Source organism: Lissotriton vulgaris, chromosome 5, assembly GCF_964263255.1.
Source record: "Lissotriton vulgaris chromosome 5, aLisVul1.2, whole genome shotgun sequence".
NCBI lineage: Eukaryota > Metazoa > Chordata > Amphibia > Caudata > Salamandridae > Lissotriton > Lissotriton vulgaris.
The window spans coordinates 4,198,129-4,342,307 of NC_141693.1; the positions used below are offsets into that span (position 1 = coordinate 4,198,129).

The 144,179-nt window shown below is 48.0% G+C and overlaps 1 protein-coding gene and 1 non-coding gene across 4 annotated transcripts; one reads left to right on the forward strand and one right to left on the reverse strand.

The window, feature by feature from the left end:
- Positions 1 to 15,343: 15,343 nt before the first annotated feature.
- Positions 15,344 to 15,448, reverse strand: LOC147709956 (U6 spliceosomal RNA). The gene has a single exon (XR_015296225.1). It is a non-coding gene; the product is annotated as a U6 spliceosomal RNA (small nuclear RNA).
- A 1,887-nt stretch (positions 15,449 to 17,335) lies between these two features.
- Positions 17,336 to 108,915, forward strand: LOC147709957 (heme-binding protein 2-like). 3 transcript variants are annotated; one of them, XM_086919911.1, is made up of 7 exons: positions 17,336 to 17,469; positions 70,586 to 70,685; positions 70,761 to 70,836; positions 74,574 to 74,691; positions 102,703 to 102,836; positions 105,200 to 105,363; positions 108,686 to 108,915. In XM_086919911.1, exons 2-7 carry the CDS (start codon positions 70,600 to 70,602, stop codon positions 108,765 to 108,767), a joined length of 660 nt encoding a protein of 219 aa, XP_086776037.1. In that variant the 5' UTR covers positions 17,336 to 17,469; positions 70,586 to 70,599; the 3' UTR covers positions 108,768 to 108,915. The 3 variants fall into 3 exon arrangements, with proteins under 3 accessions (XP_086776037.1, XP_086776039.1, XP_086776040.1); XM_086919913.1 differs by lacking the exon at positions 17,336 to 17,469 and adding an exon at positions 19,399 to 19,483; XM_086919914.1 differs by lacking the exon at positions 17,336 to 17,469 and adding an exon at positions 19,537 to 19,563.
- The last annotated feature ends 35,264 nt before the right edge of the window (positions 108,916 to 144,179 follow it).

The window sequence follows — 144,179 nt, forward strand, 5'->3', positions numbered from 1 at the left end:
CTCTGGTTTTCTAAATAAAACAGCTTGGCCTGCCACAGTGAAAAATAGCTTTTGGTGTTAGTTACTGTAAGGACTAGATAACACAAAATGTCTACATGTCCTACTTTTAAATACCAAGCACCATGCCTTGTGGATGATAATGCCCTCTTAGGGGTCACTGTTTCATATTTAAAAGGGAGGTTTTGACGTGCCAAAAGAGTTTATTTTGACAGGTCGCATTGCATTTTTTACTCTACTGTAGCTAAGTTACACTTGTAGGCCTGAAGCCATGTTGTACACTCTCACTATAGTTGATGGCACAATAGGTGCTGGAGTATAATAGGGACACCTAACTTCTAGGCCCTGGGTACATTTTGTCTCATATACCAGGGGCTTATAGGTAAGTAACATTTACCATTCAGGAATATGTCAATTTGACCATGTTTAAAGGGGAGCACGGTTACTTTACTACTAGTTGGGAGGGGTAAGGTGCACAGAGTTCTAAAACCAGAAAAAATATAGCGTTCAGCAACAGGTGAAAAAAATTCAGGGTGACCGTGCTTTAAAGGCATATTTCCTACACAGCACGTGAACCTAGCTTGCTCACACCTAGGATTCCATTTCAGTATGTCACTATCTTCTGAAAGCAACCACTAATATCAAGGTAGCAAAAATGTATCCCTTGAATCTTCTTTTCCAGAAGTCACAGTGTGCCAGGGCGAAAGGTAATGCACCTGTTTGGAATGGAGGTCCCCGCATAGCACTGGTTCCATACCTAAGGATACACCGGGAGTGGCCACAAGTGACTGGTCTTTTATTTATTTATTTAGTGTTTTCTCTAGCGCGAACATGACCCTGCGAGGGGTATCAGAGCGCTTTACAGCTGTGTATCAACATTAGTACCATTTGGAAGCATAGATTGCAATTTACAAACTCTATACAACAGTACACTTCGGAGAAGTGTATAAACAAATAGTGAATCAGCAATTAAATCAACAATCGAGTTGGTAATGATCGCATTAAGTCACACCACCGCATGCGAGAGGCTGGTGGATGACTGGAGGCAAACATGGATAGATTTGATCCAGCAATAGTTTATCGAGTGGAAGAGGCGTACCCTATAGTTGGGTGGATTGTTTTCAGACCTGTGGCTGCAGAGGATCCGACTCTAGACTCCTCTCGCATGGGATGGCAAGCTCACCTGCAGCATCCCTCTGACAGCAGGTGGTTCTCAATAATACAACATATAGGCAGTTTCTCAACTCCAGAAGCAAGGAGGACACCCTTATCCATGCAGTGTGAACAGGAGACGTGGCGCTGGGAGGTAAGAGTACACATGTCAGATATCATTGAGAATGAACCAGTGAACACTGGCAATCTCCACGAGAGACTCCAAGGCGGATAGGTCCCACGTTTCTACAGTGGTCCTTCAAGGAAAGGGGCACATGAGATCTAGCACTGTTTGACACAAGTCAAAACAGCCAATGCCAGAACTTTGCCTCCAGGTCCCCATTACTTTGGTCTCGGGAGTCTGCTCTGTGGATATATTGTCCAGAGACTGTCACGTGCCCTTCCGCCTCCATATGTGTGGCAAACATGCTGAAGGCACCGGTGACAGTGCTTCTTTTACTGCACCCATGTTTTTTCCGGCTGATGGAAATTCTTCAACTGCGCAGAAAACTACCTTGGCCTCAGCCCCAGCAAGCAAGCAGAGTACTGCATCTCAATCCGTGCTCGCTCAGTTCAGCAGTTTAATAATGTTAGCCTGCCTAAAGAATGTGTAAGTGTATTGAAGCAGGCACAATGCAGACTTTGTTGGTAGATAGATGAAAATCGATGACAGCATTGTACAAAGCATTGACCAGTTCCTGTATAAGCTGCTGAAAGATGACATGTTCAGAAACACTTTGATATGTGTTCATCTAGCAGCGGTGATAACCATCTTCAAAACAGAAGCTATGTCTATTGTGGAGCTACCAGATTTTAGGCATGTAAGAAAGCCCTTACATGTATCTTACCCCTGCACTGTCATGTATTCAATGTTTCACTCATATGTATTCTTGTGTTCTCCAAGAGTTCTTGAAAAAGTGGCCTTTCTGGCGACTGTGACCTCACTACTTGGAGTTAGTGCCTTGCAGGCTCTTGTGATAGATTGACACTGTTTGCAAGTATAGACATTTGTTAACACATCCGAACTTGTTGGGGACGGTGTCCCCTTTCAGTAATAGTATTTCCTTCTCATAATAGAAGTTAGACAAGCTGTCAGGTTGTCGCACAAAAGCAATCTGTACCACAAACCACTTATTTGCACCACCACAGAAGCGGAAATCAATTTTATTAGTTCAGAGGAATTGTATAGTGCATATCAACCTGTTACATATGGGCCAATCATACCCTATTCTATGTCAAGCGCACTCTGGCCACCACACAGAAGCAGCTGTGGTGTATTTGGTAAACCTTATAGCTGACATTTGCAAAACAGCGATGTAGTCCTCTGTATTCACATCCCCAAAACACTACATGCCAGATGAGGCAGTTCTAAGCCACATGATTTTCAAACATTTAATGAATCTCCCACCTCAGAGCGGGGATACTGCTTTACAGTCTATGCATAGCATGGGACGCTAAAATAAACACATGCCGCAAATAGGACATTTGTAGCTTTTGCCGTTGCACTATGATATTTGCACCAACAGTCCCCCACCCCCAAACTGGGTGCAATGTAACAGTAGGTTATATTTTTCAGTGGCTAAATGCGAGTAATTCTTTGGACGCTTGTGTCTGGCTTGCTGAGTTAATGACAAGGTCTTCCAGTAGCCCCTGCACTCCCACATGGTACATAAAGATATAAGATATAGGTCTTGTAAGCGAATGGTGACTTTGATAGGAGTAAAAAGTCTTGCAGCATAAAAGAACTTCTGAAAAGACTGGTAGCTGGAGAAAAAACATCGAGGTGCTCACGATCGGAAGTGAGTTCAGGCTGGTAACATTGACCTCAGAATCAATGAGAGGGTGCCAGGCTGAAGCCACTGGGGAAAAAGAAGTGGACAGAAAAAGATAAATTAGGGATGATGGACCAGTCTACGCAAATACTCTTGACTGTGCTGTGATGCAGAGAAGTGCTGTAAAGGGCTGCTTTTTTAGGGCTGGTCAGGAAACAGGATGTTGTCAGCACGAAGAGTGATAATAGTAATTTGTTTCATAATCCACAATAAAGCTGCAGTCCATCGTGGAATGATCTAAAGAGAGAAACCAAAAATCTGAATTGGATTTGAAATTTCAACCAGTACTGTGCAAAGCTTGTCTGCACTTTCAAGATGATCCAAGAGAATCCCCAGAAGCCTCCTTCACTCGCGCACCCAGGAGAGAGAAGCCGCAAGGACTGGTGAAACCAATGAAGACGGCGACCCTCGCCAATGAGCAGTAGAGCACCGGAACTTGGATTATCAACTGCGGTGTGACTCTATAACGGAAGAAGCTGCGAGACGATTTTTAAAATTGGGTAACATTTTACTTTATTAACCTAAGGAAGGTATCTGCACTGTAGAAAGATCAAGTAACTCATCATAGAGGCGACTGTTACACTTTCTGCTTCTTCTGTCCAATGCATGGAACAGCACGCCATCCAAGGCGTATGCACACCACTCTAACGCACAGGTAGGTTACTCGCACTCAAGCTCCAGTCCCTGTGCTTCATTGTGAAAGAATAAGTGCCGTTGACCAAGTTTTGCTCGGAAGCTCACAGCTGGTGCTATTGAATGTTGGGGGCGCTGAATACTAAGGCTGCTCGTCTTGGATCCACCTTAAGTCTCTTTAATCCCTCACCAGACACTCCCTGTCCCTTTATCTCATTCTTGCAGGTTCTTTTACACCCTTCATTTCTCCTCTTGTCACTGTGTCCCTTTTTTGACATGGTTGCCCCCACGTTTTGCCTGGTACAAGATGTGATTTCAACTGAAAGTGCACTGGGTTCGACCAACCAGGTCCCCAGTGCCAGAGCTCTTTCCCAGAACTGTACAATTGTTGCCTCAATTGGCAAAACCTTAGGCACCCTCTGTAAGTTCCTAGTAAATGGTCCCCTGGTACCCAAGACCTGAAGAACTAAAGAGGGTCCTCGGGGGCTGCAGCCTGAATTGTGCCACCCTAAGGGACCCCTCACCAAGCACATGCCATTGCAATCAGCCTGGCTTGGTGCAGACAAAAGTGAAGACAAGAAGTGTCACACATCCCTGTGTGCCATGTCCCCTACAACTGCATATGGCATTTGTAAGTCACCCCTACAGCAGCCCTGACAGCTCTTAGACAGGGTGCTTAATATTATATGTGAGGACATATCTGTATGGGCAGATATGCCCCTTTGCTGGTCATTCCTATTGCTGCACGTCGTGTGACCAGGGAAGACATCCTAACTCATGTACTGGACACAGGTGAAAATTAGTTATCCAGCTACATGATGGCCTCACTGCAAATAGAAATGTGTGGTACCAACCCTATCACCTTGATAATCCCACTCTGATGCCAGTGTTCGATTTATCAAAACATGAACTCGGAGGGCACGTTAAAGGTGCCCCTGAAAGCCTACCAGCCTCTGGTGTGCTTGCTGACTGGCTCTTGCCAGCCTGCCACCCAAGACAAGTTTCTAACCTCCTTGGGTGAGAGACGTTTACTTTCAGGAGGTCAGGAACAAAAGCCTGTCTGGGAAGAAGGCGTAACACCCCCTCCCACAGAATGACCTGCTGATTAGCCTCCTTGGACTGGCAAACTTCAAAGGAGCCGCCACCTCTGGCAAGTGAATCTGGCTCCACTCACAGGAGAGGAAGCCACACCCCCTTCCCCCTGTCCAGATCCAACGTGGCTCCTGGAGAGGCAGGAGAATTAGCTGGTCAGGTAGCTGTGCCACCCCCAGGCTAAAGACCACCCCTAAGGGGAGGGGGGTTTAAACTGTAAAGTGGACACACATTTGTAGAGGTAGCCATCTTGGTGATGGCATGCCTAGGAATTCTGGGGCAGGGTTATACCCACTTCCCACAGGAAGTGGTCATATAGGGAGCATAGTGACCCCAATGGTCAGTAGCCGATTGGCTACTACCCTACAGTCTCCTAACACACCTCTAAATTCAGTATTTGGGGGAGACCCTGGCACCAGAGGAGCAGATCCTGATGACCTACGAAGGAGGTCACGGAAGAGCTACGAAAGGAGAAAAGACTGGAGAGATGCTGACTTGGCCTCAGCTCAGCTTACCTGTCAACTGTTCTCTGTCTATTCTGCACCTAAGACGTCTCGTCCTTCAGCTGTTGAGCCTCCGAAACCTTGGGAGAGCTGCCAGCCTTCAATAAAGACTAAGAACTCCTGTGAAAAGCTTACCTGTTCAAAAGAAACTCCAAAGAAGAAACTCTGAAGCCACTGCACCTGTCGTATCCGACCCAAGTTGAAGTGGGCCAACGGTGCAAACATGGTTCCCCAGCCCTCCAGAGCCCTAGTTCAGCGTGGGTTCAATTCTTCTGGACTCCCCGATGTCGTCGGCAGCCTCTAGATGTCTACCCACTTGACCGCGACTGCTCAGGTAAGAAAAACCAGATGCCTAAAGACACCTCTGCACTCGTTTCCTCTGAGCCTTGGAGAAGAGGACCAAGGGTGTCCTCCCATACCTGAGCATCAGGAGGCCAGAGGCCAGCTGTTGGTCCAGCCTGACATGCCTGCAGCCTCTTTACACAGTGACGGATATCCATCAAAATACATTGGCCTCCCGACCCTGTTTTGCACCTGGCCACCTTTGTGCCACTGGTGGTGTTCTGTTGATGCTGCCTTGAACCTTACCCACCACTTTCCCTAACTCTTGGAGATTGGTCTTGTAAGACGCTGTCCTGTACCTGTTTCAAGAAGTTGTTCTTCCTTCCATAGGATAACATTGCAGAACTCAACACTGCACTGTGCCCACTTATCAAACTGAAAATAATTTAGATATAAAAACGTACTTACCTGTACAATTTTTCTCTTATGCCTAAACATATATAAAGATACTTGCTGTTTCCATAAATTAGTGTGGATCTCCTTCTTGAGTCATGTTGTAATTTATTAATCATTGTGAGTCTTTCGCGAATGTCTTGCACTCCTCTGTGTTAAGCCTCCGGCTGTTCTACCACGCTACCCCCTAACAGAGCACTTTGGGATTGCTTAGCAAGCCCCAGATAGAGAGCCCCTGGACTTGTTTCATGGTATATCAGAATATTGATATATCACATAACGAGCCAGCTTACTATACACAGTTTTTCATCTTTCTCTCCCATTGTTTCCCTCCCTTGCTCTGGGTTAAAGTCTGTTGAGGAAGAATAAGTGCCTGTCCCCCACAAAAGCGTGCCAGTGGGCTCCATCTGCAATCACCGCCTCAAATTAAGTACTGCCATGTCCCAGTCCCAGCCAGAACCACTGCATATTAGGCCTATCAGTCCACCCACTTGGATATAATTCCATGGTTTGGAGGGAGCAGAGGGTTTGGAGAGTCATTTTGTTTTCTTGACATTGCTTTACATGTAGAGGCACTGTAGTTACAACATGAGTAACTTGATTTTGATTTATTTTTAGTACACTTTTTATAAATTTCAGTTATTGCATAGCATGTATTTATTGACTGGTGACATTGTCAGTATTTCTTCAGCGAAGAAGGAGCCCGCCATCCTTACTAAGTTAAGGATTAACCTCACAATCGGTTATGCACCCAAAGTTCTCTTTTAACTGACTGTAATCTGTATCTGTGACACAGGTAGATAAGGTAGGCCCATTTACCAACACATACAATGTTTGTGGTAGAATTGAGAGAGTTCCAGGAGGTTGGTCTTTGAAGGCCAACAATGTCAGCCGTGCTGGATTTTTTGTTTTTAAAAACCCGGGACCAGAGCTATTGAGTGCTCCATGCAGCTTATGTAGGATCTTTACTTTTATCCATTTCTTCACTGGCAGCAGTGTAAATACCTCTGAAGTGTGAGCTTCATAACCCTCAATCAGCTGCGTTCTGTAGCTGTTGGAGCCTTTTTATTAGAAATTTTCGTATACCAAAGTAAGGGCCACATGTACATAGCTTTTTCTCGGTCACAAATGGCCGGATTCACAGAATTTGCGACTGGTAAAATGTATTTTTCTATGTACCAAACCCATTTTGTGATTTGGTATCCAATTACTGAATCGCAAAATAGGTTAGTGATGCTGTATTAGGAAATTAGGAAGGGGCGTGTTGAGGGCATTACTTCCTAATAGTAACTTGCAGTGATATGCATGAATGTTTTGTAACCGAAATGCAGTCGCAAAACATTAGCATTTTACTTCCTACTTAAAGTAGGTGGTAACCCATTCGCAAACGGGAAGGGGTCTCCTGGGGACCCCAGCCCCTTTTGTGAATGCCACGGACCACTGCCTGCTCTAAAGAAATGAAAACTGGGCTGCATTAAAAAAAAAAGCTGTTGTTTTATTTAAAAGCACACACCGACATAGTGATCTTCTGTCCCCAGCAGGCCACCATTGTTGTGTTTTAGTGATTCCCAATGGGTCGCAAATTGGAACCTACCTTATGAATATTAAAGAGGTAAGTCATTTGCAAACCCATTAGGAATCGCTAAATGTGTCAAAGACTCATAAGTACATAAGTGTTTGCAAAAATATGCTATTAGGAAATCGCTAAATGAAATCTATGTACATGTGGCCCTATATGCTTGAACATCAAAATTATCATTTCAGAAAGATCATGAACTGTTTTCCTAAAGCCAAACCAATTTGGTGAAAAGCTTTTTCATTGCTTTCAAATTAAAACAATTTTCACACTACCTGCAGGCGATAGAGAGAAGAATGAAATAGTATTCCTAGGTTCTTAATCTTATCTGTTAGAGTAGTAGGTGCATGTTCTACAACCATTATAGAGCACACATTCACTTAGCGTGTCTCAGTACTAGGAAGTTAGAGGCTGATATAACTACAGCAGGTAGTCAGGAGGATGTAAGGTGCTGGGGAAAGGCAGGTTTTGAGATTTTTGAGATGTAACTTCCTCTGTTCACAAAAGCACTCCAAAGAGTTGATGCCAAAACTAAAAAGAAGCTGCCATCAAACTAGGCTTTCCTCGAGTGAGAAATGTTCAGCATAAGAATGTGCCATGAGGTGCCAGAAAGCTAGCTGCCTATGTTACAGATTAATGACCACTGTCGGCCACCCACAAGAGTGGCCGCAATCCTGTCCCTTGGTGTGCCCAACAAAATATCCACATTGGATAATGTAAGTGCGGTGACTAGCTGGTTCTGTGACTTTACCCCATGTTTGGAAGTGCTGGTGAAGGTGGACTACCATCTTGTGGTTTGCTGGCATGGTCCTTTTGGTTACCACTGACTGTTGCAGGACGGAGATCTGCTGTCTGACTCCTGTTACTGCCTGGGCTCTGATGTCAGCCCATCGTGCGCCATCTTGTTTCCATAGAGGTCTGCATTTGAGGACCCCACTGCTTCCGACTGGAAATGCCCCTTGTGCGCTTGCTGATCTGGGATGGTGGAGCTCGTGAAGCAGTCCATTAGTGAGTATGGGTGCTGGATGTTGTCCCCTGAGGCTCATGCAGTGGGGACTGTAATGTAATGTAATGTAATCGCTACTTATAAAGCGCACTGTGACCCAACGGGTATCCTGGCGCTAAAGAGATGTGGTACCTAGCAGCACCTGAACCAGATGGAGACCATAGAACAACAAGAACAGAAGAAGAGGATGTTATAAGGTGATCCAGCATTGGTGTCCTTTATCACCTCCTGAAGCGACTCCATTTGATATATTTCTGTTCCTTCCGAAAGGTCAAACAAGTTTACATTATTTCTTCTCACTCTATTTTCCAAATCTGCTAACTTGGATTCCTAGGGCCAGATGTAGGAGGCCATTTACCGACCGGTAACGGCCGATTTCGGCCGTTACCGACCGGTAAATGGGTATTTGTCATGTAGGGGGCCAATTTTACCGATTCGGTAAATTTACTGAATCGGTAAAATACAGAATCGGTATTTTTACCGATTCGGTAACTGCAGTATGTAGGTGGGACTCTACTGAGTCCCAAAGGCCTTACAGATTCGGTATTTTACCACCCAATCCAATTGGGTGGTAAAATACCGAATCCAGGTGTGCATGCACATGTGTGCATGCCCACCTATGCCATGTGACAGACAGACATGCCCTTAGGGCATGTCTGTGTGCCACATGGCACACATGCCTGTATTTGGGGTGCTAGAGGGTGTCAAAGTGACACCCCCTGCACCCTTGCAGGATTCGGTATTTACCGAATCGGTAATGCCCATTGATTCCTATGGGCTTCAAGGCCCATAGGAATCAATGGGCATTACGGAATCGGTATTTGCCGATTCGGTAAATACCGATTTTTACAGATTCGGTAATTCAATTACCGAATTTACCTACATCTCCCTCCTTCAATTTTACCGATTCATAAATACCGAATCGGTAAAATTCGGTATTTATGAGTCGGTAAAATATACTTACCTACATCTGGCCCCTAATTCTTTATCTTGGTGCTCATCTCCACCTTGGTGGACATCTTCTGCGCTCTCCTTTCTTCAGCGCCAGATACTTTTCCTCCACCTCTGTCAAATGATTTCAGCATCTTCAAATCTTTTCACAATAATCTTGCTGACACGGCCAGTATTGCCTTACAGTTCCAGCTTCTCCAGGTGCTGCCACCGTACAGTTGTGCTCCAATGTTTGTCCTTGTTCAGCTCCAATATTAGTTGCTTGATTGACAAACAAGAGGGTGTTCCTGAGCTAGATGTGCAATAGGTTTCTTTATATTCCTAACCTTCCATTGTGGGTGACCTCTGTTTCTGGCTGTTAAGTGTAGTGTTTGGCTGTGCCAGGCATCAGCATCACTAATCGTGTACTTGGCCTCCATGTAGAACATATGTGGTCGATGCACCTCCATCATGTTCACCGGTGTTGTGTTGCAGTAGATCTCAATCCACTTTTGCCCAGAAGGTGCTAGCCCGAAAGCCTCTGTCTCCAGACGACTACGTTTCTGCAGCACTCCTCTTGTGCCGGCCGCACTACCATGCATCAGACAGCAGCCATCTACCTTGGAGTATAAAGGACATTATGATCATCAATATTTATGTGTCTCCATGATGATGTGCTCTTTATTCTGTCCACCGTGTTGCTGCAGTCCTGCTCACTCCTTGCCCTCTTGTGTTCACGGCATGGAGTGCCTAGTACACCAAGTCATAGGTACCTCACTTGATTTTAGTGCCTTCACTTGAATCTGTGTTGAAGCAGCTACTCTCCCTTCAGTCTCAGTAAATATTGTCCATGAGTTCCGGCGGGATATCTGGTCAAAGTCAAAGGAACTTATTAAGCGCACATATCACCAGAAGGCGCTTGCGAAGACTCCGCGCGAACTGACAATCTGATATGACGGAAGCTTGTTCCAGAGGGCTGGTGTGAGGAAAGAAAAGGATCAACCGCCGTTCCTTGCCGTGCGGATTCGTGGCTGGGTGAGGAGACATTTAGTACTAGATCTAAGTGATCGACTTGGATGATACCAACTAAGTTTCTTCGCAAAATAGTTTGGCCCAGTTCCATTGGTGCTTCAGAAGCTTCTCCCACCGCGAGAGGAGCCGTTCGGTCAGTCTCTGATGCCAGTCTGCGCTGCTGCCCAAATGATGCTCAATGAGCCGGAGATCCATGCGGCCCCCAGGTTTTCAGCCTTCATGGTCCTGCTCATTCATGTGGAATCACTGCCCTCTAGGCCGACAAAGCCACCTGGATCACATTACTCACAGCCCTGCATTTACCTTTCTTAGAGATCCACTCCAGTGCCACAGGAGCATTTTCTGCACTCCCAGTTCTTTTGCTGCTTGAGCAACTGGGGGCACACCCTTAGTAACCTAATTGCATTTTCCTAGGAGAATAGGAGAGCTTAGAGCAGAGGGCTTCAAACTTTCTGATGCCAAGACCCTCTTGTCAATCTTTTTTAAGCATAAGCACCCCCTCCAGGCAAAAATTTCTAGAATCTTGTACTCCTCATCATCGACAACTATCGACAACCATAAACGCCGCCAATTCCCACAGCAAATAATTTTTACAGTGGGGAAATAATATTAAACAGTGTTTAGCAAACCAAAGGTCAGTGAGCGTGGTTAAAGGTGTGGCTAAAAAAAAGGTGCTCATTTATGAAAGACAGTACACCTGAAAACTCGTGCATAACTTGGAGGAGTTCAGGCAAGATAAAAAAGAAAGCTAGGAATTGGTGAAAGTTTGTGCTTAGGGCATCTGCTTCATAGTTCCCAGGTCGCTATAGTGAACAGCCAAGGGTGACATGCCCAATGGCCTATCCTGGTGGTTGGAGGCGATAAAGACTCCGCCATGTATATGTGAGACAGGACTGTGTACAGAGCAGAGGCCTCCGGAACCTCTTACATCTGAAACAAGTAAAGGTGGCCAGGGAGGCCTTCCCAACACACCTGAGGAGCTCTAGCTCTCCAACCAGCCCAGACAAAGCGACCATAGACTATACTACCACACCAATAAGCACAGGTGCGGGATCCTCGTCCTTCTGTAACCATTCCTTGAAGAGATGGAACTGGACATTTCAAAGTGTGGAACCCCTTCACTTCTGCCACAGCATCTAGGCAGACCACCAGCAAGGCACGGCACCCAGACAGGTCTCCAGCAAGGCACAGCGTCCAGGCAGATCTCCAGAAAGGCACAGCGTCCAGGCAGACCACCAGCAAGGCACAGCATCCAGGCAGGTCTCCAGCAAGGCACAGCATCCAAGCAGGTCTCCAGAAAGGCACAGTGTCCAGGCAGACCACCAGCACGGCACAGTATCCAGGCAGGTCTCCAGCAAGGCACAGCATCCAGGTAGACCACCAGCAACGCACAACATCCAGGCAGGTCTCCCGCAAGGCACAGCATCCAGGCAGGCCTCCAGCAAGGCACAGTGTCCAGGCAGACCTCCAGCAAGGCACCACACCTAGGAAGGTCTCCCACGAGGCAGAGAATCCAGACAGGTCTCCTGCAAGGCCACAGCATCCAGGCAGGCCTCCAGCAAGGCACAGTGTCCATGCATACCTCCAGCAAGGCACAGCATCCAGGCAGGTCTCCTACAAGGCATAGCATCCAGGCAGGTCTCCAGCAAGGTACAGCATTCAGACAGACCACCAGCAATGCACAGCATCCAGGCAAGCTTGAACAAGGCCCAGCATCCGGGCAGGCCTCCAGCAAGACACAGCATCCGGGCAGGACTCCAGCAAGGCACAGCATACGGGCAGAACTTCAACAAGGTACAGCATTCAGGCAGGTCTTGAGTAAGGCACAGCATCCAGGCAGGCCTCCTGCAAGGTACAGCATCCAGGCAGGTCTCCTGCAAGGTACAGCATCCGGGTAGGCCTCCAACAAGGCACAGCATCCTGGCAGATCTCAAGCAAGGCACAGCATCCAGGCAAGCTCAAACAAGACACAGCATCCAGGCAGGTCTCCTGCAAGGCACAACATCCAGACAGGCCTTCAGCAAGGCACAGCATCAAGGCAGGTCGCCAGCAAGGTACAGCATCCAGGCAGGTCCCCAGCAAGGCACTGCATGCAGACAGGCCTCCAACAAGGTATAGCATCCAGGCAGGTCTCGAACAAGTCACAGGCACAGCATCCAGGCAGGCCTCCAGCAAGGCAGAGCATCCAGGCAGGTATCCAGCAAGGCACAGGCACAGCATCCAGGCAGGTCTCGAACAAGGCACAGCATCCAGGAAGGTCTCCAACAAGGTACAGCATCCAGGCAGGCCTCCAGCAAGGCACTGTATCCATGCAGGCCTCCAGCGAGGCACAGTATCCATGCAGGCCTCCAGCAAGGCATAGCATCCAGGCAGGTATCCAGCAAGACACAGGCACAGCATCCAGGCAGGTCTCGAACAAGGCACAGTGTCCAGGCATACCTCCAGCAAGGCACATCACCTAAGCCGGTCTCCCACAAGGCACAACATACAGACAGGACTCCATCAAGGTACAGCATCCAGGAAGGTCTCCAACAAGGTACAGCATCCAGGCAGGCCTCCAGCAAGACACAGCATCCGGGCAGGACTCCAGCAAGGCACCGCATACGGGCAGAACTTCAACAAGGTACAGCATTCATGCAGGTCTCGAGTAAGGCACAGCATCCAGGCAGGCCTCCTGCAAGGTACAGCATCCAGGCAGGTCTCCTGCAAGGTACAGCATCCTGGCAGATCTCAAGCAAGGCACAGCATCCAGGCAAGCTCAAACAAGACACAGCATCCAGGCAGGTCTCCTGCAAGGCACAACATCCAGACAGGCCTTCAGCAAGGCACAGCATCAAGGCAGGTCGCCAGCAAGGTACAGCATCCAGGCAGGTCCCCAGCAAGGCACTGCATGCAGACAGGCCTCCAACAAGGTATAGCATCCAGGCAGGTCTCGAACAAGTCACAGGCACAGCATCCAGGCAGGTCTCGAACAAGGCACAGCACCTAGGCAGGTCTCCCACAAGGCACAGCATCCAGGAAGGTCTCCAACAAGGTACAGCATCCAGGCAGGCCTCCAGCAAGGCACTGTATCCATGCAGGCCTCCATCGAGGCACTGTATCCATGCAGGCCTCCAGCGAGGCACAGTATCCATGCAGGCCTCCAGCAAGGCTCATCATCCAGGCAGGTATCCAGCAAGGCACAGGCACAGCATCCAGCCTGGTCTCGAACAAGGCACAGTGTCCAGGCATACCTCCAGCAAGGCACATCACCTAAGCCGGTCTCCCACAAGGCACAACATACAGACAGGACTCCAGCAAGGCACAGGCACAGCATCCAGGGAGGCCTCCAACACGGCACAGCTTACAGGCAGGCCTCTAACAAGGCAGAGCATCCATGCAGGGCTCGAACAAGGCACAGCATCCAGGCAGGTCTCGAACAAGGCACAGCACCCAGGCAGGTATCGAGCAAGGCACATCATCTAGGCAGGTCTATGCAAGGCACAGCATCTAGGCAGACCACCATCAAGGCACAGCACCATCAAGGCACAGCATCCAGGCAGGTCCTCAACAAGGCACATCATCCAGGCAGGTCTCCAGCAAGGCACATCATCCAGGCAGGTATCCAGCAATTCACAACATCCAGGCAGGTCTCCAGCAACGGACAGCATCCAGGCAGGCCTCCACAAAGACACAGCATCCAGACAGGCCTCCTACAAGGCACAGCATCCAGGTAGGAATCCAGCAAGGCACAGTGTCCATGCATACCTCCAGCAAGGCACAGCATCCAGGCATGTCTCCTACAAGGCATAGCATCCAGGCAGGTCTCGAACAAGGCACAGCATCCAGGCAGATCCCCAGCAAGGCACAGCATCCAGACAGGCCCCCAGCAAGGCACAGCATCCAGACAGGCCTCCAACAAGGCATAGCATCCAGGCAGGCCTCGAACTAGGCACAGCATCCAGGCAGGTCTCGAACAAGGCACAGCATCCAGACAGATCTCCAGCAAGGTAAAGCACCCAGGCACGACTCCAGCAAGGCCCAGCGTCCAGGCAGGTCTCCAGCAAGGCACAGCCTCCAGGCAGGTCCCCATCAAGGTACAGCATCCAGGCAGGTCCCCAGCAAGGCACAGCATCCTTGCAGATCACCAGCAAGGACAGCATCCAGGCAAGCTCAAATAAGGCACATCATCCAGGCAGGTCTCAAACAAGGCGCAGCATCCAGGCATACCTCCAGCAAGGCACATCACCTAGGCCGATCTCACACAAGGCACAGCATCCAGACAGGTCTCCAGCAAGGCACAGGCACAGCATCCAAGCAGGCCTCCAACACGGCACAGCATCCAGGCAGCCCTCAAACAAGGCAGAGCATCCAGGCAGGTCTCCAACAAGGCACAGCATCTACTTCTACCAACGACAAGGGTGCTTAGTCTGAGGGAATAGTTGCGCTCCACTGGATAATTGGCCAGGTAAGTGGTCTAGGTTTGCTGGTGTGATGCTACTAGGAAAGGGGTGACCCTAGCAAACCCTTGACAATGTTATGCCACGCATACATCTACAATTTAAGCGACAAGACCTGTGCACACACATAAATATCAATAACAAGTAATATGTTGTTAGTATTCATGGAAGAAAAATGAAGGAGGGCAGTTGGTTTTCGTTGGACGTGTTGCTTTTATTGCGCCAGCCGACACGTGTTTCATTTGAGTGCAATACACTCCAAATCTTCAGGGCTAAATCCTAATGGATAGTACAGTAAATCCCCCACAACTGGTGATAATTCCGACCCAGTCAGGGTGTCGGTGGATTGTTCGGCGGGTGATGGCCAGAAGAGTCAAAGGAAGCGGGATTTCAGTCTCTGTAGAAGATCCGCTTCCAAAAATATGGAACGCTTCACGAATTTGCGTGTCATCCTTACGCAGGGGCTATGCTAATCTTCTCTGTATCGTTCCAATTTTTGTATATGTGCTGCCGAAGTGCAAATTCGTGAAGCGTTCCATATTTTTGGAAGCAGTTCTTCTACAGAGCAGGTCTCGGACAAGGCACAGCATCCAGGCAAGCTCAAACAAGGCACAGCATCCAGGCAGGTCTCGAACAAGGCACAGCATCCAGGCAGGTCTCCAACATGGCACAGCATCCAGGCAGGTCTCCAACATGGCACAGCATCCAGGCACGCTCAAACAAGGCACAGCGTCCAGGCAGGTGCCCAGCAAGGCACAGAATCCAGGCAGGTCTTCAGCAAGGCACAGCATCCAGGCAGGTCTCGGACAAGGCACAGCATCCAGGCAGGCCTCCAACAAGGCACAGCATCCAGGCAGGTCTCCAACATGGCACAGCATCCAGGCAGGTCTCCAACATGGCACAGCATCCAGGCACGCTCAAACAAGGCACAGCGTCCAGGCAGGTGCCCAGCAAGGCACAGAATCCAGGCAGGTCTTCAGCAAGGCACAGCATCCAGGCAGGTCTCGGACAAGGCACAGCATCCAGGCAGGCCTCCAACAAGGCACAGCATCCTGGCAGATCACCAGCAAGGCACAGCATCCAGGCAAGCTCAAACAAGGCACAGCATCCAGGCAGGTCTCCAACAAGGCACAGCATCCAGGCAAGCTCAAACAAGGCACAGCATCCAGCCAGGCCTCCAACAAGGCACAGCATCCAGGCAGGTCTCGGACAAGGCACAGCATCCAGGCAGGGCTTAAGTGAGGCAGAGCATCCATGCAGGCCTCCTACAAGGCACAGCATCCAGGCAGGCCTCCTACAAGGCACAGCATCCAGGCAGGCCTCCAACAAGGCACAGCATCCTGGCAGATCACCAGCAAGGCACAGCATCCAGGCAAGCTCAAACAAGGCACAGCATCCAGGCAGGTCTCCAACAAGGCACAGCATCCAGGCAAGCTCAAACAAGGCACAGCATCCAGGCAGGTCTCCAACAAGGCACAGCATCCAGGCAAGCTCAAACAAGGCACAGCATCCAGCCAGGCCTCCAACAAGGCACAGCATCCATGCAGGCCTCCTACAAGGCACAGCATCCAGGCAGGCCTCCTACAAGGCACAGCATCCAGACAGGCCTCCTACAAGGCTCCAGACAGGCCTCCTACAAGGCACAGCATCCAGACAGGCCTCCTACAAGGCACAGCATCTAGGCAGGGCTCAAGTGAGGCACAGTGTCCAGACAGGCCTCTAGAAAGGCCCAATATCCTTTAACTGGATGGTAAGTCTCAGGATGGACGTTTCATAGGAGGGCCCTTGCTTCCCCTGGAGACCCCCGCCCGGGCCCCCGAGCTCTGCAATCAGTGCAGGGCTTTGGGGGAGATGATCGAGGGCCCCAGAGCAGGAGGTGGCCTGCGGGGGCCAAGGCAGTGTTTGTAGCACCAGGGCTTGAATACGGGTCTCCTCGAGGCTGGGGCCAGAGGCCGGTCACCTGAACCGGGGTGGCGGGGGGGGGGGGAGAGGGGGGGGGGGACGGGGCTTGGGAGTTTGAAGTGCGCACTGCTGGGGCCACAGCTCCTCTCGAATCCACCAGATGGTCACTGCGTCGAGGCGCCTGGCGCAGGGGCGGCTGCAGCCTGAAGCTCAAGAGTTTGTGGTTCAGCCTTTAATCTTTACGGGGTCGATAACGAGCACCGCGGGGCTCGGCAGGGGTGGGCCCGTCGCTTGCAGCACGTAGACCCTCGGAGTGTCCTGTGCGTGCACCTATAATCACTTAGGTAGATCTGGCTGGACCAGGGGGTGTCAGTCCCTGCATGCGGCTGGGACCAGGGTTTGGGCTGGTGCCCTTCACCCCTCCCCCTCCCCCTCAGAGCCCCCCAGGCCTGGATTTAGCGGCTCTTACGGACTTAGGCCCCACAGGGCCTCATAAGTTGCACATTCCTGAGGGGCTCAGCACCCTGCTCTCCGCAGACGGAGGGAAGAGAGCAGAGGAGAAGAAAACCGAAGAGGAGAGGAGAGAAAACAAGAGGAGAGAACAGACAGAACAGAACCGACCAGAGCCCGGGTAGAGACGGTGAGAGGTCTGGGAAGAGAGGGGAAGAGGAGAGAATAGAAGGGAAGAGAAAAGAACCGACCAGAGCCCGGGGAGAGACGGTGCGGGGCCTGGGAAGAGAGGGGAAGAGGAGAGAATAGAAGGGAAGAGAAAAGAACCGACCAGAGCCCGGGGAGAGGCGGTGAGAGGTCTGGAAAGAGAGGGGAAGAGGAGAGAATAGAAGGGAAAAGAAAAGAACCGACCAGAGCCCGGGGAGAGACGGTGCAGGGCCTGGGAAGAGAGGGGAAGAGGAGAGAATAGAAGGGAAGACGGAAGAGAAAAGAACCGACCAGAGCCCGGGGAGAGACGGTGAGAAGTCTGGGAAGAGAGGGGAAGAGGAGAGAATAGAAGGGAAGAGAAAAGAACCGACCAGAGCCCGGGGAGAGACGGTGCAGGGCCTGGGAAGAGAGGGGAAGAGGAGAGAATAGAAGGGAAGACGGAAGAGAAAAGAACCGACCAGAGCCCGGGGAGAGACGGTGAGAAGTCTGGGAAGAGAGGGGAAGAGGAGAGAATAGAAGGGAAGAGAAAAGAACCGACCAGAGCCCGGGGAGAGACGGTGCAGGGCCTGGGAAGAGAGGGGAAGAGGAGAGAATAGAAGGGAAGAGAAAAGAACCGACCAGAGCCCGGGGAGAGACGGTGAGAGGTCTGGGAAGAGAGGGGAAGAGGAGAGAATAGAAGGGAAGAGAAAAGAACCGACCAGAGCCCGGGGAGAGACGGTGAGAGGTCTGGGAAGAGAGGGGAAGAGGAGAGAATAGAAGGGAAGAGAAAAGAACCGACCAGAGCCCGGGGAGAGACGGTGAGAGGTCTGGGAAGAGAGGGGAAGAGGAGAGAATAGAAGGGAAGAGAAAAGAACCGACCAGAGCCCGGGGAGAGACGGTGAGAGGTCTGGGAAGAGAGGGGAAGAGGAGAGAATAGAAGGGAAGAGAAAAGAACCGACCAGAGCCCGGGGAGAGACGGTGAGAGGTCTGGGAAGAGAGGGGAAGAGGAGAGAATAGAAGGGAAGAGAAAAGAACCGACCAGAGCCCGGGGAGAGACGGTGAGAAGTCTGGGAAGAGAGGGGAAGAGGAGAGAATAGAAGGGAAGAGAAAAGAACCGACCAGAGCCCGGGGAGAGACGGTGCGGGGCCTGGGAAGAGAGGGGAAGAGGAGAGAAGAGAAGGGAAGAGAAAAGAACCGACCAGAGCCCGGGGAGTGACGGTGCGGGGCCTGGGAAGAGAGGGGAAGAGGAGAGAAGAGAAGGGAAGAGAAAAGAACCGACCAGAGCCCGGGGAGTGACGGTGAGAAGTCTGGGAAGAGAGGGGAAGAGGAGAGAATAGAAGGGAAGAGAAAAGAACCGACCAGAGCCCGGGGAGAGACGGTGCGGGGCCTGGGAAGAGAGGGGAAGAGGAGAGAAGAGAAGGGAAGAGAAAAGAACCGACCAGAGCCCGGGGAGAGACGGTGAGAGGTCTGGGAAGAGAGGGGAAGAGGAGAGAATAGAAGGGAAGAGAAAAGAACCGACCAGAGCCCGGGGAGTGACGGTGCGGGGCCTGGGAAGAGAGGGGAAGAGGAGAGAAGAGAAGGGAAGAGAAACGAACCGACCAGAGCCCGGGGAGAGACGGTGAGAAGTCTGAGAAGAGAGGGGAAGAGGAGAGAATAGAAGGGAAGAGAAAAGAACCGACCAGAGCCCGGGGAGAGACGGTGCGGGGCCTGGGAAGAGAGGGGAAGAGGAGAGAATAGAGGGGAAGAGAAAAGAACCGACCAGAGCCCGGGGAGAGACGGTGAGAGGCCTGGGAAGAGAGGGGAAGAGGAGAGAATAGAGGGGAAGAGAAAAGAACCGACCAGAGCCCGGGGAGAGACGGTGCAGGGCCTGGGAAGAGAGGGGAAGAGGAGAGGATGGAGGGGAAGAGAAAAGAACCGACCAGAGCCCGGGGAGAGACGGTGAGAGGTCTGGGAAGAGAGGGGAAGAGGAGAGAATAGAAGGGAAGAGAAAAGAACCGACCAGAGCCCGGGGAGAGACGGTGAGAGGCCTGGGAAGAGAGGGGAAGAGGAGAGAATAGAGGGGAAGCGAAAAGAACCGACCAGAGCCCGGGGAGAGACGGTGCAGGGCCTGGGAAGAGAGGGGAAGAGGAGAGGATAGAGGGGGGAAGGGGAGGGGGGGGGGGGGTGCAACAAGAGGAACAGGACCAGAGATAGGGAGAGACGATGAGAGGCCTGGGGGGGAGTAGAGAATGGGTGGGGAGGGGGGGGGGGGGGGTGGAGATACTGTGAGGAGGAGGAGAGCAGGAGCACAAACAGTCAGAGGGAGAGAAGGCAAAGGTGAAGAATGGAGGTCGTGACCAGGGAGGCCTCCGCAGGGAACGTAAGGGGAGAGGAGGTAACACCTAGGGTAGAGAGGGGAGGGGGCTGTGACCAGGGCATCAGGGCCAGAAGACAAGGAGAGAAGGGACGAGCTGTGAGAGAGAGGGAAGAGCGAGCAGTGGAGGGAGAGAACCTGTGATCACAGGTACATGACCAGAGAGAGTCAGAGGAGAGAAGGTAAGATCTGGGGGAGAGAGGGGGACAGTGAAGAAAGGAGTGGGAGGAGGTAAGATCTGAGAGTGAGGGGGACAGTGAAGGATGGAGGGGAGGAGGTAAGATCTGGGGTCAGAGAGGGGGGCAGTGAAGAATGGAGGGGGAGGAGGTAAGATCTGAGAGTGAGGGGGACAGTGAAGGATGGAGGGGAGGAGGTAAGATCTGGGGTCAGAGAGGGGGGCAGTGAAGAATGGAGGGGGAGGAGGTAAGATCTGAGAGTGAGGGGGACAGTGAAGGATGGAGGGGGAGGAGGTAAGATCATGGGAGAGAGGGGACAGTGAAGAATGGAGGGGAAGGAGGTAAGATCATGGGAGAGAGAGGACAGTGAAGAATGGAGGGGAGGAGGTAAGATCATGGGAGAGAGAGGGGGCAGTGAAGAATGAAGTGGGAGGAGGTAAGATCTGAGAGTGAGGGGGACAGTGAAGGATGGAGGGGAGGAGGTAAGATCTGGGGTCAGAGAGGGGGGCAGTGAAGAATGGAGGGGGAGGAGGTAAGATCTGAGAGTGAGGGGGACAGTGAAGAATGGAGGGGAGGAGGTAAGATCTGGGGTCAGAGAGGGGGGCAGTGAAGAATGGAGGGGGAGGAGGTAAGATCTGAGAGTGAGGGGGACAGTGAAGGATGGAGGGGGAGGAGGTAAGATCATGGGAGAGAGGGGACAGTGAAGAATGGAGGGGAAGGAGGTAAGATCATGGGAGAGAGAGGACTGTGAAGAATGGAGGGGAAGGAGGTAAGATCATGGGAGAGAGAGGACAGTGAAGAATGGAGGGGAAGGAGGTAAGATCATGGGAGAGAGAGGACAGTGAAGAATGGAGTGGGAGGAGGTAAGATCATGGGAGAGAGAGGACAGTGAAGAATGGAGGGGAAGGAGGTAAGATCATGGGAGAGAGAGGACAGTGAAGAATGGAGGGGAAGGAGGTAAGATCATGGGAGAGAGAGGACAGTGAAGAATGGAGGGGAAGGAGGTAAGATCATGGGAGAGAGAGGACAGTGAAGAATGGAGGGGGAGGAGGTCAGATCATGGGAGAGAGAGGACAGTGAAGAATGGAGGGGAAGGAGATAAGATCATGGGAGAGAGAGGAAAGTGAAGAATGGAGGGGAAGGAGGTAAGATCATAAGAGAGAGAGGACAGTGAAGAATGGAGGGGAGGAGGTAAGATCATGGGAGAGAGAGGGGGCAGTGAAGAATGAAGTGGGAGGAGGTAAGATCATGGGAGAGAGAGGACAGTGAAGAATGGAGGGGAAGGAGGTGAGATCATGGGAGAGAGAGGGGGCAGTGAAGAATGAAGGGGAGGAGGTAAGATCATGGGAGAGAGAGGAAAGTGAAGAATGGAGGGGAAGGAGGTAAGATCATGGGAGAGAGAGGACAGTGAAGAATGGAGGGGAAGGAGGTAAGATCATGGGAGAGAGAGGACAGTGAAGAATGGAGGGGAGGAGGTAAGATCATGGGAGAACGAGAGGGAGCAGTGAAGAATGGAGGGGGAGGGGATAAGATCATGGGAGAGAGGGGGGCAGTGAAGAATGGAGGGTAGGAGGTAAGATCATGGGAGAGAGGGGGCAGTGAAGAATGGAGGGTAGGAGGTAAGATCTGGGGAGAGAGGGGGACAGTGAAGAATGGAGGGGGGGGGGGGTAAGATCATGGGAGAGAGGGGGGCAGTGAGGAATGGAGGGTAGGAGGTAAGATCTGGGGAGAGAGGGGGACAGTGAAAAATGGAGGGGGAGGAGGTAAGATCTGGGAGAGAGAGGGGACAGTGAAGGATGGAGGGAGAGGAGGTAAGATCTGAGAGAGAGGGGGCAGTGAAGAATGAAGGGGGAGGGGGTAAGATCATGGGAGAGAGGGGGGCAGTGAAGAATGGAGGGGAGGAGGTAAGATCTGGGGAGAGAGGGGGACAGTGAAGAATGGAGGGGGAGGAGGTAAGATCTGGGAGAGAGAGGGAACAGCTAAGGGAGGAAGTAAGATCTGGGGGAGAGAGGGGACAGTGAAGGATGGAGAGGGGGCAGGTAAGATCTGAGAGAGAGTGGGACAGTGAAGAATGGAGGGGGAGGAGGAAAGATCTGAGAGAGAGGGGGCAGTGAAGAATGGAGGGGGAGGGGGTAAGACAATGGGAGAGAGGGGGGCAGTGAAGAATGGAGGGGGAGGGGGTAAGATCTGGGGGAGAGGGGGCAGTGAAGAATGGAGGGGGAGGGGGTAAGATCTGGGAGAGAGAGGATAGTGAAGAATGGAGGGGGAGGAGGTAAGATCTGAGGGAGAGAGGGGCAGTGAAGAATGGAGGGGGAGGGGGTAAGATCTGGGAGAGAGAGGGAGACAGTGAAGAATGGAGGGGGAGGAGGTAAGATCTGGGAGAGAGAGGGAGACAGTGAAGAATGGAGGGGAAGGAGGTAAGATCTGAGGGAGAGAGGGGGCAGTGAAGAATGGAGGGGGAGGAGGTAAGATCTGAGGGAGAGAGGGGGCAGTGAAGAATGGAGGGGGAGGGGGTAAGATCTGGGAGAGAGAGGGAGACAGTGAAGAATGGAGGGGGGAGGAGGTAAGATCTGGGAGAGAGAGGGAGACAGTGAAGAATGGAGGGGGAGGAGGTAAGATCTGAGGGACAGAGGGGGCAGTGAAGAATGGAGGGGGAGGAGGTAAGATCTGGGAGAGAGGGGGGCAGTGAAGAATGGAGGGAGAGGGGTAAGATCTGGGAGAGAGGGGGCAGTGAAGAATGGAGGGGGAGGAGGTAAGATCTGGGAGAGAGAGGGGGCAGTGAAGAATGGAGGGGGATGGGGTAAGATCTGGGAGAGAGAGGGGGACAGTGAAGAATGGAGGGGCAGGAGGTAAGATCTGGGAGAGAGGGGGGCAGTGAAGGATGGAGGAGGTAAGATCTGGGGAAGAGGGGGACAGTGAAGGATGGAGGGGGAGGAGGTAAGATCTGGGGGAGAGAGGGGACAGTGAAGAATGGAGGGGGGAGGCGGTAGGATCTGGGGGAGAGAGGGGACAGTGAAGGATGGAGGGGGGAGGAGGTAAGATCTGGAGAGGGGGGCTGTGAAGAATGGAGGGGGAGGAGGTAAGATCTGGAGAGAGGGGGCAGTGAAGAATGAAGGGGGAGGGGTAAGATCTGGGGGAGAGGGGGGCAGTGAAGAATGGAGGGGGAGGGGTAAGATCTTGGGGAGAGAGGGGGGCAGTGAAGAATGGAGGGGGAGGAGGTAAGATCTGAGAGAGAGGGGGACAGTGAAGGATGGAGGGGGAGGTAAGATCTGGGAGAGAGGGGGGCAGTGAAGAATGGAGGGGGAGGGGGTAAGATCTGGGGGAGAGAGGGGGCAGTGAAGAAGTGAGGGGGAGGGGGTAAGATCTGAGAGAGAGGGGGACAGTGAAGGATGGAGGGAGAGGAGGTAAGATCATGGGAGAGAGGGGGGAAGTGAAGAATGGAGGGGGAGGAGGTAAGATCATGGGAGAGAGATGGGAGAGTGAAGGGGGAGGGGGAGGGTAAGATCTGGGAGATAGAGGGGGCAGTGAAGAATGGAGGGGGAGGAGGTAAGATCTGGGGGAGAGAGGGGGACAGTGAAGAATGAGGGGGGAGGTAAGATCTGGGGGAGAGAGGGGGCAGTGAAGAATGGAGGAGGAGGAGGTAAGATCTGAGAGAGAGGGGGACAGTGAAGGATAGAGGGGGGGTAAGATCTGGGGTCAGAGAGGGGGACAGTGAAGAATGGAGGGGGAGGAGGTAAGATCTGAGAGAGAGGGGGCAGTGAAGAATGGAGAGGGGGGGTAAGATCTGGGGGAGAGAGGGGGCAGTGAAGAATGAAGGGGGAGGGGGTAAGATCATGGGAGAGAAAGGACAGTGAAGAATGGAGGGGGAGGGGGTAAGATCATGGGAGAGAGAGGGGGCAGTGAAGAATGGAGGGGGAGGGGGTAAGATCTGGGGGAGAGAGGGGGCAGTGAAGAATGGAGGGGGAGGAGGTAAGATCATGGGAGAGAGGAGGCAGTGAAGAATGGAGGGGGAGGAGGTAAGATCATGGGAGAGAGAGGGCAGTGAAGAATGAAGGGGGGAGGGGTAACATCTGGGAGAGAGGTGGACCGTGAAGAATGGAGGGGGAGGTGGTAATGTTAGACCTGGCACCTTGGCGTAAGTTTCCCTTCCACTTTTTGCTGTTGTGCCTCAGATGTTTTTGCTGGTGTGCGCCGCTCAGGGCACTGTGCCACGGCCAATCCGTGCCGCAGTGCAAGTGCTCCCAATGTAAAGTGTATATGTGATTGATTTCCATGATTGGCTTATTGGATTTACTATCAGTCCCTATTCAAGTGCACCAGGGATGCCAGGGCTTGTGAATACAAATGCTGCTAGTGGGCCTGCAGCGCTGGTTGCGCCACCCACAAAAGCAGCCTGTGAAAATGTGTCTAGGATCTGCCATTGCAGAACCTGTGTGCAGTCTGGTACTGTCATGCTGGCTGGGCAAGTGCACACACTTGCCAGCCTCAAAACCTTCCCTTTGCTTCATATTAGTCACCCCTATGGTAGGCCCTAGGGCAGGGTGCATTGTAAGTGTAAGGTAGGACAAGCCCTGATGTGTGTGGCATGTCCTAATAGTGAATTACAGCCAATTTCGTTTTTCACTATTGTAAGGCTACCTGTTCTCTTAGGCCAAGATGGGATGCTGGAATTATTACACTCTATAATCCCAGCAGGCTCAGCGAACATGGTAGAAAGTCAAGTTTAGTATGCCTGAACTCTGAATAATAAAATACTTCTTTTAGTAAAGTTTATTTTAATATCCTGTGTTTACAAATGCTACTTTTAGAAAGCTAGCATTTGCTTGCCTAACCATTTCAGCCCGCCTCTGCTAGGATGTGTATCTGCTGTCTGGGTTATGTGAGTGACAGGGCTGGGGGATGACAGGTGGTGAATGCAAGGATTACACCTTAGTGGGAGGTGGGAGTGCCCCTGGACTCTGAATAGGGCTGTGCTCTGCCACCACAATGCTGCCTCCGCCCCCTGGGGAGCGACTGATGACTCTGCCCGACACCTGGCCCAGGAAGAGGGAAGACTGTCAACAAGGTACTCCTGGCTGTACTTGTCATCTGAATGCTGGCTCCACCTCCTGCGGAGCGTCTGATGTGCCTGCCCCTCACACTGAAAGGAAAAGCTAGGATCAGCACAACAGAGTGCTTCAAAACTGAATTAGGCTATGCAAAGGCCCCCCTGGCCTGAAAGAACAAAAGAAATGTCCTATAAAAGAAGGAGCCCTGCTCCCAAGAAATTAGATCCTGTTGACGCCAAGAAGAAACTCTGCCCGAAGAGAAGGACCTAGGAAAGCTGCATGGAGAAATACTGTCTCTAATCCTGAGAGACTGGCCTGTGGTGGGTGCCTTGCTGCAGAAGGAGAGAAGAAGAAAAAGACTGAGAGACTTTTTGAAACTACTTGTGCATTTGACAATCTCCAAGGGCTTGCTGTTGTACTTGCCCCCTGAACTGCGCCCCAGGAACAGTCGGCGCTACCCCCACTGGAAGAGGAACAACTGCTTAGGATTGTCGACCCTGCATCGCTGCCCTAAAGAGCCTGTGCTAACCCCGGTCCTGCTGAGCACCGTGAATTCCGGCCTCCGAGCCGCTGCTCGCACCTACAAGGTCAGCGGTGTCTGACCCCAGCACAGTGACTGGCTCACTGAGTGGAAGCTGACAACGCAAAGCAGAGGACCCGTCCGGTCCGATCCCCGCCTTCTGCGGCCCCCGGGCCGTGGAAAGTGAAGAAGAGACGAACTAACAGTACTGGTTCGCCTCCCGAGGAGAAGCCCTGCAGAACACCTCGAAATCCGTTTCACCCCTCTCCAGGCAACCCCAGGACTCAGTCCTTGTGAGCCTGTGTCCCCCGGAGCACCGCCCGCCTGGTGAGAAGCGACCCCGTGGCCTCCGCGTCACCCCGCCCGCCAGGACAGCACCGCGACGCCAGACAACAGCGTAGAGCCGCCCGCACCAAACCCGCCATCAAGAAAGAAAAGGACACAAAGGTATTGTGTGCAAAGCGAGCTGCATTTCAGCCCGCGCTGTGTGCTCAGAATTGTATGCCCATCCTGACTATCCGCTTCTACGTTTGATAAGACACTGTGCGCATCCTCATAATTAAGTGAACTGAGCCTGATGTGTGCGCTGAGAACTGTGCTTTTCCCTGGTAGCGGGAACGTACTCGGAGAGCTTGTGCGCACCGTACCCTGCTGGTACGCCTCGTAGTGCGCTTGAAATCCATTGCCAGCGTACGCCTGCGCATTGGAGGCTGGTACGCCTCATAGTGCGCTTCGAATCTGGGTTGCAACGTGCGCTGGCTCTCCTGAGGCTGGTACGCCTCGTACTGCTGGGTTCCATGTTCGTGTCATACGCCGTCTCACGCGAGAAGCGTGAGGTTTAGTAGGGCTCGTCCAGAAAGTCGTACGGAAAGTACCAGGAGCTCTACAAAGCACACAGACCCCCAAAGAAGTGAGAAAGCGTTTAGAATTTCCTGTAAAGAACCAGAATATTGCATTTAAAGAACTGTGGCATCCCCAAAGTAACTGGAACCGTGTCTTGCAACCGGAAGACTGTATTTACAAGCCTGCTTAAAGTATATATATATATATATATAAAGGAGATATATTTTCACAGAAATACAGTCTGGTGTCCTTGTGTGGTGGGTTGGGGGTTGTTGTGTGTGATACTGCAATTGTTTAACCATATGTGCTCTAGAGATTAGACTAGACTGCTTGCGCCACACTACCTAGAGGGTGAGCAGGGGTTATTTCTGTGAGTAAATCTTTGCCCTGACTTAGAGGAGAGGGTCCCTGCTTGTCGCCAGTGTTGCACTGCGCCAACCAGAGACCCCCAATTCTAACAGGTAAGATCTGGGGTCAGAGAGGGGGACAGTGAAGAATGGAGGGGGAGGAGGTAAGATCTGGAGAGAGGGGACAGTGAAGAATGGAGGGGGGAGGGGGTAAGATCTGAGAGAGAGGGGGGAAGTGAAGAATGGAGGGGGGAGGGGGTAAGATCTGGGGGAGAGGGGGCAGTGAAGAATGGAGGCGGTAAGATCAGGGGGAGAGGGGGGCAGTGAAGAATGGAGGGGGGGGTAAGATCTGGTGTCAGAGAGGGGGACAGTGAAGAATGGAGGGGGAGGAGGTAAGATCTGGGAGAGAGGGGACAGTGAAGAATGGAGGGGGAGGGTGTAAGATGTGGGGGGAGGGGGGCAGTGGGAAATGGAGGGGGAGGAGGTAAGATCTGGGGAGAGAGGGGGCTGTGAAGAATTGAGGGGGTTGTAGGAGAGTAGGGTCTGCTATCCTATGGTCACCCCAAATGTTTGCTTTTTGATTCACTGGTTTATGACTTAATGTGGCTGTGGGCCTGCCAATCAGACCCACAGCCTGCTGTTCTCTCTCTAAATTTATGCCAAGTCACTTTAGGTGCCTTACCAATTGGAACATGGATCACCTTGTGAGCCCCTGTACAGTGTACCCTAGGTACCCAGGGCATAGGTGCATCCAAGGCCTACCAGGGGCTGAAGCACGTATTGTGCCACCCCTGGCCTGGCCGTACTATTTGACACAACTGGCTGATCACTCAGCTGGGGCAAGGTGGTGTAATCACCCTTTGCTTTAGGTATAGTATCTCTATATCTAACACATACAAGGACACACAGTAACCTATAAGTCACTCCTATGGCAGGCTTTATCAATCCTGGCAGAGTGCTTGGTTATGTGTGAGATGATGCTCTAGCATGAGCTGAGCCTGTCTGCAGCTTTCGGAACCATGTCCTTTAGCTGTTTCCTGATAGTGTCATACCATATACTCTTAAGTGCATTATGAACCTCGCGGTTAAATGCTAACTCTGGTTTGACATTATCAAAACATGTAGAGTAAGGTTTCTTACGAATTGGAATACTACCCCCTCGCCAATTCTGGTGACGGGGGTAGCATTCCACCCTTCTAGAGGGACACGACATGTACAGAACCTGAACCCCGGTTAAAGTTAAACAGAGCCTCAGCATCACAAAATGTCTGACCTCCTGCTGCTGGGAGTCCTTCCAGCGAGGGAGGCTTGGACAAAGGGTTTCCTGCCTTGGGAGGTGCTAGCACCACCCCAGACAGGATTTTGTGTATCTGGTTAGGTAGGGCTGAATAGAATCAGACATGCCCGGGGCACACAAGGTGTTCCCGTGCATAGGCCAGTTCAAACCGGTGCTGGGGCAATCCAGCCCTAGCTCTGGCGCGAAACTGGACAAAGGAAAGGGGGTGTAACCACCCCCCTTCCTGGTCCCACCCATAGGAGGGACCTAGTAGGTAGTCCAGCCCCTAGAATTGGCTTAAAAGTAGGAGCTGAGTCCCAAGATGGGAGATTACCCTGAAATTCGACTACACAAGAAGAAACTCTGGACCTTCGACGTTCTGCTGCTCAGAAGACTGAAGAATCTTCCTTGTGGCCAAGGAGTGGCCACCCTGTGAACACAGGCACCATCCAGCAATCAACGACTGCTTTGCCGCCGCCTCCCGCCGGAGCCGGAGCCCAGAGCCTGACAAGAACCAGACTCCCAGACATCTAACAGCTCGATCCACAGTCCCTGCAAAGCTGAGACGAGTGGAGGCGACCTGAGATGTGGGACCGGACCTCTTGAAAAGTCCATGAGAAGCGGACTGCGCAGCACCTGAGGCACCCTCATCACTGTAGTTGGGGTCTTGAGAAGCCCCACCACGAGCTACATTTGCACCAAGGACCAGCCCTCCAACTCTCACGAGATCTGCTTGGGGCCCTTCTGCTTTGTTCCACTCGACGCGCCTATCCGGTTACTAGTCCGTTGGCTAGTGGCCATTTTGGCGACCAAACAACAACTTTCCAACACTGGTCTGGTTGCTCCAGACTGGCCCTTGCTGCTCCCGAAAGCAGCAACCCCTCTGACCTTGCTGGTTAGAGTGAGAAGCCTTCTCTGTCTCCTGCGTGGCTTGCATTAGCCAAGGCCTGTTTACTCCGATCAAGAACCCGACTCCGCCATCAGCTAGAGCCTACTTGGGACAGCTCGTGAGTGACTCCTGGTTGTCGTCATCATCGCCTAGTCCACGCTGCTGAAGAGACAAGCTTCACAACATCACCTGTTGGCACACGACAACGCCTGGTTCCTTCCTGGTTCCACGCCGGTCACTGGCTAGTGACTGTGAACATTGTCCCCTCTGCTTTCAGGTCTTCACCTCTTCAGATCCACCCTTGGATCCACCGGAACTCTTCACATCAGGTCGCCTGCAGCATCAACACTCCAAGGCTCCATCTGGACTCCTGCAGAATCCCGACACACTTTGGCTCCACTGCACCCGCTTCCTGTGGGTGAGGTAACGCTGGCCCTCCGGTGCCCCCGAGTAGTTTAACACTCCTAGTGTCCAGATTCCAAAGGGTTAAGTTCTAGACTGACCGGAAGACTTCATACCTTCACCTTTTTAACTTTTACGCATCCATTGACTTCAATGTAAACTGCTTCTAACTTTGCGCACTGCAAACTAGATCCCGTGGGCCTCCTAGTTCCTAACTTGCGTTAGTACAGTAAAGCCCCAGCGATTCCCAAGGCCCTATGCCTTACTTCCTTTCGACTCGTGGTACTTATACCACTTCTTTAGTATATGGTTTTAGGGCCACCTGGGCCTATCCATATTTGTGCAACTTTCATATACTTATCAATTGTATTGTTTTAACGTGTTTGCTTCTGTGCTCATAAAGAGTTCAGGGGACTATTTGTAGTAATAAATACATATATATTTTTGAATATATATCCTGTGTGGGGTCCTTTCACTTGGTGTTCAAGGGGGTTACATATGGTAATACAGCTGGCTTTGCATGCCAAAAGAGTTTAGCCTAAGACTGCTTTGTCCACGCCACCACTAGGATAGCTGGTCTATAAGGTTGACTTACAACCAATCACCATAAGGGTTGTTTGGACTGATACAAGGTGGTCACTAGAACTAGTGAACATCATATATCAGGCCAACTTCTCACAGGGGTGGGGTTAAGATCTGGGAGAGAGAGGGGACAGTGAAGAATGGAGGGGGAGGAGGAAAGATCTGAGAGAGAGGGGACAGTGAAGAATGGAGGGGGAGGAGGTAAGATCTGGGAGAGAGAGGGAGACAGTGAAGAATGGAGGGGGAGGAGGAAAGATCTGAGAGAGAGAGGGACAGTGAAGAATGGAGGGGGAGGAGGTAAGGTCTGGGAGAGAGAGGGAGACAGTGAAGAATGAAGGGGGAGGAGGAAAGATCTGAGAGAGAGGGGACAGTGAAGAATGGAGGGGGAGGAGGTAAGATCTGGGAGAAAGAGGGAGACAGTGAAGAATGGAGGGGGAGGAGGTAAGGTCTGAGGAGAGAGGGGGCAGTGAAGAATGGAGGGGGAGGAGGTAAGGTCTGGGGAGAGAGGGGGGCAGTGAAGAATGGAGGAGGAGGAGGTAATATCTGGGGGAGAGAGGGACAGTGAAGAATGGAGGGGGAAGAGGTAAGATCTGGGAGAAAGGGGGCAGTGAAGAATGAAGGGGGGAGGGGGGAGATCTGGGGGAGAGAGGGGGGCAGTGAAGAATGGAGGGGGAGGAGGTAAGATCTGAGGGAGAGAGAGGGGGACAGTGAAGAATGGAGGGAGAGGTGGTAAGATCTGAGAGAGAGGGGACAGTGAATAATTGAGGGGGGAGGGGGAAAGATCTGAAAGAGAGGGACATTGAAGAATGGAGGGGGGAGGAGGAAAGATCAGAGAGAGAGGGGATAGTGAAGAATGAAGGGGGAGGGGGAGATCTGGGGGAGAGAGGGACAGTGAAGAATGGAGGGGGAGGAGGTAAGATCTGGGAGAGAGAGCGGGGCAGTGAAGAATGGAGGGGAGGAGGTAAGGTCTGGGAGAGAGGGGGCAGTGAAGAATGGAGGGGAGGAGGTAAGATCTGGGAGAGAGAGGGGGACAGTGAAGAATGAAGGGGGAGATCTGGGGGAGAGAGGGACAGTGAAGAATGGAGGGGAGGAGCTAAGATCTGGGAGAGAGGGGTCAGTGAAGAATGAAGGGGAAGGAGGTAAGATCTGGGGAGAGGGGAGCAGTGAAGAATGGAGGGGGGGGGGTAAGATCTGGGGGAGAGGGGGGCAGTGAAGAATGGAGGGGGAGGGGGAAAGATCTGAAAGAGAGAGGGACAGTGAAGAATGGAGGGGGGAGAAGGAAAGATCCGAGAGAGAGGGGACAGTGAAGAATGAAGGGGGAGGGGGGAGATCTGGGGGAGAGAGGGGGTAGTGAAGAATGGAGGGGGAGGAGGTAAGATCTGGGAGAGAGAGCGGGCAGTGAAGAATGGAGGGGGAGGAGGTAAGGTCTGAGGAGAGAGGGGGCAGTGAAGAATGGAGGGGGGGGAGGTAAGGTCTGGGGAGAGAGGGGGGCAATGAAGAATGGAGGGGGAGGAGGTAAGATCTGTGGGAGAGAGGGGGACAGTGAAGAATGGAGGGGGAGGAGGTAAGATCTGGGAGAGAGAGGGGACAGTGAAGGATGGAGGGGGAGGGGGTAAGATCTGGGGGAGAGAGGGGGACTGTGAAGAATGGAGGGGGAGGAGGTAAGATCTGGGGGAGAGGGGGGGACAGTGAAGAATGGAGGGGGAGGAGGTAAGATCTGGGAGAGAGAGGGGGACAGTAAAGGATGGAGGGGGAGGGGGTAAGATCTGGGCGAGAGAGGGGTACAGTGAAGAATGGAGGGGGAGGAGGTAAGATCTGGGAGAGAGAGGGGGCAGTGAAGAATGGAGGGGGAAGGATGTAAGATCTGGGGGAGAGGGGGGCAGTGAAGAATGGAGGGGGAGGAGGTAAGATCTGAGGGAGAGAGGGGAACAGGGGACAGTGAAGAATGGAGGGGGTAGGAGGTAAGATCTGGGGGAGAGAAGGGGACAGTGAAGAATGGAAGGGAGGAGGAAAGATCTGGGGCAGAGGGGGCAGTGAAGAATGGAGGGGCAGGAGGTAAGATCAAGGGAGAGAGGGGACAGTGAAGGATGGAGGGGGAGGAGGTAAGATTTGGGAGAGAGGGGGACAGTGAAGAATGGAGGGGGAGGAGGTAAGATCTGAGGGAGAGGGGGAGACAGTGAAGAATGGAGGGGGAGGAGGTAAGATCTGAGGGAGAGAGGGGACAGTGAAGAATGGAGGGGGAGGAGGTAAGATCTGGGAGAGAGGGGGGCAGTGAAGAATGGAGGGAGAGGGGTAAGATCTGGGAGAGAGGGGGTAGTGAAGAATGGAGGGAGAGGGGTAAGATCTGGGAGAGAGGGGGCAGTGAAGAATGGAGGGGGAGGAGGTAAGATCTGGGGTCAGAGAGGGGGCAGTGAAGAATGGAGGGGGAGGAGGTAAGATCTGAGAGTGAGGGGGGCAGTGAAGAATGGAGGGGGAGGAGGTAAGATCTGGGGTCAGAGAGGGGGGCAGTGAAGAATGGAGGGGGAGGAGGTAAGATCTGAGAGTGAGGGGGGCAGTGAAGAATGGAGGGGGAGGAGGTAAGATCCAGGAGAGAGAGGGGGACAGTGAAGGATGGAGGGGGGAGAGGTACGATCTGGGGGAGAGAGGGGGGCAGTGAAGAATGGAGGGGGAGGAGGTAAGATCTGGGGGAGAGAGGGACAGTGAAGAATGGAGGGGGATGAGGTAAGATCTGGGGGAGAGAGGGGGGCAGTGAAGAATGGAGGGAGAGGAGGGAAGATCTGGGGGAGAGAGAGACAGTGAAGAGTTAGATCTGGGGAGAGAAGGGGGAGAATGGAGGGAATGGTGAAAGGGACAAGCCAGTGCCTCGGAGGGGGGGGGGCAAAAGGCTGCTGAGAGAGAGGTAAAGAAGAAGAGTAGAGAATGGAAGGGAGGAACGTATTTGAGAACCAGAGAGCCTTGGGGAGGAGGTAAGGAGCAGCAGGAGGATGTCGCACTAACTGGTGCTGAAGTGGACTCTGCACTGGAGTGTGGAGGGCTCGTCCGCCCGGCCTGTAGGCCCCCGGGGCGTGGACGAAGCAGGGGGTCCCATAAAGTAAGTGCTGGCTCCCCGCGGGGCTGGGTGTGCAGTGCACTTAGGTTGGATGTGATTTCATTTCGTGGAATACCCTACCTGAGAAACCAATTCACCTAAACTACTTAATGGAAACTGCAGGATGAATGGCATTCACTATTTCATAGAAACCTATTCATAGAATGTCTCTTTTTCCCAAAAATAATTATACTTTAAAAAAAAAGCGTTTTCATTCAGTTTTCTCTTCAAGCACGACATGTCACAAAACAACATATCCATCAACAGAGCTACACAGGGTCGAGCATACTGAGCCTTTAGTAGTTCAGTGATACTGTACATTGTCAGTGTATACCCAAGTATTCTATCTTCTGCAAGTACAAGTCTCACCAGGCTATAGCCTTATCCTTCAGGGGCCCTGGCCGGAGGGAATTCTGCATCGCTTCCATTCATGTTGAGGTTATAGTATTAACCATGGCCCCACGCTTTGCGAAGCTTCCTGGGACAGCCTCTTGCCTGATAGGTAACCCTCTCAGCAGCCATGTAGAGGGCCATTTCCTGCTTCCATTCCTGAAGGGTAGGGGGTGCAGGGGCTCCCGAGTATTGTGCCACAATTCATTCTGCAACTACCATGCCTAGAATTCCAAAGAGGACCTTGCTTCTGGGTACATCAGCTTCTGCGGGTATTGCTGGTAGGATGAGTTTGGGGGTCGGTAGGGTGACTTCTAGTATCTTCTTAAGTTCCTCAACTATCTTGTGCCAGTAGACACTTATCTCAGGGCATGACCATAATGTGTGTAAGAAGCACCCTGTCTCCTCTCCACTAACCCGGCGCCGAGTACTTCGCTCCGCCAGGAGAGTTTGCGGAGCTTTACCAACTCCACGCTCTGCTGTGAACGCAAAGTTGCGGCAAAACTCTGACTCCGCGGCAGAGTGGAGTACGCCGCTCAGCCGAGGCCAGCAACTCGGAGGATGACAGAAAGACGGAACCCCCGTGGCGAGGAGGAGGGCCTGTCCGCAGATAAGGTAAGTGGATTTTGAAAATTAAAAAAAACTTTCTGTGGGCCTGGGATGGGGGGGCGGAGCGGAGTTCCACAGAGTCTTTTTAAAACTCAGTGGAACTACGCAGAGCACCACTCCACATACTCCGCCCAGGGTTACTCTCCACATTTCATACAGTTGGGTGTGTCAGCCCAGCCAAACCTATGCAGGTGGGCCCTGGCATAGTATACTCTGTGGAGGACGTTAAATTGAACGAGTCACAGGCGGGATTTGAGTGCCACCTCTCTAGGGCGCATCAATGCCGCTTCCCATTCTGTCTAATTCAGACACCCTTTTCAGTTGCGTCAGAGTCAGGGACATTATTTGGTATAGTCTTACAGGTCCATGCTATTGCCTTCTCAATTAAAGCCCTCTTGAGGAGCCTCCCTTCAAGTGGGGCATATTCCTGGAGGTCGTCTATCACTATCCTTTCCACCTGCCGGGCATGTTTTAATTGCAGATATTTAAAATATTGAGGAGTCTGCAAACTGTCTTCCCACTGCAGGGAGCTAAAGGGAATCAGTGCACCCTCCTCTATAAGGGTTCACTGACAGAATATCCACGCCTAAAATATCCCCATACCATAATATCGAGTTATAAATATCCACGTCCTATATTTATAATGGTAAGTACGAAAATATCGGAAAAAATATCAGCCATAAATTTTGTTGTACAAAATATTGTTTTATATATATAAAATAAAACAATACAAATTAAATAATAACGTTAATTTTAAAATAATAAACTTAATTCAATATACATTTTAACAAATATAACAAATAAACTTAATTTAAAAAAGTTAAACACATATTTAATAATTAATATATATACTTTAAAACAATTAATACATTTTTCATTTTAATTTATTTTATAATATTAACATCGTATAAAAATTTAACAAACAAATATATATTATTAATATATATTATGTCTGTATTGAGATAATAAAGAAGCACTTTATTCATACCTACCGTGTGGTCCGTATCCTGATTCCTGGTCGTCCTGGTGGCGGTTGAGTCAGGAGTTTGGTAATTCGTGTGTTAATATATATATATATATATATATATATATATATATATATATATATATATATAGATATATATATATATATATATATATATATATACCAATAGCATAAAATATATTAAAACATTCTTTCATAAATTAAACCATCAAACTATTTAAAATTCTTTAAACTTAAATTTCCTGCTCCAGGCAGTGCACCAGTAGACAAAGTGTTGGATTGCGGAGGGGTAAAATGTACTATTCACTGTCCAGTCAGTTCAAAATTAAAAACAAACAGAATGTCAACAACCCCCAAAAATATTTTAAAAACGGAATAACTACATATATTAAAATTTAAAATACAAATATATTTAATATAAAAAAACGTAAAACATATTATAATGTTAAATACATATCATAAATACCTACACATATTATATTAAATAAAATTAAAACATTTTTTAAACAAATCAAATATTTAAAAAAAAAAATATTTATGAACAAAAACAATATTTATTACATATATTTAGTTTATTTCCTACTTACTCTAGAACACCACACCATTCACACCCATATCTAGATTTAAAAAACTATACTTCCATGATTAACATAGTTATTTATCAATTAAAGAAATATTATTAATTAAAAAACAAATTAAAACACATAAAAATTAATTAACTTCCCACCATTTACCCCTGTAATCGCCACAACCCACACCTAAAATTAAACTGTAAAAAAATTATTTACGCAATTAAAATTGTTTTTCAATTAAAAAAGTAATAGTATTTAACAACTAATTATAAAGTAAGTAATATTCATTTACCCCCACCCTTTACCTATATAAAACCGAAAACCCATGCACAAAAAAATTAAACAATTACCCTAACTAATTATCAATTAATTAATATTAATTATCAACTAATTATTAATTAATAAAAAATAAATTACTTCCCACCCATTACCCCTATAAACCCAAATTCCTGCACCTAAAACAAATCACACAATTTCCATAATTAATTTTCAAATAATTAATTAGTATTAATTAACAACCATTTAATAATAAATTAATAATCAATTACTTCCCACCTTATACCCTTAAAAGCCCCACAACCCACACATGAAATGTACACAAAAAAAACACAATTAACACTATAAAATCTGAATTGAATAAATATTAATAAATAAAAAATATTCTTTAATTTATTATAATTAAATTACTTCCTACCCTATTCCCCGATACACCCACAACCTGCTACAGCACTAAAAAACACAACATCTAATTAAAATAAAATCGATAACTACAAAAAATTTAACACATATATTAAAAAACATAATTAATACTTATACAAAAAAATACATCAAATACATTTAAAATATATACTAAAATTCATAACACTAATTAAAAAAATATTTTAAACTATGTTTTTGCAAACAATATTAATGACTTCTATAATTTTGAAAACGATATTTCTTACTTTAAATTCAATATTCTTGACCACTATAGTCTTGCTGTCGATATTTCTGTGTCACAATAATAACAATTCGATGTTTTCTCTAAATACCTCTATTTAGATCCCCTAGTTTGGAGATTCCAATCATGCCCCACTTTCTGAAATCCTTTAACTTTCCAAATTCTTTTAAGTGTGTTCCAACCCAAGAAGGCGTTTCTCGTGATAGTCTCTTTCCCCATTTCATCAGTCTTTCCGCACCTTCCCATGCCGCCATGGTCACCTGAGTTCAGGTCAGAAAACTATTTGACCTCTTACCCTCAGAGATGTAATGCAGGTATGAATGCATCTGGAATTGAGTTCTGTCTAGCTCATAAATTGGGTGATATCCAGGCTGCTATCCCCACTCACTGACCGCTATTAGATGTGCTGTCAAGTTATTGGCCGGTATATCGGGGAGTGAAAATTACCCAGGATATTGGTTACTCTGGACTGTCCCCAGTGCCACTCTGGGATGTTTCCCATTCCACAATAACGTTCGGGTTTCACTATCGATCCGAGTGAACACGTCTTCAGGGATCTTATGATTGGTGTTTTCGAGGACATATTGGCCAGTAAGAGCCACATTGTGTTGCCGGCCTGCCTGGTTTACGACTCACTACAATAGTAACACTACTCTGGTCTGGAAGTAGGGTTCTCATTTCTTTAGCTTCACAAAACATCTTGTGTCAAGGGCTGTTCCTTATAAAAGGCTGCGTACTATCTAACGAACTCGGATGCAATATCGGAAGGGGTAGTAAAAGAGCTTCTATCCTCCCATATGATCTCAGATACACATTTTGCCTCAATTGCCTTCCTGCCCAACCATGCCAACAACCTCCATGCTTTATCCCCGGCAACATACAAATGATGTTGCTGAGACAAGATCATAGTCTTGGGATTTTGTGCCACCAACAGGCATTCCCTACGTATTAAGTTAATCTTACGCAGGACATTGGGGTCCGAGTGGGCTCAGGGCCTCTCCTCTAATTCCTTAAGGGTTTGCTCCAATTCCTCCATCTCTCATACCTCCCGTTTCTTTTTATGTGCTATAATATATTGTGTGCTTGTCCTTGAGCACCACCTTATAGGCCTCCCAGAGGATCACAGTGGACGACATTGAGTTTTCATTCTGTGTGAAGTACAGTTCTTCTGTGTCTACTCTAATTTCTTTAGCAACTTTGGCATCATTGAGTTCCCAAGTATTTAGTCTCCAAGTCATCTTTCTCTTTCTACACCCCAAATGTCAGCCGGAGTGGGGAGTGGTCAGAGAGACCCCTGGCTAGATATTCACCTGTTTCCAACCCTCTTATTTCACCCGCTGGTGCAAAATTCTAATCCAATCTGGAAAACAGAGCGCGATTGAAAGTGTTTGTTAGAACTCCTGATGCACAGCCGGGAGCACTTCGCATTTACTTTGTTTACCTGAAGTTCCCGCTCTCCGCCCACTTTGCACCAAGGTCAGGGCTTCCCCGCGCAGCCGATTGAGCGCTGCCGCGGGTTTCAAAACTGCCGCCATTTCGCCAGCCAGGCGACGCCCACTGCTTCTGGACACGCCCCCCCGCCGACACTATAAAAGAGTGCTGATTGCGAGCGCGATTGAAAGTGTTTGTTAGAACTCCTGAGGCACAGCCGGGAGCACTTCGCATTTTCTGCTTTTAATCATTTAAAAAATCTTTTGTGTGATACTTTGTTTACCTGAAGTTCCCGCGCTCCGCCCACTTTGCACCAAGGTCAGGGCTTCCCCGCGCAGCCGATTGAGCGCTGCCGCGGGTTTCAAAACTGCCGCCATTTTGCCAGCCAGACGACGCCCACTGCTTCTGGACACGCCCCCCCGCCGACACTATAAAAGAGCGCTGATTGCGAGCGCGATTGAAAGTGTTTGTTAGAACTCCTGAGGCACAGCCGGGAGCACTTCGCATTTTCTGCTTTTAATCATTTAAAAAATCTTTTGTGTGATACTTTGTTTACCTGAAGTTCCCGCTCTCCGCCCACTTTGCACCAAGGTCAGGGCTTCCCCGCGCAGCCGATTGAGCGCTGCCGCGGGTTTCAAAACTGCCGCCATTTCGCCAGCCAGGCGACGCCCTCTGCTTCTGGACACGCCCCCTCGCCTCCCCCCTATATAATATGTGCAACCCCCGGCAGCGGACGAGCGCAGCGGGCGCGCCGTCAGCGCGCCGAAGGGGCGCCTCAGGCAAGCCCGTCTGCGCCCGTCCGCGCCTGGACCGGGCCTAGGGCCACCCCCCCCTGCCAGTTTTGCTATTGCTAATCCAGCAACAACCTTTACGTATGACTCCGACTTTCTGCTTTCGCTAAATACCACATCTCATCAATGTCAGCGTCTTGATTTGGCTAAACAGCCATACTTTCTTCCTTATACTTGTCCTAGCTGCTCCTATATCACTAATAATTACCGACGCTCACCGATAATTACCACCAGCAAGAATAACATACTGCCTAAACCATGTTTAGCTGCATTAATAAATGTACGCTCCTTGCCCAAGCATAAATATGAGATCTCCAATTTCATTGAGGTTTACAATCTCGATCTCCTCTTCATCACTGAAACATGGGGTGATCTCTCCTGTGGACCTGACTTCGTCACGGCCACCCCAGAAGGATACTCAAATGTTAGACTGGACAGACCACCCCCAAAAAAAGGAGGCGGATTAGCCATTATATACCGTAGTAATCTAACAGTACGAACAGAAACCATTCCCACCCCATGTTGTGAAGCTTTGTCTTTCACAATCTCTATTCCAAATGCCCCCCCATTCAAAGGCACACTTATTTACCGCCCCCCTGGACCTCGCAGTCCTTTTCTCGCTAATTTACCCATTCTCTTAGAACCATTGGCAGGTGAAAGCCAGTACACCATTCTGGGTGATTTTAATTTCCACTTTGAGCGGCCGGATAATCTCGACACCGCCGCCCTGCTATCTGAATTAGATGCAATAGGACTCCCACAACTAGTCACTGGTTCCACGCATACGGCGGGCCATCTTCTGGATGGTCTCTTCTCTAGCGAGAAATCACTTATGATAAAGGACCTCCTTCCCTTCACCTGGACGGACCACTCTGCCATTCTTTTCGACTTTTTCTTACAACCTACTCCCCCCCTAGTTAATACTCCCTCACCCACGAATCAATTTAGAGCATGGAAAAGCATTGACATTCCCGCTTCTCAATCCTCACTATTAACTTCCTTGCCTCCCACTGTGACTGATCCTGAACTAGGTGCTAATAACTATACTAACTGGATACTAAACACTGTCAATCTAACAGTTCCACTAAAGAAACAATCCACCAACAGGACTCTTAAATCCTCACCCTGGTTCAATGATGCTCTTAGACAAGAAAAACAAAAGTGCAGGCGACAGGAACGCAGATGGAGACGTGACTACGACCCAGATCAAAAATCCCTCTACAAAACCATGATGTCTAATTACAAGCAACTAATTATCATGGAAAAAAGTAAATTCTATAGCAACCAAATTAATCTTGCACAAGACTCGACTAAACAACTTTTTCAGGTAGTGACGCGCCTCTCTGGACAAGCAGCGACCACTCCGATCACAGCCACCCAAGAGTTATGTAACTCTTTGGCGAATCACTTCCAAAAAAAAGTTACAGATATTTTTACCCAATTCAAAGCCCATGCAACCAGTATTGGACACCCACCCTCCACTCCCAATGCCCACAGGCCCCTGGCCCGGGCATGTTCCAGCCCCCCTCACTCAAGCCCCTCTGGGTCCTTCCAAGAATTCACCCAGATTTCTTCAGAACTGGTATCCCATCTCATATGTACCACGAACTCTGGATCTTCGGAAGATCCATGCCCCCCTTCCATTCTCAAAAACTTTACAGAAATTATAGGTCCAAAACTCACTGAAATTTTTAATGCCATGTTTTTGTCCACTACCTTTCCCTCCATCTGGAAGAAAGCGACCATTAAACCACTCATCAAGAAAAGCTCATTAGATCCTTCGATAGTCGCCAATTACCGACCAATAGCCTGCCTCCCGCTTCCCGCCAAAATCGTGGAAAAAATCATGAACACCCAAATCTCAGAATTTATAGACCAAAACAACTGTCTGGATGACACACAATTTGGCTTCCGGAAGGGACACGGGACGGATACTGCGCTCATTAAAGCTACAGAGGAAATCAGGAAGACTCTTGATGATGGAGGATCAGCAGTGCTTATTCTACTGGACCTGTCGGCGGCTTTTGACACGGTTGATCACTCCATCTTGATCGACCGTGTCACAGCGGCAGGCATTACAGGTGCTGCTAAAGACCTCATCGCCTCGTTTCCTGCTGATCGAGTACAGTCAGTCGCCTTCGGCAATTTCAACTCCCCTCCTTTTACTCTCCCCTGCGGTGTTCCCCAGGGATCCTCGCTAAGTCCTACACTATTCAACATTTATGTGTCAGACTTAGCGAGGATCATAAAAATTCATCACCTGGCGGTAACATCCTACGCTGACGACACCCAGATTGTCCTAGCCATAAACAAAAATGGAGATGAAGTGGCCTCCAATTTTAATCTGGGAATGCTGGCAATAAGTAATTGGATGTCCACAAATTGTTTGAAACTGAACTCCGATAAAACGGAGGTGATGGTGTTTGGTAACCTCTCCCCTGCCTGGTCTCCCACATGGTGGCCTGATGCCCTAGGACCACCCCCTCCCCCAGTGACCAAGGCAAGAAATCTTGGAGTTATACTGGATACCAAACTCACTTTCATGCACCACGTTAATGCGGTAGTATCCTCCTCATTCTACACCATGAGAATGATTAAAAAACTCCTACCCTATCTCCCCATGAGTATGGCAAAAACTCTGATCAGCGCACTTGTCATGGCCCGCATAGATTATTGCAATGCCCTTCTAGTTAATGCTCAAGAGGGTGTCCTAAAAAAGCTGCAATTGGTGCAGAATGCTGCGGCCAGATTGATCACAGCAACTCCCAAGTATACCTCCATATCTGGCACAATTAAAAAGCTTCACTGGTTACCAGTAAAGAAGAGAACTAAATTCAAGGCTCTATGCATTGCGTATAAGGCAATTCACGCCCAAGGCCCAGCATTTCTGAAAGATGCACTCTGCCCTTATAAACCTGCTAGATCCCTTCGATCTTCAACTGCTGGTCTTATGCAGGTCCCCAGGACTAAGAAAGTCTCCTGGGGAGACAGATCCTTCATAGTGACCACCATCAAACTATGGAACAGTCTTCCACATCATATCAAAACCTCTACTTCCCTTCTTTCTTTCCGCAAACAGATAAAGACCTGGCTGTTCAAGCAATAACTACTCATGGACTAGTTCAGTAAACACTCAGCGCCGAGACACCCTCGGGTATTTGAGCGCTTAATAAATTTCCCAAATAAATAAAATAAAATAGTATGTACGATCAAAGGAGTGCTGTCGACCCCAGAGGTCCAAAAGGCCCATGGCCATCACAATTCATACCTGACAGACCTCCTGAGGCGGAAGCCAGGAGTGAGAACTGCCGCTCATTTTTAAAATTGTTGAATTTCTTGTATGTTTTTAAACCCACTTTCCCTCTCCCCCTCCTTCACGACTTCAGGGCACTTACCTGCCTTTGGAGACGCCACGCAGCCGATATTAACGCTGCCGCGGTCTAAACACCTAAGCAAATCTTGCCGCCATTGCCTGCTCGATCGCGGAGGCCACGCCCCCTTGAGGCCACGCCCACCCCGAACCAGCATTTAAAGCGCTGACTACAAGCGCTTTAATTCATACCTGACAGACCTCCTGAGGCGGAAGCCGGGAGTGAGAACTGCCGCTCATTTTTAAAATTGTTGAATTTCTTGTATGTTTTTAAACCCACTTTCCCTCTCCCCCTCCTTCACGACTTCATGGCACTTACCTGCCTGTGGAGACGCCGTGCAGCCGATATTAACGCTGCCGCGGTCTAAACACCTAAGCAAATCTTGCCGCCATTGCCTGCTCGATCGCGGAGGCCACGTCCCCTTGAGGCCACGCCCACCCCGAACCATCATTTAAAGCGCTGACTACAAGCGCTTTAATTCATACCTGACAGACCTCCTGAGGCGGAAGCCGGGAGTGAGAACTGCCGCTCATTTTTAAAATTGTTGAATTTCTTGTATGTTTTTAAACCCACTTTCCCTCTCCCCCTCCTTCACGACTTCATGGCACTTACCTGCCTGTGGAGACGCCGTGCAGCCGATATTAACGCTGCCGCGGTCTAAACACCTAAGCAAATCTTGCCGACATTGCCTGCTCGATCGCGGAGGCCACGCCCCCTTGAGGCCACGCCCACCCCGAACCATCATTTAAAGCGCTGACTACAAGCGCTTTAATTCATACCTGACAGACCTCCTGAGGCGGAAGCCGGGAGTGAGAACTGCCGCTCATTTTTAAAATTGTTGAATTTCTTGTATGTTTTTAAACCCACTTTCCCTCTCCCCCTCCTTCACGACTTCATGGCACTTACCTGCCTGTGGAGACGCCGTGCAGCCGATATTAACGCTGCCGCGGTCTAAACACCTAAGCAAATCTTGCCGACATTGCCTGCTCGATCGCGGAGGCCACGCCCCCTTGAGGCCACGCCCACCCGGAACCATCATTTAAAGCGCTGACTACAAGCGCTTTAATTCATACCTGACAGACCTCCTGAGGCGGAAGCCGGGAGTGAGAACTGCCGCTCATTTTTAAAATTGTTGAATTTCTTGTATGTTTTTAAACCCACTTTCCCTCTCCCCCACCTTCACGACTTCATGGCACTTACCTGCCTGTGGAGACGCCGTGCAGCCGATATTAACGCTGCCGCGGTCTAAACACCTAAGCAAATCTTGCCGCCATTGCCTGCTCGATCGCGGAGGCCACGCCCCCCTGAGGCCACGCCCACCTCCTGACGCTAATCACAGCCTTATAAAAATGTGCTTCCCAGGAAGCGCAGCGGACGAGCGCAGCGGGCGCGACGTTTGCGCGCCGAAGGCACGCCTAAGGCAAGCCCGTCTGCGCCCGTCCGCGCCAAGGTAGGGCCATGGGCCCCTTATGTTGCCTGTTTCGACCCTTCATATCAGGATCAGCTTTTGTCTGGGCCTCCCTACTCTAGAGAGGAGCTCATCCGAATAGGTAAACAATTTGCAGACAAAGGAATACTGTCTCTATCACCCACTTCTCTCCCCCGGGCTGATGTACTTTGTGATGATGTTCTGTATTGTGGGCTATTAAACGTCAGGTCTCTGCCCAAACACTGCACAGAGATCCAACTTCTGATTGACACTCATGAACTTGACATCCTCTTCATGACAGAAACTTGGACGCGTCCAGACTGCTTGGTCGATCCGGGATTTGCTTGCCCCTCCGGATTTAAATTTCTCCACTTCCCTAGGCCTACTGGTAGAGGGGGAGGTGTGAGAGTCATTTTCAGAGACTCTTGCAGCATTAAGGTCCTTACTCTTGACCCAATTCTGCGCACCGAGTTACTAGGACTCTCAATTCAGACCCACGCCGGAAATATAGTCACAGGGATTTTGTGTTATCGCCCACCAGGGGCGTTCAGCCTTCAGCAGCAACAAGCACTAATCACCACCCTAACCAATATCGCCTTATCTCACCAGAAGCTGTTTATACTCGGTGATTTTAATCTATGGCCTCTCTCAGCTGACCTCCAAGGCCACCCACAAAGCGGGTCATCTGCTTGACCTGATCTTTGCGACACCTGACTTGGTGGTAATGGGAGAAATTCTTCCAATGGATTGGACTGATCACTCATTGGTTAAATTCTTTCTTCACAAGATGACTGGCCCCTACAAGGCCCCGGCACCGACCAAGGAAATTAAATGCAGATATTGGAAGGCTCTCTCACGCGCACATCCTTCGGGCGAAATGTTCCATTTGCAACAGCTTTTCGATGTGAATAAAAGCACAGCCGACAATTACAATTCCCTTGTCACCAGTATCTCTAGGGTAGTCGACACCCACGCCCCCCTCAAAAATCGGACCTGCAGGTGTAAAGACTCTGCCCCTTGGTTCAAGGTCGACCTAAAACTGCTAAAACTTGAATGTAAACAAGCAGAGAGAAGGTGGTGACGTGATTATAATAAAACCTGCAAAGACACGTGGAAAACTAAGGTCCACGCGTACAAAACTCTCATCAAAAAATCTAAAGCCGATCACTGCTCCTCCCTGATCTGTAACACTACCAACAATTCCAGGAGTATTTTTAGCATCCTAAACAGCGTCACTAACCCGGAGTCTTGTAAAAATGCGATCGTCCCGTCCCAAGACCTCTGTGACAATCTGGCCATATTCTTCAAGGAGAAAATTGAACTTATCCTTAAAGATCTGGATACTCCTCTTACTGCTGGAAATCCCCTTTCCTTGAACACTGTTACTCTGGAGAATCAAGCACCTAACTTAGCTGTGTCTCCAGAAGAACTCCTCTGCGGGTTTCCACTGCTAACTCTCGAACTCTTCACTAAGGTAGCTAGAGGGATCGTGTCTGGGTCTCCACTGGACCCAGTACCCCCTAAAATCTGGAAAGAATTCGAAGCAGAACTTTTCCCCCCGCTCCATCTAATCTGTCAGCAATCCCTGCTGACTGGCACTGTCCCTGCCCACTGGAAACGAGCGCTAGTCTCCCCCTTGCTGAAGAAACCTTCCTTGGACCCTGACTGCTCAAAGAGTTACAGGCCCATCTCACTGCTGCCGTTCCCTGCCAAGATAGTGGAACGGGTGGTCAGTAACACCCTCTCCAACCACCTGGAACATCATCTACTACTTGATGGGGACTAATTCGGTTTCCGGCCTGCTCATGGAACCGAAACTGCCCTTATTATCGCCATGTACGAACTTCAAAGGCAAGCAGACAGAAGTCAGGCATCATTTTTGATACTGCTCGATATGTCTGCCGCCTTTGACACGGTGAATCACAAGATCTTACTGAGACGCCTATGGGAGGCAGGAGTGAGGGATACGGCACTGCATTGGTTCCACTCTTTTTTGCAGGACAGGCAACAAGCAGTATCTCTACCTCCTATCCAATCTGCTTTCTCCCCGGTAACGCACGGAGTCCCTCAGGGCTCTGCCATTAGCCCAATACTTTTTAATATTTACCTCAGGCCACTTATTCTTCTGATCAAAAGCTTCGGCATCAAAACCATTAATTACGCTGATGACACACAGATGATCCTCTCCTTGGAAGGAGAGGATTCTATCTCCATAGAGATCCTACATAATTGCTTGCGGGAGACATCGAGGTGGCTGAAGAATAATTCACTCCAGTTCAATGCAGGGAAAACCGAGGTGCTTTTTAACAGTGGCTCGAGGATCCCCCGTCCGACCGATAGCAACTTCTGGCCCCCAGAAACAGCTTCTAATGACAGCCTGCAGACTCTGTCCGCAACTTAGGGGTCATGCTTGACCACAAGCTCAGCATGGAGACCCATGATCAGAAAACCTCTGCCTGCTGCTATGCCATTCTGCGCTCTTTAAGGAAAGTTCTGCCCCTCCTACCCACCCAGGCCCACGCCCAAGTAGTTAGATGCACCATCCTGAGCAGGCTGTATTACTGCAATGCCCTCCTGCTCGGGGCCCCGGAGTTTCTATTGGACAGGCTCCAAAGAGTCCAATCTGCGGCTGCAAAATTGGCCTTGGGGCTCCCGAGAAGATCCCATGGACCATCTGCCTTGGCACAATTGCACCGGCTCCCTCTTAGACAGAGAGTGCAATTTAAGGCCCTCTGTATTGTTTTTAGGGCCCTCCACGGTTCTGGCCCAGCCCCTTTACAATCCAAGTTTGTGTGGTACGCCCCTACCAGACAACTCCGCTCCTCGGATGCCAAACTGGTAGTCACCCCCAGATTTAAAAAGGTCAGATCCGGAGGTAGATCCTTTGAGGTTGCCGCCGCCAGACTCTGGAACACCCTCCCCACCGAGATTAGACATACCAATGAACTCCTACCTTTCAGAAAAAAGGTTAAAACTTGGCTCTTCCCGGGCTAGCCTAAGTCCCCTCTGATCCACCCCCCAATCCTCCTCAGACTCTGTCAGCACCAGGATGCCTGCAACGGCGACAGTTTGCGCTTTACACATTCTTAAAATAAGTAAATAAAAGTCACCAGGGCTGTGTCTTTCTGTGGTCCTTCGTAAGGCTAGTGTGGTCTAGGTTTGGGTTGAGTACATCATTAAAGTTGCCCCAACAATGGGGCCCATTAGGATGGCGGGCGGATTGCCCCCACCATCCTCACTAGAATGTCCACCGCCATATTATGATGGCTGGGAGGTCCGCGGCGGACGGTAGGACCGACCGCCGCTTTTACACCCATTGACTCGTCGACCGGCGGAAAAAGTGCCTACCTATGGTGGTGGTGTTTGCGAGACACCGCCATCCATATTAGGATGCTGGCGGTCAAGGGCCTTTCTACGGTGGCGTTGCCGCTGTGGAAAGGCATACGGTCTTTGCTTTGTGGGCCCGTTATGGACCCCAGGGTGAAGGAGGGGTGGGGGGTGCACATGGGGTCTACCATATTGTCTACAAACTACCACTTAGTTGCCAGTGTCGTCTTCTCCTGGCGTGTCATTCCTTACTGGGGACTCGGTCCTAGTTCGCCCCCTTCCAGTACTGCAATTGCTTGAGCCAGTGGATGTGGCCTATCTGTGTCCAAGGAGCGACACCGGTCAGAGTCTTGAGAAGACCGACAACCACGATCTCTGAATGTTCTTGATTTTTTACATATTATGGGTGCATATCCTTCCGTGTCTGAAGATATTCTAGGTTTTCATTCCTTTTGGGCTCCTGCCATTGGGGTTCCTCTTCTCCATGATCCCTCGGGTCGACTTCTCCTCCATCTTCCATAACAGCATGTCTTGGGCCTCGTACCTCCAGGAAACGGGGTGTCTCCATCCCTCCAGTTATCTTCTGTGTTTCGCTGGGGTGAGTGCTTCCCCACCCATGTCCAAGCCTCCTTTAGAGAGTCGTAGAAAAACACTTTGTCTTCAAATATTACCTTGAGTTTTGCAGGGAACAGCAGCATATAGTTAAGTTGTAGGGCTCTCAGTTTGACTATAACAGAATCATAAGTACGACACTGTCTTTGAACTTCTCGACAGTAGTCAGGAAATCTCATGATTCTCCTAGGCATCTATCCTCTCTCAGTAGCATCTCTCTGTCCAGAAATTTCAAGAAGCGGACTACTATCGGATGGGGGAGGGTAGTCAAAGTCCTATGTTGGCGCGTTCTATGATAAAGCATGAGGCGAGTTGTTTCATTGGGAGGGAGGCCCATAGCCACTATGTCAGGAAGGTCCCAGCATTGGATCCCTTGACTCCCTCTGGATATCCCACAAAACTGAGGTTGTTTCTTCTGGCACTGTTTTCCTCATCGTCCACCATCCAGCTGAGATCTTTTAACACCGCTCTAAGTTCAGAAACCTCCTTTCTTAGATTTCTGTGTACTCGTCCTCAGAAATCTTTGTCTCTGCCATGGTTACCCTCTCCGACAAGTTCAGCAGATCTTGACGTAGGAGAGCCACTTCTGACTGGACCTCTCTGATGCATCCCTCAAGGGCTTCCCGTGAAGACTGGATGCCAATAGTAGGGCTGCGTTATTTGGCAGGGTGGAGGTAGTTTGCTCCGCCTCCATTATGGGAGTTACCACTTTCGTATATCGATCCAATTTATCTTGTCTCTGGGGTTTGGGTTTATTATCTTTAGCAATGTTGAGTCACACGACTGGTAGTGTGCAAAAGAATGTAACAAGCTACTAGTTTTTAACTTGTTTTTAACCACATACTAGTCACTATCTTCACTAGTATTTCACTTTCGCACAGTGTGTTCACGGTCACTACAGGGTCACATGTTGTTACTTACCTGTTGTAATGTTCTCCTTTGTCTCCCCCATTTCTAGGCAAGAGCAGTGTCATACAGGTAGTACAACTTATGTGCTGTATTTAAACAGATACTAATTATTAGATCATGTTTTGTAGATTGTAGTTTCCCACTAGGTCCTGAAGAATCGCAGTCAATGCACTAGAAGCGAGAAACATGTTGACCACATCTTTTGCACGTTAGCCCTGGATCACTCTGGGAAACCATAGTTCCCACGAGTACCGGCTATCCTTGATTTAACTTGTGGCAGAGGACCACCAGAATAAAATTGTTTTCCGGTACCTTGAGCCACATTTTATCCTCACCCACACTATCTACTCTGTCCTGGCCCCTCACCCCCACTTCACCGATAGGCAGTTGGATAAAAGATCTCCGATAAAGAGCCCCTCTTTGAGGTGAGCCCGTTGGGCATTGCACCGTCTGCCCAACGAGGAGCATTGCCGATGATGAAGCATGACACTCGCAAGGGTGTGTGAGGCCATTATATCCAACAAATTTGATACCCAGGGGTGGTCCTCCATTTGAGCACTAGCCCCTTACCCTAGTGACCTTTTCCTTTCCCTCCCTTTCCTCTAGTGTGCAAAAGAAGCCTGATGTTGACAAATAATATTGTGTTGTGGCACTGTCTCTCACATCAGCTTCACTTACCGGGTCCGCCTTTCCTCTTGTTCTGCACTGTCAATAACCTCAGCCCAGCCAACTTTTCTTTACCTGAATTTGCACACTGTCAATGACGTCAGCCTACCTTTCTTTATCACAGTTAGCATGTCATCAGTGACCTCAGCTTACCATTCTTTACCAGAACTATGTTGTAGTGTAGTTCCTATATTCCCAATAGGCTCTGCGCATTGGAATAATATAAACAGCAGTGTAGACGTAGGACTGAGGTCGACTATGTCTCTACTGACTATATTAGACTTAATTAGTTTTGCCAGCTAGCTCAGAGGTCACTAGAAACTTTCTCGAATGTTCAGGAAAGAGTTAACTCTCCGGATTTAGACAAGAAGGGATTAGCTTCTGACAACCATACAAACATGACAACTTTGCTCCCTCAGAAAAGAGTGTATCTCTAGAGACATGTGAAAACAATAGGCAGCTATTTCACTCAGTCAACCGTGAATACTTAGTTTCACCAGAGTGCAGAGAAATAGAGAGACGGGCGTTTTCAATAAAAGGTGGTATTTATTGAGCAGTCTTCTTTCTCATGCAAGAGAAATGAATTGCCACAATTGCAATACCTATCATAAAGTAAAGTGCGTACAGTAAAAGTAGTATTATGAAATAATACTGTAAAAGCATTGATATGGTTTCTTAGCCATATGATACTTTAAAATAGATAAAATATATACATTCATAAAAACATTGACTAACATACTCAACTGGTGCTTCTAACTACGCCTACCCGGGTGTACCTGACCTAAGCCTAATACTTGGGAAGGAGTAAGTAAGTAGCAGTTTAAGTTAAGTTGGTTAAGTTGGTTTTGCCAAGAATCTGAATCAAGAATTCTCTTAAGGGTTTAGTCAGCTCCGTACCTTGGTAATAGAATGTGGGAGGTCTGATATCTCTTTCTTCAGGACTTGATCTCCCAGCCACCCGAAAGGGTGGCTGGAAACACCGGCGCTGGATTTTCTCGGCTGGAGAAAAAGACAGCGTCTCACTCAGTGCGTCAAACGGGAGGGGCGGCTTCCGTGGGCTCTCGCATCAGCTGGGCTCTCGAGCAAGTAGATAGCTGCTCTGCTCCAAACCACCGTGTGTTTGCTTAAGGCAACTGTTGTTATTTTATACCTGAAAGGTGCCGGGTTTGACGTAAGGTTGGACATAAGACGTCACTAAGAACTAACAGTTCTTTCTGGACTCCAGGAGTTCTTATTCAAATCAAAACAAAAGCAGGGGTTTTCTCGGGCTGCTGGAGGCTTGGTTTGTTTAAAGAATGCGTTGTGCTTTCTAGGAGTCGATGGGAGTAGCCGTGCTGTGCTTTGGACTGCATGGGCTATCACTGAATATGGATATGATTCTTATGCCTTTATAAGGATATTATTAATTATAACCACATAAGGGCATGAATCGGGAATATCGAATTAGGGTCCTAGATAGAAACACAACACCCACTCCACGGATTAATGTCCATCATTACTAAAAACTAAGCAATAGTAAACATATAACGATGCATGTGTGTTTTCCAACCCACCCCAAAATACATATTTCGCATTTGAAATGGTATATGGTAAATACACGAAAATGAGTATTGGTACTGTACGCTTTTCAAGCAGTGTCATCATTCAGTTAAATGCATATATATATCAGCTGGATGGATTGTGAAAATTACACATGAAATGGCTCTGAATACAGAAAAGAAGGTCGAGACCATTCCATCACATATTTATACAAAATGCTATATATGTGCCAGAGGCTGAGGTAAAATATTGTCTCTAGTATCCTAAAAATAGAAGCTCTGTTCTCTAAGAATAGTTCTGCATCAAGCAGAGTACAATATGCTAAAAAAAGGTAAATATTTTGGAAAATGGAAAAAAATAATTTCGCTTTCAGGGGAAAAAATAGTTCCAAATATTTTCGGTAGCTTTGTTTATCAAAACTGAAGGCCGAATTCAGAGTTCAGGGAACGCTGTGTGCTCATTGTTTTTTAAGAGTTATTCTCATTGACTGGAGAGAACATCATATCAGACAGACTCGCAAAAAATTGGTCTACAACATCAGGTGAAAGTTCGACCAAGTTTGAACTGCAACTGTGCAATTCTGTGCGTGATTGCTATCATCGATGTTTGGATCAGCAATGCTCACAGAAGGTTGCACCTGTTTGGTGCTGCTTTCCTCTCGTACCTCACCGCCACCTACTCGTAGTGGTGAAGTCTCAACGAATGCCGTCATCAGAATAGGTAGCCGCTGGGGACAACACGATGCATGAGTCATTACAGGACCTAGCAAAGTATTGATATCCATTGGTACTGCTGATGGTAGTGTAAGACAGACGTCCAACACGCATTCCTCTCCGCATAGCAGACATCGAAGCACAGGTAAGATGCAATCCTGCCAGAGTGGTCTGAATGAAAGAAACCAGGTTGTACTCAGATCTCTTAGCCGGGCCAATCCGAGGACCTTAGTGATACGGTCTCGGTATCGTATTGCTAGGATCGTTTCTTCCATCGTTGCTGAAGTCTTGTCTGTGGATTGGCTTGCCGTATCGGAGCAGAAGGAACAAAAATAAAATTCCTGCCACGAGTCCCAAGATTAGGGGTAGGCCGCCAAAGACAGAATGGACAAAATTCGGGAAGATGCCCAGAACTGTTTCAAAGGGTGCTAACAGTCCCGAAAAAAACTGTCCTAAATACATGTGCGATGCCACTGGTATCAGACATGTTTAAGATTTAGCTTAACATTTCTACGAAATGCACGGGGCAATTTGTCGATAAAAGGGAATGTATCTCTGCCGATGTCCTTGCCACTTGCAGATCATACGTTTCTTTGGAGGACGTTAAAGGCACAGTTGTCTGTAAAAGAATAGACTTCATTCTGCTTAAAATATCAATTTGAATAGAAGAGATATTCAAGGAAGGCCACAACACAGCCCCCATATCTGGATTGCTGTGTGGATACAATACTTGCATACAGCAAACGACCCTGGAAGTAACGGTCACAAGATAGGCTTTCCCTGGCACCATTCCACAACAGCTGTGGTCACTTATCAGAACATAACTGCCATTAGAAAGTTGTCTAAAAAATGGCTCTTTCTGTTTTGCAGGCGTGCCATGCAGGTGACATGAAAGGTTATTTGAAGACCCTTTACAGGCTCCATGAAAGTTAATACCTTGACACAGAAGTGTACCGCTTAGTGATTTTTTTACAATTGTTACCACTAAGGAATACTTCCTTTTTCCCTTCACTATAACATCTGTGTGTATAAGGTAAACCCCAGGTTGATTTGATGTATTCTTTACCCAACCTTTCATACTGGCCCGCAGGTATATACTCTTGGCAGTATTTAAACTGGAAAGTTGTTATCGGAACTGAATTTGTTCCGTGTATTATCCATTCAATGACAGGTCTCTCTGACATTGTCAATGGTAATCTCTCAAGTTTTTCAATGCTCAGAATCGTATAGTCTGCTCCTTTTTGTGCCAACTGATTTGTTTATCAGTAAGGTTAAAGATACCGAATAATGACGTTGTGTTGATTAAACGCCATGGTACGTAGCCTGAACGCAGATTTTGCAACGTCCAACCAAGCTGTACAATAGAACGTAATTGAGACTGACCATGTTGTAACATTAGTAAGTCCTGCTCTATTATATCAATAGCAGATGATACAATGCTGTCCAGTGAATATGTTCTGGAGGACAGAGTCGTTAACCCATTGTCCACTACAGAAAGTGATTTTTCCAAATATATACGATCAATTTTTCTTATTTTTTCTGCTGTTTCAATTTGCATTACTTTCCAAGCTTCATTGTACGCAGCGTATATACCGGTCGCTATGAAATGTTTTTGACACTGTTTGCGTGGTCCCAGTATGAAACCGACCGGTGAATCCTACCGCCAAAGGGAGAAGGAGCCTTTCTGCTGCTTCCATCGTGGTCTTTTTCTACTGCAGACTTTTAGGTCGTCTTAGGCTCTTTGCCTTTTTTTTTTTTTTCCTAACTCTGCCTGAAGTTTGTGCCGATCGATGTTACCTTCCTGTTTTCAAGGATTTGAACAGACCGTATCACTTAGGTCCTCCGAATATTGATGCCTGGCCCATATTATAATCTTTACATCTATCTGGGTAGTTTCTACCAGGCCCTTCTGGAACCCTTTTTAAAGACATTTGGCTGACTTATTGTGCCCCCCTGACCCGCAGTGGTACCTCAGCTCCCTCCCTGAACCTCACCTGGATCTTCTACAGGCCTCTGAATTGGTGCTGCTCCGAATCTCGACCATCCAGTGAGCGCATGCACCCATTGGATTCCGTTTATACTTACTGTTGCCAGTTACCTGCTATTCCCCTGAAACATCTTAGTGGCCCCATTCTTGAGGGCCCCTAGAATACCTTCTTTCAGCCCTTGCTGCTACTAGGACTGCTCCTCAGGACCTTGTGCCAGACGTCATTTATTGAGTCTGCCTGTTTTCTACTCCAAGTGCGCCCTGATGAAGGAAGCCTGTATTGGCACTAGTCCGAAACGCGCGTCAGCGCTGTTGTGTGTGGTGATATGTATGTGAATGTCTGTGTATGTCTTTGATTGTACAAAAGGTGTGTTTGATTGTATGAGTGCATGTACTTTGTGCCTGTTTTTGAATTATCTTTGCGTGTCCTAGTTTTTACATTATAATTCTGTATATGACTATTATATGTTTTTCAGATACTATCTCACTGTCTTAATGAAATTATTTTTCTATGAAAGCAATGTATATTTATATATATAAAAAAAACAGAAATTAAAAAGCTTTTTTGAATAAGTAAATCTTCTTTGTGGTTGTGTGGGCTATCCGAATGTCTGACTAGAACTTTGTTCTTTTTGGTATTTAGGGAACACTCATTTTCATGTTTTTCCCCCCAGTATGAAATCACACAAGTCAGCACCGTCTTTAAGTAAAGTCAAATGTTGCTTAATTTCAGCCAGTGTGGATTTCTGTAGCCACTCATGGCATCGTTTCCCTACACTGTATGTTGTAACTATCCCTGGATGTTGTCTCTGGGAGTATCTTGGGTCTGGCCTGGTCATTTTGAACCCATGTGTTTTGTTCAGAAATCTATCTTGACAGTTATTTGTGTCTGTTGGCCAGATCAACCACTTTTTCCAATCAGGATGTGTTCCGTTTTGGTGTAAAATATGGGATACGTCTATCTCCACATCTGTAGTGCTATTACTATCAGTTATGGGTTTCGGAATAGACGGTGTATATAAGTCTTTTATCTTAGCTAGGCCAAGACAAGTAGTTTGTTGAATTGTGTCATTCAAGAATATAATTTGTTCTGGGATCATGCAGGCCCTAAATAATGCTTCTAGGCCTTGTACTTGCCAATCTTTGGTACCCCATGATCGTTTTTGTTTCAATGTTGTTTTTCCAAAATTCAAAACCAAATGTAGACATTTTGTCATAAAATTCTTCAGAATAAATCAATTTAGTATTTGTCAACATTGTTTTCATTCCTGTCCTAATTATCATTTTAAAATAAAACGTTTCTGGATCATTGTTGTTAAACCCCGAGAAGTACTGAAATTTCTCATAAAATGTTTTCGAGCTGCCTTTCGGCGGAGTTGGACAGTGTTCCCATTGGTTATAAGATAAAACATTTCTAGGCTGAGCAGTTTTATGCAAATAGTGATCACCAAAATGATTATAACAGTATAACTCTTCATAATTCGATGAACCCTGTAAGTAATCATGTTCTGTAAATTTGGCTGACATTACTAAATCTGACATCATATTATTAATGTTTTCAAAGTCCCAATCATCAGAGTAAGTACTTGGTGTCAAAAAGTCACTTAATGAAACCTTGAACTGGTGTGGATATTTCAAGAGCTCAACCGGGGCAAAAATGTCATAATCAGTTCTGTCCCATGCTACCCCACCGGGTATTGGATTGGCTGAGATGTTTACTCGATGTGAGAGGATGTGTGAGGGTTTAGGACCAAGTTGATGTTCTGACTTGCTGTGTCCATTGTACTTTATTTTCCATCAATGAATTTTCCCAAACATAGAACCATGATGAGCCAAAGCAGGAGAAAAAGTACACCTAACACAATCCAAAATTCAATCCATGGTGAAATCAGATATGTTTCTTTTAGTTGGTGAAAAAGTTCAATTACTTTGTTTTTGAAAGTTTTTGTTGCAGGTGTTTCTTCATGTTTGCTTCGATCTTCCGCAAAGTCATCGAAATTGATGAAGTAGCCAGATGCAGTTCTGTCAATTGTTGGAATTATTTCCAGGTTTTAATTTGCTTTTGCATTTTTCTTTGTTTCATTAGCATAGTCAGAGGCTACATCATTGTAGACTGGTGTTTCTTGACGAACTGTTGCAATTTGGGTTTCAAGAGGCACAAGTTCCATGGCATTATTGCAAAGTCCTTTTTTATTCACTGCAGGTTTATCAAATGTGATTAGTCTCTCAGTTTGAGCCTCTTGGATTGTAGCAAATTTCGGTATTCAGCTATTTCTTGGGAGTCCACTCGGCCTACTACTTATTATTGGCCACATGATTGTGGTTTTACCAGGTCGATGGATACAACTCTGTTCTCCTTTTTACCATCAATGTAAATGTAAATGTACATGTATTTATATAGCGCAAATCACTGACCGAGGTCGGTATCTAAGCGCTTGCCTAGGGAACCCGTCCTGGTATTCCCCTGTGAGATAACCCCGGCAGGGTATCCACAAGGTGAAAGCCAGGCATCCCGCCACGAGGATCTTGTTCCGCTGACAGCTAAGACAGGTACTGCTTTTCTGTAAGAAGACCCAAATTCCTTCTTCACCGCGATCTTCTCTCTGACCAGATCCCCAATCTTTGGAATCCAGACAGGTCTTGCTGGGACAGGTGGTTTTTCTTCAGTGGCTGTCGGCTGTTGTTTCAACTTTATGTTACTCAGGCTTTTTCTTGTTGCATTTAAATCCTGTAAAACAGCCAAACGGTTGAGGATTTTTATTCTACCACTGAAGTGTGACAATCAAGATCCTGAATGTGCATTCTAGTACCGAACAATAGTTCGTATGGAGTGAGACCTTTTAGAGAATTTTTTGGCAGATTATTAAGACTACGTTGGACACTTGTTAAATATTTGACCCACCCATCACCCGAACCTAATACCCTCGCCGTTATAGATTGCTTTATGTCATGGTTTTTTCTTTCCTCTACCGCATTTCCCTCAGGATGGAAGGGAGAAGAGTACCGCAGTGCCATGCCCATGCTGTTCATGGCCTCTTTGTAAGCTCGAGAGCTAAACGCAGGACCCTGATCAGAATGTAGCATGCCAATTGCGCATGTGCCGATAAAGACTCGCAAATCTTTTATAACAGTTCTGGCGTCAGCCGAGTGCTGGTGGTCTACATTTTTAAGTAAATTTTGTCTTAATAATTATGGGGACGCATTTCTCCGGTTGGATTTCTGCATTGTAGATAGTCTGATGCTCTCTAACAAAGATGTCCTGGCAATAGTCTGCTCCGGTTCACAACTGCGATCTCTGTTGCAGTCTGGACAATCCATTGCAAATTTGTAAATTTGCATGCTCATTCCTGGCCACCAGTACTCTGATTGTAATTCTATTAGAGATTTCAAGATCTGTTGGTGCCTCAGACCCAGTCCCATGTGTGCGCTTTCAATCAAGAAAACTCTCAGATTCGTGTTTGGAATTACTCTATCCCCCACTCCAGGGATTTGAGCAAAAGGAACGGAGTTTGCATCAATTATGTATGTATTACTGAGTGGATAGTTGAGAGGTAATGCTGCATAATCGCCATTTAATGAGGCTTTTACTGCCAGCAAGGTTTCCCCATCTATGTGTTTTTCTGAATGCTTTTTAGTGGCTACTGAAGCCGGTTAAACCGCTTCCGCTGTGGCTGTGTTAGCCAATGAATTCCCTGCAACGTGAACGCCATCACGTCGATGACTCAATGCGTGTATCACGTGAGTCTTTCGTAGTTTTTTCTTTAAAAGAACTACTTGTTACCAAAGCGTTTTATGCTTTATTGTGGCACCTGTGTCATCTTTGTAACCGTTTTTACTCCATGTCTGCATGTCACTGTTGTATGACTTGACGCAGAAATGCGAATCACACACTATCAGTGTGGGGAATTCGTGATCGGCATTTTCAAGTGCCATCTTTAAAGATCTTATTTCAGCTCGCTGAGCTGAACAGTTTCTGAGTGATTCAGTTTTGGTAATCATTGGTTTGAATTTACCAGAGCGCCAGTGACCTTTAACAATCGCGCACGCTGCATTGTAGGATTTTTTATCTACATCGTAGTGTTGTGTGGATCAGTCCATATAGATTACGCAGGTATATTGTTCCAGAGGCAGAATTTCGATTGTCAGAGGATATTCTTGTTCATATTCTAGATCATCTAGTTTTTTCAGTTTCGGGTCAAAATAGTATTTCACGTCTTCTGTAGCAAGAGAATTTTCCCATTGTATCCATTTTGGATCTAATGCCACTGTATTCAGATTGCGTGGACTCGTTAATGCCTCAAGGGCTGATTCTGCTGTAAAAACAGTTATTCTCTTGCCTTGGGCTAGGGCTCTTTCTTTTGCTACAGCAGTTTGAACCGCAGTCAGAATTTTTTCAGTAGAACTGAATTTCATTTCAGCTTGAGTGCACAAATGTGATTTGTAAGCTATAGGTACCGTTTCTCCCTCATTAGAGGTCAGGTATGTGAATCCGCATCTTCCTGGGATGACTCAGATTACAAGATTGCGTATGTTTTCGCGAGTTTGTAATTTTGTTTTAGCTAACATGTCTGTTTGCAATGATCTCAAAATCTCTGTGTGTTTCTGAGTCCAATTGATTGGTTTGAAATCTGGTTTTATTAATTCATAGAGAGGTTTAACCCTCTCTGCATAATTTAGAATGTGTGTTCTTCCGAAATTAAGGAAACCTAGTATTGATTGTAAATTCTTCAGCATTTTTGGTGCTTGGAGTACAGCACATTTCTCTAACAAATTGTCAGCTAGGCCTTCACTTGATAATTCATATCCTAAAAACAGGACAGTTAGATGGGCAATTTGTAACTTTTTAAAGTTGAATTTGTAACACTCTGATGCAAACCCAAGTATTATGGTGTTCACTCTTTTTAAGTGAGTCTCCAGGTCATCATCTGTGAGATAGATGTCATCGACAGATGATAATGCCTCATCATCATATATTTGTAGTAACTCTATTACCCTTGCTGAGAATAATCCTGGGCTATTCTTGAATCCATGTGGGAGTCGACAGAAGTGTTTTTGTGACCCCATTATTGAGAAAGCGGTCAAATACCTGCTTTCAGGTGCAATGTTTTGACAAAAGAATCCATTAGAGATGTCTAATGTTGTTTTATATTTTTTGCGCACAATGTTATTCATTAGTGCTGCACTATGTGAGTTTTGTACTGCAAATGTTTTACAACAGGAGTTTAGGTGTCTGTAGTCCAAAACTAGATGATATGAATCGTCTGGCTTGGAGATAGGAAACAAAGGATTGTTCATTTGTGAGGTGCATGTTTCAATCACCCCTTGATATTCAAGTTGATCTAAGATCTCCCTGACTTGCTTTTTAGCTTCTTGTTTAAATGGGTACTGCCTTTGTGCAGTGGGCTGATTTCTTTTAACTGGATTTTGTGGTGAGGCGAATCCTCATCCCATCCTACATGATTTTTATATAATGCAGGAGCTTGGGCCACTGCCCATTTTCTTGCGAATGTGTATTTTCTATGAATTGGAATACGATTTAAGAAGGCAGGCATAATCATTTCTTCGCCATGAGGGCACTCCCTGACAAACTCTGGTGGCCAGTCTTTTTCAGCTAACAGGATGTCATAGCCTTTCGAAAGGTTATCCCAAAAGAGACCCCTTACTTTCCTCGTCTTGTACCCCTCTATACGCAATGTTATTTCATATATTTTATGAGGTTTGCTAACCCTGGTATCTGCAGTTTCCACCTGAATGTATTCATTTTGTGTCCACTGTCTCCAGAGGATTCATCACGATCTTGCGAGCTATGGTCACTTCTGCTGCGCTGTCTAGCATTGTCTGGGCCCACTCTCTGTTTTTCAGTTGTGTCCTCAGTATCCTCGGCATGTTTAATTTTAATACTAGCTGCCTTCTTTCTTGGATATTGTAATTTTTTACTTTGATGAGCAGGTTCCTTGTCTTTGGACTTGACGTGCTCTTCTCTGTGTTCTGACCGTCCTCTTCTTTCCCATTTCTGTGAGGAAGTCTGAAAAGATCGAGAGGGACGTGTATCAACATCTTGATATCTATCAGGTTTTTTCAAATTATCCCTATTTCTAAGGTTGTATCTTTTCTCAGAGGGTTCCCTTTGGGGAGACTTGTTTCCTCGGGCTGGAGAATTTTCTCTCCGTTGAGGAGACCTTCCTCTGGACTGGAATAGTTTTTCCCTGGGAGTGGACTGTTTATTACCATCCCAACTCCTTTTTGGAGTATTCAGATTATTTTTAATAAAGGTTTTTTCAGGTTTTTCAGTTAGTTGGGGTTATACTGGTTTCCCACCCAAACTATCTCTTCCTAGTTCTTCATAGGATTTTTCTATGATTCTGGCAAGTTCAAATGGTTGGTCTGCTATATCTGTTTCCTTACATTTCTGGCGGATCGCCACAGATGCTGATTCTCCTTGTATGTTGGCTAATAATATAGCAGAGACCTGCTTGAAGTCTTTCAGTAATTTCATACCCAGAGTTAAAGCAGGTTCTGGACCGTATTGTGTTTTTGTGTAGATGGAAGCAAAGACCATGCCCCAAGTGTCACAGTCTTCCCCATGTGGTGCAATCCCCATTGGAAGACAGATAGTCAGAATTCTGTGTTTCTCAGTAGGAGTAGTATCTGGAAATACTGCCTCTATTTGAGTAATTTTTTCTGCTAACCAGAATGGAATTTGTTCCCGTTTTGCGGGTACTTTACCAAGACATGATTGTATGTTATGTGGTGTGATTTTGTTTCTGTTCCCCTGATGAGGGGTCAGCTGTGGAATATTAATTGTGGGTTGGACTGTTAAAGTCCGCATGACATATTGGACCAATTGTCTATGTATTTTAATTAGTAATTTTAGCTGAGCTAATAGTTCCCGGTCTGACATTTTATCAATGTCTGGATGTGGTGTGTAGCTGGCTAGAACCAGCCACGTTGCTCCTGGTCTACCTAGTGGACTGTGCCTGGTGATGTGATTTTGATGTTTTAGGGCGCCTATAAACCAGAGCAGGTGCTCTTGGTAATTTAGTGGGATTTCAACGTCCTCGAAAGGAGTGTATATATCCGGAGGTTCCTCTATTTTGTAATAGTGGAATTCTTTTGTTACAGCGTTTGCTGCTGGAAAGTGTATCCATGAATAGAATACCTCTGTCTGCCGATATTCATGGGCCTCTACCACGAATATGACTGTACCGCCTCGTGATGTCAGTCCATTTTCTATAAGTTTAAGAGTTATAGTTCTCCTTACGTTGACCGGAATGAGTATAGCACCGGGTCATTTTCTTGGATGGTTGTGTCATCCGCGATGAGTTGAGCTGCTATTCTAGCTTGCTCCCTTTCGTCTTCACTTTCTCCCATTTTACTGACAGAAAGTTTTGTTGCAGATCAAGTTTCAAGGAAACAAAGATTAGGTGCCCAATATTTTGGAACACTGTATCCTTCAACATTGACTAAACCAAAAACTAATACATAGGAATCTCTTCCTACTAAGTTCCGGCGGATATTAACCTTTCACCCACTCCAGACGTCTTTTGGAGTTTTTACGGGAAAAGGGTTCTGTGTGAAAAAGCACGACTGAGTTACTCTAGAGTCTTGCGTTAGATTATCACCTTACCAAACGTTGGGCGCCATGTAGTGTAGTTCCTATATTCCCAATAGGCTCTGCGCATTGGAATAATATAAACAGCAGTGTAGACGTAGTACTGAGGTCGACTAGGTCTCTACTGACTATATTAGACTTAATTAGTTTTGCCAGCTAGCTCAGAGGTCACTAGAAACTTTCTCGAATGTTCAGGAAAGAGTTAACTCTCCAGATTTAGACAAGAAGGGATTAGCTTCTGACAACCATACGAACATGACAACTTTGCTCCCTCAGAAAAGAGTGTATCTCTAGAGTCGTGTGAAAACAATAGGCAGCTATTTCACTCAGTCAACCGTGCATACTTAGTTTCACCAGAGTGCAGAGAAATAGAGAGACGGGCGTTTTCAATAAAAGGTGGTATTTATTGAGCAGTCTTCTTTCTCATGCAAGAGAAATGAATTGCCACAATTGCAATACTTATCATAAAGTAAAGTGCGTACAGTAAAAGTATTATTATGAAATAATATTGTAAAAGCATTGATATCGTTTCTTAGCCATATGATACTTTAAAATAGATAAAATATATACATACATAAAAACATTGACTAACGTACTCAACTGGTGCTTCTAACTACGCCTACCCCGGTGTACCTGACCTAAGACTAATACTTGGGAAGGAGTAAGTAAGTAGCAGTTTAAGTTAAGTTGATTAAGTTGGTTTTGCCAAGAATCTGAATCAAGAATTCTCTTAAGGGTTTAGTCAGCTCCGTACCTTGGTAATAGAATGTGGGAGGTCTGGTATCTCTTTCTTCAGGACTCGATCTCCCAGCAACCCGCAAGGGTTGCTGGAAACACCGGAGCTGGATTTTCTCGGCTGGAGAAAAAGACAATGTCTCTCTCAGTGTGTCAAACGGCAGGGGCGGCTTACGTGGGCTCTCGCACCAGCTGGGCTCTCGGGCAAGTAGATAGCCGCTGTGCTCCAAACCACCGTGTGTTTGCTTAAGGCAACTGTTGGTATTTTATACCTGAAAGGTGCCGGGTTTGACGTAAGGTTGGACATAAGACATCACTAAGAAATAACAGTTCTTTCTGGACTCCAGGGGTTCTTTTTCAAATCAAAACAAAAGCAGGGGTTTTCCCGGGCTGCTGGAGGATTGGTTTGTTTAAAGGACGCGTTGTGCTTTCTAGGAGTCGATGGGAGTAGCCGTGCTGTGCTTTGGACTGCATGGGCTATTACTGAATATGGATATGATTCTTATGCCTTTATAAGGATATTATTAATTATAACCACATAAGGGCATGAATCGGGAATATCGAATTAGGGTCCTAGATAGAAACACAACAATGTGTTTGTGAGGTGTCGAGTGCTCATAGAATATTCACAGACATATTCATACAACAGAGTTTGTGCCCGTGGTCCTAAGGTCGACAAACAGCTACTATACATTTTCCAGTACACGCCATACAATTCAATTGCAGTTGTGTTGTGTAACAAACAAGATTATTGATGAACATAGATTTCTTTTTCTTTTTTCAGTGTAGATTCATTTCTTCCAGATGACCTTCTGTTAGCCAACACGTTTTTGTCGTATATTGGGAAATAACCCAACAACTTCATCAGGGCTAAAAGTAATACAAATACCACCATTTGTTTCATGATATTTTGACACAATATACATACAATGGATTACCATGCATGCTTGTTTTCGTTAACAGAACTTGTACACCGTCAATGACTTCCCCCTACATTTCTTTATCAGAACTCACATACTGTGAATGACCTCAACCTACCTTTCTTTGCTAGAACGCACACATATCAGCGATCTCTACCTACCTTTCATTACTAGAACATGCACATGAAATGAAATGAAATGAAAATGTGACTTGTAGAGCGCTGCAGCTGCCCTGAGGCGTCCAGGCGCTAAAACAGAAGAAGCACTCTTGAGGTTACTTTTAGGCATTGAATAGCAGGGTTTTTAGCTGTTTCTGGAACGTAGTCAGGTTGGGGTTGTTCCTCAGCTGCAGAGGGAGGGAGTTCCAGAGTTTGGAAACATTATACGAGAAGGAGCGTCCTCCTGCTCTGGCTCTGCGTATTCTGGGGATTTCGGCCAAAAATGCTGTTGAAGAGCGAAGAGATTTGTTGGGCCTGTAGGGAGAAATCAGGGGGCGATTGATGTCTGGGCCCGTTTCCCAGAATGTCTGGTGGGCGATACAGAGTGATTTAAATTTTACTCTGTCCCTGACAGGTAACCAGTGCAGGGTCTTTAAACCGGTTCTTACTGAAGTCCTCCGGGGGATTCCCAGCAGCGCTCTGGCAGCACAATTCTGGGTGCGTTGGAGCTTCTGTAGGGTATAGTCTGGTGCTCCCAAATAAAGGGCGTTATTGAAGTCCAAACAAGATTGGATGAGGCCCTGTATAATTATCTGTTTGGCCTCAGAACAGAGGAGGGGAAGGACTTTCTTAATCACCCTAAGGAGGCCAAAGCAGGTAGCTGAGATTTTAGTGGCCTGTGTGTTAAGGCTCAGAGACTTGTCGAGCCAGACGCCCAAGCTTTTAATGTTGTCTCTGGGGGGTGGGGCCATTCCCATGCTTGATGGCCAGATCAGCTCTATGGAGGCGGGGGAGGCTGGGCCCAGGATCATCAGCTCAGTTTTATCGTCGTTTAGCTTTAGGCATGAGCTCATCATCCACTTCTTTACATCCTCCAAACAGGCCGCTAGGTCTGGTGGCGACTGGAGGCCGCTCTTCTCAGCAAGGGAGACCACCAGCTGGGTGTCGTCCGCATAGGAGATGATCTTGACACCATGCGGACGAACTACCTCAGCCAGTGGCTTCATGTATGCGTTGAAGAGCGTAGGACTTAACGAGGAGCCCTGGGGAACTCCGCATCCCAGGTGGGGAGTTGATGAGCGGGATGTGCCGTCGAAGACCTGAAAGGTTCTGTCAGATAAAAAAGAGTTGAACCATGTCAGGGCGTCTCCGGTCACTCCTAAGTCGGCAAGGCGGGTTAGCAAGATTTTGTGGTGTACCGTGTCAAATGCGGAACTTAGATCGAGGAGGATCACTGCCACTGATCCTCCTCGATCCAGGAGCCGTCTTGCCTCCTCAGTCACTGCCAATAAAGCGGTCTCTGTCCCATGTTTGGTACGAAAACCTGTTTGGGAGGAGTCGAGGAGGTGGTTTTCCTCAAAAAATGTTGTCAGAGTGGTATTGACATGTTTCTCCAGAATTTTCGACGCCCAGGGGAGTAACGAGATCGGGCGATAATTACTGGGGTTGGCCGGGTCAAGGGAAGGTTTCTTCAATAGAGCCCGTACCATAGCGTGCTTCCATGTTGAAGGGACCGTCCTACTGGTTATAGAGGAGTTCATGAGATCCTGGAGCGTAGGGAAAATAGCAACGCTGGCAAGATTTAGTGAGCCTGGGGGGGCAGGGTCACACGGGGAGCCGGATTTAATTTGTTGTGCCAGTTTCTGACCTCAACCTACCTTCTTTATCATGGCAAGCACGTCATCAATGACCTCAACCTCTCAACCTACCTTTCTTTACCAGAACTCTCACAGTGTCAATAATCTCAATCTACCTTTCTTTAGTAGAACTCGTACACCGTCAATTACACCACCTGGCCTTTGGTAACTAGAATTCACACTTCATCAGTTACCTCAGCCTTTCTTTACCGGAACTCGCACATCATCAATGACCTCAACCTACCTTTCTATACCAGAACCTGCAAACTGCCAATGCCCTCTACCGTACTTTTTTCAGCAGAACTCGCATACTGTCAATTCCCTCACCCAACCTTTCGAGAACTCGCACTTCATCAGTGACCTCATCCTTGCTTTACCGGAACTCACACATAGTCAGTGACCTTATCATACCATTTATTTACTATAACCCGCACCTCATCAGTGACTTCAGCTTAACTTTCTTTACTAGAACTCACACATAGTCTTTCACCCTAACCTACCTTCCCTACCAGAACTTGCACACTGTCTTTACCAGAACACATGCACCATCAATTACCTCAACCTACTTTTCTTTACTGGAGCTCGCATACCATCAATCGCCTCAACCTACCTTTCATCCTCAGAACTTGCACACTGTGACTCACCTCATCTTATCTTTCTTTGCCAGAACTCTCACACTGTTCATGATCTCAACCTACCTTTCTTTACTAGAACTTGTATACCACCAATGACCTCACTCTACCTTTCTTTACCAGAACTCGCACGGACCTCAACCTAACTTTATTCGCCAGAACTCCCATACCATCAATGACCTTAGCATTCCATTTATTTACTAGAACCCGCACCTCATCAGTGATCTCAACCTACCTTTCTTTACAAGAACTCACACACCATCAATGTCTTCAGCTTAGCTTTCTTTACTAGAACTCACACACAGTCTTTAACCTACCTTCTCTACCAGAATTTGCACACCGTCTTTACCAGAACTCACACACAATCAATTACCTCAATCCACCTTTCTTTACAAGAACTCGTACACCATCAATGACTTCAACCTACCTTTCTTTACTAGAACTCACACGTCATCAATGACCTCAATATACCTTTCTTTACTAGAACTCACACACAATCAATGACCTCACTCTACCCTTCTTTACCGGAACTCACACACTGTTAATCTCAGCCTACCTTTCTTTATCATAACTTTCACACGGTCAATGACCTCAAACTACCTATCTTTACCAGAACTCACACACCGCCAATTACTTCTACCAATCTTTTTTACTAAAAAGAACACACCGTCATTAACTTTCACTTACCTGTTTTACTAGAACTCTCACATCGTCAATGACATCAACCTACCTTTCTTTACCAGAACTGGCAAGTTTGAAAATTACGTCAACCCACCTTTTTTTCTGAGAGCTTGCATGTTAGTGAGCAGAGCTTATCTTTCTTCACAAGATATCACGCGTTGTCAATTACCTGAACCCAACTTTCTGAACTAGAGCTCACACTTCGTCAATGATCTGATCCTGCCTTTTTTTCTCAGACCTTGCACTTCTTCAGTGATCTGAACTCATCTTTCATACCGACATTAAACATATCATCAACAACCTCAAACCATCTTTTTTCACTGAAACGTGCATGTCGTCAATGAACTGAACCCACCTCTTCTTTCCCAGAGCTTGCACTTCGTCAGTGACTTGAACTCACCTTTTTTTACCAGAGATTTCACGCTATCACTGACCTGAACTTACCTTCCTTTACCAGAGCTTTTACTTCGTCAATGTTCTTTCTTTACTAGAGCTTGCACGCCATCAATGACATGAACACACTTTTCTTTACTAGAGCTTGCACGCCATCAATGACATGAACACACTTTTCTTTACTAGAGCTTGCACGCCATCAATGACATGAACTCGTCTTTCTTTACCAGAGCTTGCACGCCATCATTGACCTGAACTCACCTTTCTTTACCAGAGCTTGCACGCCATCACTGACCTGAACTCACCTTTCTTTACTAGAGCTTGCACGCCATCACTGACCTGAACTCACTTTTCTTTACTAGAGCTTGCACGCCATCACTGACCTGAACTCACCTTTCTTTACCAGAGCTTGTACGCCATCACTGACCTGAACTCACCTTTCTTCACTTGAGCTTGCACGCCATCACTGACCTGAACTCACCTTTCTTTACTAGAGCTTGCACACCATCAATGGCCTGAACTCAGCTTTCTTTACCAGAGCTTGCACGCCATCAATGACATGAACACACTTTTCTTTACTAGAGCTTGCACGCCATCAATGACATGAGCACACTTTTCTTTACTACAGCTTGCATGCCATCAATTTCCTGAACTCAGCCTTCTTAACTAGAGGTTGCACTCCATCCCGGACCTGTATTTACCGTTCTTCACTAAAGCTTGCACGCCATCAATGACATGAACTTACCTTTCTTCACTACGACTTTCATGCCATCAATGACCTGAACTCACTTTTCTTTACTAGAGCTTGCACCCCAACAATGACCTGAACTCTCCTTTCTTCACTACAGCTTTCATGCCATCAATGACCTGAACTCACTTTTGTTCACTACAGCTTTCATGCCATCAATGACCTGAACTCACTTTTCTTTACCAGAGCTTGCACATCATCAATGAACTGAATTCACCTTTCTTCACTACAGCTTTCATACCATCAATGACCTGAACTCACTTTTCCTTACCAGAGCTTGCACGTCATCAAGGACCTGAACTCGCTTTTCTTTACTAGAGCTTGCACGCCGTCAATGACCTGAACTCACCTTTCTTTACTAGAGCTTGCACCTCATCAATGACCAGAACGCACCTTTCTTTACTAGAGCTTGCGCGCTGTCAATGACCTTAACTCACCTTTCTTTACTAGAGCTTGCACGTCATCAATGACCTTAACTCACCTTTCTTTACCAGATCTTGGACCCCAAAAATTACCTGAACACGCCTTTCTTTACCGGAGCGTGCATGCCATCAGTGACCTGAACTCACCTCTCTTTACTAGAATTTCACGCCATCAATGACCTGAACTCACTTTTCTTTTCAAGAGCGTGTACGTCATCAATGACCTGAACTCACCTTTCTTTACCAGATCTTGCACGGCATCAATGACCTGAACTCACCTTTCTTCACTAGAGCTTGCACGCCATCAATGACCACAACTCACTTTTCTTTACTAGAGCTTGCACGTCATCAATGACCTTAACTCACCTTTCTTTACCAGATCTTGGACCCCAAAAATTACCTGAACACGCCTTTCTTTACCGGAGCGTGCATGCCATCAGTGACCTGAACTCACCTCTCTTTACTAGAATTTCACGCCATCAATGACCTGAACTCACTTTTCTTTTCAAGAGCTTGTACGTCATCAATGACCTGAACTCACCTTTCTTTACCAGATCTTGCACGGCATCAATGACCTGAACTCACCTTTCTTCACTAGAGCTTGCACGCCATCACTGACCTGAACTCACCTTTCTTCACTAGAGCTTGCACACCATCACTGACCTGAACTCACCATTCTTTACTAGAGCTTGCACGCCATCAATGACAGGAACACACCTTTCTTAACCAGATCTTTCATGTTATCAATGATCTGGACTCACCTTTCTTTACTAGAGCTTGCACGCCATCAATGACCTGAATTCTCCTTTATTTACTAATGCGTGCACGCCATCAATGATCTGAACTCATCTTTCTTTACTAGACATTGCACACCAACAATGACCTGAACTCACCTTTCTTTCCTAGAGGTTGCACATCATCAATAACCTGAACTCACCTTTATTTACTACAGTTTGCACATCATCAATGACCAGAATTCACTTTTCTTTACTAGATCGTGCATGCCATCAATGACCACAACTCACTTTTCTTTACTAGAGCTTGCAAGCCATCAATGACCACAACTCACTTTTCTTTACTAGAGCTTGCATGCAATCAATGACCTGAACTCACCTTTCTTTACCAGAGCTTGCATGCCATCAATGACCACAACTCACTTTTCTTTACTAGAGCTTGCAAGCCATCAATGAATTGAACTCATCTTTCTTTACTAGAGATTTCATGCCATCAATGGCCTGAACTCACCTTTATTCACTACAGCTTGCCCATCATCAATTACCAGAATTCACCTTTCTTTACTAGAGCTTGCATGCCATCAATGGCCTGAACTCACCTTTCTTTACTAGAGCTTGCACACCATCATTGACCTGAACTCACCTTTCTTTACTAGAGCTTGCACGTCACCAATGACCTGAACTCACCTTTCTTTACTAGAGATTGCACACCATCATTGACCTGAACTCACCTTTCTTTACTAGAGCTTGCACGCCATCAATGGCCTGAACTCATCTTTCTTCACTCACTAGAGCTTGCACGTCACCAATGACCTGAACTCACCTTTCTTTACTAGAGCTTGCATGCCATCAATGGCCTGAACTCATCTTTCTTTACTAGAGCTTGCACGTCACCAATGACCTGAACTCACCTTTCTTTACTAGAGCTTGCACGCCATCAATGGCCTGAACTCATCTTTCTTTACTAGAGCTTGCACACCATCATTGACCTGAACTCACCTTTCTTTACTAGAGCTTGCACGCCATCAATGGCCTGAACTCATCTTTCTTTACTAGAGCTTGCACGCCATCAATGGCCTGAACTCATCTTTCTTCACTCACTAGAGCTTGCACGTCACCAATGACCTGAACTCACCTTTCTTTACTAGAGCTTGCACGCCATCAATGGCCTGAACTCATCTTTCTTTACTAGAGCTTGCACGCCATCAATGGCCTGAACTCATCTTTCTTTACTAGAGCTTGCACGCCATCAATGGCCTGAACTCATCTTTCTTTACTAGAGCTTGCACACCATCATTGACTTGAACTCACCTTTCTTTACTAGAGCTTGCACGCCATAAATGGCCTGAACTCATCTTTCTTTACTAGAGCTTGCATGCCATCAATGGCCTGAACTCACCTTTCTTTACTAGAGCTTGCACGCCATCACTGACCTGAACTCACCTTTCTTTACTAGAGGTTGCACACCATCAATGAGCTTTGCTTAGAAGATCTTGCAGGTTGTTAATGACCTATACCTCAGCTTCTATATCTTAATAACCTTTCTTTACCAGAGCTCACACTTCAGTGACGGAAACTGAGGAGAATGTAGAGGAGAGGGACGTGGTTGGGAGTAAGGAGAGGTGAGGGAAGTCATTGGGAGGGAGGAGAGGTGAGCAAAGTGGTTGGAAGGGAGGAGAGGTGAGGGAAGTGGTTGGGAGGGGAGGTGAGGGAAGTGGTTGGGAGTGAGGAGGGGTGAGGGAAGTGGTTGAGAGGGAGGAGAGGTGAGGGATGTGGTTGTGAGCAAGGAGAGGTGAGGGAAGCGGTTGGGAGCAAGGAGAGGTGAGAGAAGTGGTTGGGAGGAGAGGTGAGGGAAGTGGTTGAGAGGAGAGTTGAGGGAATTATTTGGGAGCGAGGAGAGGTGAGGGAAGTGGCTGGGAGGAGAGGTGAGGGAAGTGGTTGGGAGTGAGGAGAGGTAAGGGAAGCGGCTGGGAGGAGTTGGGGTGGGAGCGAGGAGAGGTGAGGATAGTGGTTGGGAGGAGATGTGAGGGAAGTGTTTGGGAGAAAGCACAAAAGAGAGGAGAAGAGAGATGGTGAGAAGACCAGAGGTTATATGGGGAATCCTCAGGGCAGAAGTGGATGTACCCTGGAGGATAGGCAGTGAACCGTTGATGCCAGGGACGGACAGAGAGAAGGTATAGAAAGAGAGAGAAGAGAAGAAGAGAGATGTGATTGTCAACAGAGGGGAGGTTGTGGAGAAGAAGGGGTGGTTGTAACCAGCAAACGGATGGTGGGCTGGGGAGTAAGGTCCATGCAAGCAAGAAGCAAGAGAACCTGCCCAGAGGAGGGAAGCCCCTAGGAAACGAGCACCATGGCGAGGTGTGTGCAGGGGAGTTGGAGGGGGAAATGGAACTGTGGCCCTGAAGGATGAAGGTGGGGGAGGCCCCAAAGGGGAAGGTAGAGAGTGGTGGACACTTAGCTAAGAGAACAATAGTAATATACTGGTGAGTGGTGCAGTCATAAGGAGGTTTGGGATAAGGATTGGAGGGGGCTGGGAGGGGCACCAAGGGGTGAGGCAGGGGGGGCTCATAGGGGCAACTAGGGCTAAGGATATGAGGGGGAGGGGCACCTGCAGGTCATGGCCTATGTAACTAACAGTGGTTTCTTCCCTCAGATTGACAGCTGAGAATGGTGCTGTTTCCACCCACATCTGCTCCAGGGGCTGCAGTCCTTATCCTCCTGTCTCTGGGGGTCGGAGGGTCTCGGGGTCAGAGGTAAGATGGACCCCCTTGCACCTGCCCCCCCTTACTCACAGACCCTCACCATCTCTCTCCCTCCACTCTTTACAGCCTCAAGCCGGACTTCTGCAGCGAGGTGGAGGAGTGTTTCACCTTCAGAGCCTTGTGCAACACCACGGAGTATGAGGTAGGTGCTGACACCCAGGGACCCGCCCCTACTACTAGCATAGAGAGCCCCTACCAACACCACGGAGTATGAGGTAGGTGCTGACTGCCTAAGCCCCGCCCCTACTAGTAGCACAGAGAGCCCCTACCAACACCACGGAGTATGAGGTAGGTGCTGACTGCCTAAGCCCCGCCCCTACTACTAGTACAGAGAGCCCCTGCCAACGCCACGGTGTATGAGGTAGGTGCTGACTGCCTAAGCCCCAACCCTACTACTAGTACACAGAGCCCCTACCAACACCTCAGAGTATGAGGTAGGGTCTGACACCCGGGGCCCGCCCCTACTACTAGTACAGAGAGCCACTGCCAACACCACAGAGTATGAGGTAGGTGCTGACCGCCTAAGCCCACCCCTACTACTAGTGCAGAGAGCCCCTACCAACACCTCAGAGTATGAGGTAGGTGCTGAAATCCGGAGCCCCGCCCCTACTACTAGTACAGAGAGCCCCTACCAACACCACGGAGTATGAGGTAGGTGCTGACATCCAGAGCCCCGCCCCTACTACTAGTACAGAGAGCCCCTACCAACACCTCAGAGTATGAGGTAGGGTCTGACACCCGGGGCCCGCCCCTACTACTAGTACAGAGAGCCCCTACCCGCACCACAGAGTATGAGGTAGGTACTGACAGTCGATGCCCCGCCCCTACTACTAGTACAGAGAGCCCCTGCCAACACCACGGAGTATGAGGTAGGTGCTGACACCCGGAGCCCCTCCCCTACTACTAGTACAGAGAACCCCTACCAACACCACAGAGTATGAGGTAGGTGCTGACACCCAGGGACCCGCCCCTACTACTAGCACAGAGAACCCCTACCAACACCACGGAGTATGAGGTAGGTGCTGACACCCAGAGCACCGCCCCTACTACAGAGAGCCCCTACCAAAACCACGGAGTATGAGGTAGGGTCTGACACCCGGAGCCCCGCCCCTACTACAGAGAGCCCCTACCAAAACCACGGAGTATGAGGTAGGGTCTGACACCCGGAGCCCCGCCCCTACCACTAGTACAGAGAGCCACTGCCAACACCATGGAGTATGAGGTAGGTGCTGACACCTAGAGCCCCGCCCCTACTACTAGTACAGAGAGCCCCTACCAACACCATAGAATATGAGGTAGGTGCTGACAGTCGATGCCCCGCCCCTACTACTAGTACAGAGAGCCCCTACCAACACTTCGGAGTATGAGGTAGGGTCTGACACCCGGGGCCCGCCCCTACTACTAGTACAGAGAGCCCCTACCAACACCACGGAGTATGAGGTAGGTGCTGACACCCAGAGCACCGCCCCTACTACAGAGAGCCCCTACCAAAACCACGGAGTATGAGGTAGGGTCTGACACCCGGAGCCCCGCCCCTACTACTAGTACAGAGAGCCACTGCCAACACCACGGAGTATGAGGTAGGTGCTGACACCTAGAGCCCCGCCCCTACTACTAGTACAGAGAGCCCCTACCAACACCATAGAATATGAGGTAGGTGCTGACAGTCGATGCCCCGCCCCTACTACTAGTACAGAGAGCCCCTTCCAACACTTCGGAGTATGAGGTAGGGTCTGACACCCGGGGCCCGCCCCTACTACTAGTACAGAGAGCCACTGCCAACACCACAGAGTATGAGGTAGGTGCTGACCGCCTAAGCCCACCCCTACTACTAGTACAGAGAGCCCCTACCAACACCTCAGAGTATGAGGTAAGTGCTGACACCCGGAGCCCCGCCCCTACTACTAGTACAGAGAGCCACTACCAACACCACGGAGTATGAGGTAGGTGCTGACCGCCTAAGCTCCGCCCCTAGTACTAGTACAGAGAGCCCCTACCAACACCTCAGAGTATGAGGTAGGTGCTGACACCCTGAGCCCCACCCCTACTACTAGTACAGGGAGCCCCTACCAACACCACGGAGTATGAGGTAGGTGCTGACACCCAGAGCCCCGCCCCTACTACTAGTACAGAGAGCCCCTACCAACATCACAGAGTATGAGGTAGGTACTGACAGTCGATGCCCCGCCCCTACTACTAGTACAGAGAGCCCCTACCAACACCACAGAGTATGAGGTAGGTGCTGACTGCCTAAGCCCCGCCCCTACTACTAGTACAGAGAGCCCCTACCAACACCTCGGAGTATGAAGTAGGGTCTGACACCCGGGGCCCGCCCCTACTACTAGTACAGAGAGTCACTGCCAACACCATGGAGTATGAGGTAGGTACTGACAGTCGATGCCCCGCCCCTACTACTAGTACAGAGAGCCCCTACCAACACCACAGAGTATGAGGTAGGTACTGACAGTCGATGCCCCGCCACTACTACTAGTACAGAGAGCCCCTACCAACACCACAGAGTATGAGGTAGGTGCTGACTGCCTAAGCCCCGCCCCTACTACTAATACAGAGAGCCCCTACCAACACCTCGGAGTATGAGGTAGGGTCTGACACCCGGGGCCCGCCCCTACTACTAGTACAGAGAGCCACTGCCAACACCACGGAGTATGAGGTAGGTGCTGACCGCCTAAGCCCGCCCCTACTACTAGTACAGAGAGCCCCTACCAACACCTCAGAGTATGAGGTAGGTGCTGACACCCTGAGCCCCGCCCATACTACTAGTACAGAGAGCCCCTACCAACACCACGGAGTATGAGGTAGGTGCTGACCGCCAGAGCCCCGCCCCTACTACTAATACAGAGAGCCCCTACCAACACCTCAGAGTATGAGGTAGGTGCTGACACCCTGAGCCCCACCCCTACTACTAGTACAGGGAGCCCCTACCAACACCACGGAGTATGAGGTAGGTGCTGACACCCAGAGCCCCGCCCCTACTACTAGTACAGAGAGCCCCTACCAACATCACAGAGTATGAGGTAGGTACTGACAGTCGATGCCCCGCCCCTACTACTAGTACAGAGAGCCCCTACCAACACCACGGAGTATGAGGTAGGTGCTGACCGCCGAAGCTCCGCCCCTAGTACTAGTACAGAGAGCCCCTACCAACACCTCAGAGTATGAGGTAGGTGCTGACACCCTGAGCCCCGCCCATACTACTAGTACAGAGAGCCCTACCAACACCTCAGAGTATGAGGTAGGTGCTGACACCCGGAGCCCCGCCCCTACTACTAGTACAGAGAGCCACTACCAACACCACGGAGTATGAGGTAGGTGCTGACCGCCTAAGCTCCGCCCCTAGTACTAGTACAGAGAGCCCCTACCAACACCACAGAGTATGAGGTAGGTACTGACAGTCGATGCCCCGCCCCTACTACTAGTACAGAGAGCCCCTACCAACACCACAGAGTATGAGGTAGGTGCTGACCGCCTAAACCCTGCCCCTACTACTAGTACAGAGAGCCCCTACCCACACCATAGAGTATGAGGTAGGTGCTGACACCCTGAGCCCCGTCCCTACTACTAGTACAGAGAGACCCTACCCACACCATAGAGTATGAGGTAGGTGCTGACAGTCGATGCCCCGCCCCTACTACTAGTGCAGAGAGCCCCTGCCACACCACAGAGTATGAGGTAGCTGCTGACAGTCGATGCCCTGCCCCTACTACTAGTACAGAGTCCCTACCAACACCTCAGAGTATGAGGTAGGTGCTGACACCCTGAGCCCGCGGGTGCTGTGCCCTGTGAGACAGTTCTGGTTCTTTACCCTGAGAAAGAGGTGTGTGATGCTTGGGACTGAAGTGCTCCTGTTTCCCTTCCTAGGCTCGGCTATACCCACCCTCCGTCTGGGTGGGCACTCGTGTGACGGCCACGTACACCCGTGCCAGGCTGACCGGTTTCTGGCGTCTCCTCAGCTACATCCAGGGCCAAAATGAAGATGGTAAGGACGCCGGGCAAAGGCGGGGCATGGCGAACGGGGCATAGCAAAGGGGGCATGGCATGGGCATGGCGAAGGGGGAAGGGCATCGGTATGGCGAAGGGGGCAGAGGCTGATCATGGTGAAGGGGCAGAGGCTGGGCATGGCGAATGGGGCAGAGGCTGGGCATGGCGAAAGGGCAGAGGCTGATCATGGTGAAGGGGCAGAGGCTGGGCATGGCGAAGGGGGCAGGGCATGGTGAAGGGGCAGAGGCTGGGCATGGCGAAGGGGGAAGGGCATGGTGAAGGGGCAGAGGCTGGACATGGCGAAGGGGGCAGGGCATGGTGAAGGGGCAGAGGCTGATCATGGTGAAAGGGGCAGAGGCTGGGCATGGTGTAGGGGCAGAGGCTGGGCATGGTAAAGGGGTAGAGGATGGGCATGGTGAGGGGGCAGAGACTTGGCATGGTGAAGGGGCAGAGTCTGGGCATGGTGAAGGGGCAGAGCCGGGGCATGGCAAAGGGGTAGAGGATGGGCATGGTGAAGGTTGCAGAGGCTGGGCATGGTGAAGGGGCAGAAGCTGATCATGGTGAAAGGGGCAGAGGCTGGGCATGGTGAAGAGGCAGAGGCTGGGCATGGTGAAGGGGCAGAGGCTGGGCATGGTGAAGGGGCAGAGGCTAGGTATAGTGAAGGGGCAGAGGCTGGGCATGGTAAAGGGGCAGAGGCTAGGTGTGGTGAAGGGGCAGAGGCTGGGCATGTTGAAGGGGCAGAGGCTGGGCATGGTGAAGGGGCAGAGGCTAGGTATGGTGAAGGGGGCAGAGACTTGGCATGGTGAAGGGGCAGAGTCTGGGCATGGTGAAGGTGGCAGATGCTAGGCATGGTTAAGGGGCAGAGGATGGGCATGGTGAAGGTGGCAGAGGCTGGGCATGGTGAAGGAGACAAAGGCTGTGTCTGGAGGGTTGGCATATGCAGGGTGTGAGGAAAGATACGAAATACTGTCGGGGGGAGAAAGGCTGGGTGTGAGGAAGAAAGGGACTGAGGAAGAGGAAGAATATGGCTGAGCATGAGGAAAGCACAACAACCGGCCTCAGCGAAGAGGTGAAATGCGGAGCTTGGCAAAGGGAAAAAGTCTGGCAACGAAGAAGAGACACGTGCTGGGCATGAAGAAGAGGATGAAGGCTAGGCCCATCCAGCGAGAGAGGAAGAAAACGATTGAATGAGTGACAGTGGGAGGAGTGAGAAAAAGAACAGGCGAGAGCGAGACTTGTAGATGGAATGTGTGTGTGAGGAAGAAAAAGGCAGAGGGCCCGATTCACAAAGGTAAACTGAGACAAAAGTCTACCTTTACTACTCTTGAATGCCCGTTGTGAATACCGAAAGTCGCAAAGTTAGACCTTTGTCTCAGTTAAACTTAGATTTGGTCTTAAGTTTAAATGAGATCAAAAGTTAAACAAAAGTCTAACTTTACTACTCGTAAATGCCCGTTGTGAATACCGAAAGTCGCAAAGTTAGACCTTTGCCTCAGTTAAACTTAAATTTGGTCTTAAGTTTAAATGAGATCAAAAGTTAAACAAAAGTCTAACTTTACTACTCGTAAATGCCCTTTGTGATACTGAAAGTCATAAAGTTAGGCGTTTATCTCAGTTTCACAGAGTGATAAGTGGAAGGATAATTAAGAGAGGGGAAGAAAAGAAAGAGAGAAACACTGAGTTTGCTGAAAGGAAAGAAAAGGGAAACAGCAGAAGGAGATTTTGGAATAGGAAATGCTGAATGGTGAAAGATGGAAACAGAAAGAGAGAGGGAGAGAAACTAAGGATGTGGAAACAGAGAGAGAAATATACAGAGAGGGAAGGAGGCAAAAGAGGAGTGAGAGGAAGGTACAGAACGAGACAGAGCGGGAGAGGGATGGCGGCGAGATGTGTAGATTCCAGTCTTGTCTTCTTTCTTCACTCTCTTGGAAACTCAAGAAATTTCACTTCCCTTCTACTAATGAGTAAAAAGAATTCGATTTTCCACACACTATTCTTAATATTTTCCTTTCAAGGGGAAACTCCACTTGATGAGGGCACACTTTATCTCCAGAGGTCTCTCTGGCAAGTACTCAACAGTGGACATAGGTTGAGTCACTAAATTTGGAGGTTTCCTCTCTGCTTCGACCTTGAAATTCTTTTTTTTTTGATGGAGTTTCATATAGCGCGAACTTGACCCGAATTGAGTATCAGAGCGCCTTACATGGCACCTGTTGCGTTACATGAGGACACATTGATATTTGCTAGGCACGGGTAAATTAAGTGATCTGCACAGAATCACAGGATGTTCAGCGTCATTGCCGAGACTCAAACCTGGTTCCCAGATTCGAGGTCGACCGCCCTAGCCGAACAACATTCCCATAATCACCAGGACTGTCCTAACACTGCTTCAATGTAGGGAAGAGTTGAAGACTCACCTCTTTAGGGAGCAATACATGACAATGCGCCAACTGTCCACAACCCAGCTTCCTCTCCTATCACCCGTTGACTTTATGCTTGTAATTAACGCTGTACAGCACTCCTCTGCCTGCTGGCTACGTTGAGCTATACAGATACCCCGGGACCAATTCACAAAAAAAGGCAAAGTTAGACCAAAAGTCTAAATTTAGATTCAAAGTCTAACTTTACAACTTTTTGGTTTTCACAAAGGTAAGTTACTACTATTATCTTTACTACTAGTAAATTTACTAGTAGTATGTAATTTTACTACTAGTAAGTTTACTAGTAGTAACTTCCTATTTTGAATACCGAGAAGTTGTCAAATTAAACATTAGTTCTAAGTTAGACTTTTGATTGAATTTAAAATTGTAAATTGGTCTCTTCTCATGAACAAAACCAAAAATGTTAAATGTGTTTCAAAAATGGACATTGTAGTCAAAGTATGCAGTAAAGGTCGAACTGATCAGTGCATCTGGTAAGAATTGATACCTTTGGAGCTTTTATTAATTCTTTGAGGCGCTTATTGAAATGACGTATGGTTAGATGAAGAGAGACATGCCATGGGGAATAGAGAGACTGAGCTGGAGCAAAAGAAACAGCACATTGAAAGAGGTACAGGGTCTCAGGAATAGATGTAGAGACTGTGGTGAAAGACATGCCAGAGGAAGTGAACTATGGTTGTGTAAGAGACACTGGCCTGGGGAAGAGAGACAGGGCACAAAACCTGTTCAAGAGAGACATTGTGTTCTTGGGAAGAGAGACAGCACACACAGCCTGTTCAAGAGAGACATTGTGTTCTTGGGAAGAGAGACAGGACACACAGCCTGTTCAAGAGAGACATTGTGTTCTGGGGAAGAGAGACAGGGCACAAAGCCTGTTCAAGAGAGACATTGTGTTCTGGGGAAGAGAGACAGGACACACAGCCTGTTCAAGAGAGACATTGTGTTCTTGGGAAGAGAGACAGGACACATAGCCTGTTCAAGAGTGACATTGTGTTCTTGGGAAGAGAGACAGGACACAAAACCTGTTCAAGAGAGACATTGTGTTCTGGGGAAGAGAGACAGGAAACACAGCCTGTTAAAGAGAGACATTGTGTTCTGGAGAAGAGAGACAGGACACACAGCCTGTTCAAGAGAGACATTGTGTTCTGGGGAAGAGAGACGGGACACACAGCCTGTTCAAGAGAGACGGGACACACAGCCTGTTCAAGAGAGACATTGTGTTCTTGGGAAGAGAGACAGGACACACAGCCTGTTCAAGAGAGACATTGTGTTCTTGGGAAGAGAGAGAGGACACACAGCCTGTTCAAGAGAGACATTGTGATCTTGGGAAGAGAGACAGGACACACAGCCTGTTCAAGAGAGACATTGTGTTCTTGGGAAGAGAGACAGGGCACAAAGCCTGTTCAAGAGAGACATTGTGTTCTTGGGAAGAGAGACAGGGCACAAAGCCTGTTCAAGAGAGACATTGTGTTCTGGGGAAGAGAGACAGGACACACAGCCTGTTTAAGAGAGACATTGTGTTCTGGGGAAGAGAGACAGGGCACAAAGCCTGTTCAAGAGATACATCGTGTTCTTGGGAAGAGAGAGAGGACACACAGCCTGTTCAAGAGAGACATTGTGATCTTGGGAAGAGAGACAGGACACACAGCCTGTTCAAGAGAGACATTGTGTTCTTGGGAAGAGAGACAGGGCACAAAGCCTGTTCAAGAGAGACATTGTGTTCTGGGGAAGAGAGACAGGACACACAGCCTGTTTAAGAGAGACATTGTGTTCTTGGGAAGAGAGACAGGACACAAAGCCTGTTCAAGAGAGACATTGTGTTCTTGGGAAGAGAGACAGGACACAAAACCTGTTCAAGAGAGACATTGTGTTCTGGGGAAGAGAGACAGGACACACAGCCTGTTCAAGAGAGACATTGTGTTCTTGGGAAGAGAGACAGGACACACAACCTGTTCAAGAGAGAATTTGTTCTTGGGAAGAGAGACAGGACACACAGCCTGTTCAAGAGAGACATTGTGTTCTGGGGAAGAGAGACAGGACACCCAGCCCGTTCAAGAGAGACATTGTGTTCTGGGGAAGAGAGACAGGACACAAAACTTGTTCAAGAGAGACATTGTGTTCTTGGGAAGAGAGACAGGACACAAATCCGGTTCAAGAGAGACATTGTGTTCTTGGGAAGAGAGACAGGACACACAGCCTGTTCAAGAGAGACATTGTGTTCTTGGGAAGAGAGACAGGACACAAAACCTGTTCAAGAGAGACATTGTGTTCTGGGGAAGAGAGACAGGGCACAAAACCTGTTCAAGAGAGACATTGTGTTCTTGGAAAGAAAGACAGGACACACAGCCTGTTCAAGAGAGACATTGTGTTCTTGGGAAGAGAGACAGGACACACAGCCTGTTCAAGAGAGACATTGTGTTCTTGGGAAGAGAGACAGGACACACAGCCTGTTCAAGAGAGACATTGCGTTCTTGGGAAGAGAGACAGGACACACAGCCTGTTCAAGAGAGACATTGTGTTCTGGGGAAGAGACACAGGACACACAGCTTGTTCAAGAGAGACATTGTGTTCTGGGGAAGAGAGACAGGACAGACAGCCTGTTCAAGAGAACATTGTGTTCTGGGGAAGAGAGACGGGACACAAAACCTGTTCAAGAGAGACATTGTGTTCTGGGGAAGAGAGACAGGACACACAGCCTCTTCAAGAGAGACATTGTGTTCTTGGGAAGAGAGACAGGACACACAGCCTGTTCAAGAGAGACATCGTGTTCTGGGGAAGAGAGACAGGACACACAGCCTGTTCAAGAGAGACATTGTGTTCTTGGGAAGAGAGACAGGACACAAAACCTGTTCAAGAGAGAAATTGTGTTCTGGGGAAGAGAGACAGGACACAAAACCTGTTCAAGAGAGACATTGTGTTCTGGGGAAGAGAGGCAGGACACAAAGCCTGTTCAAGAGAGACATTGTGTTCTTGGGAAGAGAGACAGGACATACAGCCTGTTCAAGAGAGACATTGTGTTCTTGGGAAGAGAGACAGGACACACAGCCTGTTCAAGAGAGACATTGCGTTCTTGGGAAGAGAGACAGGACACACAGCCTGTTCAAGAGAGACATTGTGTTCTGGGGAAGAGACACAGGACACACAGCTTGTTCAAGAGAGACATTGTGTTCTGGGGAAGAGAGACAGGACAGACAGCCTGTTCAAGAGAGACATTGTGTTCTGGGGAAGAGAGACGGGACACAAAACCTGTTCAAGAGAGACATTGTGTTCTGGGGAAGAGAGACAGGACACACAGCCTCTTCAAGAGAGACATTGTGTTCTTGGGAAGAGAGACAGGACACACAGCCTGTTCAAGAGAGACATTGTGTTCTGGGGAAGAGAGACAGGACACACAGCCTGTTCAAGAGAGACATTGTGTTCTTGGGAAGAGAGACAGGACACAAAACCTGTTCAAGAGAGAAATTGTGTTCTGGGGAAGAGAGGCAGGACACAAAGCCTGTTCAAGAGAGACATTGTGTTCTGGGGAAGAGAGACAGGACATACAGCCTGTTCAAGAGAGACATTGTGTTCTTGGGAAGAGAGACAGGACACAAAACCTGTTCAAGAGAGACATTGTGCTCTTGGGAAGAGAGGCAAGTCATGGGGACTCCATTCATAGAAAGAGGAAGAGAGGGCGTAAGGTAATGAAACAGGACCGAGCAAAGAGAGGTCGGGCTGAGGAAAGCATAGTAGTATCTGCAGAAGAGACGCAGGACCTGGAGAAGAGAGGCTGGGCTGAGTAGGGTGACCAACCATCCATAATATTCACGGACTGCCCGTAATTAGCCCTTATGTCTGTTGCTCATGATAGAGGTCTTAACAGATGTCATTTGTCCATAATTTTAGCCTCTCGACTACAGGAAAAAAATTAATTCCCACAATTGTGATCCTAAGCTGAAGTGGAGGAGAGTGTGTCTCCTCTGCTGCATTCTGGAGGGAGGGACCGACAGCTAAAAAGAAAGAAGCCTTCTTGCCAGGGTGTCTGCTTCACCAGAGAAATGCAAATGAGTGCGGTCAACAAACGCAAAGGCTGCTCTGGAGCCGATACAGCCGTGAATTGATGGAGTCGCTTGAAACTTCCTGATAACAAGATATTTTCTGTTTGAGAGGTACTGTACGTGTGTGCCACGCTGAGCTGTGGAGTGAGTGCTGTCAATGCACAGTTATAAAAAAAATTGCACTAGGTATAATCTGCATATTACTGAACTCTTTAATTTAGAAGACCTTTTTATCTTTTTTAAAAAATATATTTTTATTCGTTTTTGCACAGTTAGAGCATATGTGTCGGAAACATACACAGTATATTTTGCATAATGTCTTCTCATTAGAAACAGCTTTCAATACAATTAATTCACAAATATACAGTACTCTATCAATTGAGGTCAGACTTGTCATAACTCGCCGTACACTCCTTGGCCTATTCTGAATCTGTACTATCATCTTCAGTATCTGATGGTGGATCGCAGATATTGCCTCTGTAAGTATTCCATGCCTTCCAGATTTTTTCCATTTTTGGGGGGGAAACCCTGCTGCTAAACACCACCCTTTACGTGAACATGGCCGTGTCCATATCCCCCCTCCATGCCGCCAAGGTGGGCTTCTCTGCTCTTACCCAACTTTGTGCTATATTTCGCTTGCCCATCCTAATACCCAATGTCGCCCTGCTCTGTCCTGAACAGGTAAGATCATTGGGTTCCCACACATTTAGAAGACAACGTCTTGGTTCTGGCAGCAGTGAGATTCCCTCTGACTGAGACATAGTTCTTAATACCTGTGTCCAATACTCAGCTATTTTGGGGCAGTCCCATATGGTGTGAAAAAAGGTCACCTCCTCAACACATCCCCTCAAGCAGTAGGGATGATCTACCCTACCTATCTTGTGTAGGGTGCTTCTAGTGTAATATGAGCGATGTAGTATGCGTAATTGCACCAGTCGGAGACGTGAGGGTATACAGACTTCCTTCGGGGATGCCAGTGCTTCCTGCCACTCTGATTCATCAAACTCCACACAGTCATGAGACCATTTTTCCCGTAAGGTCCCCGTTGGACTGGGCAGATTATTAGTTAATTTACGGTAAACTAAAGATGTCGCTTTCTTTGGCAGATAGTCAGTCAGTAACCTATCCTCCAGGGGAGACGCTTCTGGGACTTCCGAGTCCGGTGGCAATGCTGTCAGCAAGGCGTGTCGAGTCTATATATATCTGAACTGTTCAGTGGGTGCTAAATCGTATTGTCGTCTCAGTGCAGCAAAGGGAAGTACCCCACCCTTCTCCCACAGATCCCTAATCGTCGATATCCCTATAGCATCCCAGCGATCGAAACCCTTGGTGTGCCTATGGTTTCCTAGCCGCTTTGTGTCCCACAGTGGAGTAAGTTTTGTTAGTATCCCTTGCCACCTCAACTTTGCCTGCGCTATATGCTAGAGTGCAAGTGTGTGTCGCAATGGCCCATACTTCTTTAGAGATAATTGTTTATCGTAAAGAGGAGCTAGTATACCAGACTCGCCCAACTGCTCTCTATCCGCTTTTAGTGCTGGTTCTGATCGTGGAAGGTGTATCCACTGGTTAATTACCTTCAATTGAGCAGCTTAGTAATAAAGGTGTATGTCTGTCAGCGCTATACCACCATCTTACCAGCTGCGTGTCAGCTTGGCCTGTGCTATACGTGTGGGTTTATGGCCCCATAGTAGGACAGAGACCTGCGCCGCAATTGTATTGAAGTAAGAGGCCTGCACGGGAAAGGGCGTATTTTCCAAGATGTATAAAAAGCGAGGCAATGCCATCATTTTAAAAAGCGCTGCCTTACCCAGCAGGGTCAGTGGCAGTGATTCCCAATGTGGTGCGTCTTGCTTGAGACGCTCGAGTGGTGGCATCAAATTTCGTCTAAAAAAGGTATTAGAGTCAGCTGTGACGTGGACCCCTAAATATTTAAACGTGGTGTCTGCAGTTCGTAGCGGACAACCATCCGGCAGGTGCGGTGGCGGACCAAGAAGTATGTACATGGTGGATTTAGACCAGTTAATAGAGTATCCGGATGCGCGCCCATAGGCCGTGCAGATATCCCAAAGTGTAATTATAGAACGCCCGGGGGAAGTGAAGTACAGCAGTATTTCGTCTGCGTATAGGGAGATCTTGTCTTCCCAGTCCGCTGACCATTTGAGGCCCCTAATAGTCGGCTCCCATCTGATCCATTCCGCCAGGGGCTCCAGTACCATGGCAAACAATAGTGGCGATAGCGGACAGCCTTGATGTGTGACTCTTGCCAAGGGAAAATCTGCTGAGATATGGCCATTGGCTGTGACATGTGCCATAGGTTTCGTGTACAGCAGACAAACCCAGGCGCAAAACCTCGGCCCAAAACCCAGATGATGCAGCACTGGAAAAAGAAAAGGCCAATGGACCATGTTGAACGCCATATGGGTGTCTAAGGAGAGTATCACCGCCGGTTCCTGCAGATATACCGCACGGGGCATCACCCCATGTAACCGTCTTAAGTTTAGCGCTGTGTTCCTGCCCGGCATAAAGCCCGATTGATCCCTGTGCACTAGTTTGGACAGGTGCGGCGTAAGTCTTAGTGCTAATAGTTTGGCCAGTATATTGGCTTCAGCATTCATGAGGGAGATAGGCCGATATAATGTACACTGATCTGCCGGTTTCTCAGGTTTTATGATCGTTACAATGGTGGCCGTGCGTTGGTCCGGCGGTAGTTCTCCTATCCCCAGGCTTTCAGTAAACATAGTCAGCAGGTGGGGCGCAAGGGAGTCAGCCATTTATTTTATATAACTCAACTGGTATGCCATTGGGTCCCACCGCCGTGCCGGACTGCAACGCTTTTATAGCCATGACCACCTCCTCTATCGTGAGATCGCCTTCAAACAATTGCACTTCTTCAGGGGTCAATTTGGGCATTTTAAGGTCTTTAATGTAGGACAGTGCTTCCTCCCCTGAGATTGTCAAATCTGAGGAATAGATTTTCAAAAAGTGGCGTGCTAACATGTTAACTATTGTGTGCGGGTCCGTAGTGAGATGTCCACCCTCCATTGCGAGCTGCGCTATCCATCTGTCCTTCCGCTCCCGCTTATCTAACCACGCAAGCAGTTTACCCGCCTTGTCCCCTACGTCATAAATTTTATGTCGTGTGTCAGCCAGGTGCTGTCCGGCCAGAACCGCCAGGTATTCCTTGTGACGGCGCTGTGCATTCTGCAAGCTGCCGGACGCATCAGGGGATGGGTCAGCAGTGTGTTTCTGCCTCTGCAATAGTCACCTCAGACTCTAAAGCTTGTAGTTTCGACTGTCTTTCTCGTTTATAAGTTACTATGGAGGTTATTGCCTGTCCTCTGAGAAATGTTTTGTATGCTTCCCATAAAGTGACGGGGGAGGTTACAGAACCAACGTTATCATGAAGATAATGCGTCATCACCTTTTTAAGTTCCCTTCTAATTTTGGGATTGTGGAGATATCCAGGGCGTATTGGGTAAGTCCGACGACGCCTTTTCTGCTGGTGACGGATGTTACTAACCATCAGTGGGGAATGGTCAGATATGCCCCTTGGTTTGATTTCTACACTGCTAATATTACAAAGGCTACCCAGTGACCCCAGGAAGTAATCAATTCTGGTGAGGCTGTTGTGTGAACACTGGAGTGATAGGTAAATTGACGTTCAAGGGGGTGATACTTCCTCCAAATGTCCACCAGTCCCATAGCTGCCATAAAGCTCCCCAAACGTGACGTTCCCGATGACTTTGCTCTGTGAGGGAATCTGTCCATTAAATCCTCAGCCACTGAATTAAAGTCTACCCAAGGATCAGCTCGCCCTCAGGCAACCCTAGTAAGAATGTGCCGAGATCCAGGAGGGCCACTGCTTGTAATGCAGGAGGTATGTAAACAGAAACAATATTAAGAGGCTTCCCTTCCCACTGTGCATGTATGGCAGCAAATCTACCTGCATCATCAGTTTTAACATTGCTGATAATTAAGGGGAACTGCTTCTTTACCCATATACCAACCCCTCTAGAACTTGAAGTAAATTCCGAGTGGGCCACCATTTTATACCCCCATCTATCCATCGCTTTAGTGGAGGACCCCGTTAAGTGTGTCTCCTGAAGCAGTACCACCGCTGCGCCCCCCTATTTATGCATTGTAAAACCAGGCCTCGTTTTATTTTATCGCCCAGTCCGCGTACATTCCACATGAGTACGGACAGTGATGGGGTCACTACAGCGGAGCTCTCCTGGGAGTTATCTATTGAGTCTTCCTCCACCGTCATATTCAAAGGTGCTAGGACTATAAGTGACTTGTCTTATGTAAGGAATACTGTGTGTTTCTGTGAGTAGTGACATCGCGCAAAAATATCCACAATTGCTCTTCGCATAAACATTAAACATAGAACATGAAAAAAATCCCCCCCGCCATCCCTCCTCCCTGCCTCCCTGCCATGCAGACTTGAAACTGCCCGCCACCCCAACTCAGCAGATCGCTCAGCACCCCAACCCTGAAACTTCGATATCGTATAGGTATAGGGGTGAGAAAGTCCAAGGAGGACCAGACACTTCCCCCAGTCTCTTAGTACCAAGCCATCAATAAGTCCATTGTTGTTAAAAGAAGGTGGAAGTCCCTGAGTGGCAACTATGTATGACTCTCCCAATCAGTAAGAAAAAGAAATGGGGAGATACTTCCGTCACGTCTGCACAGTTCAGTCGCCAGAGTCCTTGTGTGTATGGGCATCCTCCTCTTCTTCTTGTTCAATTGTTTCCGGATCGTTGTCCGTGCCCCGTTGCTGTCGCCTCCTTCCTGGTTGTCCTGACCTCTACGCCGGCCCCCATCCTTCAAGCCAGTCGTGTGCCTCTTCTGGCGTGTCGAAGAACAATGTTTTCTTGTCTGCCACTACTCTGAGTCTTGCTGGAAAGAGCATAGTATACGGCAGTTCACGGGACCTTAATGTTTTTTTTCTTCGAGGAAGCTTCTGCGGCGCGCCGGGACCGCTGCTGTATAATCCGGAAAGAATGAGATCTCAGAGTTTTGTATCTGTAGAGGCGGTGCCACCTGTGCCGTCTGGAGAATAGCGTCTCTGTCCCGAAAATTAAACAGACGTGCTAGTACCGGCCGCGGTGGGGCTACCTGCCATGGACGCCCTCCTGGTACCCTGTGGGCCCGCTCCACCGAGAAGAAGGCCGAGAGACCCTTGGGTTGTAGTTTGGTCTTTCTGAGATCTTCAACGAACAGGTCCATGGCAGGTCCCCCTTCGGATTCCGGCAGCCCAATTATTCGAACGTGTTTGCAGCGAGAGCGCCCTTCCTGCTCGACCATTTTCGCCGCCATGCGCTTGTTGTCTTCCTCTAGTTGCGTCACTCTCTTAATCAGGAGCGAAGTGTCCTTAGTGAGGGATGTTGTCGCTTGTTCTACTTCGGTCACCCTTGTTGACATTTTCTGCAGATCCGCTCTTAGGAATGTGACGTCTGTTGATATTGTGCCCACCGTGGTCTGCACCTGGTGGAGTGCCGCCATCACGTCCTCCAGGGTCACCTTGGAGCCTCCGTCTCCCTCCGTGCTCTTAGCCCCAGCCCCCTTTTGGTCCGGCAATGGGGGAAAATCCTTGGCATACGCAAACTTGTCAAGTTTGCCTTGTTGGGGCGCTAGGTTACCTCTGCCGCTCTTTGTTGGAAGAACAGGTACCCCAATTCTGCACCACACTGCCACTGATTCGTCCGGATTAATCCAGACTGCGTAGTGTGTAGGCCGGCGCCAAGGGACCTCCGCGTACGCTTCGCCCGTTCTTGGGGCCCTGAGTGTGTGTCGAATACTTTCTTTGTATGTCTCTGTTCTTGTTGTGCCCCAAATTAGAGTGTCGTCAGTGGGCGCTGTTGTGTGGCCCTGTGCAGCACCGCGCTGAGCAACGGATCTCCCCCGTCACTAGCCACGCAGAGACTAGCGGTGGGGGCCACCATGTGGTACGTCGTTGTTTCCAATCAATCAATCATCAATCATTGACACTTCTAAAGCGCGCTACATACCCGTAGGGTCTCAAGGCGCTGGGGGGGGGGGGGGGGGGTGCCGCTACTGCTCGAACAGCCAGGTCTTCAGCTTCTTCCTGAAGGAGAGGTGGTCTTGGGTCAGGCGCAGGTCGGTCGGGAGGGAGTTCCAGGTCTTGGCGGCCAGGTAGGAGAAGGACCTTCCTCCTGTATTCGCTCTTCGGATGCGGGGGACGGCGGCGAGGGCGTGGTTGGCTGAACGGAGGTGGCGTTTGGGAGCGTAGAAGTTGACTCGGCTGTTGAGGTAGCTCGGGCCTTGGTCGTGTAGGGCTTTGTGTGCGTGGGTGAGGAGGCGGAAGGTGATTCTTTTGTTGACGGGGAGCCAGTGAAGGTCTCTCAGATGTTCGGAGATGTGACTGGTTCGTGGGATGTCGAGGATGAGTCTGGCTGAGGCGTTCTGGATCCGCTGGAGTCTCTTCTGGAGCTTGGCGGTGGTACCGGCGTAGAGGGCGTTGCCGTAGTCCAGTCGGCTGGTGACGAGGGCCTGGGTGACGGTCTTTCTGGTCTCGGTGGGGATCCACCAGAAGATCTTCCTTAGCATGCGTAGGATGTTGAAGCACGCCGAGGAGACGTTGTTGACCTGCCTGGTCATGGAGAGGGAGGAGTCCAGGATGACGCCCAGGTTTCGTGCGTGGTCTGTCGGTTTGGGTGCGGTGCCCAGGGCGGGAGGCCACCAGGAGTCGTCCCAGGCGGAGGGTGAGGAGCCCAGGATGAGGACCTCCGTTTTGTCCGAGTTCAGTTTCAGGCGGCTGGTCGTCATCCACTCGGCCACCTCTTTCATCCCTTCGTGCAGGTTGGCTCTGGCGGCGGCGGGGTCGTTGGTCAGGGAGAGGATCAGCTGGGTGTCGTCGGCGTAGGAGATTATGCTGAGGTTGTGTTTGCGTACGATGGCCGCGAGTGGGCTCATGTAGACGTTGAAGAGGGTGGGGCTCAGCGATGATCCTTGGGGGACGCCGCAGATGACTTCGGAGGCCTCTGACTTGTACGGTGGTAGGCGGACTCTCTGTGTTCTTCCGTCGAGGAAGGAGACGATCCATTCCAGCGCCTTGTCCTGGATGCCGATGTTGCTGAGGCGCCGTACTAGGGTGCAGTGGCAGACCGTGTCGAATGCCGCGGAGAGGTCTAGGAGGATGAGGGCCGCTGTTTCTCCCTTGTCCATCAAGGCTCGGATGTCATCGGTGGCGGCGATGAGGGCGGTCTCGGTGCTGTGGTTGGCTCGGAAGCCGGACTGTGAGGGGTCGAGGGATCCGTTCGTCTCGAGGAAGGCGGCCATCTGCTTGTTGACGGTCTTCTCGATGACTTTGGCTGGAAACGGGAGGAGCGAGATGGGGCGGTAATTCTTGAGTTCGGTGGGGTCCGCTGTGGGTTTTTTGAGAAGAGCGCTGAGTTCGGCGTGCTTCCAGCTCTCGGGGAAGGTGGCGGTGTCGAAGGATGTGTTGATGATGTCTCGCAGGTGGGGTGCGATGACAGCGTCGGCCTTGTTGAAGACGTGGTGAGGGCAGGGGTCGGTCGGTGATCCGGAGTGGATGGAGTTCATCGTGCGGATGGTGTCTTCGGTGCTGATCGGGGTCCAGGCGTGGAGGGTGGTGGTGGGGGGTGGTTGTTCGGTCATGGTGTGCGTTGGTTGGTTGTTGAAGCTGTTGTGTATGTCCGCGATCTTGTTGTGGAAGTATGAAGCGAGGGAGTTGCAGAGGTCTTGCGATGGGGTGATGTCGTTGTTTCCTGCGCTGGGGTTGGAAAGCTCTTTCACGATGTTGAAGAGTTCTTTGCAGTTGTGTGCGTTGTTGTCCAACCGGTCCTTGAAAGCTGTTTTCTTGGCGGCGCGGATCAGCTGGTGGTGTTTCCGGGTGGCAAGTTTGAAGGAGGTCCTGTTGTCCGGTGTCGGTTCCCTTTTCCAAACTTTCTCGAGGGCTCGGCAGTTCTTCTTGGAGCACTTGAGTTCGTCGGTGAACCATGGGGCCTTCTTGCTGCCGGGTCTGCTAGGCGGGGTCCTCAGAGGGGCGAGTTCGTCCGCGCAGTTGTTGATCCACTTCGTGAGGTTGTCTGCGGCCTGGCTGGGGTTCGCTGAGCTGTCAGGAGGGTGCTGGCTCAAGGAGGTGGCGAGCTGGTCTGCTGAGATCTTGTTCCAGCTTCTGCGGGCGGCCTGTTTCTGGTGGTGGTGGGTCGTCGTTCTCTTGAAGGTGAAGTGGACGCAGCTGTGGTCCGTCCATTGAAGCTCTGTGGCGTGGCTGACGTCGATGTCTGTGCTGGAAGAGAAGACTGCGTCGAGTGTGTGTCCGGCGAGGTGGGTGGAGGTGGACACCAGTTGCTTGAGTCCCAGGTTGGCGAGGTTGTCGAGCAGGGTGCTGGTGTTGCGGTCGTTGTTGTTCTCCAGGTGAAAGTTGAGGTCTCCCAGGAGGATGTAGTCCGCAGAGGGGAGGGCGTGCGGGCTGACGAAGTCGGCGATGTCCTCGCTGAATTGCGTGCGTGGTCCAGGGGGTCGGTAGACCAGGGTGCCTCTGAGGGTGGTGTTCGGGTTGGTGTGGATCTGGAAATGCAGGTGTTCGGCGCTGGTCAGGGTGTTGTCGGTGCTGGTCGTGAGACGGATGGTGCTCCTGTGGACGATGGCGATGCCTCCTCCCATCTGGTTGGCGTTGCGGTCCCTCCGGACGATCTTGTAACCCTCTGGGATGGCGATGGCGATGTCGGGAGATGAAGAGGCGTTCATCCAGGTCTCCGTGAGGAAGGCAACGTCAGGGGCTGTGGCGTCTAGGAGGTTCCAGAGTTCCAGGCATCTTTCAACGTGGGGTGGGGGCAGCCCCTCCTCCGTCATGGTCTGGGGTATCTCTGGTTGCCTCTCACCCCCAGTTCTTAGGAGCGTGCATCCTCCTGCAGGGTTGCAAATTAGCTGTCTGCTGCTGTGGCACTGTGGCTCCCAGCGATAGGGGCCCTTCACCCTCAAGGAGACCCCACTGCCACCTCTAGTGCGCTTTTAAACGCACCTTTGTCGCGCTTCCGGAGTCTTTCTGACTGTGGCCGGCTGGGACGGGTTTACGCCAGATGCTACCACTTATGTGAACACTGTGCAGCCCCGGGGGACCTGCCCCTCCCCGCGCCTGCCGTTGCACTTTACTGATGATCCTGAAGCCCCACCAGTGGCCCTGGCAGTGCTGCAATCTTCCCACCAGCTGCTAGCGCGGGTCTTCAATCCCGCTGCTCCTCAGGTCCGCCGGGCCGCACCGCCACTGAAGGGCCTGCCGATCGTTACGGGGGGTTATGGGGAGGCCAGCAGGGGGGGCCGCCGCTCACACCGTCACTCCGCCATGCAGGCGGACTCCATCAGTACCTCACACAGGCGCCCTCGGCGTCTCAGCTCACTCTCAGTCGTCAGCGCCGCAGCAGCCCCACTCCTGGCCGGCCGAGACGTGCACGCGCCGGGTCTCCTGTGAAATTGAGCCCGGGGCCTGAGACTGGCACGCAGGCCGCAGGGGGTCGCTCGCCGTTACTCCGTGGTCCGGGATCGGAGCGGCCACAGACGAAGATCAACGGGGACTGCTTCACCTCCGCAAAGTAAGTGGCTGCTGTGGGACAATTATTTTTACGGATATGTGCCAGGATTCATGGAGGGAGTTGGTCTCACCCTAGGAGCTCCTCTATGGTGCGGCCATCTTAGTTGGCTTCAAGCCACGCCCCGCCCTTTTTATCTTTAACCTAAATTTATATGTGCATTTAGTGGCAGCCTATATGATACTGTGTATAATGCACGTTTAAAATAATGACTTTAACATTCACAATGCATTCAGGGACCTCCTACCACTAAAAATACAAGTCCCTTTTCCCTGCTGCACCAAACAGGATTCCATTCTGTGGACCTCTGGTTGCACACGTACACATCCGTAGTGATCGCATTAACCAATAGAGGTTTCATAACATACAATAGTACAGTTTCCACTGATTAGCAATATTGTATATGTAGTTTCCTGACAGTGAGAGATCAACAAAATAGTTACACAATATTTTGCTCTTTTTTTTAAAAGAAAATATATTTTTATTAATTACTGCTCAGTACATCTTTCCTACACAAATATTACAGTTCATTCCAACACTCTCTTTTCAAGCCATAAATGTAACATATTGTTTGTAGTCTCACACCCCATCCTTATCTGATGTTGCTGCACCCCAGGCTTTTCAGGCAGGCCTTTGATTCCACCTCTGTACTCACTGACCCCGTCCCCATAGCCGTATCCATACTTTTTTAATGCTCTTCACCCGCTGCTTTGAATAGCTTCGAGGTGGTTGAGGCAACAAATTAACAGGGTGAGCCGAGCCAGGGGTCTGGCTCCATCCCTAGAGCCCGTGCATGAGCCGAGCCAGGGGTCTGGGTCCATCCCTAGAGCCCGTGCATGAGCCGAGCCAGGGGTCTGGCTCGATCCCTAGAGCCCGTGCATGAGCCGAGCCAGGGGTCTGGCTCCATCCCTGGAGCCCGTGCATGAGCCGAGCCAGGGGTCTGGCTCCATCCCAAGAGCCCGTGCATGAGCCGAGCCAGGGGTCAGGCTCGATCCCTAGAGCCCGTGCATGAGCCGAGCCAGGGGTCTGGCTCCATCCCTGGAGCCCGTGCATGAGCCGAGCCAGGGGTCTGGCTCGATCCCTAGAGCCCGTGCATGAGCCAAGCCAGGGGTCTGGCTCCATCCCAAGAGCCCGTGCATGAGCCGAGCCAGGGGTCTGGCTCGATCCCTAGAGCCCGTGCATGAGCCGAGCCAGGGGTCTGGCTCCATCCCTAGAGCCCGTGCATGAGCCGAGCCAGGGGTCTGGCTCCATCCCAAGAGCCCGTGCATGAGCCGAGCCAGGGGTCAGGCTCGATCCCTAGAGCCCGTGCATGAGCCGAGCCAGGGGTCTGGCTCCATCCCTGGAGCCCGTGCATGAGCCGAGCCAGGGGTCTGGCTTGATCCCTAGAGCCCGTGCATGAGCCAAGCCAGGGGTCTGGCTCCATCCCAAGAGCCCGTGCATGAGCCGAGCCAGGGGTCTGGCTCGATCCCTAGAGCCCGTGCATGAGCCGAGCCAGGGGTCTGGCTCCATCCCTAGAGCCCGTGCATGAGCCGAGCCAGGGGTCTGGCTCGATCCCTAGAGCCCGTGCATGAGCCGAGCCAGGGGTCTGGCTCCATCCCTAGAGCCCGTGCATGAGCTGAGCCAGGGGTCTGGCTCCATCCCTAGGGCCCGTGCATGAGCCGAGCCTTGAAATGTTTGCTATGTAAATCATGTAACAAACATCATGTAAAGTATGTATATAAGATTTAAGAGAAGCGTATTTCTTTAACATGTGAAGCATTGACGTTAATACATCACATTAAAGTATATTAAATCAACTACAATAGGTTTTTGTACAACTGGTATTCAGAACTCACGTATTTGAAAGTGCTTTCATGCGCATTAATGGAAAAGGTGTCGGTGAAGTAAATTATGTGCCTAGTCTTGCGTAATTTGAGCAGGGAAGCCGCAATTTATCCCAGTTTAAATTTGTAAAAAATCAGCCAGGAAATGGGTGTTTGTTTTTTCTTATGTTAGGGCTTTGTTTAACTTCTTTGTGCATTTTTCTGCAATTTTTATACAACGCAAACCCGACCCAAAGGTATTGGAGCGCTTTAAATGAGCACCGCCTACATTACACAAGGTCACATTCTTTGTTTGTAGGCATGGGGAGATTACTACTATTTGTTTTTTGAGTTTTATATTGCGCGAACTAGACCCGAAGGTATCAGAGCGCTCGGCATGGACACCAGTTGTGTTACAGACGGGCACATTCAATTTGTGAGGCTCGAGGAGATTAAGTGATTTGCCCAGAATCACAGGATGTTGAGCATGTCTGCGGAGACTCAATTCCGGCTCCCTAGCTCCGAGGTCAACCACTTTAGCTGTTAGGCCACATCCTCTTCCCTAAGTTTGCCTAGAATCACAGGATGTTGTCGATGTGAAGACTCGAACCTGGGTCCTTGATTCCAAAATCAGCATACTTGTCCCTTACGCCACATCCTAGGTAGAGGGAAGGAGGCAGGAAGACGCTACATGAAAGCTCGGCTCGTTGTGGGCTCGAGGTTCCAACAGGACCTTAAGCTGAGCCCGAGCCAGGCTGCAAGCTCAAGTCTGGCTCGACGTTTCAATGGTTTGTTACATCTAGAATAGCCCAATAATGTTTAAAGATTCAATGATACAAGCCTATTATGTCCTCCAGCCCCATACCTTCCCATACCTTCATTATGGACCTTTTTCTTTTAGGTATTGTGTTGGATTAACCTGTGAACTGTATTTAATTAACACATTAATCTAGTCAGTGTTGCAAGTTCATTATGTATTAAGGGCAACCTGGGTTCAAATCCCGGATTTACTGCATAGCTAAGTTGTGTGATCTTAGTCAAATCAATTTACTCCAAGTGTCTAATGTACTTGATAGTGACATTTGAGAGCACTTCCAAGTAAGTCAGTTGAAGATGGACTGTGTACAAAAAATCACTTGTATAATTTATAAGCCTGGAATGTTCCACCATCCATAACAATAATATTGGCCCACTTCGCAGAGTTTCGCATCGCAGAACTCTGCGAACTACGCCTAGGCCTAGTTGGAATGCCCCTTTGAGCCTGTGCAAACCAGCTAAATTGCATGTTTTAGGGCAGTGGTCCCTAAACTTTTTTCGGCGGGGGCCACATCAACTTTTTTTCTGTGATGAGGGGCCGGGGTCAGTCTTATAACAGGAAATGATATGGGCCAAAGTGACAACCAGTATTATTCACTTGCAAAGATTTCATTTCCGTGGGCTTCTTTGGGATAGACTTGTGTCAAGTGATCACAAACTCACTCTTTCTGAATGGAAAGACCACTCCACACTATCGCCACACACCTGTCGGACATGGATACAATTCACCACAGGCAGACAACTCCATGACCGCATTTCTAAAAAATCAACTCGAGCAAAAAAGATAACATTTTGTCCAAGCTATATTCAGAATACACATCCATGGTATCTGCCAACACCTTCCCCTCTCCCACATCCCACTTCCTCCTTGACACTGCAGCACCCCTCCCCGCTAACTCCCTCCCTCTCCTCCGCCTATCTTCTCAGACGATCGCAATTGTGGTAAACATAGTAAATGCAGGGAAATACAGTGATTTTATTTTAAAAATACTATCTCACAAACTTCTAACAAATTGAGGGAAATTGGGGTTCTGGTTTAACTGTCAGCGCAACACCCACAAGCAGAACCATCAAAGAAAAGATGAGGAAGTGTCTTTGTGGTATATCTTTATCTTTATTTTACTCATGTAAAACCCTAATTAATATGTATCTCGAAAAGAAAAAATAACAGCGCCCCAGGGCCTTTAACGTGCTGTACATACATTATATTTGAGACTCTGCACATATGTCACTTTTTCCTCCTGTAATGCACTGTTTGCTGCCTCTGTTGCCTCATGTAATGGAACCTTTGCTTTTGTAATTTGCTGACTTGTAATGTTCTCATGTATCAGTTCTGTTCCTATTGTGAAGCGCTCTGACAACTTCGGGTAAAGTCCGCGCTATACAAAAACGCATAAAAGGAAAAGCCTCCATGGAACCCCCCAGCCTCCATGGACCTCTCGTTCCACAATGGCCCTCTCCTCATCCGCGGACCCACTGGTGCCCGCTCCATCCATGGTCCCACTCACCGGCCCACAAGGCTCCCGCGGCCGCTCCTGGTCCCCGCGCCTGTCCCGGACACCGGTCTCTTTCCCGCGCACCCTCCACGCACAGACACGCGTGACATAAGATGCACGCAGACGCCGTACGGTGAAGTCACAGACGGCGCAGGCTTCGGTCTGCGCATGTGTAAAACTGTCCGAGGCATCCATATCTAAATCAGGCACAACAGAGTGTACTGCTACATGGGAATAACTATAACTCTGTGCCTGACCACATTCCGGGAGCTGACGCTGTGGATGTGGACGCACCAGGAGGGCCACTCCATTTGATTAGGCGGGCCGGATTTGGCCCAGGGGCCGTAGTTTGGGGACCCCTGTTTTAGGGGTTTTCACCAGCTCTTCTCTAATCTTTTTCCATACTAAGAAAGGTTGGGAATGTACCCTTGACAACAGTGGCAGAAATAATACTTCTTTTAGGGTTGGGGAAAAAAGTGGTTGGAGGGAAAGTGAACTTAAAAAACCGTTCACAAATACTTTCTCGGAATGCAGTTTCCTGGCCTACTTCTGTAAATTCTTGTTAATTCACGAAAGCTGTTAATCTGCATTAATGCAAGGACATATACAATGGGTGCAATTGTGTGACTCTCCTAAAGAATGGGGCCCCTAATTAGGTCTGGAATTAACCAACACTGTTCTTTTTTATTTAAGTTCTCTCTCTCCCTCTCTGTCTGTCTCTCTCTTTCTATTGACTGGCTGCAGCTCTTTCAGAAATAGCATATCGGCACACAAAGCAGTTTTGTTAGGTGCCAGGGACTTCTATGGCAATCTGCGCTTTTTGAGATCAAACATCTTCATTGCTTTTTGCACAATGTTTGTTGTAATGGTGAAGGCCTGGTAGTTCCCACAACATTTTACAAAAAGCATATCAAAACATGACATGCACTGACAAAGCCAAAAGTCTGACCACCAATATCAGAACTATTGGCTTTGCCAATGCTTGTATTATTCATGTTTTCCATTATCTTGTTGAAACTGGTTGCACTGATTTTCCATTCTGAATATTTTGGGGAAATACTAGCATGTATCAAGACATTTTACTAAAAGATGCTTCAAGGAAATGTCACCTAAAATTTCACAGTAGTTAAGCAAAAAGTTTATTTTCCTAGTTGTATTTTTTCATGAACATTTTATTTTGAAAGCAAAGGATCAGCAATCTTTTCAAGCTTCTGAAGATATTTGCAACTAATCAAAGAGCATTCTGGGAGCACTGTATGTAGCCACATATTGCTAAAGTTTGCCAATTTGTGCACATATCTTTACACTGGAACCACCGTCAGTGGTGCAGGCCGAGCTTACGTTTCCTTAGAGCGCTCAACCTAATAAGAAAGACTTTGTATTAACCGCATCGCTGCGGCGGCTTTTCCCGCTGTGTGCGGCAAATTATGAAAAGCAGCTTTACATGACGAGCTCAGCTCGTCATCCGCACACGACCACCGTGGCTGATGACGAGCTCAGCTCGTCATCAGCAGGAAGGGGTTAATGAACCATAAATACAAGTTCAAACAGCACAAACATATGAACAACAACATTGCCTTAACTGCAGACAATGCCGTTCCCTGATCCATAATCCTGCTGCCCTTGACCCCAAACCAGTGGCGGCTGGTCAATTTGTAAAGCAGTGGACTTCTATGGCAATCTGCGCTTTTTGAGATCAAACATCTTCATTGCTTTTTGCACAATGTTTGTTGTAATGGTGAAGGCCTGGTAGTTCCCACAACATTTTACAAAAAGCATATCAAAACATGACATGCACTGACAAAGCCAAAAGTCTGACCACCAATATCAGAACTATTGGCTTTGCCAATGCTTGTATTATTCATGTTTTCCATTATCTTGTTGAAACTGGTTGCACTGATTTTCCATTCTGAATATTTTGGGGAAATACTAGCATGTATCAAGACATTTTACTAAAAGATGCTTCAAGGAAATGTCACCTAAAATTTCACAGTAGTTAAGCAAAAAGTTTATTTTCCTAGTTGTATTTTTTCATGAACATTTTATTTTGAAAGCAAAGGATCAGCAATCTTTTCAAGCTTCTGAAGATATTTGCAACTAATCAAAGAGCATTCTGGGAGCACTGTATGTAGCCACATATTGCTAAAGTTTGCCAATTTGTGCACATATCTTTACACTGGAACCACCGTCAGTGGTGCAGGCCGAGCTTACGTTTCCTTAGAGCGCTCAACCTAATAAGAAAGACTTTGTATTAACCGCATCGCTGCGGCGGCTTTTCCCGCTGTGTGCGGCAAATTATGAAAAGCAGCTTTACATGACGAGCTCAGCTCGTCATCAGCAGCGAAGGGGTTAATGAACCATAAATACAAGTTCAAACAGCTCAAACATATGAACAACAACATTGCCTTAACTGCAGACAATGCCGTTCCCTGATCCATAATCCTGCTGCCCTTGACCCCAAACCAGTGGCGGCTGGTCAATTTGTAAAGCAGTGGGGCTATCAATCAAATGAAAGGTCATAAAAAATTAGTAAGGACACATACAAACAGTCACACACCCTCACATAAACACACACACCGGTGCATGCTTGCAAACAGGCACATAAACATATTCATACACACAAAAGGGAAACTTACCTGGGAAAGTCCTCAGCGCAGTTTCCTCTCCACAATGATTCCCGGTGCCAGAACGAGGCTCACACCCTTATCCCCAATCAGAGGCTCGGGTAGGACGGAAGGCGGTCCTTCTTCGTTTATCAGGGCTTCTGATAGGGAATAAGGGCACATGACTGACAGGCCCTAATTCACCATTATCTAACATGTTGCACTGTTTGAGGCTAGTGCAGCATGTGAGACATGTATTGCATCTGTGAAAGGGCGGGCTGACACAGCCCACGCCTGACACATGCGCAGTACAGCTCTGGGAGCCCTCTTCTAGTGCAGGGTGATATTACAGCTTTTGTAAGGAAATGATGGGTAAGATCGTTTCGTTACATATAAAAGCTGTAAACATTTTGAGAAAATAGATGACACTGCAACATGATTGTCGTGGGGGATTGTCGCCCTTTTGGCACCTACAGAGAAGCCGCCCCTGCCCCAAACAATATGTCATGAGAGTCGGGCTATAGGAATTCCACACCCCTGCGGATAGTAATCTCTTTTCATATACAATAATAAAATCTTTTTAAAAAACATATGGCGGTGTTTCAGTTTAGTGCATTAGATCACAACATAACTTTGGCATTTACCTGAAATGAAGGTTTCTAAACATGAACTTTAAAATATTCATTACCCTCCCTCCTGACTGGACCTGGAGTAAATAAAGTGAACCAATTATCTGGTGTCCCTTACATTGTGGCAAAAAATCTCCACCAAACTACGCGGACTTCCGCGAGTGGCAGAGTGCTTACCTTGCGCCGTTCGCACTGATTTTTTGAGCCGGGTGTTTGTCCCGCTTAGTAAAATCAGTGCGAGCGGCATCCCGCACAGCGCAAAAGTGCGCTGCTTCTTTCTGCGACTTGAGTAGAAGTTCTATTCAAGCGGCAGCTTCCGTAACGGGAATGGAAGATTTCTCAATGTGAGTGGTAGCGACCGCCTGTGTTGAGAAATCTAGGTGGGGAGCAGTCTAGTGTTGGATTTTCTTCGCTTGCCAACTTTCGGTTGGCGTGCAAGAGCGAGGAAATCACTCCACGGAGCACCGAGTGTGAAAAACTCTGTAAACTCAGCGAACGGATGGAGTTCACTGGTCAGGCCTATTTCCAACCCTGGAACTATTGCTTAGGGCTACCTCAAGCCATGTAGATCTGCAGAAAGGTGGCAAACTAAGAAAATTGCTAGAACTCAATCCCAGCTATTGTGTAAGCCATAATCAGAAAGGCTAATATCAGAACTTTTACATAATGAGATTATTGCCATAATTTGTCGCTACAGTACGTGGCATCAAACGGACACGTTGATTTTTTTACAAGTCTTGTAGATTTATAAAACAACCTGCCCCATGGACAAATAGATATTTTATTAAGTTCCACACCCCTGCGGTTACACAGCATGATAATTGTCAGGGTAAGTAGCAATAGATTCCATCATGCACAAACAGAAAAAACCATGCTGTGCTGTTTATGAAAAGTAAGCACACAATTTAAAAAAAAATCTTTCTAACAAACGGACCTCAAATAAACTGTCTGACCCCACTCCCCTGCCCAGTTGCCGATGCTTCAACTATTACTGTGGGGAAGCAGAGAAATTACGCCTGTGGTGCTTAGAAGAAAGTGTTGTAGAGGGAAAATCATGACAGTGTGTCAGAGACAGGCGTCCTTAATCCACTGCCTTGAGTAGTCGTCTATATGTGGCAAGAACAACTACTGGATACAAACCGGGAGTGCGTGTGTCGGGGTGGGTTATGTAGGGAGAGTATCATCCTCGTGTGGTCGTTAAAGCCCTCCACCAAACTTTTCCACTCCTGTGCAATACAATATTTTATCAGCCCGGCTCATTCGTCCCTGGGTAACAGGCGTACTTGGATCGAAACCAAGAGGGCGAGACCTTGGTCCAACTTACGACAGTCGGAGGAAGTGGACCCTTCTAGGGCAGTGTTATATTGTGTTTTGGTAGCAGAAGAGCCAGGTCGAGGAACTTGGCCTATGGTTTCTCGATCTTAAGGCGAGGGAATACACCCAATAAGACTGTTTCTGGAGAATTCGTTAGTACACGGCCCATCAGGGTGGACAGCACCTCCAGAACTCCCTGCAAGTATGAAAGGAGTGTGGGCGAGACCAAAGCAAGTGAAACACTTTGGCACCTACTAGCATACAGCGAGAATATACAGCTGCAACTATCACATATATGTTGTTAATTTGGCAGTTGTAAGGTAGGCTCAGTTCAGAATAGGAAATTGAATCTACTTAACGCGGGAGTTGTGGGATACTTTGCGGGTTGCTTCAATATGTTCGGCCAGTCCATATCGTGCCGAGGTTTGGCAGTGTAGGTCTCTCATTTAGTACGGAGAGAAGACCTGTCGCGGTCCCCATGTTGCTTGAAAGCTCGGTACACCCATCTTATCAGTTTGCCTCCAGTCCCTGTGGTGTAGAGCGTCTGGTACACTTGTGGGGGTGGACATGAAAAAGGATATTTAATCATTGTTTAAGGTGTTCGTAAGAAAGAAGTAGACCTGAGTGAAGATTTAAGTCTGCCATAAGGATTTGGAAATCTAGTAGCTCAGTGTCAACAAACAAATACAGCACTTTTGAGGGGCCTGCAGCATGCCACTGCCAGAGTTGCCCTGAGCAAAGCTACCCTGTGTGAGTGGGGAGGAATAGCAAAGGTATTGTAAGAGCATAGATCTTCTTTGTCTTAGTGAGTTTACAGGTTCTAGTAAGGCAAGATAAAGCTCTGCGGATGAACCTTAGGTGGCGTTGGGTGCAATGGTCAGTAGGAAACAATGAGTGGTGCCGTAAGCCCTCCGTACGTACTTTATGGGTAAACCCTGTCTTATGCCGGGAGCAGTCAGACAGCCTGCGAACCATCAAAAGACCAGTGCAGATAAATAAAGGCATTCTAAGTCCAGATGGACTAATCCACCAGCAGTCACAGGTAGCTTTAAAGTAGCAGCAGCTTCCCAATGACGCCCTGGTCCCCAAATCAAACGTGGGACATGTCGAGATGTCTGAAGAAGAAATGAAGAATGCAAAGGTGAAGGTTTTCAAAATAATACAATAAGTGGGGTAGCGCCACCATCTTCACTAGTGCCACGAGGTTCGTTCCTGAAAGTCGAAGAGAAGATCAAAAAGCAAACTGGGCTAGGTATCGAAAGGTAACTGATTCCCCGTTCAATCCGGGGTCTAATTGTACAGAAAGGGGAAAACAAGATCATATGTTAAAGAAACATTTCTTACAATATAAAATCTTTATCATGTTCTTACATTTTGAGTGTGTAAATTACAGCCCACATATTTTGAAGATTCTGCATGTACTTTGGCACTTACGGATGAGCCACTCTCATGGTTCAGCCTCGACTCGACTGCAGAACCATTTTAAGACATGGACCGAGTGAGCGATTGCCCCGGGCACAACCTGCCAATGGGTCCTGGCCCCTGCTCACCCTTCACAAGCACGACCAGCGGACCATTGCACCAGCAGAGTTTACTAGGGTGGGTGGGTTCACCCAATTGACTGCGCCTCTTCTGTTTCTCTCCTCTCTGCTGAGACGACTCCCCAGGTACGCAGTTCTTTCTAGTGCTCCTGGCGGGCCCCTCTTGTCTGATTTTAGGAATCGTCCCACTGTAGTATACTTGTGCTGCTCACAAGATGGCCACATGTGGTCATTAGTCCTTCCTTTGTGTCCCCACCTCCCCAGACTCCCAGAATACCCATGTGCATTCTATTGTTCTGTTGGGAGTACCACTCTGGTCAGTTGATGTCTGGTCAGCTGGTGAGGTGTGCGCTCTGCGGTGTCTTAATAAATCTATCCTGTAGCTTAAGGAAAGTGTCCTGCTGTCGTTGTAACTCATTTACAACACCCACCTTGTTCTTCTCTTCCTTATTTGATTGGTTCTAAGCAAGAAACCTTTGAATCAGTTGCTCTGGATCTCCCTTCTGATCTTGATTTCATCCTGCTCTTTAAGTCTCTCTGATTGGTAGTCGGGGCTCCCAGGTCTGAGATAAATGTACAGTCCGCGACTCTAGTCTTAGTGCTGTGAGACAACAGACAAGCTGCGGGTTCTCATATCTTGACATTAGGTGTGAGATTGTCGCCCACACCATCTGCTCTTCCACGTTATTTGTTTTTTTTAGGTTTAGCATTGTCTGGAGCTTGAGGTGAGGCAGATGTTTTTGTTCAACTTGTCTTAACTAGCAGATGGCCACTTACCTTAATGTTTCCTACACTGTTGGCCATGGGTTTTAAAACGCTTAGAAACATAATCAGAATGTTGCTGTTGCTTTCTCTCCAAGAAAGTTTGGGTAAATCTGGATAGGGAGATGTACGTGACACCGTGCGCAAGGGCATTCATTCACTATTGAACAAGGACATATTGTGCCGCTTGAATGCATCATTCCCAGAGGCAATCACATAAAGACCATAGTTAATATAGGGTGCTATGTAGGAAATAGTAAATAAATGAATTGATAGAATAGTGGGGTATGGCCTCTCCTTGGGTGTGTCTGTAAAATTGATCTTTTGTCCTGAGTTTTTGTCCAGAATTTTGACCCTTTCTCCTGAATTGTTTCCAGTCCTGTCCAAAATTTGCATCCATGTCAGTTGGTCACCCTAGGGCTGAGGGAAGAAATACAGGTTGGGCTGAGGGTAGAGATAGAACCTGTAGAAGAGAGGCTGGGCAGGAGAACAGAGGTTGGGCCGAGGGAGAAGACTTGGAGAAGAGAGGCTGGGCTGAGGGAAGAGACGCAGGAGAAGAGACGCTGGGCTTAGGCAGAAGAGAGGCAGAACCAGGAGGAGAGAGGCTGGGCTGAGGGAAGAGACGCAGGACCAGGAGAAGAAAGGCTTCACTGAGAGAAGAGACGCAGGACCTGGAGAAGAGAGGCAGGGCTGAGGGAAGAGACGCAGGACCTGGAGAAGAGAGGCAGGGCTGAGGGAAGAGACGCAGGACCTGGAGAAGAGAGGCAGGGCTGAGGGAAGAGACGCAGGACCTGGAGAAGAGAGGCTGGGCTGAGGGAAGAGACGCAGGACCTGGAGAAGAGAGGCTGGGCTGAAGGAAGAGTCGCAGGACCTGGAGAAGTGACATTATTTGAGCAGGGAGTTATGAACGATTCCTTGCCTGAGAAGGGCAGCATCTCTCTTCTTTCATAATCATGTTTTATTTTTGTGGCTGTCTCTTCTTTGTCTGCACAGGTGTGAAACTTGAAATGACAGCTCCAGTCATCACCAAAGTGCCACTGGGCATTGATGTGGAAAAAGAATATACCATCTACTTCCTGCTCCCTCAGGCATTTCACCAAGCCCCGCCTGTGCCCACCAGCTCTGATGTGAGTCACCCCAGGGGGTGGGTGAGGGTGGGTGGAAGCTTCTTCAGAGGGGAGGCCAGAGGACAGGAGATAATGCACCTGCTTCCCATGTCTGTAGTAACTGAAAGGGGGTATTTCTGATTCCTACCTTGGTTCTGTGCTACTGATATACCCAGATGGTATAGTGTGGGATTAAAGGGTACTGCATGTGGACATGATAGAGAATCTGTGGTTTCTCCCGAATTCAGCACAATAATCTCTTCTCCTTTCAGAACACAGGTCTTTAAAGAAGGCAAATGTTACTAAGTAATAAACACAGACTTCAGAATTTGAAAAGCTGCCTAAAAGTCTAAAAATCGATTGCATAGGAGCAGCTTAATGACTAACGGGCACATGCATAAAGCATTTTTGCCTTCGCAAAAGGGCTGAATCGGCCCATTTGCAAACACAAAAAATGATTTACCGATGCAGAAAACCCTAATTTGCAATTCGGTAATCTGTTACCGAATTGCAACATGAGTTTACGATTCGGTATTTGGAAGGGCGTTTTTAGGGCGTCCCTTCCAAATACCGAGTCATAACAGTATGCATGGATGTTTTGTGACCTTGAATGCGGTTGCAAAACATTTGCATATTGCCACCTGCTTTAAGTAGCTGGTAACCCATTTGTAAATAGGAAGGGGTCCCACAAGAACCCCTTCCCCTTCGTGAATGGTTGTAAAAGCACTGCCTGGTCTTAAAACATGAAAAGAAAACTTTTCATTTTACTTTTTGTAAAGCATCTCGTTTTCCTTTAAAGAAGCACGGGCCGCTTTATTTCAAAGCAATCCTGGACAGGGTGGTTTTCTGACCTCAGCAGGCCACCAGCCCCGCGATTTGTGCGATTCCTAGGGGGTCGCAAATTGCGATCGAGGTAGAGCGATTTGCGACCCTGTAGGAATCGCTATCCTGAACTCTTTGAGTTCATGCGTTGTAAATTGCGATTATCTAATTGCAACTCTCAGAAATTCGCAATTAGGTCGTTGCAATTTACAATTTAGATGCATGTGCCCCTAAGTGAATGTTAACAGGGCCGTCTTAGAGAGGAACTCGAGCTCACGTTGCCTCCCGGCCTGTGAGGGCAGAAGGCTCGGTGGTCCCCTCGGATTCCCCCTGCAATGGTGGTGAAAAACCTTGGGGACATACGATGGAACGGAGGAAAGTAATTATTACGTTCCTCCATTTGGTCTTATGTCCGGGTTTACTACCCCCCATCCTGCCCCTTCCCCGCCATACCTCACCGCCCCACAGCACACCCTATGCGAGCCGCCACTCAGTGTGGCCTAGAAGTGCCAATTTCATTGAAGCTAATACGGGTCGATTCTAGTTGCTCACTCAATCATTTGGAAAATGGACTTTGAACAACAGCTCATAATCTCTGCATCCGACCCAGCAGACTTCTGCACCACCACAGTGGGAGGAAAACACGAGTGAACTCAAGTGAAAAGCAACAGACAGTTAGAAATGTTAGGCAAAAGGAAAAGGCTGGCGAGAGAATGAGTAGTCATTGGTGAAAGAACCGAAAAGAGAAAATAAAGAAAAAGAAGTGGATCAATTACATTCAAGCAACAAATGCAGGCGAGATCCTCTACAGGTGGCGTCAGGAATCTGGGGTGCAGAGCAAGAAGGGGTCACTAAGTCTAACGGTGAGTGAGGTTGGATTTGTTAGAGGGTTTGAGGTTTCTTATGAGTAGGATTTTGGGGTCATGAGTGTGTGAAGTGTTGCTCCATTGGCTGGTATGTTGCTGGCATTGATGGTATAGGCGGTTGTTACATTTAAGTGTTGCGGCCCAATTTAATTTTTGGTGGATGGAGTAGTGACCACTGGCTTTTACATCCGCCTGGCTGCGCCTACTCAATCCGCCAGATAGAAGGCAGTCATTTATAAAGAAATTCTGAAACACGAGTTTCTTTTGGTAAAGAAAAAAAGTAATGCATCCCTCACCATGGGAGTCCAAATGTTTTTAATGTTCCTTATCACGAGGCTGTTCCTGGCAGTAAGGAACAGTAAAAAATGACCATATGTCCACCCATCCAGATTGGGTGGATGGACATGAAGAAATTTCTCCGGCGGCCATTACTCCTCAGGGTCGCCCAAGGGGATTAAACACAGCGGAGTCAGAGTGGTCTCCGCAGATCCACCGGCGTCTATATGCGGTGGACATACCGCATTCTTGGCGGTGAGGATCCTACCTCCAAGAATTCAATTGGGCCCTCAGTCTGTATCGTGGTGTACTTCAGAGATGGGCTTCATTACCAGGAACGACTGATATGTTTTAATGGTCGGTGGAGGCGTTCGTGACCGTGTCTTGACGAGTAACATGCACCATCCTTTCCGTCCCCAGGTCTTCCTGTCCCGCTTCCCTCATATGGTGCTCTACGTTCGTTCCTTTGGCGGCTGGATCATAAACAGCAATCGAGACTCACATTTTCAGGCCCTTGCCACGTCACTTGAGCAGAACGCTGAAAGCTTCAACACCAACTACTATTACACAGCGGGATACAACAGGTAAGCGCAGGATCCTTGTGAGAGCACGGACCGTCACGCCTGGTCATGGGTGTGGACATCAGGAGCTCTGTGTTGCCACACTGGCAGAGCGCTATCAACCCTCTCGCAACTACTCACCCGTGAGGGTCTCAAGGCGCTGGGAGGGAGGGGGGCAAGGAGGCGGCTCTGTTGACTGCTGGGGTCATCTGAAAAACCAGGTCTTGAGGTTTTTCCTGAAACGGGGCAGTGGGGAGCTCGCCGTAGGTGGAGGGGGAGGTCGTTCTAGGCTTTGCCTGGGGGTAGGGGAAGGACTTTCCTCTCGTTCTGGGCTTGTAGATACGTAAGACTAGAGAGAGATCGGCTGATCGGACGTGTCTTTTGGGCACGTGGAAGGAGAGGTGATTGTTCAGGGATGTGGGTCATTTACAGTTAAAGAAGATGTGAGAGCAATTGTTAAATAGAATGGTCTCCGTCTTGCTAAAGCCGCGGTCTCGTGCCTCATATACAGTGAGGGAAACACTGACGGACCACCACTGGACCCAAAGGTGGTGACCCAACCACCAAAGGCTGGGCACATGGCGAGGGGCAGCCACACAAGGCATCAAGGTCACAGGCACAGCAGGAACAACAAACACAAGCCCTGACGTACAGACAGACAAAATCTAGGGGGCTTATTTACAAGCCTCTTGCGCCACTTTTGCGTCATTTTTAACATGGGAAAAGTAACGTACGGGTGGCGCAAAAGGCTTGTAAATAAGCCCCTAGGTACAGAGATCACCCCCGGCAGGCTAAGAATCTCTAACTATGACGGGTGGCCCTCCATGGTGGGGGGGGGGCCTGGCCTGGCAGACTGGTGGTCCACCCTTCAAACTGACAAGAGCCCTTCATTAGCATGTTACACCTCCAACACTCATGAAAGAGGAATGAATGTACATTTAACACTCCTAACACACACCCAAAGTTATGAGTTTTCATAAAACACTGACGTATTGCACCAGGAAACATGTTTATCTGTGACATCATAAACACTTACACAGGGCGACAGGCTTAAAAGTTACGTTATAAACATTCAGATTTATTTTATACAACTTGTTGAGCGCACGATTTCCCAAGGGTGTCTTGGCGCTGGACAGAAGATCTGGAAGGTTCAGGTCTGAGAACCTTAGGTGAGTCTAGTGACTAAATAGCCAAGTCTTTAGCTGTTTCCTGAATGATGTTAGTGTAGGAATGCTCTTAAGATGACAAGGCAAGGTGTTCCATAATTTAGCCGTGGCCACTGCAAAGGATCTATCTCCCCATGTAGCCTTCTTAGTTTTAACTACCTTCAGAAGGTTGGCACCAGCGGATCTAAGAGTGCGTGATGGTCGGTAAGGGCAGACGGCATCCTTTAGAAAGGATGGACCTTTTTCATGAATGCTTTTAAAGGCTATACACAGGGCTTTGAATTTAATTAGTTGTCTGACTGGTAGCCAGTGAAGTTTACGAATAATGTTGGAAATAGGTTTGAACCAGCTGGAGCTTATTCACTACTTGTTCTTGAGCATTGAGCATGAGGGCATTGCAGTAGTCAACTCGGGACATTAGTAATGTTAAGATCAAGGTGAAAACACATATTTAAATGTTTGCCTTCATCACTTGAACAACGTTACAATAGAATCATTCTGTAGTAATTGAATCCACACCAATTGTGTAAGTGGTAATCAATAGCTTTTAATGTGGCACAGGTGCTGCGCAGCAGCCAACGTTTAGACAGCAACTGTAACTTCTCTCCTTTGAAAAGCCAGTTCTATTCAGAACCTGACTAAGAAATCTAAGAGAGAATTCTACTAGGAACATTCTAAAAAGACTAGAACACTACATTATCCTCTCCTCTTCAATAATAAAAAAAACAAATTAAAAAAACAAACAAAAAAAACCAAAACGAAATAAAATGAGATAACCAAGAAAACAAGCATATATGAATATGTGAATATCAAAAACACAACAACAGTATTATATCACCCAGGAACAGTCAAGGGTGACACTAACAGTGAGTAAGTGAAAGTCAACGATATCTTGCAGGAATACAACGTTGATGAGTGCTTCTACGCAACCCATCATTAGGTAAAGGAACATTCTTGCAGGACACAGGATCTTCATCTGTACATGACAAGTCTTCCCCCCCGAATGACATTAGGAAGAGAAAGGTCAGATGCTTTTGAAACTTTTACAACTCTTGCAACATTCCACCAGTTCTTAAAATCAACCCTTATAGAATTACCACAAACCTTGTCAATAGTGTAAATCTCAGAGAATTTACCTCTGTGAGTAGGTATTTTGACACAAACCTTGTCCCCAGCAGCAAAGTTCTGCAAAATTGTTTTTTTCCTAGAATCAAATGTCATTTTTTGTTTAGATTGATTTTGGGTAACATTATGTCTAACAACTTCATCTAAATTTTCCAAAGAATTTAGTTTAACCCATTGTGACATCCATCCTGGACAAATTTTAGAACAAGGTTTCCCTCCTCGGAGAAGCTCATAAGGAGACACCTTTGTAGAGGAATGTGGAGTGGTCCGATAGAACCATAGCATTGATATAACAGCATTCTGTACATTACACTTCTGAGATAGAGCCCATTGTTCACAATTATTTAACACCCTGTTCATGCGCTCCACTAAACCGTTTGTTTGTGGATGATAAAGAGCGCTTTTTAGGTGAACAATACCGCTCTGATTTAAAAACAAATTCAATTCTTGACTCACAAACTGTACACCATTGTCGCTCACAATAGAAGAAGGAAATCCCTCTCGTAAGAACAAATCCTTCAAAAAGTCAATCACATTTCTCGAATTCGGGTCACTTATAAACCGCACCTCTGGCCATTTAGAATAGTAATCGATAGCAACAATAGCATATCTAGAGGCAGAAGGCAACAAGTAAAACGGTCCAACTAAATCTATTCCAATGTTTTCTCAAGGCCTGTCAGGAAAAGGAATATGTTGAAGAGGAGGGGAACGTATTTTAAGACTCTTCTCTGCCCCTGCGCATATCACGCATTCATCTACAAACGCATCAAAAAAGACTTAGAACACTACACATTCATGTTACATGAGGAAGATACCCACCATAGCAACATTTTTTCTCAGACACACAGACTGGATTACTTGTTTCATTGTCATCTCTCACAGAAAGGAACAGGATTACAAGTGTCAAAGCCACAGGAAGCAGTGACATCTGCTCACTCACTCTAACCCACTTCCACCACTTAGACTGTAAAGATGCCGGTGTCTGTGTTGGCCAATCCACTTCTGTTTGGACACCAGTGGTCGCTGACCTCAGCTCTGTCTACTTCTCTCCGCAGTGCCATGAAACTCTTCAACCGCCACAACGAGATCTGGTTCCGTGGCCTCGGAGAGCCCAGCTGTGAGAGCATGCAGGAGTGATCATGAAAATGACAGGAGGATCCTGATAGGCTGCTTCACGTGGTACCTGGAACGTGCCACACTCCATCCCCTCTCCAAATTGCTACACCTCTTACTCCTCCTACGGGGGGAAAGGCTGCCAAATAAAATGTATCTTCCCTGCAACAAATTACTTTTGCTGTTAGCCTGTTTCAATGTATTTAAGGTGTCATGTTTCTAGAGTTTCTTTGTTGTGAATTCTGGTGGGGTTTTTCCTGTGCTTTCCAAACAATAGCAGTGTTTTTCTGGTGCTTCCAGAGAACTCTGGGGCATATTATCAAGAACAGGCAATAAAATTATCGCTGCTTTATCAGCAGGAAACTGCGCTAAAGCGGCGATAATGGGCTTGATAATATGCCCTTGTGAATTGTCATAGCAGCCCAAATTAACACCGGAACCTGGGCCGCTATGGGAATTCACAAGGACATATTATCAAGCCCATTATCGGCGCTTTAGCGGCAGTTTCCTGCCGATAAAGCGGCGATAATTTTATTGCCTGTTTTTGATAATATGGCCCTCTGTTTTTATTACTGCTTGGTTGCTTCGCCCGTATTGCTGGACATATACAATATCTATCAGAGAACAGGGGAAAACATCAGCAGCGCAATGCTCAGCAGAACGGGGATGGAGCGGAAACAAAAGTGCAGACGATTTCAGGCTATAACTTGTAGGAACAGTGTGTAGCCTGGTAATGCCCCAGCATCGCGTTACTATCCCCCATCTACATATCACAGTCTGGTTTCAGCCAGACCCCTTGCACTCAATACTACTTCGTAGTCCACACTTTAGGCTTCATTGCTTGTGGTGGCCTCCCCCTTGCAGGTCACACAATGGTCATTGTGGTTCCATCAAGAGGCAGTTATCCATTGGAGGATCAGCTTGCACACTCTGCAAATATCATGCTGATAGAGGTATGTATATGATCAGTCGACGCCTGCCAATTTCATAATACGCAGTGAACGTTTTTATACATTTAGTTTCCGGAGCCGAACCTGGTACCTGTAGTGAGAGATATAATACAGTTTGGCAGTATCTCAGGCCACCATATAAACTGGAAAAAAAGTCCGAGATCTTTCCACTTTATGGAATGCACAAGACGAACACATTTGGAATACCCGATAATATGGAAGGAGGAATCGGTAAGATACCGTGGTATTAAAATTCTTAGGGATCGCCATGTTGTGCTAGAAGGTCCCCATGGGGTTGTGGTATTGAAAATACAATAACAGCCTGAAAGGTGGAGAACACTCCTGCTTTCTATGGTGAGAAGAATCACGCTTCAGCAGATGGTAACTCTTCCCCAATTATTATACCTGTTTTGTAATATCCCAATACCAGTGGCGTAGCAAGGGGGGTGGCGTGCACGAGTTTTTGGTGGCGGCGGCCTCGCGCCGCTCTTATATGAGAGGCAGGATTCCTCGGCAAGCACCACCCCCTTCCCCGCTCTTCAGCACAGCCATGGCGGGCGGCAAAGGCAGGGACCGCCATGGGCTGCAAAGTGGCTAGCTACGCCGCTGCCCAATACCACTCTCCCAAACATTATTCTGGAACATTCAATTGACCTTGGCTGGGGGACAACCTCGCATTTCCTGGGATATTGAAACAGTACCTTATGAAGAGAGTATGTCAGTCCCAGCCATGGAATTATATAATAATATTTGGGATTCTATAATGCCTTTATAAACACCAGTATCTAATTTCTTTATTTTCGATGACTTGTGACACACCCACTCAGAACGCGATTATTATAAGGTTATTACAGTCAAGTTCTAATGTCACAATGCCTTATGCCAGAGCCAGCAGTCGAGGTGAATGGCTGGTCAGGTCACAGAGCATATTCAAAGCAGCTGGTTAAAACAACAAACATTGACCATTGCTTTTCTTTCTTCTGCTCTATTTTTTAGCTTACAATGACAAGCAGAAAGAACATTTTTATTTTTTGCGCTCCTTATATAGTTGGAGAAAAGCTAGAATCTTTCTGCATGCTTCTACACATTCCGAGCTAGTGCTTTTTTTCTTATAACTGACTTCTATTGAACGGTTTACAACAAATAAATAACAGGTTTTTGATGTGTTTAATTTTGAATTGGAGGTTTTATTTTTATTCCTCACGTTTGTAAACATGCTCACTCTTTCATATGAAAAAGCTACGTACCAGGGTTTTATATTATGGTATAAAGTACCCCCTGGCAAACATGATCAGGATATTGGAAGTCACTTCGGAGTTCCATAATCTTATAAAGGAACTTGGCCTTCAACGTCATTCTATTTTAGGATTATTGAACTCTTCGGTAACTTGCAGTATCATTATAATGTATCACAGGAGGTACTTTATTCCTTATAATATGTAGGTGAGCCATATTATGCTCCTTTCTTGTACAAGGATGACCCCAAACATCCGCTGTTAGTGGTGGAATAGGAGTTGACTGACCCCTACCCACTAGAAACTATTCCAGTGAAATACAGTTACAATCTGAGCTTGGCACAAGGTCCTGCGGTACTATAACAGCAAGCAATGTACTCACCTGACATACATTTGAAAGGACATGCCATGCTTCCAATGGTGTCAGCGCCCAAGGCACGCTCACAGATAGAAAAGTTGGGATTAACAAAATGGGACATTTATTCATAGATGGTAAACCTCTGAAAAGACTTGGCGACAACATCTGGGTTGGACTTTTTTTATATTTGAGGATATTACACACACTGAGGACCTATTTTGCTGAACACATCACCAAATCTAGATTCATCTGCTAGATATTCTCAATAAAATAATAATGTCTCAGGGTATTGGACACTGGGTCTCATGTCTATACAAGTACATATCTACAGGTGGTATCCACAGCCTGTTGGATATGGGAAAGAGATATCGCTTACTGATCAGCAATGGATTTTTAATGCTGCTATTATGAACATTTTCATTAAATAGCAAACACTGCTTACTACCCTTTAAATATCTATGTCAGATGCACAGTGCACCTGTACAGCTGTGGCCTTATAACTGACCGGTCATACCCAAGGCATGTAGAATGTGTTAGAGGTCAATGGTTTTGGAAGGAGGTCTTTGACTCTCTGAATATCATGGACGACTTGTTGATACACTGTCCCCACGGGTAGCCTTAATGAAAGACGCTCTTTGACCCTGCGGCTAATGCTGGCCAAGAGAAGGATAGCTATGACACGCTGGGTGGGACCAACCGCTAACACCGGGGTCGGGGTAAGTGGTGATATCGTTGGATAGGGATATGACACGTTGACGTGTAGAAGTCAACCAGACTGTGATGTGTACATGTATAATGTATGTAAGCAGACTGGAAACTAAATAATCATATTTTTACTAATAAAATATAAAGTTTTTAAAAAAAATGCAGTTACTCCTACAGGTATAAAAATAAAAACATAAAATTTGAGTTTTTCCTTTTTCTAAGGTTGGTATCATATGGGGGAATTAAAAGTTTGGAAAGAAGGGCCCCCTACATGCACAATGTGCTTGCTAGACGTAGGGAGTAAACAACAATATAGGGAAAGTAACCTAGACAAGCGTACACAATAGGAAATATATACGGCACAACAACAATGACATCTTACAGGTCAATGTGCAATACTTACAAGTCTTAGACATGGCACATATATTTTAATATAGAAAATATTTTTTTTTTTATTCCATTTATCAAAAATTATGTTTTAGTAAATAGTTAAAACCATCAATACATTGTCAAAGATTGTGCACCATTATTGTGTCCATGAAAAACATTTAATTTCATATTTATAAATTTGCTTTTAACTTTATACAGTAATTGTATATATAAACATTGCACAGTATAGAAAGAGTGGCGAAATCCAGAACAATCACCATGAATGAGAAGGCTGGCGGTAGGTTAAACACTATGCGCATTTCGGCTGGAGTGCCTTCATCAGGGGACCATCACAACATTCACTTACATTAAGTCATGGATCACCACCACGAGTCATGTGGGTCTAACAGTGGAGATCTGATGGAAGAGCTTCCTGTCTATAATGGAGCTTTATGTTATACTTTTAAGGTCTTCATATGGAGAGTATGATCAGTGGTTGTACAATAATACGAAGATCGGTGTATAATCCACATTTAGTTAATCGAATATAAGGAATCATTAGGATCGCGGACGGACTTGAGTCCGTCCGCGACCCCTGAGGAGGGGGAACGTCCGCAGGGGCTGCGGCGTTCCCTCCGAGTAGATTAGGATGTGACCGCCAGGGTGGCGGTCACATCCTCTATCTTTAACACTGCGTTGGGTGCAGCTTCAAGCTGCACCCGCCGCAAGGTTAAAAATGCATGCATCGCATTTGCATGCACAAAGCAACAGGCACTGCGCAGTGCCTGCTGCTTTGTGCACGCAAATGCAGGGAGGTACCATAGGTACCCCCCATGTGCACCCTCCACCCCCCCTTCACCCAGGTGGCCCGCAACGGGCCCCCGAAGTGAAAGTCTGTATGCTTTTCCACGGAGGAAAAGCCGCAGTGGAAAAGCATGTATTCACCACCATCCTAATATGGCTGACTGTGTCTGATAGACATCGCCAGCCATGTTAGAGCTTTTCCGCCGCGGTCGGAAGGCGACCGCAGCGGAAAAGCTGCGGACGGAATTCCAGACCCACCAGCCATCCTAATTTGGCTGTGGGTCTTTGGAGGCTCTGCAGCGGTTTTTCCTCATCCTCCGGGCCAGGGGTGGCTTCCGCCGGCCCGGAGGATGCGGAAAAACCGCTATCATAATCGGCCCCATAATTTGCGATATGTGTATAAAATTCAGATGAGATTATTCATGTGATAATTGAATTTAATTAGAACACAACCTTTGTGAACATTCTAAAGCACCTTCTAAAAGGCAGCCTCATCAACGTAAGTATCTGCACCTGTTCCTTGTTACATACATTACATACATTTAAAATATATACTAAAATATATCTTTAAAATCGATCATACTTACCGTAAGTCGATATTCTTGACCATGATAGTCTTGCTGTCGATATTTCTGAACCACGATATTTATGACTCAATATTTGTGCACCTCGATATTTTTTACTCAATATTCTTTTTGCACACCCTTGTCTAAGGGTCACCGCTAGTGTCTTGCGTCCAGTGCCACAGGCCACATAAAGAAAGACACCTCTAGGAGATGTGCCGTTCATGAGATGCAACCAGCACACGAGGGAGGCTGCGGCACCAGGGTCCAGTGTACACAGCACTGGTAATGTCTCATCTCACATACTGTCTCATCTGAAGTGGTTGGCACCATCATGGAGGTGTCTTCAAGAGTAGTGAGTCCACTCAGCCATACATCCTTCTTAGGTTGATAAATGGAGTACCTTTGAGCTGGGTTAGAATGAACAGCTGGTATCTGTGACTGGAACCAAGAGACCCTCTTGGGGGTGTACATGTGCTCCGCAAATACCCGTTATGATATTTTGTCCAGTTTTCAAGACCTCCTTTGGCGCGTTGTGTCCCATTGTGGAGACCACCAGGCCAGTGCTAGGGGAAACATCTGCAGTATGCTCTTCACTTCTGCTGGCCACATAAGACATTTGCCCCCAGTTCTGAAGATCTCATCTAGAGTGTTGTGTGCAGTTCAGGAGATGTGTCTAGGGAGTTGTGTGCTTGTCTGGAGGCCACATCTGCAGTACTGTGTCCTGTACCAGAGACACATCTGTTGTGTTGTTTAGTCCTGGGGTTACCTCTCTCTTACTGTCTCAGATTCCAGGGAACTCCTCTGGGATATGTTGTGCAGTTCTGAATGTCATAGTTAAAATCATGTGGGAATGTGGTTCTTACTCTTTAATTGGCTTGACTTATTGTTAATAGTCTGATGTGAAGTGTGCAGAAATAGTGCAGGCTCCTTTAAAGTTAAATTCCAAACATGAGTCTGAAGTATGGTTTTCACCATCCACATTTGGAGAAAACCCTACACCATGAATGAACAGAGAGCAGCCATGTTACAGTGCCGCTCATGCCTGGCACTTAGCAGTGAACACAATGCCCTCATTGCACGTTTGAACAATAGATGAGTCACTTTGTAACCCTGCTGTAAGTGAGCACTTAACACTTATGAAACACCTTTCGCCAGCAAACTCTAAAAACAAAAATGTGTGTTCAACTTGCAACCAAAACCATGAGCATGAAGCCATGTTTGTGAGAGCAGCTGTGGTCTCTTGAGAGTGACATTTTCTTTTTTTAAAGCTATTCTGTTTAACTCCAGTTAGGAAATGCCTAAATATGCAATTATCACAGAATAAAAATAGTAAATAACTAAAAACCAATAATCACACTGAGGGGCCTATTATGATCTCGGGCGGATTGCCACTGCCGGGCCGGCGATGGCGTTCCGCTCGCTAGATGTCCCTGTGACACCCCTGCCATATTAGTATGGCAAGGGGCACACCGGCTGACAGAAAGACCATATGCCGCTTTTCCGCCGCTCGGATTGCCGGCCGGGTGGAAAAGGCAGTGCCTTGCAGGCACCACCATCCATATTATCATGTGCAATTGAAAGGCCTTTCCATGGCGGAAAGGCCGGCGAAAAATGCTTTGGGTGCCCGTTACGTGTCCCGGGAGGGGGTGGAGGGCTGCACTTGTGGTTACCCCCCTTCATTGGCATTCACAAGGTGGCAAGCGCCGCGCGGTGCCTATCACATTATGCATGCCAATGCACAACCTGCATATTTTACATTGCAGCGGGTGCCGCTTACAGCACCGCCCGCCGCAATGTAAAATATACGGGATGCGACCGCCAGGGTGTCGGTTGCATCCTAATGGGCCTGGCAGGACCTCCACACCTCTGGCGGTCGGTCCCGTTTACCGTTACGGTGGTGGGCGGATGGTAATGGGGCCCTGGGTTTTTAATATATATGCTGCAAAGGGTGACTTTGACAAAGTTGCTGGATGTCTGTCTGGAAGCGGACCCGTGAATGCAGGTGGCTTCATTCCTTTGCTGTGGTGAACCCCTGGGGCTGACATCTAGCTGGGGTCACAAACACCTCCGTCTCCGGAAATGCAGGTGGCTCCTTTCACTCATCAACGACCGCCTGCACAAGCGTCTTTCTGTCACATCTGTCAGGCAATGGTGATCAAGGAAGCTGGACTTCTTTGGAAGAAGGGGGTCTTGATGACGAATTACAGCCTTTCATCAGAGGGCGGGCGCAGATGTGCCCAGCAGAGGCCTGGAGCTGACATGTTCTGGCTTTGGGGGTTGGACGATAAATAGACATAATATCGAAAAGAAAATATCGAATGGACAGAATATCGAATGGACATTATATAGTTGTTAATAATATCTAATTACAGGTAAGTAATATCGACTGTCAAAATATCAGAATAGTAATTTTTACTCCTACGCTATCCAACGCTTTTCCGACTGTTGCACTCACTGGAGTGGGAACAGTAATTTTTACCCTCCTGCTATCCAATGCTTTCCCTACTTTTCCACTCGCTGGAGTGGGAGTAGCACATTTTAACCTCCCACTGTCCAACACTAATGTAAAAAAATTGTTAGGTATTGTATATATTATTTAGTAATTTTTACATTTTTTATTTAATTATAAGTATGTTTTAATTAATTATATTGATTAATTAAGTTAATATTACTTTTAAAATATTCAAAAAATTCGATATTTTTTACAAACTATATTTTAAACAACAATAGTTTGTCTTCGATATTTTTGTACTTACCTGTTTGTAGCTAGGGAGTCGATATTTTGTACTTCGATCTTTTGGTGTCGATATTCTGTCCATTCTATATTAGTGTTGTCGATATTTAGTCAGTGATCCATTTCTGTAAGGTCCTCGCTAAGGGGGCTAGAGTGGGAGGGTGTGTTAAACCCAGGTGGAGATTGTGGGCACTTTAATCGGATTCCGTCAGGGGGCCCCAACATTCAGTGCAGGAAGACCCCTGTACCAGACGTTAAGTGTTACTTATGGATGCTGGAAGGAAACCTGAGGGGTAGTGACTCCTTTGCCCTTGAACCTCTGGGCTTGGAAGGCTTCTCGGAGGGCAGGAGAGCTCACCCCATGTTATATCATGGTAAGGGTAATTTATAAATAAGGCTCCCTGTTTTCCGTTTTTACAGATTTTTACAGAAAAATACAGACAGAAAACAATGTGTTTTCTGTCTACATTTATCTTTAAAAGTGGATAAATACTGAAATTTGTGCTGGTTTTAAGTGACTCTCTGTTCTATCTTTCGTGCATTATAGCACAACAGCTGAGCAGATAGACAGCAAGGGAAATTAGCAAACAGGAGGAAATTTCTTTAAATACCGGCATGTGTCAATACACATTTGTGGTATAATGCTAGTATTTACCAGTGGATGTATCATTATGCAATATTTGGCAGCTTAAATAGCTAAAAAACGACAGACATCAAAGTATAAGTGCACATCTATCTGTTAAATAAATATGGAAATGTACAGTTTTACACTTTCATTTATACGCAAAACACAACATAAATATTGATAAATACAGATAAAATGGTCAAAAAATAAATATGGATAAATACAGACGGAAATGTTCAAAAAATAAATACCATAAAACCGGGAGCTCTATTTATAAAGCATGCATACACCGTAGCTTCATGTACTTTTTCAATCTGTACAAATGCAACAGGTGCACCTATTGGCTGAATAAAAAAAATTTGAAATCATTTTCTCAAGTGAAACATTAAAGATTCAGAACCAAGATGGTGGGAGAGAATGCCAGATTCAGGCTGCCATTACAAGGAAGGCGTGGGCTCCGAAAGGCACAGTTTGGGCTGTCTGGGCTACTAGAATATGTTTATCATTGGATCTGAGTTTACGGGTCGACTTTTGCCTGTTGACTTCGGCTGCCATGAAATCTGGAGAAGTTTCACACAGAGCTTTAAGGACGATAACCAGGGCCCTGAGCTCAATTCTACTGCGAACGGGTCGCCAATGTAGTGTATTTGCAGGCTGCCCCGGGTCCATGAAGGAGACCCACTAAAAGGGCGGCCTATTTAGTGCCACAAGAGGCACAGGAGGCAGCCTCCCAGTGTTTGGGACCCTCAGGGGTCCAGGTATGAGGGCAGTGCACTAATAATGAACATTGGTAGTGGCTCTGTTATCAATTTTGGAACCCCACTTTACAGGATTAGCATCTGATTGGGGAAAGACCACAAGGGGCTTCATAGTAGTTTGCAGATGTGTCGGTAGCAAAGGCATTGACCTGTCATATAATAGTCCCCTATTAACATACAGGTAGTAAAGGTCAATAGCCTGGCTAGGGGGCAGGCGCAGTAGAGGCCAGACGTTGCTTAGCGCTGGACTGAGCCAGCAGCAGCACGTTCAGTTGGGGCTGTGGTTGTACTCAGGCATAACTTAAAGTGGACTAGAGCCACTACATGTCCTCTCCTGCTCCCAGCCCCTTCCCAGTCCGGGGGCTGGGTATTCTACACCAGGGTGGGTACACCGGGACGGCTACACAATGTCCATCAAAGTCCTCAGTCAGACTGGGGGGGATTTGTTGCAAACTGTCCTCCCGTTCTCACCATCCATTTGTCAGCTTCCAGGTTACAATAGCCGTAGTTCGGCAGGGGGTCAATCACGCCAGGGTGGGGACAATAGCATGGTGACTCAGCATCTTTGATCACTTGCAGACAGGGATGGACGTGCCGGCAATAGGACACGAGAGGCCCGGGTATCAGCTGGATGTAGGTAAAGATGCCTACCCTTGTCCAGAGGGGGCATGGACAGGTTTGCTGGACCTGGAGAGAGGCTCGAGCATGAAGGATGTAGGTAAAAAGGCTTGGTTTCAATCTGGAGTGTATAGAAAGGTGTGCAGTGCTCAATGTAGGGTGTGAAGCAACCCAGCATTTCTTTATTTGGACAGGATCAATGGTTGGGTATATGGCCTTTCGTGTATATTCAGAGTGGCAAGAGGGGTGGAATGCAGGAATCGGAGACGGGTGTTGTTTCCACCACTGAGTTAATTCGGTTTGGGGGCCTAGGCTAGCACTGGAACAGCTTGCTGAAGATAGCTGCGGCACAGACCGGCGGGGGGTGTCTCCCCCCTAACAGTGGGACATACACTTAAGAGGCAATAAGTTGCCTTTCCTGGGTAGCAATGCACTGCTGTAAGACATGAAGTCCTCCATGCGTAAGATAGCAACTATTGAGGGACATGTGAGTTATAGGGGTCAAGGATAACCCTTTGATTAGTGAAGCTAGGAGCCCGTCAAGGGAGGCCAGGAAGCCTTGCGCAAAAGAGTTAACTGCGCCATGCGTAAATTCACTGAACAAAGTAGACATTATTTGGCTAGGAGACCCAGGCATGCGCTGGACCTGCTTGCTGAAGACGATGCAGCAGAGTCTTTGGGGGGGTCATTCCTCCTCCTACTGTGCTGGTCATACACCTGGGAGGGAATAATCTGGCATCGCTGGGGAGAAGGGCGCGGCTTCAAGCATTGACGGTCACCACGTGTAAGGAGCAACCAGCAGGGGACCTGTGAAATATGGTGGTTTGAGATAAAACCCTGGTGTGTGTGGCAGGGTGCACGATCGAAGGAAGCCATGGAGGTCTCTTGCAGGAAGGTTAACAGCACCATGACGAAATTCACAGAGCAAAGGGGTTTTGACTTCATCCATCATGGGTTGCTGCACACGAAGGCCACAGGGTGTTTTGATGAAGATGGGGTACACCTGTCCAGAGTAGGTAGGGACCTGCTCCTACTTGACCTGGGGGAGGCCTTAGAGACAGCTGGGTGTAAGTAAAGACAGCTATCTTGGTGGGGGGCTCTGGGTTGACGGTGGCCACACCCAGAGCTGTGGCGGAGTTACAGGGCGATCCAGAGGCTGTAAGGTACCGAGGGGTACCCTCTACAGGACCACAGCAAGAGTGCAAAGGCCAAATATCCACAGGGAGGTCCTCGCGTTGGACCCTGGAGGAGCGCCGGCGCCTCGTTAGTCCTACGGGTGGTTGTGGACCTGAGCAACCGGGGGTTGCCTGGCAGGCTCCGCTCCCTTATGGGGCGTGAGCAGAGGGGTAGGAGGTTGGCCCACCAGTGGGAGGGGTCTCCCCTACCCGAAAATATGGCAAACACTGTTGGGCAGGGCCACGGTGTCATTTGGCTCATCAGGTGGGCAGGTGGTGAGGGGCTGCCCGCCCGTAAGATAACCCACCAATGTTGGTATTTTTGTAATGCTAATAAACCGGCAGCAATTTTCTCCACAAAGAATGTGTCTTGTCTGGTTATTGCTCTAGGAGAATGCTGTATGGGGGAGGGGGAGTGTTTGCCGATAATGGCACTATGTAGAAGGACAGATGTGGGTTACAGATTAAACGGCCTCGCATTTGAATCAACAGGTAGATGGGTGACTACTCTAGATGCAGATGGTAAATTGCGTTCCTGTAGTCTAAGCGGGGTCCCACTAGAGCAGGGGTCTTCAAACTGGGGGTCTGCCTCGCGGAGGGGGTGGGCTTCAACTAATGGGGGAGGGGTGCCAGGCTCTGGCCAAAAGAAGTATTATGGTGATAACAGTGCTTTCTTTTCAGCAGGGTGGTGAGGGGCATTAAACTGCTCTGTACTATAACAACTTTTGTAATTTATATTCTGGCTGCGAGAAGGGGTCGAAAGGGAATGGACTCCCATTATTCTTCAAAAACCCCGACCCCATTTCTAATATCCACACTGTGGGTACTTCTACACGTTAGTTAGGCCCGCCTGCCTGACCTGAATAGTATGTTTGGCAATCATGCATGATTGCATTTTAAAATGGTAACAGAACGTAACTACAATGTTTAACTACGTCTAGACATATTTAAACATTGCCAGATCAATAGAATAATTGAGAACATTTCTAAGGGGGGGACCCCCGATGATTATTTCTTTTTGTGAGGCATAGCAATAAAAAGTTTGAAGACCACTGCATTAGACCGTTCAAGGTGAAAACGGAAAAATCGCTTTTCATGGAATGAGGGGGAATAGCACAACGTTTTTTGCGATTAAAGCAGCAGAAACTTGTAACTCTACCAATGTGAGGTCCGGGCGGTAATTTCCAGGTTCCGAACCAGCAGAAAAGAAGCAGGGCAAGGGCCCTGGACAGAGTGCCGTAAGGACTGACCTGAGACTAGCGATTCACAAGGGGCAGTAGGCGATCCTTCTCGGCACGCGCTGCCTTATGTTACCTTGCCACGGGAAGGCGTCACATAGGCGGATCATGGGCTGTCACATACATCCTCCAATGAACAGTGCTTTAAATGGGCCGGTACTCACCGGTACTGAGTACCGGCACTTCTTTTTTTCCTTCCCAAGAGTACCGGCACTCATGGACCTCCACAGAAATTTTTCCAGGGGGGCTAACCTGGCAAACAAAGGGGCGTGGCTAATGTTAATCAACAGGGGCGGGGCTACAATCAGGCCAAGCTGAGAAAACAAAAGTGGTGAATTCTGCATTTGAATTTGGACAACACTTAGAGCACACTTATGAACCCTAATAATACCCCCCTGACCCCTTAAAACTCATACATTCCCTGATACCTAAAATTAGCCCCCTGGCACCCCAAAACCCATAACCCATATCTGCCCTGACCCCTAAAATTGTCCCCCTGGCACCCTAAAACTCATACCCACCCTGAACCCTAAAATTACCCCCCTGGTACCCCAAAACCCATACCCACCCTGAACCCTAAAATTACCCCTGCCCCCCAAAAACCCATACCCGCCCTGAACCCTAAAATTACCCCCTGGCACCTCAAAACTCATACCCACCTTGAACTAGTATGGAATACACATCTATACAAGTGCACAGACAGCAAACCCTGGGCTATGATGCCAGCAGAAATTCCTATACAAAAGAAAAGGGTCACCTGCACTGGCCATCCCTTTCACCCTGCTGTGCACATCTTCCCACTCCCACCCCATGACAAGGCAGCTAGAAGTGGTGATTTGTCATTCTGAGAGGGTGTGAATGTTATACGAATGTGTGTGCCTGTCTGAGACAGCTTCCCAGCACAGCACATGTGAATTCTACTAGTGTCAGTTGATGGTCTGGTCAGCTGGCGAGGTTTGTACTCAGCTGTGTCCTACAATAAATCTACATGTAATCAACTAGAAGTATCCTGTCATCTGTGACCATCCTATTTACAACACACACACACACAGCCGCACCTGAGTACTTCACACTGGTCTTTAAAAGACCATTTACTTGGTCTTTTAAAGACTTGCCTGAGGATGAGCCCCGGCATCAGGCCTCCCTCTGGGATGCATTTGTGCGCGTGCGCAGTGGGGTGGGGGGGGGGCGAAGAGAGGCTCTCCAGGGCGGGGGGGGGCAAGTGCCCCTCCTTGCCCCCTTCTGCGGACGCCTATGCCGGCACTTCTCCGTTGCGAAATAGAGTACCGGTACTCAGTCACACATAGTCGTGAGCATGCATCGCATTTCTACACTGCGGCGCATGCTCACATATTGGTGATTTCACGAGGGGGGCAGTAACACCCAGGCGCCAAGGCAGAGCAATGTGTGACCCAGGCGTGCAAGACTTCTGTACAACCCATACCCCCCCTCGCCGTGTGTGGCAGCCCGGCTGAGACAGGTTGCCGGGCAGACACACAGCCGCCCCGAGTACTTCACAGGTCTTTGAAAGACCTTTTTGCTTCTTAATGAGGTTTTGATGTGTTTCACAACTTCTCAGAGAGCCCCCGCAGCTCCACTCTGACTTTTGCTTAAAGAATGAAATGAAACTGTGCACAGCCATTGGACGAGAGAAAAAGGTGGGGTGCAAGGAGGGGAGGAAAAAATAGACTGAACTCATTTGAGAATGCCGGTATGCGTCAGCACCTTAAAGGCTAGACCGCTGATTTTTTGGAGAAAATGTGCAGCATCCCTATAGAATGCACCCTATAGGACTTGCCCAGTGGTATCTCGCAAGACTCAAAGGAAGCCCCCGGCATCTGGTGGAAATCCTACCACACCTTAGGGCAGAGCATGCAGCTGCTGTTGAGGGGCTCCGCCTCTACCACATTACAGTACATCCGCTGTGGAGCACGGGCTTGTAAAGAGAAGCATCAAAACAGGAAGGAGGACCTGCCCAGTAATCTTTATGGTTGGCCTACAAGAGGTCCGAAGAATTATGTACCACTCTGAACCCTACATGAATATCTCACAGATACATCAACACATTCATTGTATCAAAAACAGTTTATTATAGGTTATTATAGTTCATTTTTTCTCATTTTCATTTGATTTTTCATTAGTGTGAATGGACATATTCAAGGAGAACAACAATATATATAAGATAAAATAGCAGATAAGACAGTTATTTACAAATTATGGCCCAAGTTCCCACGATTCACATCACCAACACACAAACACAGTCATTCAAACTTAATACAACATTTCACACAATAGCCACTGATGTATCCGATGTATATGGGACAGATGGCATAGAGTCCCTCGGGATTATATGGGTTCCACAGTTGGAACAAACGCCAGCGCGCGTTTCGGTGTATAGCCCAGGACGGGCTACACCTTCATCAGGGCAAGGGTGAGGAGACGGGAGAGGGAGGGCCACAGACGAGAAAGAGAAGCACACTGTACCCTCTGGAGAGGGCAGCATTTCATCCTCTATTTGTGTACTTTTACCTCCTAAACAAACACCAGGTCGGGTTGTAAACATGTAAATCCTCCCCCGGGTTTTGCTGTCTAGCAAGGGTGGTGTTGGGCTGCCAGACGTTTTTTTTTCTCTGTGTGATGCATGCATCAAGGCTGTTGCGACTCTTGGCCAAGCCCTGGACCTGTCCTGTGGAGCCTGTTGATTTTACATATGTCTCGGGCAGTGCGACCTAATGCCCTCAGCAAAAGCAACAATGAATACAAGCATTGGCAAAGTCAGCAGGCCTCACTTTTGTGACCTGTTGAGTTTGCCAGTGTTTTTTAACTGTGTGGGAGCAAAAGAAACACGGGTTGGGGGAAAGCAACATGGAGTGCACAGGTGAGGAGATGTGAAAAAGCAGATGGGTGAGCACAGCAAAAGTGAGGGCTGGGAGAAGCTGTCAGTCAACACAGAACAACACTAAGTGCAGAGGAAAAACATACACAAGGGAGGTGGCTTGAAAACACACTCTCTAATGGAGTACTTCACACAAAAGAAAAAAAGTATTGTGACCCTTCAAATGTTTTTCATTAGACCCACGCTTAGTCCCGACTTTAGCCCCGCCTCCTTGCCACGTCCCCAGCTCGATCTGATGAGTACCTGCACTTTTTTTTCCCCATTTAAAGCACTGCCCATGAACTCTGATGCAAACCCAGATTTTCAAAGAAATAAACCTGTGTTTGTGCCAAAATGATTTGCCTACCTGACAGAAGGAGAAATATGTTTATTTCCTCTTGTTACTTCACTTACATTAGAAGAGTAATATGCCTCGAAGGAATGTTTTTGTGCAGGAAGGTGTCGTAACAGTGCACTGGTGGTCAGTCGCGGCCAGCATGAATCGTGGGTGGGGGGTTAATTTAATAAAAACTCAAATAAAACAAAAACGTACCTTCCCCTCCGGTCCCGGACTCCTGTGTCTCCTGCTTTCTGCTCACATGAAGCAGAAGTAGGCAGCCTCCCTCTCTTCCCGTAAGCCAATCACAACGCTACAATGGCAGCGTTGTGATTGGCTAGGACACGTCCTTACAGGCGTCTACAAGGAGGCTGTTTTCTTCATGCAGGCCACGCAGCAGCCTACATGAAGAAAACGGAGAGTCCTATCACTGGTTTTGTTGGTCCTGGGGCCGACCAAACAGTCAGCGCCCATAGCATTGGGCAGGCCACTCCTCCCCGACCCTCCCGCCCCAAACCAGGCATACCCTTCTGCTTTCTCGCAGTGCACGAAGCAGAAACGTAAAATGGTATTTATACCCTTTTATGTTTCTGCGTCTCGCATTGCGAGGAAGCAGTGGGCGATGCTCCGCCGCCCACGTGGAGGAGCCGCCCCTGCCGGTGGTATCCAAATTAAACAGTGTTTTCATATCTATTTGTAGCACATGATGTGGCGTAGAACCCAAGGCATGCTGTACATAATTCTACATAGCACTTGCTCCAAAGCAGAGAAGCAGTGCTGTTACAATCCTGCGTGTGACGCAGGCACCCTTGCACTGTGCTGCGAGGCGGCCTCGTTGGCGCCAGGCAGCGTACAGTGCACCAGCGCAAGGAAGAAATAGAAATGCTCCCGCTAAAGCGGCGGTAATGAGCTTGATAATATGCCGTTGAGAATTCCCATAGAAGCCCAGGTTCACACCAGAACCTGGGCTTCTATGGGAATTCACAAGGGCATATTATCAAACCCATTATCACCGCTTTAGCAGCAGTTTCCTGCCACTAAAGCGGCGATCATTTTAACGCCGTTTTTTGATAATATGCCCCGAAGTTCTTTTTCGTCCCTTCGTGTTCTCTTTGTCACTGTTTTCCTATATTTCTCCATGCCCTGTCTTTCTCCCTTTTCTGCCTTTCTGTTGCTTGCTCTAAATCAAAATGTGAAAATAGAGAACAACTCAGGGCCTTATTTATGAGGCAGTGCGTCACTTTTACGCTGCCGGTGCATCACTTTTTGTGACGCACCAGCGGCGTAAAAAGTGTGCCTTATTGCACCATATTTACAAAGTGACGCATCTAGGTAGAAGCGTCACTATGTAAACCCCTGCGCCACAATATACCTGCGCCGGGTATAATGTATGCAGGGGGGGCGTTCTGACGTAAGAAAGGGTCATAGAAGTGACGCAGTGAAATCTATAAGTTTTCACTGCGCCACTTCTAGGACGCAAATGCGTCAATATCTTACCTATGCCTCACAGCAGGCGTAAGACTGACACAGGCCCTTTCACATGGGGCTTGCCCCATGTTAAAGGACACATTGCTGGAGTTGCGTCACTTTTGTGACACACTCCAGCAATGCGTCACTTTTGCACCTGCAGATAGGTGAGAAATATTCACGTATCTGTAACTCCTTGCGACATGATGCATCATACAATAAATATGACGCATCGATCATGTCACAAGGAGGGCGCAGTGAGAAGTGAAGCCCAGAGTGTCCATGAACGAGTGGGGCAAGCACCGGCTCAAATTAAGCACTGTATTAGTGACATGTGAAATAGGAGGTTATCCAGTCATGTGTTGTATCTTGTAGGCCCACAAGGGTAAGAGAGTCATTTCTATCCCGAAGGACCTGCTCGCGCCGTGGAACTTCTCAAATGGCAGAGACGTTTTGACTAAGTGGGATTTTTTCTATACACTTTTCGAAAATCATTGTTATATTTGCAGCAAGATTCGTAATTATTGCTATTACATTTTCAGCTTCAGTTGAGGGTGGCTGGTTTTATATAGATTTACATTTAAAAAAAATCAAAGAAATCATCAGTTACTATGTTTATTAAGGGCGGCATTGTCTTAAAACGAGTCACTTTTAAACAACGGGACGTTGCTTTGTACCGCGTTAAAAACGGAGCACCACCGCCCTCTAGAGGTCGCTTGTTTACTTTGCAGCTCCACAGCGAGAAGAACATTTGCTCATTTTCATTTACTAAGGCTGCTTTGGTTTTTAAAAGGATTCAGTTTTATATTTGAATAACTCCTGTCCCATACACCATATTTAGTGTATTTCTATGTCACTTTCATCATTCAATTATTGGTAATTTTACTAAATTGGTGTTGGTATTTTATTAAATTTCTTGACTATATGGATCGTTGCTTGCAGGCAGTGTCATTTGAGGTCTTTAGGGGCCTTGGGCAAGACATATTTCGGGTGCCACTGTGTGGAACAAACTTCAGTGTTGTTACTCATTTCCTGATAGTTCATATCCTCTGATACTAACCTTTAACAGGATCACACAACAGTTGAACTATGTCTTGCCCAGGCCCACAATAGCCTTAAGATGCCACTGGAGAGAGAGAATGAGTCAGTTAGAGGAAGAGAGGTTTTAAGAGAGAAATGGAATAGAGATAGGTCAGAGAGACAGGTTACGTGGAGCCCCTTGGCAAAAATAGGCAAAATGTACAGTTGAAAATTTGGCCTCAATTAAATTTAGAAAAACACAACCTGCCTATTAAAATTAACATGTATATATTTTTTTATTTCTTTGTGAATTTAATAAATATTTCATCATTTGTATATATGTTACTTTTTAATGAATTTTTCATGTATTGTTTTGATGATCAAAATATTGAAAATGCTTAGGCTGGGATCCATTGCTTCTAGTAACTACTCAGTGGGGAGGAGGGGGGTACATCAAACATTCAAGAATATCCCCATGTACTGATATTGCCTAAGATTACCGAAATTGTGTCAGTTTGTCATGTTCTACATTGATAAATTCTATTTTGTTATTAAATGTGACGTATTATTATATATTAACTATAGGAAAGTGCCCCTTTTTAGGTCTCGCCTATTCCATCGCGAAAGGATGATAGGCGAAATTTATAGTAAGCAGACCTAAAAAGTCTACCCACTGCGGATCGTGTACAGTTCATGTGAGCCAGGCGCCTGCACAGGAATTCGCTCCCCCTACCCCTCCAACAAAGCAAGACAAGCCAAGAACATCAAAGCGACCGGCTGCTTTGATTCCATTCACCACCAGCCACTTCACGCGCTCCGCAGGTCATAAACAGGACCATCTGCTCGTGAATCGGAATGCTGGCATGGTTGCGCAGCCCCCCTCCCAGCGCTGCCTTTCCTCTGCTCAGCTTCAACCGGTGCCCGATATCGCAACCCAGTTCAAATTGTGTATGCCCTCTGTTTGTATTGCAGGTCCTAAACATAAAACATAAACTTGTCTTTCCCCAACAAAAACGCTAGCATTTTTCGAAATTGCACCCTTTAACTGCATTCAAACTTGGTTTTTACTCTCTTGAGACACCAATCTTTTTTCACTCTAACTTGGATAGCAGAGCACTGGATCCTGTCTACAGCCGGAGATCGTTAGTGAGGCCTGCCGAACAAATAGGTCTGAGCGGTTCCGCCGTGTACTTAAACACGTCCGCATTGCCCGACGGTCATCCCTGTGAGTATATAGATTACCGGAGCTGTTCTATTTCCGGCACACTGCCGAATTTATCAGAAAGGGGAGCACCCCTTCCATGCGGCGACCCCTTCTCCTGCAGGTTATAAGAGAGCCTTGTTGCCCACACAATCACTGACTCCCGCTAATGTTTATTAATACACGAGAGACGAGTCTTTAATTATTATAGGCGCGCTGTGCTGTCCACATTATTACTGACTCCCACTATTGTTATTTTAATGCAAGAGATGAGCAGCGGTGTTCATTATATGGGGGCCGTGTTAATCACTGATTCCTTCAACTGTGTATTTTAACGTGAGCGACAAGTGGCGACCTCTATTTCCAGCGTGCCACTCACACGGAATGCTGCTCGCCTGCATACCGTTCCTCTACTAGCAATTTAACGCTAGAAGCCTTACTATTATTACAATTCTTGACTGTTGGTAGAACTAAGGCTAATTTTAGGCATTATTACCTAGAGTAATATCCATACCAGGCACGATTGGTCCCTTTGTCTACCCTGCATAATTTGAAGCATCCGCTCCATCTAACCAACACACTGCGGTAAGCCTGCATATATGTGCATTATATGACTACAGCCAGACATGCATAGATGTTCTAATAAGTACTGAAAAGGGCCGCTTGTAAATTTGCTTATCTCTTCTTTCTGTGATCAGTCAGAAACAGGAATCTTTATAGTTTTGCATTGGTAAGCACAAACTGCTCACAGCTCTCTGTTCACTGCAAGGAAATGAAATACAGGCTTTTAACGCCACTGCATGGCCCCACCCCCTCTGAAAATGTGCAAAAGTGTCACTGCTGTTAAATCTACCACTATACCGCCCTCACTCTACCACTCTACCGCCATCACTCTACCACTCTACCGCCCTCACTCTACCACTCTACTGCCCTCATTCTACCGCCCTCACTCTACCACTCTACCGCCCTCACTCTACCACTCTACCGCCATCACTCTACCACTCCACCGCCCTCACTCTACCACTCTACAGCCCTAACTCTACCACTCTACAGCCCTCACTCTACCACTCTCACTCTACCACTCTACCGCCCTCACTCTACCCTCCTCACTCTACCACTCTACCGCCCTCACCCCACCGCTCTCACTCTACCACTCTACCGCCCTCACTCTACCGCCCTCACTCACTCTACCGCCCTCACTCACTCTACCGCCCTCACTCACTCTATCGCCCGCACTCACTCTATCGCCCTCACTCACTCTATCTATCACCCTACCTCACTCTATCTATCTATCGCCCTCCCTCACTCTATCACCCTCCCTCACTCTATCTATCTATCGCCCTCCCTCACTCTATCTATCGCCATCCCTCACTCTCTCTATCGCCCTCCCTCCCTCACTCTATCTTTCGCCCTCCCTCACTCTATCTATCACCCTCCCTCACTCTATCTATCGCCCTCCCTCACTCTATCGCCCTCCCTCTATCTATCGTCCTCCCTCTATCTATCTATTGCCCTCCCTCTATCACCCTCCCTCACTCTATCTATCCCCCTCCCTCTCTCTATCTATCGCCCTTCCTCCCTCTGTCTATCGCCCTCGCCCTGCCTCTATCTATCTATCGCCCTCCCTCTATCTATCTATCTATCTATCTATCTATCTATCTATCTATCTATCTATCTATCTATCTATCTATCTATCTATCTATCCATCTATCTATCTATCTATCTATCTATCTATCTATCGCACTCACTCTATCTATCGCACCACCACAGCATCACTCAGGGGCACAACAACATCTCTATGCGCTACCACAGCATCACTGAACGCCACAGCATCACTCGTTGCCACCACAGCATTAATCTGTGCAACCATTCAACAACAAATGGTTCAAATATGTTCTCTCAATGTTTCAAGCTTTATTACAAATGCCACAAAAAGATGTTAATATTTCACTTTTGTTCTTGGATTTTCGTCACAATAAAATGCACTGACAATAATCTTCACAAAAGTTATTTACAAAAGTTTAAGCTATTGCCATTATAAATTACAAAAACTTTTATTTAAGTATTCATTATTTAAAAAAATGAAAAGCCATTGTTATTTGTAATATCAATACATCTAAGTTACGTAAATACAACACATATTGCATTACAAATGCTATAGGTGTCACATTCGCGAAAGTTAAAACTATTGGAATTGTTATGTTATGTTATGTTATGTTATATATTTCATGTAATTGTAAATGACAAAGCTATTAATTTAGCTATTTTGAAAACCAACACATAAATACAAAATGTGTCACTTACAATACCAATAGCTCAAACTTTCCTAATGAGAGACCTATTGCATTGCAAATGCTTGTTTCATGATTGCCCTCCACTTTTTGCCTGATGTTTGATACTTCTTGAGTAAGTGTGCCCGGGGTTCCGGCTAATCAGGTACCCAGGGCCTGTGTTCTTTCCCCAAAACTTTACCTGTGCTCCCACATTGGCACTCCTCTGGCCTCCATATAAGTTCCCGAGTAAAAGGTGCCAAGGGCACCAAGGGCCTTGTAGCCAGAGAAAGTCTCTGAGGGCTGAAGCATATATTCTGCCACCCTCAGAGACTCCTCCCACGACCCATACACACTGCCAGTGCATTCTTTCTGCAAGGAGGATATCCTAAAACTACAAGTCGACATGGCATATGTCCCTGTTTGCCATGCCCTCCAAAACACTGCCTTTGGCACAGGTCAGTCACCCCTGTAGCAGGCTTATAGCCCTCAGGCAGGGTGCACAATACCAAAGGTGAGGGCACAGTGGCATGGGGCCTGGGCCCCTACAGTACCTGTGCCATTCACAGGTATTGTAAGTGCAGTGAAGCCATGTTAAACAATAGGCTGGGAATTTGGCGCCCCGAACTCCATAGCTCCAAGATGGCTTTACTAAAGACTGAGAAGTTTGGAATCAAACTTTTCATCCCATAAAAACCACACTGATGCCAGTGTTGGATTCAATATAAAATGCACTCAGAGCATCTTAGAGATGCCCCCTGAAAAACGACCTAAAGCTAGTGTCCTGGCTGAGTGGCTGCTCGCCAGCTGCCACCCTAGACATGTTTCTGGACCCCTGGATCTCCGGGTCCTGAAGCAAAGCACATCCTGGGCAGAGGTGCCAAGCCTCCTCCCCCAGGATGGGCTGGGTTCATGAAGGGGAAGCTTCAAAGGCGTTGTGCCTTTGTTAGCTGACCCTGCCTATTGCTGCTCCCAGCAACTGGCCCCCACTAGTTCTAACCCCCACTTTGGGAGGGAGAATCGGCAGGAAAACCAAGATAGAAGGAGAGGTGTGCCCATCACTGCCAACTCCACCCCTCAGGTGAAGGAGGCGAGGCAAATCACAACTCTCAGTCCCCTCCATCTTGAAGTTGGGGGGACCTAGCAATCCAGAGAGAGGCATATGCCCCCCCCCCACTGAAGGGTGGCATAATTGGGGATGTACCCACCCCAAGCAAGGGACCCATTGGCCCCAGCCTGTACATAACTTAAACACACCTAAATTTAGTATTTAGGGGCTACTCTAAACCTTGCCTCCTCAGATAAGCAAGAAGAAAAAGGATTGAAAAGCCATGTTGAAGGAAGAGGAGGAGGACACCAACTGTCTTGGCCCCAGCCCTACCGACCTATCCCAATCTTGACCTACTCCAGCAGAATCCCAGCATGTCCAGCATCAGTGGCCCCTGAGAACCCGGAAGACTTGCCCTGCCTTCCCAACAAAGACTCTATCCCCTGTGAGCATCGAGCTGGCTCAAAAAACAGACTCTGTCTCCAGCCGAATTTGCGAGTCTGTACCACTCTACACCCAACACCCATGGCCCAAGTTCGAGTGGCCCAACACCCCGAGGAGGTCCCCCCCCATCGAACCTGACCTAAGATCTGGTGATCTCTGACCTACCTCAAGCCTGCCGACGACGCCTGCGGCCTCTGTCTGGAGTCAATTTCATCCAGCTTGATTATTCTTACCAACCTGTTTGAAAGGTGCCATTTTACTTACCTGTACCAAATCCTGCATAGGTTCTGAAAATAAAATACAGCTACAGAAACTTTTTTTATATAAACAATTGGTCTGAGTTCGGTCTTTGAGTGTGTGACATAATTTCTTGCCCGAGTGTGCACGATAAATGCTTAACGCTACCCTCTGATAAAGCCTTACTGCTCGCCCACACTACCACAATTAGAGAGTAAGGTGCTATCTACTTTTACCTCTGTAAGCCTTTGGGGATCAACTGGACTCTGTGCACCCTATACCTCACTTTGGTATAGTAGTAGTATATCTTTATTGCTTGATCAACAAAAACCATTGCAAGTAAACTTTAAAAATTTGTACAAAAAACACTATTTCAAATTCATTGAACAATAAATGCAAATTCGAAATGGAATACTTTTTAGGTTACGATAATAAAAACAATTAATTTTAGATATTATGCAAATATACTGAATAATACATTATACTGCATTTCAGATTACAAATAAATGGAGTAGTATCTCTATATGTCTTAAGTCCAAAGCCTGTAACCAGTCCGATTCATAGAGTTTCGACAAAATAAATCATTTTGCACTGACAGGGCGGTAAAATCCAAAAGGTGCAGGAAAACTATGAAGGAGCAACAACGTTTTTAACAATGATAATTGAGACTGATTTCCATAACAGCAAAATAGACATCTATTATTTAAAACTGGCCTAATTCATAGACCTTATACCAAATAAATTCTATTGTGCAAAAAGGCAAAAAAAACAAAATAAACCTTTGGTATAGGATATACGAGAGCAACTTCCTACATTAACCATATACAGGTTAGGTTTCTGTGGAGTGTACATGCTGTACTGAATTACTTCAATGTGCTTTCAAACCGGAGGTAAATGATACATAGGGCCATATGTATCATTCCAAATTGCGATCGCAAACGCCAAAATTGGCAGAATTTTGGCGTTTGCTATCGCAATTGGACTCAGTGGTATGTATGAAAGAAAAACTGCCTTGCAAAATAAGGAATCGCCAAATTTGCGATTCCCTATTTTGCAATCGCATTTAAGAAATCGCAAATTGCTATTCCTTAAATGCAATGTAAGAAGCACAGAAAAAGGGCAATTTGGCCTTTAGTAATCTCAAATTATCACCAACTTCAAGTTGGTGGTAATTTGCGATTTTTCTGAAAAATGCACTTTTTTGCATTTTTCAAAGTGCCATGTGGCGCACATACATGCCCTTAGGGCATGTATGCGTGCCACATGTGCACACATGCACATTTCGGGGGTGCAACAGGGTGTCCTTTTGACACCCTGGCACCCTTAAAATTACATTCCCAATTTGCGATTTTCTAATTGAGAATCGCAAATTGAGAACGTCTTCCCATTCATTCCTATGGGCCTATAAGCCCATAGGAATGAATGCAGAGGTATTCCTTAATTGCGAATAGCAATTTGCAATTCGCTATTAAGGAATATGAAGGATTTTCAAAATTATTTGCAAATCCTACATACATGGCGTTTTGCGATTCTCAAATAGCGATTCGCAAAAAATCGCAATTTTAGATTCGCAAAATCAGAGTTTGATACATATGGCCCATAGTGAAGTAAAGTAGTGGGGCATGGATTGTTGAAAAAGGTACAGGCAGAAGACCTTTTCCGAAGTTGCCCGGCGTTAGTCGCCTCTATACCCACTCAAGTTTACCCAAACAAAGAGGCAGGCGCTGGAGACTGGAAGGCAGGAAACAGAACTTTTATTCCGACGGAGCAGAACACGTCAAATCAGACAACAGGGTATCTTCACGAGGTGCTCTAACCGCATCTCTGAGGCCTGGCCTCTTATACACGAGTTTATTGCTTTATTACGTTAAACACATCTCTGTCATTACTTTGATGTAAGGAAAGACATCCTCGGAATCCCCGCTTCAGGCCCGTTCCCACACATATTTACAGTTGAAGTCCCCACCCCGGTCACAACAGGTGATGATTATCGCGCAGCTGGACATTCCGCCGATTCACGGAATGTGTGAGGTTGATCGGATCTCATGGGGTGGGGGCTTTGATCAGCTCAAGGATCCTTTGATGGGGGTTTCCTACTGTACAGGAGGAAGGGGGTAATGACAGTATCCGCAGGGCCAGGTGGCGGCTTGGGAACGAGTGAGACAAACGGGCACAAAGGAAAGAGGGGTGTTATCAAGGGATCCGGGACCATGAAAGGGACGGAGGGAAGTGTCGCGCTGGGAACAGGATGGGGTTCCGAGGCAGAGCTGCGTGGAAGAGAGGTTTATGACCCAAGGCATGTGAGAGCGGGGGCTGTCAGCGTGCGGGGGATGCTTTGCGAGGTCAGGAGAGAGAGAGAGAGACGCGCTGGCTATCAACGATGGGCAGAGAGGCCATGGTGCTCAAAATGGCTGCTGCTTACGCGCATGAATGGGCTCGAAAAGGGGGCAAGATGGCGCCGATAATGTTGATGCTGCAGCCTAAGGTTTAACAGTCCTCCCTTTTCAACATATCTAGCCAGCTTGCCTATTCGATATCAATCTTCATTAGATCTCTGACCTCGGCATCATACAATGCTCCCATGCGTTCATTTCTAAAGTCCACAGTTTTAGGGCAAATACAATTTGTGCATAGTGAACACAGAGGTGGCAGACATTGGATTCCTAAGCATAGACCACATATCACAACTACAGGGATCAGGATAATGGTAAACAGTCTCCAGCCCCAGTTCTTAACAGTACTCCAGAACCAGCCACCAAGCGACCATTCTTCCTGTTCCTGGTGGACTTCTGAAGAGAGTCTGTGGAGATGTTCGATGGCCTTGTACACTGAGGGTGAATTGTCCGGTATGAATGTGCAGCAGCTGGACCCAATAATTCGGCATGCTCCACCACGGTCCGCAAGAACCACATCTAGGACAAGGCGGTTCTGGAGTGCCACCAGGCGGACCGCTTGAAGTTCGGCGGTGTTGTTAGCAAGGATACCGGCTGTGATGTTCATTGTTGTCTCAACTGCCTGAGTCAGATATCGGATGGCACGGCTGTTTGCCATCGGGCCCCAGAGCGGAACAAGTCCCTTCATGGCATCGAGGAACTGTGCTCCTGTTGAGTCGGCTTGTTCGATGTCCGTGGCTCGTTTTTGTCTATGATGGTTCGCCAGAGCCACATAGGTCGGAGGAAGGATGAAGGAGATGAAACAAGTGCCCCCCCAGCCTTTGGGGAGCCAGGTGTAAGCTTTTGTGCCGCAGACGAAGTACATGTTAGGGGATGACACAAAGGAAGGCGGATCGGTGGAGTCCAAAGTTCTGGTGAAACGGCAAGCACTGCGGCCCACCAGCTGTGTCCCAAGCCCTTCTATGCACATGTGGCCTGTGACGTTGATGACTGACAGGGCCACAGTCAGAGTGGCAGCCGTTCGTTTCCGCAGGTAGGAGAAGGTGGGCCTGGTTGGATTGTTGAACACCTGCATTTCAATTCGTTCTTTAGCAGGGATGTCCATGTGGATTGAGTCGTTGGAGGTCTGCGGGCAGAAGTGTGTCTTTGTCTGGTTTCGCCAGACCCCATGATAGAAGTGTGTCATGGTTTTGCCGGTGGTAGCATTGTCTTTATAGCTTTCTTGTAGGAGGATCAGCCAAGCTAGGCAGGAGCCATGAACTGAAAAGGGTGAAGGGATGAAAGGTATCGAGTGTCCAGTGGCGTGGGGTAGCAACCCACAGATCCAACAGTTGGTGGCGTTGGTGGCAAGATTGTGCTGGTGCAGCAACTGTACAAAGGAGTTATTCCAAAATTCCTTTCGTCTCTCTCTAAGTTGAGGAGAGAGCGAAATCAGGTAATGTTCCTTCATGGTGGTAGGCTGAGCAGTGGTCAGGAATGTTTCGTGAGCAGGTGCATTTTCTTCCATAATCCAGAGCGTGGTCATGAGGAGAAAGCAGAAAAGGATCGTGATAAAAAGTGCAATTGTCTTTGAGCTGTGGAGTCTGTCTGCTTTCGGGTTTCTGTAGTGGGTATTTCCTGTTGCTTCCATCATCTTCTTATTTGGCGCTTCCATCATCTTCTTATTTGGCGCTTCCATCATCTTCAAGGTGCTCGGTAGCGGGCAGAACCACAGACTTCGTTTAGCGTCTCTCCGGGTGACCCTTGGTGATGTCTAGGTCACCGTTCCGAGATTTAACTTAGTCCGTGGTCTGCTTAGCAAAAGCTCCCTCCTTTCGTCGCAGGAAATACCCTTCTCTGGATGGCACAGTAGGATCAGAGAAATTTGCAAGTTCAAGGGCTTCGGAGTCAGGATAGCAGGCTAAAGACGGTCGGTCCTTGTTTAGGAGCTCTTCCTGGTTGTCGATGTTTTCCGTCGTGGTCAGGGTCGAGGAGACCTTCTTGCAGTGATGCGCGTGCAGCCAGTGCCGTTTCCCCTCCACACGAAGAGCCGTCCGGGTGGTGAGCAGCACTTGCCAGGGGCCCGTCCACCTGGGTTCCAGACTTTTCGTTCGCTGAAAATTTCGGATCAGCACGAAATCTCCAGGTTGGATGGTGTGACCCGGACCCCTGGAAGCATCGGGGATGGCCTGCTGCACCTGCTGATGAATGACAGACAGAGTTTCAGTCAATTTATACAGATAAACAGACATTAGGACGTCCGGGACGTCATGTATGGAAGTTGGTTTCGGTGCAGACCAGACACTCATGGGTCGACCAAAAACAAATTCATAAGGTGTCAAGTGATGCTTGGTGGGGGTGGAACGCATCGATAGCAATGCCAGTGGGAGGGCATCTGGCCATTTCAGACCCGTGGTAGCCACTATCTTGGCCAATTTGAGCTTCAGGGTGGCATTGTGTCGCTCAACGAGACCCGCAGACTGGGGGTGAAAAACTGCGTGGAACTTCTGCTTGATGCCCAGCCCCTTTATGATGAGCTGGATGACTTCGGCTATGAAGTGGGGGCCATTGTCGCTCCATAAAATCCGACAAAGGCCGTAGCGAGGGAAAAATTCCTTTAATAATACTTTTGCAGTGGCCATAGCAGTGTTGTCACGGGTTGGGTATGCTTCCACCCACTTGCTAAATGCGCATACTACTACAAGTACATATTTCAGGCCTTGGCATCTGTCTAGCTGGATGTAGTCCATCTGCAGGACTTCAAACGGGTGATTTGGGACCCCAAACCCTCCCCGGGGTACTACAGTTCCTTTCCCGGGGTTGTGTTGCAGGCATATCAAGCATTGTTGGACCAGACGTTTGGCAGAGTCTGTGATTTTATCGTTGTGCCAAACTCTGGAGACAAGTTCAATCATGGGGGCTGATCCTATGTGGGCAGGGGAGTGTGCCATGGTCAGTATGGGAATCAGGTACGAGTCAGGTAGCAACCATTTGTTTGTGTCCTTTATCCGCCAGCAGCCTTCGTCATCCTTCAATCCCACCCGTGTCCATTCAGTCAGTTCGTGTGGTGTGCTAGCCATTTGAATGTCTCTAATAGTGTCCCTAACGTCAGTCCATTTTTCTGCTTGTGACCTGGTCACGTACATACGTGTTGTCGTCCTATTTTCGGCTGTCGTTCGGGCAGTGATGTCGGCTAGTGCATTTCCCTGTCCAATAATGTCCGTCACCTTCTTGTGTGCCTGGCATTTGATGACCGCAAGCCTCTTGGGGAGAAGGACAGCTTCGATCAAGGCGGAGACTAGATCTCCATGCAAGATGGGTGTGCCGTGTGAGGTCAAGAATCCCCTCTCCCTCCAAAGGAGCCCAAAATGGTGAACCACCCCGAAGGCGTACTGGCTGTCAGTGTAAATGTTCGCTGTGGTTCCTGCTGCTAGAATGCAGGCCAGTGTGAGGGCAATCAGTTCCGCTGCCTGGGCAGATCGTTGTGTGATGCGGGCTGTCTCAACTACAGTTCGAGCCGTGGTGACTGCATAGGCAGCTGAAGTGGTGCCATCGGGGAGTTTGATGCAAGAGCCGTCCACCCACAGCTCTCGGTCAGGGTCAGGAAAAGCCGTGTCTCTGAGGTCAACCCTACTTCTAGTCTGTTCGTCCGTAAGAGTCACACAGTCATGTACAGGGAGCACATTGGGATCGTTCTCTGGTAAGGGTAACAGAGTTGCCAGGTTCAGTGTGGTGCATCTTTTTAGGGTGATATGGGGTGCTAGCAAGGTCAGCTCGTATCCAGTCAGTCGTGCACTCGTCAGGTGTTGCGTCTTGGTTTTTAGTTCAGGAGGGTGTCAACTGCATGGGGTACCAGTACTGTGAGGGGATTCGAGAGTACGATTCCCTCACTCTGTCGGATAGAGATAGCAGCGGCAGCTACAGCTCGAAGGCAGGCAGGCAGGGCTCTGGCTACAGGGTCAAGAGTGGCAGAGAAGTAAGTGCATGGTCGTTGCTTTGGGCCAATGGACTGGGTCAGGACAGATAAAGCGCACCCCTCCCTTTCGTGAGTGTAAAGGGAGAAGGGCTTTGTGTAATCGGGGGTACCTAGGACAGGGGCCGAACAAAGGGCATCTCGTAGTTCCGTGAAGGAGGTTTGGCATTCGGGGGTCCAAGGGAGTGGGAAGAGGACGTCTTTGGCTAGCAGAGAAAGCAGTGGTTTCACAATGAGGCTGAAGTTTGGTAACCACTGTCGGCAGAAGGAGGTGAGGCCTAGGAGGGAGCGAACCTGTTTCTGAGTCTTAGGGACAGGTGTTTCGAGAATGGTTTGGATCCGGTCGGGAGTGAGTTTCCTTCCGTCTTTGGACAAAAGGTGGCCTAGGTAAGTGACCTGGGGTTGGCAGAATTGCAACTTCTTCTTGGAGACCTTGTGGCCGTTTTCCGCAAGGAAGTGCAGGAGTTGAATGGTGGCTGCAACTGCTAATGGAGTGGTGTCGGCTGCTAAAAGGATATCATCGACATATTGCACTAACACCACTCCATCGGGTAACTGGACTTGATCTAGTTGTCTCTTGAGGGCCTGGCTGTAGATGCTAGGGCTTTCTGTGTAGCCCTGGGGTGCTCGGCAGAACCTATATGAGCGGGCTTTTAGGGTGAAGCCGAAAAGATATCGGCTGTCTGGGTGGATGGGGATGGAAAAGAATGCATTTTTGAGGTCAATGACAGTGAAGGTGGTGGCCGTAGAAGGGATCAGAGTCAGGATGGTGGTAATGTCTGAGACCACGGGGTACTGGGGTACCACCACTTTGTTGATCTCTCGAAGGTCAATGATAAAGCGGTATGCTTTCTCATCTCCTTCTCCCTGTTTCTTGATGATGGGCAAGATAGGGCTGTTGCAAACGTTGCTGACCACTTCCTCTACCACTCCTGCGTCTATCAGTGACTGAATAATCTTTACCAATGCCTTCTCGCCCTCGGGCGATAACCGATATTGTGGAAGTTTTGGGAGTGTTGCGTCTGGTCGGACAGTAATGTGCACTGGGTCAATCATCATGCGCCCTACGTCCGAATCCGTCTTGGCCCACAGATGCGGAGGCAGAGTGTCAAGCAGGGAGGTGTCAGCGTCGGTGATGGAAAACATGCGTCGGGGAGGGCAATGTCTAAGCAGAACGGGGTTGTCGTAAAGGAAAACTCGAACTCCGTCTTGAGAACATCTGATTGTCGCTCGGAAGTGTTTCAATAAGTCAAGTCCCATAATGGCGTCAGGGCTATTGGCAGAAAGCAAAAACGTGGTGTCAGTGGTGTTGTTTTCTAAGTCGAAGAGGATTGGGGCGGACAAAGGGTTAGTGGAGGGCGTTCCATCGAAACCTGTCGATGTTATAAGTGAGCCAGACAAGGGTGCCCTTGGAATCAGTCGTTTAGATAACGCACTACGTGTTGCGCCAGTGTCTACCAGAAATGGAGACTTTGTACCCAAGACCTTAGCAGTGACGTAAGGGCCTTGCTGGTCAACATAGAGCTCGACTGGATCCCTCCCTTGCCCTTGGCAGTCCTATGCAAAGTCGTGGGCGTCGTCATAGTCAGACTGCTGGCATTGGTTCTGTCTGGGTCGGTGTAGGAAGGTGGATATCTGACTATGGTTACCCCCAAACTTTTTGCCTGGTGTTTAGCTGGTTTTTGACTTAGTTGGCCTGGGATCCTGCTATTCAGGGCCCCAGGCTGATTGCTCTCTCCTTAAAATGGACTCCATGTACCTTAGGTGCATAACACAATTGGGACTGGTTCACCTTATGAGCCCCTGTAGTAGAGTACCATAGGTACCCAGGGCATAGGTGTAGCCAAGGCCTACCAGTGGCTGCAGCATGTATTGTGCCACCCCTGGCCTGGCCTCCATATTTGACACAACTGGCTGATCACTCAGCTGGGGTAAGTTGGTGTAATCACCTCTTACTTAGGTACAGTATGCCTGTGCCTAACCCTAAACTGGACACATATGTTCCTATCAGCCACTCCTATGGAAGGCCTCATCAATCCTGGAGGCAGAGTGCTTGGAAATGTGTGAGATGGTGCTCTAGAATGAGCTGAGCCTGTCTGCAGCTGTCGGGAACCACTCCCTAAGCTGTTCCGGGATATTGCCATACCATATACTCTTAAGTGCATTATAATCCTCGCGGTTAAATGCTATCTTTGGTTTGGCTTTATCAAAACATGTCGAGTAAGGTGTCATACGAATTGGAATACTATCCCCTCGCCAGTTCTGGCGACGGGGATAGCATTCCACCCTTCTAGAGGGACACGACATGTGTGTAGCCTTAACCCCGGTTAAAGTTAAACAGAGCCTCAGCATCACAAAATGGATGCTGCCACCACAGACACATGTCTGACCTCCTGCTACTGGGAGTCCTTCCAGCGAGGAGGGCCTGGACAAAGGGTTTCCTGCCTGGGGAGGTGCGAGCACCACCCCAGACAGGGTTTTGTGTATTGGGTAGGACAGGGCTGAATAGATTGAGACATGCCTGGGGCACACAAGGTGTCCCTGTGCATAAGCCAGCCCAAACCGGTTCTGGGGCTTTCCAGCCCCAGTCCTGGCGAGGATCTGGACAAAGGAGCGGGGGTGTAACCACCCCCCTTCCTGGTCCCACCCATAGGGGAGGGACCTAGCAGGAGATCCACCCCTCAGATTGGAATAAGAGTGGGAGCCGTGCCAGTGCACATCAGATCATCCTGAATCAACTTTACACGAAGAAGAAGACTGGACTTCGACATTCTGCTGCACAGAAGACTGAAGAGAATCTCCCTTGTGGCCTAGGAGTGGCCACCCTGTGAACACAGGTACCAACCAGCAACTCGACATCTGCTTTGCCGCCGCCTCCCGCCGGAGACCGAGCCCAGAGCCCAACAAGAACCAGACTCCCAGACCTCTCAGAGCCCGATCCACAGTCCCTGCAAAGAAGGGACCCGTGGAGGCACCGAGTGACGTGGGACCGGACCTCTTGGAAGACACTCGAAAAGCTGACTGCGCAGCTTCTGAGGCATCCTCGACGTTGTGCTTTGGGGACTGAGAACCCCCACCACCGAACAGCCCTTGCATCGAAGATCAGCCCTCCAGCATCTCCACGATCTGCGTGGGGCCCTTTTGCATTGTGCCACTCGACGCGCCATCCCGGCCACTTGCCACGTGGTCAGCGGCCATCTTGGCGACGAACCCGAAGATTTACACAGCAGGTCTGGTTGCTCCAGACCTACCCAAGCTCCTGTGAAAAGGAGCACCCGCTCTGACCTTGCTGGTCCGAGTGAACAGCATCTTTCAACTTCTGCGTGGCTTGCATTTGCCAAGGCCTGTTTGCTCCGATCAGGTCGCCGACACCGCCAACAGCGAGAAGCCTACGTGGGACAGCTCGTGACCGACTCCTGGATGTCCTCGACCCCGGGTATCCACGTGGCTGCAGAAAGAAGCTACCCGACAACGCCTGTTTGCACCCGACATCGCCTGGTTCCAATCTGGTTCCACGGTAGTCACTGGCTAGTGACTTTGAACATTGTCCCCTCTGCTTTCAGGTCTTCACATCTTCAGATCCACCCTTGGATCCACCGGAACTCTTCTCATCGAGCCGCCTGCAGCATCTCCAGCTCCAAGCACCATCGACCAGCGTGACGAAACCCGACACTACTTCGACCCTGTGCACCCGCTTCCTGTGGGTGAGGTAACTCAGCTCCGCCGGTGCTCCTGCACTGGTACACATCTCAAGGGCCTGTGTCTAAAGTTTTAACTCCGTAGGTCACTCGGAAGGTTCCTAACTTTCTAACTTTGTACTTTTTACGCACCATAGACTTTACATTGGAAAGTGCGTGCACTTTGAACACTGCACCCGAGTCCCGTGGGCCTCTCCCGACTTAGTCATTGCTAGTCTCGAATAGCTCCAGCGATTCCCATGGCCCTAGGCCTCTTCACTTTCCTCCTGGTATCTCTTATACCACTTTCTTAGTATATGGTTTAGGTGGTTCCTAGGGCTCATCCATATTGTGCAACTTTTGTGTATTTTAAACTGTCTTGTGATTTAACGCTTGTGCTTCTGTGCTCATAAAGAGTCCAGGGGATTTTATAGTTAATAAATCAATATATATTTTCAATATATATCTGTGTGGTGTCCCTTTCATTTGGTATTCAAGGGGGTTGTGTATGGTATTACAGCTGGCTTCACATGCCTTTCAGAGTTTAGCCTAAGACTGCTTTGTCCACGTTATCACTAGGATAACTGGTCTACAAGGTTGAATTACAACCATCATCATAAGGGTTGCTTGGCATGATACAAAGTGATCACTAAGAATTAGTGAGCATTATATATCAGGCCAACTTCTCACATTGGTGAGCAGCGGATTGGGATCTGAGCTTGCTGTTGTTTTACCATTACAATCTTTGAGATTATCATTTGAAAGATCATACAGGTACCTGCTAGGTACATATAAAACAAGACTAGTATACTTAAGTTCTACTGAACTTAGTTGTTGTAGAGCGAAGGGAGTAGCACACCCTAGCTACAACTACTAGATAGGTTTAGTAGGTAAACACCAGTGTAGGTAGATTGCAACACATCCACCCACACTAGAGCAATGTCTGGAGCAGAGGGGTCCAGTGGACTTACTCCTGTTGAGAGTGACCCTCCAAGGGCACCATCCAAATTTGCTATTTTTTCCTTTAAGGAATTAAGACAGCTTTGTGTCTTAAGGGGTCTGAAGACAGGGCCTTCCCCTACTACAGACCACCTAAGAGAGCTCTTAGACCAGTCTGAGACTCTAAAGCCCTCTAAAGCAAACCCCACAGGGAATGCTGAAGGAGGCCATCCTTCAGAGGATGACACTGTAGACACCCCTGCCCCTATCATCCTGGTAGATGAGGAAGCCTCCACCACTGGAGCTCCTCAGGTAGATGTAGAGGAAGAAGAAGAGGAGGAGGAGGTGGAAAGCAGTGAGTCAGATGATGACAGAGATAGTCAGGTACTGGTCAGTAGACTGAACCAGGCTAACTTAAGCTTACTTGGGAATGAATCAGGTAACAACCCATTCAGACCCCCAGGTGGACTTAACCAGGGACATAGGAGGAGGAGGAGTCACTCAGGTGAATCCAATACCTCCCATGTCTCTAGAGGCTCTCATGGTCACTCCAGGAAGGAGATGACTAGCCCTCAGAGAAGGGAACATGAGGCCAAAATGAGAGAGGCTGAGCTTAGGATCCAGAGGCAAGAGTTAGAGGTTGCCCTGGCCAAGGAGAAACTTGCTAGAGCAAGACAGCCTAGAGAGAGTGGGGTAATAGAACCCACTGGTGGCAGCAATATCCACAAGGATAAAGACAGGTCTTTTGATAATAGAAACCTGAGTAAGATTGTGCCCCCCTACAAAGCTGGGGATGACATCCATAAATGGATTACTGCAATGGAGAGAGCCTGCAGAGTACAGCAGATCCCTCAGGAGCAGTGGGCAGCAATCCTGTGGCTCTCCTTTGAAGGTAGAGGCAGAGACAGACTCCTCACAGTTAGTGATGAGGATTCTAGAAACTACATGGTCCTGAAGAGTGCTCTGATTGATGGGTTAGGCTTAACCACTGAACAGTACAGGTTAATGTTCAGAGATACCCAGAAGACACAGACTCAGGACTGGTCTGAATTTGTTGAATGTGCCACTAAGGCTCTGGAGGGCTGGTTGCTGGGAAGTAAGGTTACTGACTATACAGGATTGTATAATTTAATTATGAGAGAGCAAATCTTAAGTAATTGTCAAAATCAGCTTCTACATCAGCACCTGGTTGACTCTGATCTGACCTCCCCACAAGAATTGGGTAGGAGGGCAGACAAATGGGTCAGAACCAGGATCAGGCCTAAGAACCAGGGTGGTGACCAAAAGAAAGAGACTACCAAGCCTCAAGAGAAGGGTGGGGATAAAAGTAAGGAAAAGACTTCCCCAGGGCCCCAAAACTCCAAGAATGGGGGTGGGTCCCAAGACACTTCTACAACCCAGAAAAAGCCTTATTGTCATACCTGTAAACAGGTGGGGCATT

What these genes read in the sequence shown, in the direction of transcription:
- LOC147709957 (XM_086919911.1), top strand. Translation starts at nt 70,600, where the DNA reads ATGGTGCTGTTTCCACCCACATCTGCTCCAGGGGCTGCAGTCCTTATC. An exon ending in GGAGGGTCTCGGGGTCAGAG is followed by an intron (nt 70,686 to 70,760) that starts GTAAGATGGACC and finishes CACTCTTTACAG; the next exon opens with CCTCAAGCCGGACTTCTGCA. An exon ending in GCAACACCACGGAGTATGAG is followed by an intron (nt 70,837 to 74,573) that starts GTAGGTGCTGAC and finishes TTCCCTTCCTAG; the next exon opens with GCTCGGCTATACCCACCCTC.